The following is a 141,935-nucleotide window of genomic DNA, read 5'->3' on the forward strand; positions in this document are numbered from 1 at the left end:
GCTGACTGATTGGCCAACTGAAAATTGCTCAACTTTGAGGCCCAGGCTCCTGAAGAGACAGGAGAAAACATCTAAGCCAATGGTTTTCAATTTTTAAAAAAACCCTCAGTGTTCTTTCTTCAAAGGACATTTTACATGAAGCTCAAGATATTAGCAGATGAAAGCAAAGCTACTCTGGCTGAAGCTGGGTTTGGGGCCCAGAGCCCCGCCTGCCTGCACCACCCCTGCCCAACCAAAGCCATCTTTGGATACCTTCAAGGAACCCGATGGCTTCCCAGAGCCCAGTCTGAGGATGACGGATGAGGAAACCAAGATCCAGAGAGGGGAAATGACTAACCCAAGGTCACACTGCAACTAGAACTGAAAATAGGGCACCTTCTCCAGACTCCCAGTTTAGTGCTCTTTCTGCCACATCTCCAGGTTCTCATCCAGGGCAGGTGGCCTCAGCTCTGGGCTGGGCTTTGAGGCCGAGAAAGGACATCCCCCACCTCCTTGGGGCCAGGTAATCACCTGGCCAGCCATCTCTCCCCAGACCCTGAGACAGAGAGCACCTGCCCCTCCCAGCACGGCCCCAGCCAGGGTGGTGGACACCTGCTTTGTTGATCTTGCTCCCGGAGCCCCGGGGTGTGTTGGAAAACAGCTCTCTCTCCCCGACAGTGCTTTATTAATTAAAGCATTTCCCCTCCTTGGTAGCAGCTGCTTCGAAAGAGATCAGTGAATGTTTAATTCATTGGTTCCGAGCTGCTCCCCCAAACTCCCCCCCAACACCTCCTTCCTTCAAAGTGCTTTCCTGGGAAACCCTCCCGGCACGAGGGCTGTTTCCCTGCTTCTCCGCAGAGCTGCCAAGCTGCCTCTCCCGCCACGCTCCACCTCGGCTAGCTGAAAACGATTTGTTATTCAGCTCAAGAAATCTATAAGGAACGAGCAAGGCTGGGTGCAAGCCCAAGTTCCCTTCCTTGAGATAGTTTAAAAGGCTGTGATTTGTCGAATTACTACATGAGTATTTAATGATCATGTTCCTTGGCCGCTTAGTGGCAAAAAATGAGGCCATTGATTACCAACGATGCAGATTAAAGGCTGCGGCTCCCAAGGTGTGTGTGTGGGGGGCGGGGGGTGCTGCTGGCATGAGGGCATCTCTGGGAAGGAACCTCCATCCTCTCACAGCTGTGGTCGGCACAATGGAAGAGCCCCATTGCCCTGGGCCAGGCTGTGGGCTTATCTCCAGCAGGGTCACATGGGGCCAGTGAAGGGGTGATCACTTTCTGTGGGAGCTTGTAGGCCACACTGGGTTTCTCTGCACATCTGTACACACGCTGGGGTTCCCATTCCCACCTCAACTTCCTGAACTCTTGAGAGATCCAGTTTGAGTTTGGTGGCTGGGTCTGCAGGAACCCTCTAAAGACTGGGATATGTGAGCCCATTTTCTCCTGTCTATCTGGGCTCGGCTGTGTAAGGCTTGGAATGAGGAGAGACCCAGTGCACAGGAGCCACATTCAGGCCTTCCCCCATTATTACCCTCCTTAGACCCCACCAATTCATGGTGCTCCCTTCAACTATGTCTTCCACGGCAATGTCCCAGAATTATATCCAATTCCTCTTTCTCTCCTGCCCATTGCAGAATGTGTACAGAAGTGATGCCATAATGTCAACCAACTTTATAACTAGAAGCAAATCTCATGCAAATCTAGCCCTAACAACCCTAACCCTAGGCCTAACAACCCTAACCCGAACAACCCTAATCCTAACCCTAACAACCCTAACCCTAACAACCCTAACCCTAACAACCCTAAACCTAATCCTAACAACCCTAACACTAACAACTCTAACACTAACAACCCTAACCCTAACCCCCCTAACCCTAACAACCCTAACCTGAACAACCCTAATCCTAACCCTAACAACCCTAACCTTAACAACCTTAACCCTAACCCTAACAACCCTAACCCTAAGTTTAGGGTTACCAGGGGCAGACCACCTGGGGTATACCTCGCTATGGATGGAGACAAAACAGGGGCCTCAACCCTGGGGTTGGGACCCACTGAATCAGTTGGGGGAGCTCCATGGTCCCACCCCATGGACTCCTCAGTCAGTACATTCCCTCTACCCACTGGCCTGGTCATCTCACCGAGCAGAAAAGCCAGTGGGTGGCCCTGCCATACCCCAAACCTTGGAAGATATTCATGAGAATCTTAGAAAAGGTAATAAGAGGAACCAGTATCCACTGCGTACTCAGCATATGTAGTTGCTGTGCAAAGGAGGTGAGAGTCATTAGCTCACTGAGTCCGCTCCCAACCCTGGGAGGCAGGTGCCACTTGGTGGCTGAGTGAACTCAGGCAGGTTGAGACTTCGTAACTGCTCAGCCACTCAGGATAAGGAGGCAAGCCTGGATTGGCATCCACATCTGTGTGACGCCATGCAGGGCTGCTAACAGGGATTGCTTCATCAGACCTGACAGGGCAGCTTCATGCCAACACCAGCCACACAGGGTGGGATGCAAGCTTGTCATTCTGGGTAGCATCAGGCTGGGTAAGGGCACAGTTCCGGGATCAGGCAGATTGGGTTCAGATCCTGGGCCTGACGCCTAACAACAGCCGTGTGGCCCTGTGCAAGTTACTAAACCGCTTTCTGCCTCAGTTTCCTCCACTGTCAAATAGAGATACTGCCAGGGTTCACCACCTAAGGTTACTCCTTTATTCAGGCAATACATATTCAGCAAGTGCCCAATATGTTCTAGAAGGATCCCTGCCTTGGCCTGGTGGTGGGAGGTGGACAACTTGCACATTAAGTAAGTTGACGATGAGATGGGTTAAAAGGGAGAACGGAAGAGGGCAGAACTAGGATTCCAAACGCTGGAGGCAGGGCAGGGTCGTGTGTGTGTGTGTGCGTGTGCCTGCCCTGTTCACTGGGGATGGAGCAGCCATGTCCCAGAATCAAAGCAGGCAGGTGGATTAGGTCAGGCCACAGGGAGAAGGAGAGAGCCAGCTCAGTGGGTCAAGGAGACATCTGTGGAAAGAGTGGCCCAGCCAGAGGGAACAGCCAGTGCAAGGCCTGAAGGAGCACGCCCCGGGTGTTTGAGGTCAGCGTGGCTGGAGCAGAGAGTGTGAGAGCATACCAGGAAATAAGCAAACCAGGGAACCTCAGGAGTCTTCGTAAGGACCTTGGCTTTACTCTGGGTGGAACTGAGGCGACGAGCCAGCCTAGGTGAAGTGCTGTGCGCAGTGCCTGGCACAGGGAGGGCCGGTAAATAGTAGTTATTCTTTGTTAATCCTTTTCAGTAATTCTGTTTTGTGTAAAGGGATCGGGTGGGATGCCAGTGCAGCCCTGCAGAGAAGTTCCCCTCTTGCTCCTGGAAGCAAATCGACCAATTAGAGGCTTGTCCCATTGTGTGGGAGTTTATTTTCCTGTTCTTGGAATAGGTCTGGCTTCCCACTGGCAACAAGTGGATTTAATAAAGTGAGGGCTCTCCGCACTGGGCAGGAGAGGCAGGTGAGCAAGGAGGAGGAGGGAAGGGAGAAGGACAGGAGAAGAAGAAGGGAGGAGAGGAGAAAGAGGGAAGAAAGAGGCAGAGGAAGAGAAAGAGGAAGAGAGGAGACAGGAGGAGGGGGAAGGAGGAAGATGAGGGAGGAGGAGAGGGAAGGAGGAGTGGGGAAGGGAGAAGGAGAAGGGTCATAGCAGAGCTGGGATGTCACGCAGCCCCCTCAGCTTGGGGATCCCCACGTGGCTCCCTCCCTGTGGGGCTCTGCGTGAGTTTCAAAGAGGTGGTTATTTTGGGTGGCAGCGTGATTGGGAGCTTGGAAGGCAGGAAATTGAGTGGTGATTAAGGTTGTAATAAGTTGACAACATCAAATATCATTACTCTTAGAACATGCAAATGATCACGTCTTTACCCAGGATTTGCCATGCAAATACCAATTAGCTGGGAACGTATTTGCCTTGATATGGGGAGGCTGGTTCTCCTTCCAATGCCCCCCTACTGTCCCCACAAGAGGGTAAACAAACAGGAGGGGCATCGTGGCAGCATGTAGGAAGGGGGCCGCAGTGAATGTCACCAGCAGAGGAGAATGAAGAGCCAGGGGCCCCAGCTAGCCAGGGTCGGGTGACTACTGGCCTTGTGGAAGGCTGCCAGAAACCCCGGCCTAGAAGTCCCCTGTCCCAGGCTCTGCCTTCCACGCTGGACTCTGGGGCTGATAGGAGCCCCTGGAGCTTCTTGTCTCTGTCCCAGGCCATGTCCCTGCTGTGTGCCAACTTGTGTGGCTTTTGTAGCCGAGTTCACTTTCTGCAGCTTGGAGGCGTGTAGCTGATGATGCTCCATGGAGGAGGAATCTGGAATGAGACACGTGGCAGTTCTGAGGCCATGGCCCAAGGGTCCCCACACTACTGTGTCTTGGGGACCCTCTGAAGGGTCCTGGGCAAATGGCAGGGAGGCTGTGGACAGGAGCCCCGACGTTTCCTTCTCCTGGCCAGAGATTTGCCATTACTCCTGCTCCCCACATACCTGGCACAAAGAAGCACCATTGCCCATACTGTGATGGATGTGGCGTGCTGTCTGCCCTCAGGAGCTTCCAGTCTCATTTGTTAAGCAGAAGTGACAGTGGCTGGAGACAGCAGATGATAGGTGCGAGCTGAGTGGTACCAACAGGAATGGCCTAGGCTGTTGCAGGGATGAACTTGCTTTTTGCACTGGTTGCATAATGTGGTACAAGAGTTTGGCTGAGACCTGAGAGGGGAGTGAGAAAAAGGGAGAAGTGGAGGGAGGGAACTCTCAGTGGGAAGAATGGCAAAGGCAAGATTTGGAAGTTAGGAAATTTGTGCCGTGCTCTAGGGCCACTGAATCCCACATCCATTCATCCTGTCCAACCACCCAATTATCCAGCCCTAATTTACCCAAACCAACACACCAACCACTTTACCCAGCCACCTTCCCACATACCATCCAACCCACCCATCCAAGCCACCAGCCTAACCCAACCCCACATCTATCATCAACCCACCAGCTCACCTCACCAGCATGAGCCAGCTCTTCCACCCACCACCCAACCCACCAGCCCCGGGGAAGAGCTTGAACTCCAGGGTGGATGGTTGGGGTTCAATTCTTGACTCTGTCACTTTCTGCTGTGGAGTCTTGGGCAACTTTCTTAACGTTTCTGTGTCTCAGAGTTGTTGTATTTGAAATGAGGGTGATGATCATATGTGAGTTATTGTAAGGAGCTGATGGCATCTTGGGCCAACGCACAGCATCCCAGGCACGGCATCTGGGAGGTAGTGAGTACTCACGCTACAGTCGCACTTGCTGTGTAGCTTGATGTGATTTATTTCAAAGCCAGTGGGGCCCATTAGGAAGGGCAGAACTGGGGCTGAAGCTGAGCTGGAGAAAGTTAAGCCACAGGGAACTTTAAAAAAGGTTAAGCAGAAGGATCAGATCCCTGGGCTGGGGGCCCACCAGGCCATTTGTCTGGGCCCAAATCTGGCAGAGGGGAGATAGATACCTGGAGGCTCTTCCATCATCCCCTCACTCCAGGCAGACCTCCTTGGGAGGCTGGGGACCTGGAGTTTGTCAGCCAGGAACTCGTTCTCATATCTAAACCTCTCCGTGTGTCTAAACATTTTGCTGATGGGCCCAGCCCCAGCCAGCCAACCAGCCTGGGCAGGGCAGCGGGGAGCAGGCCCGCTCGTCTGTAGATCTTTCGTCCCTCTCCGAGATCCCAGCTGGCCCAACCCTCTTCCACCCCGTATCCCACCAGCCTCCTGCAGACGGAAAGGAAGGTTTCCTGCAGCCCATATCCAGCCAGAAACCTCCAGTGGCTCCCATCTAGCTGCCTCAAGAAATGCTTTTGATCATCTAAATCCAGGTTGTATTAATTCACCAAATCCCTTAAATTCCCCGAGATTTTCTCTGATGTCTAAAGGAGGTCCCTTCCCCGGCTCCTCGGAGTCTTCCTCTGAGGCTTCCCAGCAGCCTCCCGGCTCTGCGGCCACTCAGGCCGAGGAAGGTGGGTGACTGGAGAGAAGCTTCCCTGGGGCAGGAACCAAGCAGCCGTGGTTGCCCGGTTTGGGGGTCGCAGTGCTCACCCCACAGCTCCTGGGTGGGGGGGGCTGACCCTGTGGGTTATTAGCCCTGGACTGCCTGGCTGGCAGAGCTATTACAAGGCACAGTGCAATTTCATGCCCTGTTTCCTCCTTCCTTGGTCTGCAGTTTCTGCTCTATTTGTCCAAAATGAACAGAGATGAAGCGGAATGAATTACGGTCTCTCCTTCTCCTCTCTCTGCTGTCTTCCTTCCCTTCCTCTCTCTGCCTCCTTGGTACTCCCAGCCAGCCCCTCGGCTCCCCCTCCATCTCCTCTGCTCAATCTTCTTTTCCTCATGCTCCCTCCCTCTTGTCTCGGTTAAAATCCGTGACTCTGCCCAGCACTTGTTTCCCACTCACTCAGGGAACCAGTCAGAGAACATTCACTGAGCCACACATCAGGGGCTTCCTGGGCCCACATCAGGCCATGAGGGTGCTGATGTCTCCAGGAGCCCCCACATGCCCCACTGACTCCCCTAGAAGAGGGGGTGACACTCTCTCTAGCTCTGAGTGCCACACCCTATGTCAGCTCTGATAGTCATGGCTGGACAGCTGGCCCTAGGGTACCTATGCCAGGGTCACTGCCAGCCAAAGCCTGGCCTCCAGTGCTAATCCCCAGTCAGGGGCTAGCTCTGACCCCCAACCACAGCCTCTCAAGCCCTTGGAGTAGATTCATCTGGGGCTTTGGCCGAGCCCAGCCCGTCCTCTCTGCGAACTGTGCCGTTACCTGACTGCTAAGTCCCTCAGGAGAGTGTGCTTTGCCCGGCCTCAGAGGTGAGCCAGACCAGAAGTGCATGCACCAGTCCAGGCAGGCCCCACGGCCTCCTTACAGAGGTGGGCAGTCACGCCCCAGGAGGTTCCGCTCCATCTCTGAAGGGCAGACACTTGAACTGGGGTGCGGTGCAAAGCTGAGGCTTCAGTAGCTGCATCTGACGCTCAGCTTGGGACAAAGGGCAGGCTAGTGGGTGGAGAGAAGGCACAAAACTAAGTGGGCAAGGGGTTAGAGGATAGGGATGCTCTGTGAGCTGAGGGGCAGGAGAGCATGAGACAGAGAGGGAGGGAGACAGAGCGTCAGAGAGACAGAGACAGTCAGAGACAGAGAGACAGAGAGACAGAGAGAGAGACAGAGACAGAGAGACAGAGAGTCAGAGATAGAGAGACAGAGTCAGAGAGAGACAGAGAGACAGAGACAGAGAGTCAGAGAGACAGAGAGTCAGAGAGACAGAGAGACAGAGAGTCAGAGACAGAGAGAGTCAGAGATAGAGAGACAGAGTCAGAGACAGAGAGACAGAGTCAGAGAGAGACAGAGACAGAGAGTCAGAGAGACAGAGTCAGAGACAGAGACAGAGAGTCAGAGAGACAGAGACAGAGAGACAGAGTCAGAGACAGAGAGACAGAGTCAGAGAGAGACAGAGAGACAGAGACAGAGAGACAGAGACAGAGAGACAGAGACAGAGAGAGACATAGAGACTGACAGAAGGAGCATGAGGGCCCAGTGACGGGGACTGGGAAAGACAGGCTGACAACACAGAGAGATTCACATAAGAGGCAGAACTACAGAACTGGGGGTAGGAGGTTGGGGGGTTCATCCTGCTGTTCTGCCATTCAGCCCCCACCCCCTACCTCCACTCCTGCCCTTGGTCCCATGAGGCACCTTTAAAACTGTCTAATAAATTCCCCTTTTGCACAGGTGGGCACAGGTGGGTTTCTGTCTCTGGCAACCACAGGTATCTTGCTGTGAACCTGATTCCTTTGAGCCTGTATGGGGCACGCAGCACAGCCCCTGCTCCTGGGACCCCTCCTGTCCTCTTGTCCCAAGCTCCTCTCTCCACCACCTCTCACACTCCCTCTGTCACCCCCGCCCCAGCTCAACCTCTCCTCCCCTACCCCGGCATTTCTTGGGTTCACACGACGCCTTTATTCTTCTGACCTGAGCTCGGCAGATCCTGTCCGGCCTGTGCTGGGGACCTGCACCGTGCCGAATGCTGGGCCTGGGGCTTAATCCATTCCTTCCAGCACCTCCGTGATGCTGGCACCATTTCTGTCATTTACAGATTAGGAAATCAGGCTCAGAAAGGTTAATTTGCCTCAGCTCATACAGCTGGCAAAAGGAGAAGCAGGGATTTGCTTCCTGTTCTCACGCTAACTCCAGAGCTCTTCTCTGCTGCACTCAAACCCCTTCCATGATGGTACATTGTGTTGGACGCCCCCCAGAGCCCCTTTCTTAGGAGAGTGTTGGGTGACCCTCCATCTGAGTGACCTCAGCCCTGAGTGAAATGGTCAAGCAGGTGCATTTGTCCAGATGAGCAGTTTAGGCGGCCACAGGACCTTTCCAGGGTCACCCAACAGCTGCCCCTATCCAAGGGCCATGGCTCTCACTTCATGGAGGTAGGAAGGCTTTGGGATGATGGCGGTGGTGGTGGCAAGTTAGGGGCAGAATAACCCTTGAAAATGCCCAGCAAGACTCAAGACTCCTCACCCCACCCCTATCTCCAGGTGGCCTCTGGTGGCGAGGCTCCATTTCTGGAGCCTTTTTGGTGTTGGCCAAGATCCATGCCAAGGAGGTTAGTAATGGGCAGGACAGGGGAATGTAGGTGCCACTCCTTCCCCAGGCACACCCCTTCTCCTAGATCAAGAGCTAGTGTTCTTCTGGGGCTCCTGGGTCCTAGTTCTTAGCTCTGCAGTTCCAACCTTCTTTATTTCTAATCTTTCCAAATTCCGAACCAGGAGCTGCACCCTCCACTGCCTTTGGGGCCCAGACAGCTGCCGCAAATGGGCAAAGTGGGCTGGGTTGGTACAATAGGGAGTGGTGAGGACTGTGGTAAGCTGGAGGTGGATGCCTGTCTCTAGGGGATAGCTATCACTCAGCCCAGCCCACTGATACCCTGTGGGATTGTGGCCAGGCATGGCCACAGGTCCCTGTTGTTCAACAGAAATTATAAGTCTGGGTTTATTATACACATTTATTTTTTTGTTGTTTTTTAAATGTGTTGCAGGCCAACTTTTTTTTTTTGGCGAAGTTTTGCTCTTGTCGCCCAGGCTGGAGTGCAGTGGTGTGATCTTGGCTCACTGCAACCTCTGCCTCCCAGGTTCAAGCGATTCTCCTGCCTCAGCTTCCTGAATAGCTGGGATTACAGGTGCCCGCCACCACATCTGGCTAATTTTTGTATTTTCAGTAGAGACGGGGTTTCACCATGTTGGCCAGGCTGGTCTCGAACTCCTGGCCTCAAGTGATCCGCCCGCCTCAGCCTCTCAAAGTGCTGGAATTACAGACATGAGCCACTACGCCCAGTCAGGCCAACATTTTAAAACAGGTATGTGGGCCAGATTGGGTCCACAGGCTGCCTATTTGTAATCATTGTTCTAAATGCCCCGCGTTCTAAGTGCTCTGGAACTCTCCGGAATGCTGAACTCTCTGCGCTGTGCATCACCATTGAGGATGGATGGATCCCATTTGCGGGGCTGAAACTGTTTCCAAACCACTGCCTTCGACAGAAGGGGTAGTAATTACACTCTGACATTAATATTTAAACCACAAACAGGGTTAGCGTGCTAATACTGTCCCCAAAGGCTTTGGACTCGGTGAGGTTTTATCCTTGTGAGACCTGATTATTGTCAGCAATGAATCCTGTAAGACTGCAGGATTAGGGCCAGGGGAGGAGGAGGTAGACAGATCCCTGGGGCCAGCAGCATATGGGGCCTCGACACAGGGTGGCCTGAGGGCTGGGGTCCACGCCCCCTGGTCACGTGGGCCATCTGAGAGGCCAGTGAGACGGCCAATGGTTTGTTGTGCCTCCCAACCTTCCCCAGAATTAGGGATTTTGCTCCTAAGACATGCCCCATGAGGACTGGGGCATCCATGCCTCATCGGTGGGAAGTTCACAACAGTCTCTGGTCTGTGATTCTTTGACCCAGCCTCACGAGAGATACTCCCAATTCAGGAGAGATCTCAAGAGGGAAATTGGCATTCTGTGCTTCTGTGCTTGTCCTGGAAAAGAAAAAGGGGTCATGTCGGGGTTGTGGGGTGGAGCAAAAAGGGCTGGCGTGTGGTGTGCAGAGGAGACTCAAGCGGGCTTCTCAGAGACTAGTTCCAGAAGCTTCCCCAGCTTCTGCTGGATTGGTGGATTACGTTGGACTGACAAGGCTTCTGCCTGTGATTGTGGCCGGCCCCACAGCTGAGGCTCACAGCTGTGTGGCTGTGATAAGCAAGGAGACCCACGAGAAACCATCCAGAAACTTCCATCCCCATCTGCAATTGGTTTTGGCCTTGAGAAAGTGGTCTGGGTGGGGAGGAAGGAAAAACTAAATAACCCTAGAAGCAGAATTTAGATTTCTGGTTTTCACTCCCTTGTAGAAAAGGGACTGAGAGCTGAGGTTTAGAGCCAGGAAGGCCTGGGTTGGAATCCCAGCTCTGCCCTTTATCACCCATTGGCCTTGGCGAGTCAGCCTTGCCAGACTCCATTTCTTCCTCTGTAAAAGGGGATCATTCGGGGGTGCAGGTTTTGAGGGAGGGTGAAGTGAGAACATGTAAATATAGAGTCTGGCACACTGTGAGAGCTCGGCAGGTGGTGGCTGTTTATTGCATTGCCAGTTGGCTCTCTGAGAGGCCCACAGTCTGCCGAGGACACCTGCCTGGGAGCAGAGCAGGTGGACGGGGCCCGTCCCCATCACAGCACAAAGCCCTATCGGCCACCCTGTCCCAGGTTCACCCCACAATGTCCTGACCGTCTCCCCAGGACTCTCCCTCCCTAGGCCTTACTTCCAGACCTGCAATGCCCCCAGCTCCCGCCTTGCCATGGAGAACAGCAGCCTGTGAATTTTCTCAGTTTATCTCAGGGAAAGAAAGGCCCAAGATAAATACCCTTGGACGAATCCGCTAGAGGAATGAATGAGGCTATAACTCAGCCAGGGCCTCCGTGTCAGACCGAGGACCCCTGGGCTGCAGGCCTGCAGTGTTGGGGTGGGTGGGGAGCAGAGAAACCTGAGGGCTAACTGGCGAGGGGCCTGAGCCTCTTCCCAGCCTGGTCTTCTAGCTTGGGGACAAAGGTCAGAGGGCTTCCAGGGATCCATGTCACCGAGGACAGCAGATGCGGTGTCACCTGCTTGCTCCTCTCAAACCCAGGGAGAAGCTGGGGGAAGCAGAACCTGGCTCAGCTCCTTAGCCCCTCTGCCCTCTCCCCAAAGCTGTTTCCTGCCCCCAAAGCACCATGGGGGAGGTGTGCGCCCGGAGCAACCTCACTGGAGGGTGATTTGAGGTACCTCTCAGGACTAAAAAGGTGAACACTCCCTTTGATCCAGCACGTCCACTCCAAGAAGCCTGCCCTGCAGAGATACTCACCCATGCGCACAGAGAGCCACGTACCTGAGCGCAGCAGCTCTCACAGGAGCAGACGCACTGGAGATGACATGATGCCCGTGGACGGGGACTGTCACACCGCGGGGAAATGAGGTGGAAGGAGTGAGGCGGCCCCACCTGTGCCGGGGGGAAGAATCGCCTGCGTCTTCTGCTGCAGGAAAGAGACAAGGGAGACTGAAGGACTCACAGGGACCCGGGCAGAGAGGACACAGAATTGCAGAGGGCCAGATACTGTCTGATTCCACTCTCGTGAGGTCCCTAGAGGAGTCAAGTTCACAGAGACAGACAGAGACAGTGGGTGCCAGGGGCTGGGGGAAGGAATGGAGAGTTAATGTTCAGTGGGAAGAGGGTTTCAGTTTGGAAAGATGAGAAAGTTCTGGCGGTGGATGACAGCAAAAGTTGCCCAATGGTGTGAATGTTCTCAATGCCACTGAACTGTATGCTTAAAAATGGTTAAAGCATTTTTAATTTTATGTTACGTCTAATTTACCACAGTTAAACGAAGAAGGGAGACAAGGGCAGGTCTGTGGGAAGATCACTTATCAATTTTCTTTTACACTGCTTGAGTTTTAAAAAAATCATATACATCTATTACAAAGGACACAGTGACATCACGGAGACCCCTCGTCTGCCCCCACACACCTCACCCAGGTTTGGGGTACTGGAAGATGCGGACAGGTCAGTGTTCCAGGGATGGGTTTGGCATGGGACTGCTGTTTCCAGGCCTCGAGACATTTGCAGTGTGAGTTGAGGGAGATCTGGGGTGTCTCTGGTCTTCTCTGGGTTTCAGTCAATGTCCCATCCATGCAGAGAAGAGGCTGTATCCAGCTTCTTCTGGATCCTGGCCTCACTGGCCTCCGGCTTTCAGACCTCAGTTAGGGGCCTCCACGGTACAGCTGAGCAGGCCAAGTATCTAAGGACGGCAGCTTGGCTGGGCACAGTACCCTCAGCAGGGCTTGGTGAACTGCCCCTGCATTTCAGGTGGGCAGGTAGCCCTCGGGCGGCTGCTTTAATGAGGAGCGGGGACAGTCAGAGCCATCTGGTGCAGCCTCTGCCAGTGCCTGCTCCCGGCAAGCTGGCTGCTCCCGCCCTCTGAGCGCCCCCCAGCTCCTGCCACCCTCACCTGTCCCCATCCCCTACAGCAGAGGCTGTGCCGGAAGTGAGTCTCGCTGCTTTCCAAAGTGGCAACTTTCATCATTAGCCTCGTGGGGGCTCCTCAGGGCTGGTCAAGGCTGTTACCAGCATATGTGGCACCTTTGAGCGAAGTAGGAGCAGGTGAATTCCATGGACCTGGTGCTGCGGCAGGACAAGCTTCCTCCATTGCATAGATGGGGTGACTGGAGCCCCGGGAGTGAAGCCATTTGTCCTACGTGGCCCAGCTCTGGAGCAATGATGAGCAGAGACTGAGCTCTGCACCCTCCCAGCCAGGACAAGCCTCTGCTGGACCGTGACTGAGTGGGTAGACCAAAGAGGCTAGGGGACCAGGGCTGAACCATGGCACTGTCCCAGGACAGTCAGAGAGCCTGGGCTGGGGCTGGGGAAGCAAGAAGGTGGTGTAGGGGAGGAAAGATCTAAAAGGTGGCTGGGCGTGGTGGCTCACGCCTGTAATCCCAGTAATTTGGGAGGCTGAGGTGGGCAGATCACCTGAGGTCAGGAGTTCAAGATCAGCCTGGCCAACATGGTGAAACCCCATCTCTACTAAAAATACAAAAATTAGCCGGATGTGGTGGTGGGTGCCTGTAATCCCAGCTACTTGGGAGGCTGAGGCAGGAGGATCGCTTGAATCTAGGAGACGGAGGTTGCAGTGAGCTGAGATCAAGCCACACACTCCAGTCTGGACAAAAGAGCAAGACTGCATCTCAAAAAAATAAACTAAATAAAAATAAAACAATAAAATAAAAGACTCATCACCAGGTGAGAGAAGAAGGCCGGGAATTGTAGGTGCCGTGAGAAGGGCCCACCGAGGTGATGGGGAGCCAGCTCTGGAGCCAGGTGGGCCTGGGTGCAAATCCCCAGCTCTGCCTCACAGGGAGGCTCCTCTCTGAGCCTCAGTTTCCTTCTCTGCAAACTGGCAGCAAAGTCATACCTATCAGTTCAGTGGTGTGAGAATGAAAGAACATGATTGTCCAAAACACCTGGCACTGTGCCTGTTCGCCCTTTGGCCTGTGCGTGCTTGGGGATGGGAGCTGTTATTATTACTGCTGTTGTTAACCTTGACAATGGGTGTTTCCATCTTGAGCACCTGGAAGACTGTTTTTGGGAGGTGCATTTGGAGAAAAAGGAAGCACAAAAGCGAAGAGCTGGCTGTACTGGGGCTGGGGCTGGGCAAGGGTAAATGTACAGCAGAAGCAGACTGGGAGGAGGATGATGAATTTGGCTCTGGACTCAAGAGCAGGAGCTGAAAAATGGGACACAGGAACACCACCCTCCTGGAGTGCCCACTGTTGGTCTTCCCAGCTGCCCACCTCCCCCAATCCTGCCATTACCTTGCCCTGATTTGCTTCCTTCCTTCCTGGGACTCATCCATTCCTAGGGTACCTGCTTAGCATTCCCTGGAAAGAGTTTAAATTGGAGCAAGAATTAATTGCAAGGGAGAAATGCTGCCCCATGGGCTGCAGGGAGGAGCTGGCTTTGGGACAAGCTGACGGCTGAGCGTGGACACTGTGCTTGAGATTCACCAAGCACCCAGCTCCTCTCACCTCCACGTGTTCCAACTCAATTGCAACACAGAGAAAATCGAGGCCTAGAAAGACAGGGGGCCCGGCTCAAGGGGAATGAAGAACCATGGCCGGCCCAAGCCCCATGAGCAAAGCAAGTGCATCATGGGCTGATGGAGGAGAAGAGAGCCCTATCCAGGTGGCTCAAACCATGAGTTCTGAGCACCTCTTGTCATTTCTCTGCAGCGATGAGATTTTCAGTGATCGGGACATGTGTTTTGGGTGCTGCTGACCAAATTCTCATGAAAAAGGGAAGGGTTACAAGGTGAACTCCACTAACATCTCAGACTCTGTGTTGAATGAACTCATGAATTAAACTGAATCCCAGAAAATATTTGAGGGTTCGGGTGCATTGCCAGCAAATCTGAGCATAGCTGATGCTTGCCGAGTGCTTGCTGCATGCCTGGCCCCTGCGGGACTTGATGCAGAGGAATTATCCTCCCCGAACATGCAGGCATCACAGGCACAGGCGAGCAACGGGCAGGCCTGAGTTCCAGTCTCCACTCTGTCACCTGTAGCAAGGCCCAGGACAGGTCATTCTGCATGGAGTTGGTGGCCTCATCATCACTACCCTCATTTCCAGACAGGGAAACTGAAGCTCTGAGAAGCTGATGGCTTGTACAAAGGGCAACATCAGTGGGAAAGCTGGGACTTGAACCCCAGTTAATCTGACTCCAGAGGCTGAAGGCAGCTGGTGATGTCTTTGGCAGAACGCAAAGAGTGAGGTGGTCGCTGAGCCAGAGCCAAATTCATCACTGTATTTCCAACCTGCCCCTGCCCCACCGTCACCCCTGCCCAAGCCCAGCCCCCAGCCAGCCTCTGTGCTTCCCCTAATGTGGAACAAGCTTTGATCTGGGAGACAGCCAGTCACCCCAGGCTCCAGTTCAGGCTGCAACCGTGACATTGTGCAAGCCACTCCCCTTTTATGGCCTCAGTCTTCTCATCTGGGAAGTGAGGATCTGCCCTCTACTCAACTGGGATGATAACAGCGAGCACTAGGGAAGGAAAATGACTGAAAGACACCGCCAGCCACTGTCAATGACTGAGAGACTCCAAGCCAAGGCTGTGGGTGGTGGAAGGGGAGAGGGCCCCACGGACATTCCTCTGCCTTAAAAGTAGCTCTCAGCTCTGTACACAAGGAGGGGAGCTGGGACCCAGACCGTGCCTGGAGGGCCAATCATTTCAGCTAAGCCTTAGGATGCATTCTGCTGTCATTTTTAACACCTGAGTTACTCCAGATTCTACAGGCTCAGGAGCCTGCCTTCCATGAACCAGTCATGGGAGAAATTGGAATAGGAGCAGGCTGGGGAGGTCAACGCAGGCCCACTTGGTGTACCAGGGGAGGGGCTCAGCGGACCTAAAGAGAGGAATATGGGGCTCAGCTCCAGTTCGGCCTCAAATTCCACTGGGCAAGTCCTTTCCCCTTTCTGCTGTCCTGAGTCTCTGCCGAGGGCTCTCTCTGTCTGCTCTGTCCAGCCTGGGCACATAACCTGACCGAGCCTGCGTACAGCAGGCTCCAGCTGCATAGCTCACAGTTGCAACCCCTATACCTGGCACTCCGTAAAGTCCTACCCTTTCTTTGCCTCTTGTCTTCCCCCTCTCCTCCCCACTTCCCCGTCCCATCACGCGCTTCCCACCTGTCCCAGGGCTCATCTGCACCCTCGTGTGGTCCCAGCAGAGAAGACGAGGCACCGAGCTTCTCAGGACTCCGTCCTCGGTAGGCTGAGCCGTGCAGCCGGATGGTGACAGCGGGAGGACCAGACGACCTTACCCAGAGCCTCGCAGGCTGCAGAGCTTTAATTTATTTAATCAATTCTGGTCCCCGGGCTGGGGAAGGAAAACGGCAGGATATTAAATCTGTCGCTCTCGCCAATCTGTCATAGGGCTGTCAGTGCACATTGATTCTCCTCCTCCCGCCTTTATTAACTATCTCCTCTGGGGGCTGCCGGCTCCGTCAGTCCCAGCCTGGACCCTGCCCTCAAGCAGGGAGCAGATTGCAGGTGGAAAGAAGAGGAGGGGAGTTGGGGGGGGCATGAATCCGTTTTGAGAGACAATTATAAGAAGAAAATGTTTAGAGTTGGGAGGCAGGGACCCTGAAAAGCATTTGTAATCCAAACTCTTTAGTTTCCAGATGGGGAAACTGAGTCCAGAGAGCAGAGGGGATGGCTCAGTAGCACAGCCTGTTGGGGACGAGCTTGAAACTAGACTCCAAGATTCCTGATGCCCAGGCCAGAGTTATTTTTATCCACGTAATCAACATGTTTTCCTTGAGTGACTATTCAGAGGCGATAGTAGTGATCGTCCATCTCTTACCATTGCTCTAACAGTGACCACAGGCTTAGTGTTTTAAAACAACACACATTTATTACCCTACAGTTCTGGGGGTGAGAAGTATGGAATGGGTATCACTGCAACTGAAGTCAAGGTGTAAGCAGGGCCGTGTTCCTTCCTGCAGGCTCCAGGGGACAACTGATCTCTGTGCCTTTCCCAGTCTCTAGAGGCTGCCTCATTCTTCGGCCATAGTCCCCTTCCGCGTTCAAAGCCAGCAACAACAGTCGAGTTGCTCACACCACATCATTCTGACACAGACTCTCCTGCCTCCCTCTTCCACTTACATTCCCCTTGTGATGACACTAGGCCACCCAGATAGTCTCTCCATCTCATCTCAAGGTCAGTGGATCAGCAACCTTCATTCCATCCGCAACCTGGATCCCCCTTCCCACACAAGGCGCCATATTCACAGGTTCTGGAGATTCGAACATGGACATCTTTGGGGGGCCGTTATTCTGCTGGCCCCGGGCGCATTCCCTTGGATCATGCGTGGGGAGCAGGCATCTCACTTCCCACTCACAACAACTCAAGGAAGTCAGTACTAACTTATCCCATTATATAGAGGGGGAAACTGAGGCCCAGGGAGGTCCAGGCTTGCTGAAGCCAGTGGTGGAGCTTGGATTCAGACTCAGGCCCAGTTGAGCTCAGAGGCCAAGCTCCTCTGCTCTGCTAAACCGGTGGTGGTGGGTCGGGGGTGTCCCGATGTGCAGCCATCGGGGAGGGGCACCCCAAATCACCTGCTGTGGATCCAGGGAAGAGGGATGACAGCTTGCAAGAGGTCTGTTCCGTGCCTCGCCCCAAGGAGCAAGGTGAAGGAGCCATGCTTTTATAAAGGGGGGAATTCGGACAGCCCCCACATGTGGGGAGGTACTATCTGCTCTAAATAATTGTGCACCCCACCCCGCCTCCCTATCCCCAGCCCATTCTCCCTCGTACAATTTATTTGCTCATAAAATTGAAGGCCTTCTTTTCTGGCACCATTTTCTGTTCTGCTTAGACAAATATTTAGCAGCCAGGCCTGACCTTAATTTCCTTAAATATCAGGTGCACTGGAAGCTGAAGAGCCTGCTGAGTGGGTGAAGACACGGTGCACCTGGGTGCGGAGGGCGGCTGGGACACTGTTACCCTTCCCTTGGTGAGGCCCACCTCTCCCCAGGACCTACCAGGTAGCCCCGCAAACTGTCAGGTCTCCCCTCTGCTGAGGCTGTAACAAGAGGTAGGGTGCAGACGGCAGGGTTCCAGTGACTCAGTGCCCAACGGAGCTGCATGTTGGCCGGGGCCTCTCTGCTGGGGGTGATGGGCAGAGCAGTGATGGAGCCTCCCTCTGTCTCCCAGGTTCCCTCCCTTGTAGGGTGTGGACTGGGCTGTACATGGAGGGAAGGCAGAGGCAGGAGTGGCGGGGGTGTGGGCCATGTGGGGGCTGCTGGGGCTGCTGACTCTGTCATTGGCTCTGTCTCCCATGCGGTCATTCATGAACTCGTTTCATTCATTGCTTCATTGAGAAACGCTCAGTCTCGTGCTAGCCTAGGGATCAGAAATAAAGTCCACAGATGCCTTGCAGGAGCTGTGTCCTGGAGATTGGCCAGCGAGAGGAGGGGCATAGAGTCTTGGGCGAAGGCTGGGGTAGAGGGATAGGGATCGAGACTGTCCTCATAAAAGAGGGTGACCAAGATGAGTTTTGGAGCATGAGTGAAACAGGCTCCCTGCAAACGACCGGTTATCTGGAGGAAGCAGGACAGGTGATCCTAGGGGTGCTGCTGGGAAAAGGAATGGTTGGTGTCTTCAGGAGGCAGGGACCCTTGGGTTCTATTCTCAGATCCTGCCTCTGAAGTCAGCTCCAAAGTTCTTGTCTCTCCTATCTGTCCCCTGCCCGAGCCTGTCCCTGCCTTTTGTCCTCCCTGTTTGTGTAAGTGGGACCACTGCCATTTTCCCAGCTACTCAAGTGGAAACCACCATCTTTTCAGACTAACACCAGCTACTGCACTCAAGGCTTTAAGAATATAACCTCATCTCATTTGCACCGCAGCCTAGGAAGTAGGCATGTGAGTTATCTCCATTTTATGGAAACGGAGGTCTAGAGACATCATCGCTCCTCCAGGGTCACCCAGCCAGCATGTTGTAAAGCTGAGAGTCTGCAAAGAAGAAGGAACAGGGAGAAGATATTCCTGGCAGGGCACAGCCTGTGCGAAGGCCCAGAGGAGAGGGAGAGCGTGGCACAGGTGGGTGGTGGGTACAGCTGGGGGTGCCAGGGAGAGTCGGGGGAGAGGCGTGGTTGTGATTGGATCTCAAGAGTTTTAGAAGTGTTGACATTTCCTGGGTGTTAGTTTCCAAACCACCCTCACATCTGTCATCTTATATGATCCTGTTCAGTTGCTGTTGCAGTAAGCAGCTCAGAGAGGTGAAGTGGTGCTCGGGGATGCACAGCTAGGAAGTGGCAGAGCTGGGCCCCAGCCCTGCTATCATGTCCCCAGCGCCTTTAGGGGACGGCCAAGACCACCAGGGCGCTCTCTGGGGAATGGAGTTGGACCAGGACCCCTTTGATGGGGGAAGGATGGCAGAAGTGGGAGTGGGGGCCAGGGCTCCTGTCTCGTTTTGCCCCAAGATGCAGGGTCTGGAGCCGCCACACTCAGCCCTCAACACTGTGACCTTGGGCTTGTCCTCCCGTCCTCTGGGCCTCTGTCTCCCTGTCTGTAAAATGACAATTTCCTACTCACATTCCAAATCTCTTCCAGCAGCATCTCCTCCAGGAAGCCCCCCTAGCCTCTGCCTCTGCATCGCCTCCTCCAGGACGCCACCCTGGCCTCTCCAACCGCATTGCATGCCTTTACTAAATGCTCTTAGTGCTCCGGACTTCCGTACCCTGTATCCCTCACATCACAGCGTGACTCTGTGTAATATCTTCCTAGGTCTGGATCTCGTTCCACATTTTAGCTACTTGTCTCTGAGCCTCAATTTTCTCATCAATTCAATGGGGAAGTAACAGTGCCTACCTCTTATTTCTGTTGGGACGATCCAATCAGAGAGCTCATGAATAGCTCCTGGCAAAGTGCTGGGCGTCAAATAAGCCATCAGTAAATGTTAATAGTTTCTTGTGAGTTGAATTGTGTCCTCAAAAAGATACGCTGCTGTCCTAACTTCCCAGTACCTGAGAATGTGACCTTACTTAGAAACAGGGTCTTTGGGCCAGGCTCGGTGGCTCACCCCTGTAATTCCAGCACTTTTGGGAGGCTGAAGCGGATGGATCACTTAAGATCAGGTTTCAAGACCAGCCTGGCCAACATGGTGAAACCCTGTCTCTACTAAAATCACAAAAATTAGCCGGGTGTGGTGGTGCATGGCTGTAATCCCAGCTACTACTTGGGAGGCTGAGGCAGGAGAACCACTTGAACCTGGGAGGCAGAGATCGCGATGAGCTGAGATCGCACTGAGCTGAGATCGCGCCACTGCACTCCAGTCTGGGCAATAGAGTGAGACTCTGTCTCAAAAAAAAAAAAAAAAAAAGGGGGTCTTTGCAGATGTGATCAAGTTAAGATGAGTAAGATGAGGTCATACTGCATTAGGGTGAGGACGAATCCAATGACTGTTGTCTTCATAAGAGAGAAATTTGGACACAGACGTAGACAGACAGAGAACAACACGTGATGAATCGTCAGAGATTGGAGCGACGCATCTACAAGCCAGGAACCCGACGATTACCACCACCAGAAGCTGGGGAGACTCCTGGGATGGAATTTCCCTCAGGGCCTCCAGAAGGAGGCAACCCTGCCCACACCTTGACTTTGGACTTGTAGCTTACAGAACAGTAATAGAATAAATTTCTGTTGTCTTCAGCCACACTGTTTGTGTTAACTTGTTCCAGCAGCCCTGAGAAATGAATACACTGTTATTTCAATGCAGCAAAGCGAGTGCGGTTGTGGGTACACAGTGGTGCTCAATAAGCTCCACTCCCTCACTGCTGACCCTCTGCCTTCACTATCCTCCACCTCCGCCAAACCCACTCCCCTCCCCACTGGCTTCTCAGGCCAGGTCGGTCTGGGCTGGGGGGCACCTGCTGGGCCAGGCAGCCGGAGCAGTTCCCGTCCCCTGGCCGAGGCCCACAGCACCTCATTACCAGGCGAAATGTACCTCGATTTCACCCATGACTGGCACTGAAAAGCGGCCCTGGCTGGTGTCATGGATAGGCCAGAAGCTGCTCCCGGCGCCTCCTGCCCCATCCTGGGCCTGGCAAATCTCTGAAGCACCCAGAAGCTGGCACACCGCACGCTCCACAGCTGAGCCGCGCAGATAAACCTCAGCAGGCGCCGGGCTGCTCGGTCCTGGAGCAAACATTAGGAAATTAATAGGCCTTTCCGTGGGCAGTGCCTGGCCGGGCCCCCACTTCCCCCTCACTCCCACCTGCCCCCCTCCCCCAGTCCCGGGCTTTGTTTCCTTCTTCCCTTTGTTTCCTGTTTGCGATAAACATGATTCATGCCAGTCCAGCCGGGCCCTGTCACCAGCTCAAGGCCAGCCGTATTTCTCAGCAATGAGCCCCGAGCTGGCTGAGCCCCGATTCAGGCCATGGACACAAGGGTGAGGAAGGGGCACTGTGGGCAGAGACAGGGCTGATGTGGGGGCACCAGCAGGGAGCAGGGTGCCAGGTCTCTGTGAAGTGCCGCTGAGCACTGAGGGGAGCTCAGAGAAGCCACCGTGGCCAGACCCTCCCTACCTGGGCATAGCTGGGCCCACCCTTCCTACGTGGACATAACTTCCTGAGGCTGCTGTAACAAAGTGTCACACACCGGGCGGCTTGAAGCAAAAGATATATATTCTCTTGCAGTTCCAGAAGCCAAAAGTCCAGCTCAAGGTGTCTGCAGGGCCATTCTGTCTCTGAAGGCCCAAGGGAAAGCGCCCTCTGGCCTGTTCCAGCTCCTGGAGGTGGCGGCCGCCCTTGGCGTTCCATGCCTGCGTGGCTCTGGCCTCAGCCTCTGTCTTCACACAGCCTTCTCCTCCCTGTGTCCCTCCCTTTCTTATAAGGACACCAGTCATATTAGGTTGAGGGTCACCCTACTCCAATACGACCTAATCTTAACCACTGACATCTGCAACGATCCCATTTCCAAATAAAGGTCACATTCACTGGTACTGGGGGTCAGGAGTTCAATGCATTTGTTTTTGGGGACAGAATGCAATGCATCCCAGCTGCTGAGGCTCCTGGTGGCATCTCTCATCACTGCGTGTCACACCTTGGCCATCCAGCCATCCTGGCCACCTGCAGCTTCCCAGGTGTGCCTGACTCTTCCTTGTCTCTGGGCCTCCATCTGTGCTGTCATCCTCCCTGGATGCCTGACCCTACCATTGTCCAGTTGGTGCATGAGCCCTCATCTATCAAGATTAAGCTTTGCTGGCCAGGCGCAGTGGCTCACGCCTGTACTCCCAGCACCTTGTGAGGCCGAGGGAGTGGATCACCTGAAGTCAGGAGTTAGAGACCAGCCTGGCCAACATGGCAAAACCCTATCTCTACTAAAAATACAAAAATTAGCCAGGCTGTGTGGCAGGTGCCAGTAATCCCAGGTACTCAGGTGGCTGAGGCATGAGAATTGCTGGAACCCGGGAGTGGGAAGTTGCCGTGAGCTGAGATCACGCCCCTGCACTCCAGCCTGGGCAACAGAGCGAGACTCTATCTCAAAAAAAAAAAAAAGATTAAGCTTTGCCATCCCTCTCCTGGGAGCCTTCACTGACCCCTGGCCTCTAGGCCCCTAAATGCCCCGTGCTCACCTGCACTGCAGCTTACAGCCGCACCAGGGTCTTTACCCATTTACCATGCCTCCCCAGGCCCTGAGCACACGAGCTCCAGGCAGGCAGAGTCCATGGCTCACCTCTGCCTCCCCAGCATGGAATGCACACAGGTGCCCAGTAAATGAATTCTTGAATGAAAAATAATTGAGCACTTCCTGTGTCCCCATGCCAGTCACTGTTCTAAACCCTTGACCTGCCTTAGCTCATTTAATCCCAATATTAACCCTACCAAGTGGGTGCCATTGTTAATCCATTTTACAGATGAACAAACCAAGCTCAGAGTGGTTAAGCAACTTGTCCAAGGTCTAGTGATTGATAAACTGTAGAGGCTGTGATTTGAATCTGGCAGCATGAAGGATTCCTCAAAGGGCCATGCACTGAGGGGCAGAGAGAGCTTCCCTAGCACCTGGGATCTCATGCTCCAGGGCCCAAAGGGAGGCTCAGAGCATTGGTGCTGTGGGAAGCCAGGGTCTAGAGATGTGGCCCTGGACTGAGGAGATGGCGTGGTCTTGCATGTCACCATGCTGGGCCCCTTCATCTTATCCCTGAGACTGTAACCTCCCCGGGGGCAGGGGAGGACCATGATTCCCCCTACATCCATCTCCCCACCCAGTTCTGGCAGAGCCCTGCCCATAGTAGGCAGAGCCTGGCATCTCCGGGTAGGAATCCTAACCCTGGTTCTGCTGCCAGCTCTGTGATCTAGGAGTTACTTCTCTCTGGACCTCTGGGTTCTTCTCTGTCACTGTAGAGCAGCCATCAGTGGGGCTCAAGCGGAGGCAGCCTAAAAATGCTCTAACTCAGCATGGGAAGGAGGAAAGCTCAGCTTTGGGGTTGGACCAACTGGTCTTTCAGTTCCAGGGCTGTGTGACCTCGGCCCAGTTACTTGAACTCTCTGGGCACTCTTTTTCTCATGTATAAGATGGGGCAGACAATGAAGGATACTGTGCCAGACAAATGGCAAGCAAGTCCAAAAAGCCAGCAGGCAGTCTCTAGTGGCCACGATTCCTCCCAGCCTCTTCCTCCCATGGTGCACAATACTGTCCTCCATGGGATGATGGGCACAGTGCTCCTCATTTCCTTTGCATTTAACTCATTTACTTAAATTTTAACTTTTTTTTAAAGAAATGAAGGAAAACACAGTTAAACAGCCATTTATAATCATAACTCCATAATCCAGGAATTCTCTTTCCGATGCAATCTGTTCAGCAATTATTTTGTGAGAGGGAGGGAGGGCGCCACGCTAAGTGTGGTGTGCAGACTCCCCCGGGAGGGTGAAAATCCAGCTCCTCCAGATTGCTCCTCTCCCCAGAAATGTCAGCGTGTGTCCCAGTTTGGAAATATAACGTATCGAGTTTTGCTGCACTGCAGGGGAGGGGCTCCCGCCCGCCAAGTCAGCGGCTAGTGGGGAAGGGGTGAGGGCAGCCACTCTAGGAAGAAGGCTTTGTTTTCCTGCTGTTAAAATAGCTCGTTGTCTTCTGGGGCCAGCCATGCTCCAGGGCCTGGAATCGGGTGATGTCATTCACCCAGTGGCCTTGGGAAGAGCTGGGCTTAGGGTCAAGCTCTAGCTTTGTCACCTGCTGGCTACATGGCTTCAGGAAAGTCCCTTAGCCTCCCAGGACCTCAGTTTCCTCAGTTGTAAAATGGGTAACAGTCGTACCTACCCAGGAGCTTGGCGGTACAGACTGAGAGATAATGCATGGCGGTACTGTATGCCTTTTCTGGCCATCGGAAGGGCTGGACAGAGGGAAGTCCTGGTTGTCAACAATCCCAGGCAGAGGAGAGGAGGGCTGCCTTGAAACTGCTGAGCAAAAGCAGAGAAAAGAACCAAAGTGCAGAAAGGCTTCCATGGGAGATGGCCTTTGAGCTGGGCCTTGGTTGAGGAGGAGCTAGATTCCTGTAGAGGAGGGAGACAAAGGCATGGAAGCCCATTTTCGAAGCTCCCGGGAAGGACTGTTATAAGGTTTCTCCCTCAGGACTTTGTATACAACAGGCGTTCAATCCATGCTCTCCTCTCTCAGGGTCAGGTGCTTTGTGGATATGCAATGTACTCAGCCCCACAGGGCTCAGCACACAGTAGGTGCTCAAGTGGAGAAATGGATTCTCCTCTCAGGGCCCAGTGCCAGGGGTAAGAAATACACATCCCTTCCCCAAACAGGGCTCAGCACATAGTAGTACATGCTCACGTGGAGAAAGTGGATTCTCCTCTCTCAGGGCCAGTGCAGGGGGTAGGTGATACACACCCCCCTCACAGGGCTCAGCACACAGTAGGTGCTCTATGCACTTCCTTTCCCTCTAGGATTGGCACACCGTTGGTGCTGAATGCACGTTCCCCTCTTGCAGGGCTCGATACGTAGTTATGTTCAATACGTACCAGCATCTTTTCCCTGCTCATTCCCCTCTGAGAGCAGAGACTGCGTCTTTCTTGGATGCCCCCCTGCACTGCACTTGTGGCCGAACGCACAGGAGGTGCACAGTTAATATAGACTGAATGGACCCTCCTCCTTCCCAGCTGGGATGAGCACAGCGAATGAAGACCGTGCAAGCACACAGAGAAAGGACAGCTGCTCCACATCCGTGAACTGGACCTGATGTGTGAACACAGTCACAGTCCTGGCACCCCTTCCCCAGCCCTCTGGGATCAATACTCTTTGTTTTTTGTTTTTTATTTTGTTTTGGGTCAGAGTCTCACTCTGTCCAACCGAGGCTGGAGTGCAGTGGTGTGATCTCTGCTCACTGCAACCTCCGCCTCCTGGGTTCAAGCGATTCTCCTGCCTCAGCCTCCCGAGTAGCTGGGATTACAGGCGCCCAGCACCATGCCCAGCTAATTTTTGTGTTTTTAGTAGAGACAGGGTTTTGCCATGTTGGTCAGGCTGGTCTTGAACTCCTGACCTCAGGTGATCCACCTGCCTTGGCCTCCCGAAGTGCTGGGATTACAGGCGTGATGGGGTCAGTACTCTGACTTCACTCACTGCCTAGCTAACCTGCTTGTGGGCTCCTTGCTGGTGACCGCAGGTATGCAGCCACCACCTGCCTCTCTCTTCCTCCCCGCCACTTTCCTGGGAAGCAGCCAGGCCAGACGGGCTGTGCAGGGCACCCTGGCAGCTCCCAGGCTCCACGTTTCTCAATCTATGCCAGGACCAGGGCTGGACTCCGTGTGATGGAGGATTGGCAAGTGGGAAGTCAGCCAATACGCCTTTCAAATGAAGCATAGGAGGCACTGTGCCCATGAGGACACCTCGCGCCCTCCCCTCCACTAGGAGTCTGGGTGCTTCATCCAATCTCATTTGTCTTGAGCACTATCTCTGCCACACTCAGAGCTCGGTGCTAGGGACCCTGATGGTCCCCGATCTCCAGGAGCCACAGTCCCCTGGGGGAAGTGGATTACAACAGAGATGTCACAATGCAGGTAGGAAGTTCTCCTGTCTCCAAGGAAGCTCTGATGTCCCTGCCTGGAGTCATCAGGGGGAGCTTCATGGAGAAGGTGACATTTGAGTTGGGCCTTGGTGTCTGCTGAAGATTACTCTAGAGGAGGAGGTGAAGAAGAGGACATCAAGTAGTGAGAAAGTATACTGAGAAAGGCTCTTGTGTCAATCCAGGGAGCAGTGGGAAGCGGTGCTGTGATGGATTAGCCATGTCTGCCATGGGAGCACCCTGAGAGGGAGGCACCCCTGATCTGGTTGCCCATGTCCCCCTCATTTTACACATGGAGAAAGCCCAGAGAGGGCGAATCATTTGTCCAATGACACACAGAGCGAGGGAGAGAAACTAGATCTGCCTTCCCAACCCAGGGCTCTTTCCATGATACCAGAGGTTCTCAAACCTGAGCGTGCATCAGAATCACCTGCAGGGCCTGTTAAAACACAGAAACGGGGTCCCATGTCTGATTCAGAGGTGCTGATTCAGAAACCTGCATTTCTTTCTTTTGTGTTTTTCTTTTGACATAGGGTCTTGCTCTGTCACCCAGTCTAGAGTGCAGTGGCACAAACACAGCTTACTGCAGCCTCAACCTCCTGTGCTCAAGTGATTTTCCCACCTCAGCCTCCCAAGTAGCTGGGAACATAGGTGCATGTCACCCAGCCAGCTTTTTTTTTTTTTTTTTTTGTATGGACGGGGGTTTTGACGTGTTGCTGGTCTCAAACTCCTGGCTTCAAGTGATCCCTCCACTTCAGTCTCCCAAAGTGTTGGGATTACAGGTGTGAGCCACATGCCTAGCCTAGAAGTCTGCATGTCTAATAAGTTCCCAAGTGATGCTACTGCTGATGGTCTGGGGACCTCACTTTGAGAACTGCTGCTGTACATTGACCTGCTGGGAGTAGAGGGCCTCAATTTTCTTTTCTGAAAAATGGGGATAACCATTTACCCTCCTGAGCTCCTAAGGGTGTATAAGGGCTTAATAGGCAAAGTTTGGGAATATACTCTGTGAAGCTAAAGCAGTGGTCCTCACCTTGAGTCACACCTGCTTGACTTTAAAGTCCTGATGCCCAGTGGTAGCTCAGACCAACTAAACCAGAGTCTCTGGGGGTACATCTAGGCATCAATGTTTTCTAAACTGCCCAGGGTGATTCTAACATGCAGCCCAGCTTGAGAAACAGTGGAGGGTCATGATAAAAATGCAGATTCAACTGGGCGCAGTGGCTCACGCCTGTAATCCCAGAACTTTGGGAGGCCGAGGCGGGTGGATCACCTGAAGTCGGAAGTTCGAGACCAGCCTGACCAACATGGAGAAACCCTGTCTCTACTAAAAATACAAAAATTAGCTGGGTGTGGTGGCGCACACCTGTAATCCCAGCTACTCGGGAGGCTGAAGCAGGGAGAATCAATTGAACCCGGAAGGTACAGGTGGTGAGCTGAGATTTTGCCATTGCACTCCAGTCTGGGCAATAAGAGCAAAACTCTGTCTAGAAGAAGAAGAAGAAGAAGGAGAAGGAGAAGGAGAAGAAGAAGAAGAAGAAGAAGAAGAAGAAGAAGAGAAGAAAAGAAAAAAATGCAGATTCACATTCAGCAGGTCTGGGAGGGACCCTGGAACCTGCATTTTTGACAAATGTCTATGGGCCAATGCTGCTGGTCCATGGACCATGCTTTGAGAAGCAAGGTCCCAGAGGAGAGAAAGAAGCTTCTGGTATCATTATTGGTACTTGGCACTTTTCGAGATTTTTTTTTAAAGAACTGGGGTCTTGCTACTTTGCCCAGGTTGGACTTGAACTCCTGGGCTCAAGCGGTTCTCCCATCCCCAAATAGCTGAGATTACAGGCAATTCCCCCACCGCCCTGCCCCGTGCCCAGCTCAGGATGCTTCAATTAGGCACTAAGTGTTCATTCTCATATTGCAAACCCTCCTTCCTGTTCCCAGTGTTCCCAGCATGCTATGCTGACTGCAGTATTCCCACCTTTTCTCAGCCCTGACTGGGGGACGTGGGGACCACTCTGAAGCTCACTGTACAAGCGCAGCCCCTGCAGGCCCCAAGTTGCTTGTCAGACAGGAGCCAAGCACACCCTCCGTCACTGCTCATTTCCCTCATCTCCATTCTGGTCTTTAGCAAACAGCGTCAGATATGATAGATTTTTTGTTTGCAAACCCAGCCTCGAGGCCAGAAATTGACGTCTCCCTTTCTCCTGATGCGTCCTTTGCATCACACTGTCCTTTTGCCCATGATTCCTCCTTGTCAGTGCTCCCCCCCCCAAGGTATTTCAGTCAATTCATGCATTCATTGAGCACCTACTATGTGCAAGGGGGATGACAGTGTGCTCTGTGACTGTGAGCAAGTCTGTTACTCACCCCAACTGAGCAGCATGTGGGTCGGGACCTTATTTAATCACCTTGGTGTCCCCAGAGCCTAGTACAGTGGCTGGAAAGTTAGTGAGTGCTCAACAATATTTGCTAAATAAATGTTGTTGAAGGAAGTCTTGAGCTCAAAGAGATTTGGTTTCTTTGCTTGTAGAATAGGGAGTAGAGCAAAGGCCTATTTCATGCATGTAGTGAGGCATACCATTATTGGACAGGGCTCCAAGTTACGCAAGTAGCAAGTCATTGAAGAAAGTGGAATTAGAACCCACGTCTATTATACTCAGGAACCTCCATTCAGTGCAAAAGAGTCCTTTGCTTTTCGAGGCAGAGTGGCTAGGTCAGCAGTCCTGCCGGGTCCAGGAGCTGAAACCAAGTAGGAAGCTCTGTGGGCTGGTTGGAAACAGAGCCAGTGGCAGCCCCAGCCCTGGCAGAGGAAAGTGGTCCAGGAGCCAGGTCAGTCATTGGTACCTTCGAAGATTGTCTGTGCAGGTGGAAAAACCAGAGCAAGGTAGGAGCCTTCATTCTCTTTCCTAGAATATCTGCTTAGAAAAGTCAGCCAGCAGGAGCCGGCGATGATGCCAAGCTGGAGGTTGGCTTGCTGGGACGAGTGCTTGACTCAGAGGAGTCTGGTCTGAGGCAGCCTTCCCTGCTGGCCAAATGCAACCCTGCAGAGCGGTGTCCTCACTGCCCACTTCTCTCTCAGAGCTGCCCTGGTGCTTCCCAGTCCCCTGCTTGCAACAGTCTCTCCTACCAACATTGGCTGGTGTCCCAGACCAGCTCAGACCCCATCTCCTCCTTGGATGAGAGGGTGGCCTCTAGGAACACAACCATGAAGGGCTGCAAGTGGGTGCCATGGCCCAGACAAGAAGCTGGGATTATGAATCTCATTGTATCTGGCTCATCTAGGCAGATCTGTAGTCAAGGGCCAGGCCCTGCTGGACTTCCCGGTCCAGGACAAATGTGCCAGCACTAGTGGGGGTACATAAAGGCATGTGGTGCTTCCTTGTCTCCACACTCATAGCTTTAGGCCTCTCCACTTGTTCCCTGAGTCAGGCTTAATCTCTAAGAAATTCCAACTCTGAGAGTCAACCACATTTATGATTCTAAGTATCCTTGGCTCTAGGAATCTAAAATTTTGTTATTAAAGGATTCTAAGTTTAGTTGCAAGTAACAGAAAATATGTTCTGCCTGGTCTCAGAGTCATAGAAAAGTCCAAAAGTAGAACTAGGACTTCAGGCATAGCTTGATCCAGGAGTTCAAGTCATGCCTCTTGTCCTTCAGTTCATGGTTACTTTATTATTGGCATTGATGTTGTGGCATGATGGCTGCTGGTAACACAAAGTCTATATTCTCTCATGTTCAAGTCCTACAGGAAAAATAGTCTCTTCCCCAGCAATTTCACAAAAACTTCACAACTGAGTTCTCATTGGCCTGGATTTGCCATGAGTCTATCCCTGAACCAATCACTGTGGTCACGGGGATGATGGGATATTCTGATTGGCTTAGGCCTGAGTCCTGTGTGCATGCACCCCACCCAAATCACATGGCCTGAAGCAGAAGGGTAGTTCTTTGGAAACTGAGGGGCTGCTATTAGAAGAAAGGTGAACAGATGCAGGAAGGCAAACATAAAAAGTGCATCCTGAGATTCTGAGGCTATAGAGAGCAGTGATCCTATGAGAACTTCACTCGAAGCTCTAAGGGATTCCTAAAGTTAATCTCTCAGATTTGGGACAATGGACAGCGTTGGAAGCTGGGGATGAAGGGAGCTCTCCTTCACTCTCTGCCCTTCCAGAATTAAACAGATCATGTGCCCTTCATTCTTCCTTTACACCCAACTCTTGGAGCCTGAGTCTCCTCTTTACCTTCCTTCTCTGTTGTCATCTTGCAGTCAACATGGCTAAGTTTCAGATGGGGATGGTGGGGAGTGAGCCGCAGTCTCTGCAAGTAGTGGCTGCAGGGAAGGGAACTGGGAGGCTTTGTCTAGTGGCTTTGGGGGACAGCCAGCTATCAATCTGAATCTGTAAGAAAGAAAGCGGAGGCGAAAATGCAGCATAGAAGAGTGAATTATTGGACTCAATTCTTCACTCTCCTGGAGTAGTATTTCACATTCACATCCTTGCCAAGGCCACACAGTGAGCGAGTCTACTTCCTCACCACTTGACTCTGGGCTTGTTCAGGTGTCTTGCTTTGGCCAATGAGATGGTAGCAGGTATAATGAGGGAAGAACCTTGAGATGTGTTGGGTGGTTCTGCTTGCCCTCTCCTTCTCCTGCTGTAGCTAGAAAAGGAACTTGACCAGAGTAGCCTTGGCCCCTAATATGACAAGTGGAGCAGACTTGAGCTACTTACAGCCTGAAGCAGAGCTCCCTACCAGCTTCTAGACCTGCGAGCAAAGTATTGGTGTTATTGTTAAACGCTGCTGAGATTCAGAAGCACAGCTTGTTGTGGCAATAGCTGATGAGGAGGATTAGAGATTCTGGTAAGGATCAGCCCAGCCCTGAAACTGGGACTTTGGGAGCCCTGCAGGATTAGGAGTTGGGAGCCTAGGTTCAGCCATCCCCCATGAAGCACCATACGATCATGAGAGAGTCATTCCTGTCCCACCTCTAAAATGAGAAGAATATGGTCTGACTCCAGCTTCGGACCTATGAGCCAGGTCCTGGAGTACACGGTCCCGGCTCTGCTGCTTATGATCTATCTCCCCCATACCCCAGCCCTGGCCTGGGAAGTGGCCCCCCTAGAGAGTCATCATGCACCCTCACGCTTAGACAACAGACTCTATATAGAAAACACGTCAGCCTGTGATAAACGCAGAAATAGATGTGTGAAATTGTTCCAGGAGCAAAGAGGAGAGAGGGTTGAAGGCTCTCTGGGGAAACGAGTGGGGTAGGGCTGGGGGTGGCTTCCCCATGGAGGGGATGTGCTGGGCCCTAAGGATGAGTAATATTCCCACCGGGAGGGAAGAAGGGAAGGAGCGCTCCAGGTAGAGGGAGTGGTGTGGGGAAGGGCTGAGAGGCAGGAAGGAGCCAGCATGTTTGAGCAACGATCAAGCCAGGCGGGTCGGGGCTGCTGGGGGTGTGGACAGGGACTGCCAATTAATGGGGTCAGAGAGATGTCACTGAGGAGGAGCAGACCTTGAGTGCCATGTTCAATGTCAGGGCTGTGTCCCTCAGGCAGTGGGGTGGGGGACATGCAGTGCTTGGAGCAACAGACCCTCCGCAAGTGACCGGCAGGAGTGGCCGGGGTGTCTTGGGCCTGTCCTATGAGCCAGGCCCAGTGGGGAGCAAGACTTGGATTTGGGGTTTCTACAGGCACCCACGCCATGGGAACCCTGCAGAGTGAGCAAGTTTCAAGGGTAGGAGGCCCTAAGGCACTCAGCTGGAGTTAAGGAGGAGTGTGTTTTACAAATAAACAATTCAGTGGGAAAGGGCAAGCTTCCAGCTGAGACAGGTGCGAGAGAAAATATGAGAGTGGGAAGAGGAGCTCACCTGGACTGTGGCATTGGAGGAGACTGGCTGAGCCACAGGTGGGCCCCAGGAACCTTAGAGACATGAGGCTGCAGTGGGAAACCCTTAGGCCTGGGAACAAGTACAGACCCCAGTTCAAAGGGCTTTGCCATTTACTAGCTGTGTGACCTTGGACTCATGACTTAACCTCACTTTCCAAGATTACTGTGGAGACAAAACAATAATATGGCTGGGCCAGGCACGGTGGCTCACACCTGTAATCCCAGCACTTTGGGAGGCCAAGGCAGTTAGATCACTTAAGGTCAGGAGTTCGAGACCAGCCTGGCCAACATGGTGAAACCCCATCTCTACTGAAATTACAAAAATTAGCCGGGTGTGGTGGCGGGTGCCTGTAATACCAGCTACTTGGGAGGCTGAGGCAGGAGAATTGCTTGAACCCAGGAGATGGAGGTTGCAGTAAGCCCAGATTGCACCATTGCACTCCAGCCTCGGTGACAGAGTAAGACTATATCTCAAAATAATAATAATGATAATAATAATAATAATAACAACAACAACAACAACACAGCTGAGGCTAGGTGTGGTGGCTCATACCTGTAATCCCAGTGTTTTGGAAAGCTGAGGTGGGAGGATTACTTGAGCCTAGGAATTTGAGGTTGCAGTGAGCTATGATGGCACCACTGTACTCTAGCCTGGACCAAAGAGTAAGACTCCGTCTCTGAAAATATAGTAATGATAACGACTGACATTCACTGAGCACTTCTTATGTCTGGGCATCGATCTCACAACTTTCCAGGCACCCCCTAACTTCTTAGCACAGCATCAAGAGGTAGGCAGTTTTATTAGTCCCTTTTACAATGAGGAAATTGATGCACAGAAAGGTTAGGTGACTTTCCCAAAGTCACACAGCTAGTAAGCGGCAGAGCTGGGATTTGAACCCAGATCATCTGGTTTCCAGGGCTTGTGCTCTCAACCGACGTGCTCTATATATGATATAAGCAATTTGCACATCACACAAAGGGCACACAGAAAAATGTTGGCTATTACCTTGTTATCTAAATCCTGCCAACAGAGCAAACAACTCTTAGGAAATCCGTCCTCAGGGGTCTCCACGGGCTGGAGGGAATGTGTTTTTCTAAGTTATTTAGATCCACAATGAGATGGAGCACGGCAATGACATTACCTGGGGACAGCTCCATGCTGGTCATACTATACACACAGACTTATTCGATCCTCACAACTGCTCTTCGAGGCAGGTGTTGTCTCCATTTTACAGGTGAGAAAACTGAGACTCAGAGAGTTGAGGCGACTTGGCCAACATCACCCAGCCAGTAAGTGACGCGGCTATGAATAGACTGAAGTGTGTCTGACCGCAAACTCCATATTCTGAGCCACCTGCTCTGCATGCCCCTTTGATAGGACTAAAAATGATGACAACCACCACATCCCTGGGGACAGGGGAAGTCCTCTGCACTCAGGTCCCACATGTGATGGTCTGGTTCCACTTTCCTGAGTCAGTGGAATGACGACCATCAGCTGACCCCTGGCTGTGCGTACACACATTGGGAAGTGGAGGTTGAGAAGGAACAGAGGATGAAACAGACTGGGGTGGGGATGAAATCAGCTTAGAGTTTTACATAAAAATCAGAAGAAAAAAAACATCTGCCAAACAACACATCCAAGATCAAAAGAGAATGGATGGCACCATCTCTGGTCTTTTTGCGCCATGTGTGATGAAGTGCTACTGTCCCCCAAAGAGCAAAGGAACAGGAGAGTGTGGGATTGAAGTCAGCTGGGCCATACAAACCCTGACCTCTCTGACCTATATTTTCCTCATCTGTAAAAGACAGATGATTATTCTCCAAGGGTTGTTGTGAAGATTAAAGAAGATGGTATAGGCCTTGTCAACAGTAAGTATTCAGTAAACGTTTACTATCATCATTATCAAAGCAAGGAATGATTGTAAAGGAAGGAAGGCAGGGAGTTTGGGAGTGTGGGATACAGACAGGAAAGAAGACAGGAGAAGGAAGAGGAGAAGGGGTGGAGGAGGAGGAAAAAGAGGTGGAGAAGGAGGAGTAGAAGAGGAGGACTTGCTGCCAGCCCAGCTCCCCAGGCACAGCCAGCTGTGCTGTCCTGGCCTGGGATTCTCCCCGTGTGGCCATTTAGGCCACTCATGCATTCTTTCTGCATCCTGCTGCCAGATGTGGCCCTAGATGCCAGCAAGAACAGCTGTCCTTTGTCGTGCCCAGCTGCAAAATGAGAACGCAGGGATGTTGGGAAAGGCACAGAGGCTTGCAGGGGTGGCGAAAAGGACAGTACTGTCAGGAGGAAACCATATCACCATGCTCACCCGCCCTAGGCCTCAGTCTCCCCATTTGTGAAATGATAGGCTGGGCGATGACTTGGCATTTGTGCCAGGTGATGCCAATCCCATGGTGTGTTTGCAGCTAGTGGCCCTGGCCCCTGCATCTTGTCCTGGAAGTATAGGCATGATTCAGCCCTCCTGGGTCCTGGGAACTACCCTGCCAGTTTGCAGGATGGCATGACTCCTCTGGTTTCTGGAGAAGGATCTCACCAAACGAAACCATTCTTAAATTGGAATGTGAGCTCTGCCTTAGAAAGTTTCCCTTGGTAGATTGGGGCTCAGAGAGAGGCTGTGACTTCCCTAAGGATGAACACGGAGATGAGTTTAGTTGTGATTAGACTTAGGGTGAGACCTCAGTGCCACAGTAGGGAGCGCTGAGAGTGGGCACCCAATAGGGACTTAGTTCCATGGAGAGCGGTAGAGTAGAGCAGATAAACAGTATCTACCACATCGGCAATGCTGGATTCAAATCCTCTCCATTACTGTGACCCTTACCATGTCTTTCAACCTCTCTGACCCTCAGTTTTTCCATCTGTAAAATGGGAAGAATAATGTCATATAAAACTTGGGCTGTAGTCAAACTGCCTGGGTGGGTTTGACTGGGTTGCTACCTGCTGTAGCAACCTACTACTCTCTCTACCTCAATCTCCTCATCTGGAAATGAGGATGATAAGAGGACTTGCTTCATGGGGGAGTTGTGAGTTTGAATGAGATAATGCATACATAGGATCTGGCAATCAAGAAATGGCAGCCATTAATGATTGTTGTTGCTGATGTTGTTAGTAGCATCCCTTGCTGCATAAAAAAGTATTTTAACTGCCAGGACATTGATGATCAGCCTACCAGCCCTACATGTCAGTTCAGGGGTCCTGGCACTGAACATGCTCTGTCCTGGCCACACTGAAAGTGCCGAAAGAGGAGCTGGCACTTGGGCAACCCACCAGAGCTGCACATATTCTTGACTGGGAAGATGCCAGAAAAGCTCTTTCTTGCTGTCACTGCTGAGGCCCAGATGGGATTTGGTGGCCAAGGTTAAAGCTGACCTGGCTCCTGGCACCAGTGGGCCAGCCAGGCTGACTGGGGTGGTCAACGGCACTGGTCAACTTGTGCCAGGAAACCGAAGCCAGAGAGACAGAGGAGCAGGGCAGAGTGGGGAGGTGGGGCTGGGATTCTGTGCTGAGTCACAAAGAGCCTGTACACAAGCAGGTGCACAAGGAACCTTAGATATTCCTGGGAGGGGGCACAGAGGAAGACCCCCTACCTTCTAAACATTTAAGCCGTCCCACTGGGCACTCAAAAGTCAGGTGTGGCCTGGTGTGGTGGTTTATACCTGTACTCCTAAGGTCTCTAAGACTTAGGAGGCCAAGGTCTCTAAGACTCTGTCTCTAAAAATATAATAATAATAATGGGAATGGCTGACATTCACTGAGCACTTCTTATGTCTGGGCATCAATCTTTGGGAGGCCGAGGTGGAACATTGCTTGAGCCCAGGAGTTTAAGACCAACCTGGGCAACATGGCAAAATCCCATCTCTACGGAAAAAAAAAAAAAATTAGTTGGGCGTGGTGGCACATTCCTGTAGCCCTAGCTACTCAGGAGGCTAAGAAAATTACCTGAGCCCAGGGAGATCGAGGCTGCTGTGAGTCGTGATCACACCACTGCACCCCAGCCTCGGTGACAGAGAGAGACCCTGTATCAAAAAAAAAAAAAAAAAAAAAAAAAAGCCAGGCCGGGTGCTGTGGCTCAAGCTATAATCCCAGCACTTTGGGAGGCCGAGACGGGCAGATCACGAGGTCAGGAGATCGAGACCATCCTGGCTAACACGGTGAAACCCCGTCTCTACTAAAAAATACAAAAAAAAAAAAAAAAAAAAACAACTAGCTGGGCGAGGTGGCGGGCGCCTGTAGTCCCAGTTACTTGGGAGGCTGAGGCAGGAGAATGGCATGAACCCGGGAGGTGGAGCTTGCAGTGAGCTGAGATCAGGTCACTGCACTCCAGCCCAGGTGACAGAGTGAGACTCTGTCTCCAAAAAAAAAAAAAAAGCCAGTTGTAACTGCTATTCTTGAACCTGGACGTGCTCAACATCACTCACCCTGAACATCATACTACCTCCAAGTACTCAACTCAGTGGCTGAGTTCATGCCCCTCACCCCTTCACCCGCATCGCCAACACAGCTGGCAGCAGCCACTGTCCATGGTTCTGAAACACCCCAGGGACGAGGCCTGTGCTGGGACTTCTACTCAGCCTTTCCCAGGAGTTCTGAACATGAAGATTTTTATTTTCTGTCCTGATAAAAGATATGTGGTTTCTTTTACTACCACAGAACCAACAAATGTGTGACTGTGGCTTAACTATTTCTGGGCCTACCTTCACATTCTTTTGGCGGTTCCATCACATTGACCACTGCTGCCATTTACCTCCTTGGAAAATCGGGGATTGCATTTTCCCTGTGGCCTCTTACCCAGTCTGATCTCATTCTGTTTTCCCATATTCTCTTGGAAGATCACAGTCAGAGGGGCCCTGGAGCACATCTAGCTCATGTACTTATCTGTCAAATAGAAACAAGAGGCCGAAGATGGAAGGGCACCAAGGCCACAGAGCATGTTAGAGCAAATCTAGGGTCAGCATTCTGGTCTCCTAACTGCCCATCTGCCTTGTTCCCCATCACCCTACACTTCTCTAGGGGTCATAAGATCTTCTGGAGGTTTTTCTGGATAGAACACAAGCACAGCCATTTATTTCCAGCCCACTCTGTACCATTCACTGTACTGCTGTGTGCTTCTGCAGAGCACGTCCCTTAATCCTCCTCCCTGGGAAGGGGTGGCCACTGCCCCCAGTTTACAGGTCAGGACATGAGCTCAGAGATGCAAAGGGCTTCTCCAGAAACCACAAAGCTAGTATGTGGCTGAGCTGGGATTAAAATTATAACTTTTTGGGTATTTATGACCTCCTCCTTTCAAGCCAGTTCCATCAGTAAGAGCCCTCAGGGTATCTATGTAAAACCCTCAACCTGGAAGTTATAATCTCTCCCCCAACAATGGGACTGTCTTTGGCTAATGCCACACTGTCCAGATCTTTGGCAGGATCCTGCTCTTCCCTGCCAATGCCTTGGCTCTGCTGTGCAAATAGCCCCTCAGGTCTAACCCCTCCAGTGACTTTTCCTCTTGAAGAACTCAGCAATATTTAGTCTTCTCCAGATGTTGGGGTCAGAGCAAAGACCCTTAGAAATGTGGATGGGGGACGGGGGGCCGTCTTGTTGGAAGAGGATTATGCGACAGCGTGAATATTGATGAAGCTGTAATTGGCTCCCTCTCTCAGAGCCTGGGTGTCTGCAGGCCCAGGCGCTGGGGCTAATTGTTGCAGGCAATTAATAACTTGGATTGTACTCACTCTGGCACAGGATGCCTGCTCCCTTGGAGGAGGCAGGAAAGGCTGAGAAAGGAGTGCTAGGTCTGGCTGCTTGCAGAATTCTGGGGGAGGCAGGAGGAGAGAGCTGCCATCTGTCCAACCTCCCCCAGGCCCTATCTGCAGTACCCCTGCCCTAAGCCTAGCCCTGTCAGCCTTCCTCAGGCCCTTCTTCAGAGCTCTCTTTCTCTCTTCTCTTTAATTATGAGACCCTCTAATGTTTCCCTCATCCATAAGCTCACACTCACCTCCTGAACAGAGCTTCAGGGAGGAAGGGGCTGGGGAGAGGAAGGATGGTGTTTCTGGAAGCTGGGAGAACTGGAGTCCAACCCAAGCTCTTCCACTAAGTTTCTATGTGACTTGGAGTCAGAAATTCATTCACCAGGAACTTGGGCAAGCTCCTTGAGCTCTTTTATGTCTATTATGTCACATGAAGTGCAATCAACCCTGAAAATCATGGAAACAGGGATTGATCATCCTATTATCTCTTCCTATATATAGCTATAACTATATCTAGAACTAATTATCAAATGGCTACCTATAAATATGTGTTCTACTTTAGCTGAAGAGACTATTAAGCAGGAATATTATTGGCAGTGGTCATTATGACTTCCACTTTGCAGATGAGGAAACTAAGTCCCAGAGAAATGCAGTGACTTGCCCAAGGTCATACTAATAAAAGACACACATAAAAATCAAACCCAGTTTTCTAAATCTAGAGCTCTTTCCAGTGTACCCCAGCCTACCTGACTCTGCCCAATGGCTTCCTGGAGAAGGTGAGATTGGGGCTGGGGGCCAAGAGCACCAAAAATGTCTTAGCAGATTGAAGAGCGGATTACTTATAAATCCATTTATTCTATTCCCTGGTGCTGGGACAGTGTCTTAATGCCATATTTTAAAAGATAAACACTCCCAACCCTCCCCATATGCTCAACCCTCAGCTGTTAACCCATCTGGTGGGAGGACTTGATTTGCATACAACCCCCCTTCACGGGGCGGGGTGGAGGGGTGTCACAAAAAGTGAGATGTATTATGGTCAGCACTTGCCAAGTAAGCGTTAACAACATGATGAAGGAACTGCTAATGTGTATTTAGTGCTTAATGTGTGCCACAAACTGTGCTAAATGCAATTTTTGCACAGAGATGATCTCATTTATAACTATAACCGCTGCAATGAGACAGATACTCTTACCATCCCCACTTTATAGATGAGACAACTGAGGCTCAACAAAGTGAAGTGACTTTCCCAAGGTCACGCAACACATAAGGGGCAGAACAGAAATATGGCTTTACTGGGAGGGGTAGAATCAGAAGTTCAGCTCAGAGGCTCTGCTTCAGACCTAGTCGGAGAGAAAATAGAAGTAGAAATAAAGGGATAGGAAGAGAGGACAAAGCAGCCCTTTATAGCTCATATCCCTTGCAAAGAAGGCTTTTCAATTAGTCGTGAAGACAGAGGATAAGAGAGGCAGCTTATCGGCACCACGAGGCATTTAAATCAGACCCAGGAAGAACTTCCACCAGACAGCACTGGAACAAGGAGCCAGAGGGGACACAGAATCTTATTCTCTGCAGCCTTTCAGCTGGGTGGATCATTTATCCACCAGCGTCATCTTTGTTACTCACCTGGAGGTACCGGAGGCTTCAGGGAAGTACCCTGTGACTGGGCAGGGGGGATATCTGAGGCCAGCATCCCCAGGCTCCTGTAGTAAACAGGCTTCCTGCAAGCGGGAGTGGGCAGGAGAAGGGGAGGGAGCCTGGGGATGAACCCCGGGAGGAGGATTCTCATGACTTTAAACACCCGCACCAGCTCCGCTGCCACCACCGGTTCCCCTTTATGGCAGGCATATTTCAAAGGCCTGGTTCCATTTGCATTTTTAAAACCTCGCTGATGGCCTGGGAAAATTGCATCCTTCCAGTATTCCTGGATACCACACTCTGCACCTCCTCTCCCCCTCCACAGGCCTCTGCCTCTGCACCCTACCTTCACAGAAAATCCCCCACCAAGGGCAGAGCAAGCCCAGCCCCACTGGAGATCCTCTGGAGGTCTCAAGAGGCCAGGGAGGGTTGTGAGGAGGCTGTGGCCAGCTAGGCAGCATGAAGCAAAACCCCTTTGAAGGTGGTGAGAATTTCATCAAGAACCTATATCAAACCCACTAAATCTATTTCCCAGGGGAGTGGGAACTGTATTCCCAGGCATGGGCTGAGGGCGACACAGCACCATAGGGCACACCAATGGGATGGCCTATGGATTTGTCAAACTGAGAGAAACAGGTCTGGAGCCTTGGAGAACTTTGAGGAGGCTCCTAGAAGCAGCCTTAAAGCAAACTGAAAAGAATCAAGCCATTCACCCAGCCAAGAAAACCCTTTGCTCTCAGCTGGGCTTGGGAACACACTTTATGTCTCTCTATTGCTCCCTTAAAAACAAATCTTTTCCTTGTTCTCCTTCCTCCCACCCTCTCCCATGGCTCCTCATTCTCTGCCCTCCCTCTAGGATACGGCAAATGGGACTAGAAGTTTGCAGGGCGGTGCCAAGTATGGTCCTCTGTACTCATGTCAGATTTGGCCTCTGGTCCTGGGACAGCAATTTGCATACCCTCTACTTCTTGGGAGAGATCTCCTGTCTCTTTCTCCCCTCACAGCTCAGAGTGGCACCTTTCACCCCAGGAACTGCCCCCAACCCTAATGTCTTTAAGGCCAGATGGAGCCATTGGGAGTCTTCTGACAGACTTGCCCAGCCTGGCAAAGGCTCTCTTGAGACCTTGAGCACACGGGGAGTGAGTGCCGGGGCAGGGACACCACTGGCTCGGGCCATTTGCTTCTGCATAGATGAGCTCTCAGGGTACCCAGGGTCATAAATACCAATGTGTCCAGTTGACAGCCAGTCAGTGGGTACTGCTTCCAGGGACTGTACAGCGGAGAGACAGAGCAAGGGCAGCAGGTGAGCAGCACAGGAGCTCCATTCAGCACCCTGATTTTTAGAGGTGCGTCCCACTCAGTTTTCCTCTTTTAAAAATAAGGGCTGGGGGGTGGAGAGGGGCTGCCGTGAGTTCAGCATCAGTGTGTTGGCTGGTGGGGCTTGTCATGTTTCATTCATAACTCTCCCATATTCTTCTCTCTCCCATAAGCTGGAAATCTCCTGAAGGCAAGGATTGTGTCTCACCATCGCCCTATCTTTCCAGGTCCTTGGTCAGCACACACCCAGGACAAATGACAAGCTCATGGCTCACCCTCACACAGCATGGCAATGGCCTCCCTCCTTTTTGGTTTCCATCACTGACATCCCTCCACCCTGCAGCTGGGGGCTGGCAGCTGTCCCCCTTTTGAGGGGTCCCCCATCGTTCTCCCTGGGCAACACCAATGCCAATGCTCTCTGAGCCCTGATGAAGAGAAATGGGCCAAGGCACTGGCTTGCCCCCCCACCCCACCCCAAGCTCTTTCTCCTTGTGGCCCTTTGGCTAGGGGTGTCAGGCAGGCCATGTGCTAGAGCTGGAGGGATGCCCAGTCCCAGGGGCTGGCAAGGCTCCGGGTTCTGGTGCCAGAGGGGTAACTGAAGAACAAACGAGGAAGGGACAGCGCCAGGAGCCTGGGCTTGGCAGCTCCCTCCGGAGCCTGGGCTTGGCAGCTCCCTCCGGAGGGCGCCCGGGGATGCCCGCGAGTGTCCAGGAGGCTGGTGACCTGCCAAGGCTGGGCGGGCTGGCTGGAGAGGAGCGGGAGAGCAGGCCCGGGAGAGACTTGGGAATCAGGAAACCCGGGGGCGGGGCTGGAGGGGGCCTGGCCCGGGCAGTCTGCAGGGGCAGGGACTGACCCCCAGGGGTCGCTGCGCCGCGTTCTTTCCCCCGTCCGCGGGCGCCAGGGCTGGGCTGAACCACCGCGCGGATCGGCAGGGGGAGCGGCGGCGAAGACAGGGCCAGACAGCTGGCCCCAGAGACCGCAGCTCGCGGCGTGGCGCAAGTTCTCGCCGACCACGGACGCAAGGCGCGACAGCGCGGAGCCCGAGGAGGCGCCAGGGGCTGGGCGGCGGCGCGGCTCCGGAGCCTGACTCGGACACCCCTGCGACCTATGGTAGGAGCCCGGACCCAAACAAAGGCGGGCGGCGAATAAAAGGCGACGGCGGCGCGGAGTGCTCGGGTTGCGAGCTGGTGACTGGGATTCGCGCGCCGCTTCCCGCGGTCTGCTTGCCCTGGAGCAGAGCGTGGAACCTCGGCTTCTTGCGGCTCCGAGGAGCTTCCCCTGGCGACTCCCGCGAGGAGACGAGTCTGCGCAGCGGGGTGGCCGCCGCCTCCCGACCCTCCGCGCACTGCCCCCCGGCGCCGGCGGCTCAGCCCAGCCCCATTCGGCCGGCCGAGGTGAGTGCACGGCCGCGGGGCGCCATCCGGACTCGGTCTCGGGGCTGGGGGATGCATTGCTAGGAGGAGGGGGAAGTCCTCCTCGCCGTGCGCATCCGGACCTGCGTGGCGCTGCGCGCGAAGTTCTCCCGCTCTCCAGCCAGCCCGGGATGCGGGCCTCGGAGCCCCCTGGGAAAGCCAGTCAGGGGTGGACAGAACCCAAGCTTGCCCTCCGCGACCCGGCCCCAGCTCCGCACCATCTGCCCGCGGGACTGCAGCAGTCTCGGTCGGCCAAGGCGAGTTGGATGTTGGATGTCCAGGAACGGCAAGCCTTCCGACCTGTGGCCCCTGCTCGTCCCCGCTGAGGGATATCTGGGTCCATAAAAGTTGAGCGTCAGTCTGAAGCCGCCCCTGGATCGGGCTCTCGGCCGTGCTAGAGCGGAAGGAGGGGACAGAGTAAGGCTAATGACCCCCTCCACTCACCCCCTACCTAGCGTACTCGTGCTCTCAAGGAGGGACATTTTCCCGGTTAAGCTGGCTGCAGGTGCGGCCGGGGAGGGCGCGTGGGGGCTTGGGGCGGGCGGGGCCGGCGATGGAATTAGCACGCGTGAGGGTCCCCGGGCTCTGCCGAGAACGCGAACGAGGGTGGAGGTGGAGTGGGCAGCCGGGCAGTGGCGGCGCTGAGGGTCAGGGAAGAGTCCCAGCGAAAGGGGCGCCGCGTCCCGGGAGCCAACCCCACCGCCGGAAGAACTTTTCCCAACTCCCTGGGGAGGCCGGCAGCTGGGCTGGGAAGGCGCCTCCTTGGGGGCTTCCTCTTCTCGGCCCCTCTCTGCTCCACGGCCGGCGCCAGCTTCCCGCTGTCCCCCACCCACTGCGAGACTGGGCGCCGGTCTCTGTCGGCCCACGCCCCGGGTCAGCACCGCGGACAGCGCCTCGCGGCCGCCCTGGAAACTCAGAAGCCCGCCCACACCCACAGTCCACACGCACACTCACACCCATCCACGCGCACACACATATCTACAGACCACTGGAAAACAGTCCACACACATATTCGTAGTCCACTTGCGCAAGTACACACCCACCCACAATCTTCAGGCGCACACAATCCACACAGACCCACGGTTCACACGCACGTGGGCAGACAGATCTCACAAGCACACACGTTCGTGGACCTGGGCAGCATCTTCGCCCCCGCTCCGCACTCGAGGCTGCTGTCTCCGGACTCACTGACTAAGCCCCAGATTCCAGAGCCCACCACCTGGTGTTCCCACCGATGCCCAGTGACTCACAAAGCCGCTCAGGCTCCCAAGCACAGACACGCTCCCACCCCCAGCGCGCGCGCGCATGCACACACACACACACACACACACTGTCCTGCTCCTAGGGGCGAAGCATGGGGATTTAGAGCAAACACCCGCTCCCCACCTCCTACTACACCTCCCAAGGAACCAGGGGATCTTCTGGAGGGAGGGAGGAGGCTGTGGCTCCGTGGAAGCTCCGGGCAGAAGCCCAGCCCGGACAGGTGCCTTACAGAATCTCCATTTTCAGCCCACGGTCCATTTTGCTTGGCTTTTCTACCCCAATACTCACTCCTCTTCCTCTCACCTTAGTCCAGACACACAGATGTACAATCAGGGTCTGCATTCTTTGTTTGTACCCTCTGTTTCCCTGCTCTGTTCCCTCCCTCAGGTTTCTCTCTCTCTCTCTCTCTCTCTCTCACGCACACACACACTCACCCTCTTTTTTTGGTCTTTCCAGTCATCCTTCCCCACTGCCTTCGCTTCTCTCCCCAACTTTCCTTAGGCTGGGCCGGACCCAGTCTTTGCTGGGATGTGGGCCCAGCTGACCCTTAGGGGGAGCTGACTCCATTCTCTCAGACTTGCCTTCTTCACTGCAGGTTCCATGTCCCTGTTTCTCTCTCTTTGGAAATCTGATGGCCCTCCACCGTGGCCTCAGCAGCTTCTGTTCCCCTCCCCAGGAAGTTTTCCAGGGCCAGATGCCACAGAGCCCCAGTGATCTCTCCAAGGGGCTAAGAACTTTGGGTGAAGCATTCTGGAACCGCCCTGGAGATTTGGCTAGCCATGAGATCTGGTAGCCGTGACCTGGCTTGCCCTTTGACACTTCTCTTGTTGTTGTCCTTCAATTCCAGAAACTGGGTTGAAAGAAGAACAGTCCCAGTATGGTGTGGTGGAAGCAGCACTGGACTGGAAGTGAGGGACCTGGATCCTAGTCCAAGCTTAACCACAGACTCCCAGTTTGCCCTTGGGCAAACTACTTCCCGTCTCTGGGCTTCAGGCTTCCCGTCTGTTAAAGGACTGGCTGAGGTGACCTGTAGGGTCACTTTTTGGCCCTAATAATCTGGAACATTGATTCTCTAGTGAGTCTCTTGAGTGTGGGTGGGATTGAAAATCGTGATTCTAACCCCAAAGATTATCCTACCTTTCCCCTTCCTTAGAGCACCCACCACTAGTGAAGTCATCCTGTTCCCTGAGTGAGGGAAGTTTAGATGATTTCCTTAATAGGACCACAGATGTCAGGTAATTCTCCTGAGGTCATACTGCTGAAATGCAATCTTCATTGGGACAGGCATTGCTTCTACTGTCTATATATCCTCTGCATAAGCCACAGGTTCTGCTGGTAATGTATGGTGAATGAATGAGTGGATGAATAAATGAATGAATAGAAGATTTAAACCTGGATCTCCGGATCCCCAGGTCCTTGGATGATTTAAGCCCCTTTCTCTGCTAGTATAGACCTATTTTCCTCGTCTCCCCATCCTCCCCACCCCCTATTCCCCTAGTCATCAAAGGCGGATGGAATTGTCTGAGTTAAGGTCCTTCCTCCCAAGTGGCAGACACTGGGCTGGTTGTAAATGGCCACGGAGAAGGGAACAGCTGAGACCAGCTTTAGAGGTTCTGACCAGTGAGTAGGGGCTTTGCAATCAGCCTCATGTCCTTGGACCCAATCAAGTAGACTGCCCATGGGCAGTTGGTTGCTGGCCAGGCTCTGATGCCAAGAGGAAAGACAGCTATGACCACCATGTGGCCGAGCAGCCTCTTTTCATAGCCCCATGAGCTGGGGATGGCAAAAATAGCCTTCACAGATGAGCCAAGTGAGATGGTGAGCAAGGAGGTGGTGTCCCTAAGGGCCATCAGTCAGCCCACTGCCAGCAATAAAAGTAGGCACCCCAAAATGGTGGGGGTGGTAGTAGTGATGGTTGACAATAACAATACTATAGGTGTTGATAATGATGTTAGCATTGTTCAAATCGGGAGCTTAGTGATTAGCCTTTTTGGTTCCCTTCCCCCTCTTTGAAATTGTTTCCCCACCTGAACCCCTCTTATACTCCTCCCCACACCCAAATATGGAGAAACAGAGGGCTGGGACAGTGAGGCAGGGGTGTGGGATTGTCCATCAGTCCTAGCCAAGGAAGAGGGCTTGTCGTTTGAAATCCTCTTCTTCTCTGCCTGCCCTCCCCCTACCCAAGCATGGTGTCTTGCCAAAGGAGCTGGGAGAGGTGTCAAAGTCTGTCAAAACACCCTTCCAAGCTAATTCCAAAGCATCGAAGCCCGGGGAAAATAAATAAAGAGAGCAGTGTCGGCCCAAAATAGAAACATGCACCAACTCACAAATATGCATGTTTTCCAAAAGTCGCATTTCACGGGCAGACAGTGCGGCTCACGCTGCAGCTGCCCAACAAAGGCTGGAGGCATGGATGCTGCGGGACCAGTCCAGGGATGGCGGCAGAGCCTCCCCCAGTGAGCTCACTCTCTGCCTGGCCACAGGGAGACCAGACAGCCGCTGTCCACTCTGCACCAGCTGGAAGGTACACGGGCGGGAGGATTGCGAGGAATATGTGTCTGTGTGTTGTCAAAGCTCTTTGGAAACAGGCACCAGACATGGCTGATGGCCTCAGGTCCTCCGCCTTACAATGGGAGGCTGGTGATAAAAATACCAACCAATCATAGCTGCCATGTGTTGAATACCTACTGTGTGCCAGGTGCTAAGCATTTACGTGGACTGTCTCACTTAAGCCTTGCCACCATTTCATGGCACATGAATTGTCATCCTCATTTAATGTATGGGAAAAGCAAAGTTCAGAGAAGTGAAGAGATTTGCCCAAGGTCACACAGTGAGAAGAGGCCAAGCTGGGATCAGATTTTGATCTGAATGAAGCAAAAACCCCCATTTTGCCCAGTACCCTGAATTGTTTTGGTTACTGTCATTCAATAAATGTTTTCTTATCAAGAAACCTGTTTATGTGATGGGTTTCAAAAGAATGTAAATTACTTTGCCAGACAGGCCAGAGGTGAAGGGCAGTACCCTCACCTGCGTTTATCAGTCAGTGGCCTGGTCTGGGTACCCAAGGCTTCTGAGCCATGGCTGGGCTGGAGCTGAGTCCCTGTGAGAGTCTGGAATGGGACTCAAGCTGTGAAGCTTGGCGTGTGAAAGACAACTCTGTAAGAGGTCAAGGATATGAGAAGCCTCTGCAGATGGGGAAGTTACTTCAGAGAGGGCAAGTGAGTTGCCCAGCATCACACAGCATGTTGGTAGCAGAGCCTGAGTCTCAGAATCCCCAGGCCAGGTATCTTCCCAGGCAACTGGGCTGGCTTCCTTGGGTGCGTGGGAAGCATCCAAACCACAGCAGGGAAGGGGACCGAACTGATGCAGCCAGTAAACCTAACAACTCCCCAGTACAGAGGTGAAATGCGGCTTGCTGTCATCTCTCCAGTCCTCTCCCCTGCACCCCCTCTGACATCAGCCACATGCCAGGCTGTGTGCTAAGTGGACCTTAACTGATGTGATCCCCATAACCACTCAGGAGGGAGGTGCTCTGACTCCATTTCACAATGGAATGACCTGAGGCTAGAGAGGTCAAGTCACCCGCTCAAGGTCACACTGCTGGTGAGGAGGCAGGTGGAGCCCAGCAGAGCCCCTGCTGGCTGGTTCGCTTTGGGGGTGAGGAAGGCGAAGGTTTGGAACTAATGCCAAGGGGGTGGAGGAGCTGATGGGCAGCGGCAGGCTATTTATATTATACCTCCAGGCTGGTCACGCTTGCTGGCATGTGTACCAGCAGAGACTGTGTCTCTGCCAAAACCTGGAAGGAAGAACCCGGTGCAGCGTCCTGGGGCCATCCCCTGAGGGCATTAGTGAAGTGTAAGGTCTGGGTCTATTTCTCCCTGAACTCAGGGGAGAGATGCTGGAGAGGATCTCGTTGCCTGCAGAACTCCCGGCATGCTCTTGATCCTGGCAATTTCCTTCCTTCCATCCGTTCCTCCCTCTGAGGGAACCAGATGGGGAATCTGCCAGTTTGGAAAAGGCTGTCGGGTGGCAGGTTATGGTGTTTGTGTATACAGTGAGCTTGACCTGGGAACAAGGGGGTGGTAAGGACAATGGGAAGGATTGGCTTGGATTTAGATTCTCGCAGGTACCATTTACAGGGTCTCTTCTTGGAACCACAGAGTGACGTCCTGGGAGATAGTGTCCAGGGACTTAAACCTCCTCTGCCAGGAAAGGCCTTCTCCATTATCTCCCATCTCCCAAGCATCTACCTGAGTAGTCCTACTGTGTGCCAGGTGTGGGCTTGTAGAAGTGTTAGGTTGGTGCAAAAGTAATTGTCATTTTTGCCACTAAAAGTAATGGCAAAACCCCTTTTGCACCAACCTAATGGAAAGGTCTCGGTCTCTGTCCCTGTCACTGTCCCTGTCCCTGTCACACTCTGTCACTGTGGAGCTCATCAGAGTCCCCATTCCCACCCCCCCAGGACCTCTGGTCGAAGGAGCAGAGGTGATAGATGATTAATGCTGTCTCAGTCAGGGCCCCCCACCACAGTAGAAGAGGGACCCACGTGTCCCCTGGGGCTGAGATGGCATGATCCAGTCAAGTGGTCACTCCAGTGTCAGGAGGAAGGTTTCCTGTAGGTGTTACCCCCAGTACAACTAGACTGTCCATGAACTTGATGTCTTGGTAGGAGGAGGGTGCCGTGGAGAAGGCTCACTCTGCCCAGCCATCTGCTCGGGGTGTCCAACACATACACTGGCACCTGGATGATGCATCCTTTGCCAAACCTTGTTAATAGAGGAGACATGAGTGCTAGCTGGAAGCCACTCCTGTTGTGAAGGATGATGTGGTGATATTCTTGTCTCCGGGGAAGGCAGCTTCAACAGGGGTCAGGGTGGGGAAGGTTGTGGCAAATTGGTGTTCCTGGGAGGTTTGGGAAAAGTGTGTGTCCCCCACACCCTGCAACTGCGTTGACCTTTGCACTGTCCTGGGAGATCTCTCTGTTCTTCACTGGGGAGCTCTGCAGGGTAATCACCCCGATGATAATGATCATGATAATAACAGTCAACATATTTTGGATGTTTACTACCTGCCAGGCTCTGGGCTTAGAACTTTACAGATATGATCTCATTTCATCCTCATACCTGCTCAGCAAGGGGGATAGCACTGTTATCTCCATGTTAAGGATGAAAAATGTGAAGTGCAGAGAGACTAAGCAGCTTACTAATAAGCAGTGGAGATGGGACCCAGCTGCCATGTGCACAAGGACTGAGCCCCACACTCTGGCCTTTACCTTCTCTTGATTTGGGCCCTTGAGGATGAGTATGATTGAAGCCAAAGTACCTTGCGAGTCCTTCAGTAATCTCGGGAATTGTACATAGGGACTCGGGCTGTGTTCTGATGGATAGGGTGATGTGGGCTGACCATTTGCTTCTTGACTGCCAAGCCACCGAACAGATCACTTTTTGAATGTCCAGATGTGGGCAGCATCTGACAGAGAGGCAGGACGTTGCTGGCTTTCATCCAGATGTTTCCCCTTTTCCTTCCATGTAGACGTAGCTGAGACTTGCAGCCCTCTGGATGTGATCATGTGTGGGGACTCCCAGGTTGAAAAGTATTTGTTGGTTTTAAGGCGTCATCTTGTGACTTCAAGGGGCAGGATGTCGGTTTTTGTTCCTCCCTGCAATCCAGGCCTGGGAGACATTAGAGAGGAATCAGGCTTTGGAAGAGTGTCAGCAGCCGGAAGAGAAAACCCCTCCTTCCCTTCTTTAGCCAGGGAAGCTGGGAAGAGGCTGGCTGAGAGTGTGCATTACAGGCTAGTAGCTGCTGTGGGTTCCCTCCAAGGGAACTGACTTTCCGACCTGGTGCTCCAGAGACTTCCAGCAGATGATCCCAGAGTAACAGAGCCAGGAATCTGCAATGAACAGGGATATGTCAGCCAATTGGCATTCTTGGGCATTAATGAACATGCGAATAGATCTGGGGTGAAAAGGTTCATGGAGCCTTCAGGAGGAAAGGAGTTGAAGACATCACTAAGTTAAGATTATGATGATGATTATTTTTTAAGATAGGCTCTCTGTTATCCAGGCTGGAGTGCAGTGCTACAGTCACAGCTCACTGCAGCCTCAAATGCCTGGGCTCAACAATCCTCCCCCCGTCAGCCTCCTGAGTAATTGGGACTACAGGTGCGCATGACCATGCCCCGGATACGTTTTTTACTTTTAGTAGGTCTCCCTGTGTTGCCCAGGCTGGTCTTGAACTCCTGGGCTCACACCATCTGCCTGCCTTGGCCTCCCAAAATGCTAGGATCGCAGGTGTGAGCCACCACACCTGGCCAGATTATGATGATTTAACAGGAAGTCCTTATTTTATATAGCAAGCACCAACAAGTGAATGAAGTTAGAGCAAATGAGTGAATGAATTGGTAAATGTGTGAATTGGGGAATGGGGCTGAGGGACTTTGACAGTCAGTGCTTTGATTTGGCAGGGCCTGACCCCAAGTATGGACAAAGGGAAAGGTCCTTCTCTTGCCCTCATCCCCCCAATCTTGAAAGAATGTCCCCCACCCCAGGAAAAGCTGAGGAGCTGCCCTACTCGGCAGCAGAGTGCCCTGGGTCCAAGGAGCCTGGGGAGGAGCAGGGGGAGCTTTGGCTCTGGATTGGAGAGAGTCCTGGACGTCCTCCCTTCCTGAGGGGACATGGAGAATGGGCAGCTGAGCCCAGGTCTGGGGGAATGGGGCGGCTGCCACTGCTACCCCTGCTCAGAAGTTACTCTGGTGCTCAGCGAGTGCACTTGGAGGTGATTGTTTATGGAAAAGGAGGCTTCTGCCTTCCCTGCCACCACCTTGCCTGGGACAGCACTTAAATAGGAATCAATTTGCATCATTCCTGCTGTCACCAGCCTAAAAGACTAAGTAGCTTATTTCTCCCTCTGCAGACCTACTCTCAAAGCATTCCCAGGCTTCACCTCCTCCAGCTGCTTCCCCTGTCCTGGAGTAATGAGGGGCCCAGAACACCCTTGGCTCAGGTTGGGTAGAGAGACTGACTCCCTGAGCTTTGCCCTCTCACTGCCTGCCCCACCCTCATCCCATTCTGCAGGACCCTCTGGTCATGGGGTGCCTCTGGCTTCTGGCTGTGGCATGGACTGGAACCCAGGAGGCTGAAAGCGGATGGAAGCTGCTGCTTCAGGACCCCAGGGAACCTACAATGCTTTTGACCTTCTCAACTGGTTACCCAGCCCTAAATTACCCCATCTTCTGTCCTGTGTCACACTCTTGTGTCCTGGCCCTCTAGGGACCTGAAAGCTCAAGTCCAGCCCTCCCATTTAACAGAAGGGCAAACTGAGGCCCAGGAGAAGGAAAGGCTTGCCCAAGTTCAAATAGGAGACAGGGCCCCGTTATCATGGAAGAACTGATGCATGGGTAGGGGCGTTCCCATTAGACTTTGGATAACACTCCACCATTGAGCAGGGTGGGGGCGTGAGGGAAACAGTCTGGGATTTTTTAGCCCAGGTAGCTTTGCTGGGTGTCTCCTGGCCTTTGGGGCTGGGAGCAGCAGTTCTTAGTTCCTGGGGCCCTGAGCCTCCCAAGCATTTTATGAGAAAGGCAGCAGAGTTGGAGGGGGGCAGTGCTTGAGGAGCCACTCTCCATCCCCAGCCCTCTGCCTCGGCGGCTGAGCACCAACCCCCGACTCCTGTCTCTGTAGGCAGCTGCATCATTGTGGAAGGGGTGCTGAGGCTGAGGCCAGTGTCAGACTCCCTCCACCCCAGAGCAAGGGCCTCTGTGCTGGCCCCAGGGGCTGAGGGGCACTGAGCCCATCTCCTGGATGGACACCTGCTCCCCACTATCCGTGCCTGAGCTGTCACTCAGGACGGGAGCCAGGAAGCCTTCCCTGGAGCCACTGACCTGTGTGGGCACTGAAGGTGAGATTCCACCTGGGCACCCATGATGGGGAACTTGAAGGTCAGTCCCTCATGTCTCTACCCTCCTCCTTTCCCTGGGAACCCACAGTCCAGCCAGCGCTGTACCTAACCTGTGACCAGAACGGCTGAGGGCAGATGCTGTGTGTGTGTGTGTGTGTGTGTGTGTGTGCGCACACACCCAAGTGGGAGTTGGGAGGACTGATTCTAGGACCCTGAGATTTTCAAACATGTAAGACTCAAATAAAATCTATGACAGTGAGAAGGGTACTGAGCTCATCAGAAATCAGGTTCAAATAAGTCCCTTCACTTCCTTAGCCTCAGTTTTCTTGTTTGCAAATTGGAAATAATTCCTAGGAGGAGAAAACCTATGCAAAATTGATCTGCAAACTGGAAGTTGCTGCATGGATGCAGCACGATTCAGTCCCACCACCACCCCTGCAATGAGAGCATTGAGGATGGGTAGAGAAAGGGCTCTGGCTCAGGAACACGAGGGCAGTCTCCGCCATCTCCTCGCTGTGCCCCTTTCATCTGCTGCTGGTCTCCTCAGCCCTTCACAGGCCCAGGAAGCAGGGGATGGGGGAGCCCCAAGTTCTCAGAGGGAAAGATATTTGCTCTAAGTTTCTCTCCTCCTTCCCAGGCAGTGAGGCTGTGGGTACAGCCCTCTCCCAGAGCTCCATCCCAAGCGCCTTATGGGGGACCCTCAGCAGGTTTGAGCACATTTAGCTTCTGATGTATCTTCCAGCTTCGCTTTGGGTGCTATGGGGCAAAGAAGAGTTTTGCAACATCTTGGGACCCACAAATTGTGGTCTGGGTGTGCTGGGGCTGCAGGAGGGATTGCAGTCTCCCAAGCCTTCCCCAGAGCTAGGAACGGGCAGGTGACCACCTTGCTGTGTCCCAGCAAAGCTGATGGCACCCAGTACATGGCTATTGGCTATTCAGCTCTTCTTGCCACTTGGCCAGGCTCCTGTGCCTGCTCCCCTCCAAAGACAGCAGGACCCCTGCATGCTGCCCCCTCCAGTTATTCTGCAGAGAGGTGAAGGGAAGCCTCTCCCAGCATCCAGCTCCCCTTGCTCTGCCTCCCACAACTGAGTGGTGACTGAGTATCAGAGGCAGAGGATTTAGAGAACATCTCCTCCCGCTCTCTAAACGACCTATCCAGAAATGTTAAGTGGCTTGTTCTAGGTCACACCGCAGGCCAGTGGCCAGGCAGGTTCCAACCCCAAGTCCTTGGGGCCACTTTTGCTGCTCCAGGCACAGATCCCCTGCTTCCTCCACCTCCCTTGCCTCCAAGCTTGAACTTGCAGCAAGATCCCAAGACGAGATGCTGGGGGAATTGTTTTACATATTTGTTAATCACGTCTCAGAATGAAAAGGGCCCTGAGCTCATCAGCCAGGAAGAAATCCAATTTGGCTTTTATGGCCATAGTTATTGGTCATATATCGTTGGGATCTTTTTCTTTTTTATTAACCCAGCAGTTTAGGGGCTGGGATGCTGGACTGGCTGCTGGGCCCAGAGGTTCCTCTGTACTTGGCAACTGTGGTCTCCAGCCTCACACACCCAGGACTGGGGACTGAAGGTGGGAGAGATGTGGGGGGCGGGGGCCATCTGGACAGGTTGGCCAAGGCCTGCAGTGAGGGTTTCCAAGAACCTGCTGACCCGTCAGGCCAGGGGCATCTGGGAACCTGGTCATATTTCACAGGTTCTGTAAGTGTTGCTGGGGTTTTTGTTTGTTTGTTTTTGTTTTCTTTTTTTTTCTTTTTTTGAGACGGAGTCTCACTCTGTTGCCCGGGCTGGAGTGCAGTGGCACGATCTTGGCTTACTGCAAGCTCCACCTCCTGGGTTCACGCCATTCTCCTGCCTCAGCCTCCTGAGTAGTTGGGACTACAGGCCCCCGCCACCATGCCCGGCTATTTTTTCTTTTCTTTTTTTTTTTTTTTTTTTTTTTTTTTTTTGGATTTTTAGTAGACAGGGTTTCACTGTGTTAGCCAGGATGGTCTCGATCTCCTGACCTCGTGATCCACCCGCCTCGGTCTCCCAAAATGCTGGGATTACAGACGTGAGCCACCGTGCCCGGCCTGTTTTCGATTCTTTTTTGAGACAGAGTTTCGCTCTTGTTGCCCAAGCTGGAGTGCAATGGCGCAATCTTGGCTCACTACAACCTCTACCTCCCAGGTTCAAACAATTCTCCTGCCTCAGCCTTCCAAGTAGCTGGGATTACAGGCGCCTGCCACCACGCCTGGCTAATTTTTTTGTATTTTTAGTAGACATGGGGTTTCACCATGTTGGCCAGGCTGATCTCGAACTCCTGACCTCAGGTGATCTGCCCGCCTTGGCCCCCCAAAGTGCTGGGATTACAGGCGTGAGCCACCGTGCCTGGCCGTATTGCTGGTTTTGTTAAGCTTTCATTGTCTTTTCCTCAGTGATGCCAAGGCTGCTTTGTGGGCTCCAGGATCCAGCGCTGATGGGTCTTGGAGGTGAGGCCTGAGTTGTGCAGGCAGGAGCAGGAGGTGGCCTGAGAGGGTTAGTTGGTGGAATTCCTTTTGGTATCAGGGCACGGTGGCTAAAAGGATGGGCTCTGACATTGCCTCCAGAGGCTCCAATCCAGCCCAGCTCTACAAGCAGACTTGTAGGGCAGGGGTTGGATCAGACGTGATATAAATAAATAAAATAGCTCCCGTGTGCCAGACACACAGTAGTGCTCAGTGGATGGTAAACTCCCCACCCAGTCCGCTTGTAAGGGGCCTGGCAGACAGTAAGCCCTTGGACTTCTATTTCCTTTTACTGTCTGGCCCTACCAAGAAGAGCCATTTGGCAGATCTGGGTGTGCTGTTTGTATCCCCCTGTGTGGCCGGCCCAAATGCCATCGTTTCTTCCCTCCCCATGGCTAGAGGAAAAGACTCCCTGAAGAGTGAGTCTTGGCTAGAGACACAACAGCCTGAGTCCATTCCCTGAACTTCCAGGGACACATGTGAGTCACAGTGGAGGGGTGCGGGGAGGCCAAAGGCTGGATCAGTTGCTGGAGGGAGCCACTGGGAACAGGGGAGGATGACCAGGGTAGCAAGGGTTTTCCAAGAATGCTTCTGGACCACCTGTATCAGAATCACCTGGGGAGGTGGTTTAAATACAGACTCCAGGTTGGGCACGGTGACTGATACTTACTGTAATTCCAACACTTTGGGAGAATGGGACAGAAAGATCGCTTGAGTTTGAGATCAGCCTGGGCAACCTAGCAAAACCCCATCTTTACAAAAAATTTAAAACAAAAAACAAAAACAGCCAGGTGTGGTGGCACGCACCTGTAGTCTCAGCTACGTGGGAGGCTGAGGTGGGAGGACCACTTGGGTCTGGGAGGTCGAGGCTGCAGTGAACCGTGATAGTGTCACTGCACTCCAGCCTGGGTGACAGAGTGAGACCCCATCTCAAAACAAACAAAACAAAACCCAGATTCCTGGGCCCCACCTCCTCAGAATCTGACCTGGTGTCACCCTAGAATTTGCACTTTAACAAGTGTGCCTAGTGACTCTCACATTAAAGTCCAAGGATCTTTGGGGCAGAGAATAAAGGAGTCTGCTCCAGTTGACTTGTGGACCTGCCTACAGCAGGGGCCAGACCTGGGCTCTGGCTGGCTAAGAAGTTAATCATCATACTAGCTGCTCTGGTTCAGCAGGGGAGCAGTATCGCCACCCCCATTTTACAGATTTCCCTCTTGGTGTTAGGGGGTCCAATTCTGTCCCACTGAGCTCACTAGAGAGGGGACACAGAACAGGGAAAGTAATAGTGGCTGTTGTGCCCATGAACGTTAGATCCCTCTGGTGTTGGCTGGGATGTTTCCTCAGGTAATATATTGACCCAGGCAAAGCTTGTTTGCCTGATAAATACTGAGCTGTTGGGTTTACGAATCAGCGCCCACAGTTTCCTCACCAGCTGTCAGCCCCGGGAGGCCAGTCATCCTTCATCCACTCCATCTGTGCAGCCGGACCTTCTCTGAGAAATGGGGGGCTTGGACAGGCTCGCCACAGAGCCCCTACCTGACACAATCTCTCTCTCTCTCTCTCTCTCTCTCTCTCTCTCTCTCACTCACACACACACACACACACACACACACACACACACACCACACACACACACACACAGAATCATGTTTGGCCAAATAGCTGGGTACCCCATAGCCCAGTCAAGTTGATACATAGAATTAACCATCACGCCCATGACCCATTGAAGGGAAGGCCAAGCTTCTGAGGTTGGTGGGAGACTTCCTTTACATCATGCCCTGAGTTGCTGCCTACTGAAAGCAGAATTACTAGACCCCAAGTGATTTCCAGTCTTATGGGGATGGTGCAAGCTTGCTAATGCTAAAAGGCAATGGGTTTCTTCCACGAGTACTGACATCTCAGCTTTCAAAGAGCTCATAGGCTACCTGGTATGGCCCAAAGAGCCTGGGCTTTAGGATCAAAGACCTGAGGTTCAAACTCCAATTCTGCCCCTTAGTAGCTGTGTGACCACCAGGGAGTCACTTAACCTCTCTGATTCTGATTTTGCTTCTGTAAAAAGTGGATGCTTATAATGCCTTCCCTAGCGTCTTGCAGGGCTGATGTGAGGATGACAGAGGATGGATAAGGAGTACTGGGCACATGGTAGATGCAGAGTTAATTATGATGATGGTCTTAATGGGTGTCAGAGTTTCTTCATTGAACTAGCTGGACTTTTGACTTTACTCCATGTGTGTGATTTTGCCCCAGTTTCATCACCACATCTCCAGTGCCTCTGCAGCCTCCTGGCCTAGGTGGAGTATCCAGGTCTCGGGGGAAGGTTTGGGATTCTGATGACTGGCACATAGCCGGGGCATCCAGAGAGCAAGGGATTCTCAGAAGATGGAGTATCAGGACTTAGGACAGTGATGCCTGGGAGGCACCAAGGCCTCCTCTTTTCTTTCCTCCCTTCTCTGGAGCTGTTCAACTCAAAATAACTCATTTTGAGACTCTGCCCAAATCTCTCAACCCAAGGGTAAGAGAATCAAAGACCTCAAGATGTTCAAGGACCAGAGCTAAACCGGGGAAGGCAAAACACCCTGAGCCAGGAAGAAAAAGCTGATTAGCTCCTAATTGCCGTTAAATTGTATCTACATATACGTATTTTAAGTCAAATCTGCATGTCTAATATGATTTTTTGATTACATTTTAATAGTCTGGCTGGGATGGGGGAATGCAGAAGGAAGGGTTCTGTCAACCTTTGCCAGAGCAGGGAAGTTATAAACAGGAACACAGGGAGATTCTGGCATGGGTTCACATCCGTGGGAACTCCACTTGCTCTGGAGAAGAGTGAGGCCTGGCAGGGGGCTGGGAGTGTTTTTGAGGCAACACCACCTCCCACAAAAGCCCCATTCTGTCCAAATGGAGAAGTCCATCTGGCCTGTGACTTGAAGACTGGCTTTTCTCTTCAACTTCAAAAATTGCTCTCCCAGCTGGGCGTGGTGGTTCACGCCTGTAATCTCAACACTTTGGGAGGCCGAGGCGGGCAGATCGCTTGAGATCAGGAGTTTGAGACCAGCCTGGCCAACATGGTGAAACTCCATCTCTACTAAACAATACAAAAATTAGCCAGGCGTGGTGGCACATGCCTGTAGTCCCAGCTACTCGAGAGGCTGAAACAGGAGAATCGCTTGAACCTGGAAGGCGGAGGCTGCAGTGAGCCAAGATCGCACCACTGCACTCCAGCCTGGGCGACAGAGCAAGACTCTGTCTCAAAAAACAAAACAAAACAAAAACAAAAATAGCTCTCCTATTTTGGCACTTTGAGCCCACAAGCCATCTCCCCCCAGGTCTGGTTGTTCCCTGGGGCTGCCAAAAACTGCCTCCAGAATCTGGGGATGGAGTAGAATGAAAACTTCATCCAGGAGTCCTGGTCCTGCCACTGATAAGATGACCCTGGGTCAGTCCCTTCTCCTTGACTTGACCTTGGGTAAGTCTCAGTTTCCCCATATGTAAAATGAAGGCGTTAGATAAGGTATACTCTGAGGTCTCTTCTGGGTCCAGTGGGCCATTATCTACTTCCTGCACATTGAACGATCCCTCCACACTCACTCACCCATAGGGCATTTGCCAACTCCCCCTGTCCAAGGTCCTTCTGCTTTCTCACTGGGCTGTCTCCTGCTACAACCTACGCCAACTCTCCTTGGTTTCTCTCCTCGGAGGACAGAGCCCTCCTCCCCTGCCTATTATAGTAATTCCTCAAAGAGTTGAAGGCTGTTAGCAAAATCCCTTCCCCACACATACACACATATTCTATTTTTAAATAACATTTATTTCTGATTCTAAAACTAAGGACGTACCTGATCATTGCAGAAAAATTAGAAAGAGACAAGTACAAAGGAGAAAATAAAAATCACCCATAACCCTCCCTAACAGGTTACTGCTATTAATGGGTTTTTAAATGCATATATATGTGGGTTTTTTTTTTTTTTTTCTGTTAAAAACCTGGGATTTGACTGCAGATATGGCTTTGGATTTCCACAAGCCTGGGCTTGAAAGTGGGTGAGTTCTTCCCTTTCGAGCCTCCCTAGGGCCTGTTGTTCTCTTTTAAGCAGCTGCCCCAGTTGCCTTTCCCAAGAGGAGGACGATCGGTTTCGTGGATGTGTGTCCACCTTGATTCATGGGCCCTAGCGAGGCCCAGAGTTTAAATTTTGACTGCCTCTGAGTGTGCCTGTATGTGAGTGACAGAGACAGAGACAGAGGCAGAGAGAAAGGGCATTGGTCACTGAGAAGGAGAACATTCCCAGGGCCCAGAAAGGCCTGGTCACAGCCCCCAGTCTACCCCACCACACTCCACCCCCATGGCCACAGTCCTCCTAGTCCTCCTCCGGGCTTTGTCTGAATCAGTGACAGCTACCGCAGGAATCACCTTAGTTCCTTTCCATGGAGCAGCTGGAGCTCCTTGCTAAGCTAATCAATTCCCATCATTTGAGAAAGGAAAACAAATTTACAATTTGCTGCCCATCCTACCGGCTGTGGAGGGGCCTGCGGAGGGAGATGCTGGCTGAGGCATTGGTGTTCCACCCCTACCAGCCCGGCCTCAGTTTGGTGCGAGGGACTCTCAGATGGCTCCTGCCCTACTCGGGCTGCAAACTGGGAGGTGGGATGGCCTAGCTGTCTGGGGTTTCTTGGAGACCCCAGGGGTGGCACAGCTGGAAGGACCTGGGCTTTTACCATCCCGCTTTGAGATCGGGGAGACAGGGCCCCAAGAGGGGTGGGACATACCCAGGGCCACCCAGAAAGCTGGTGGCTGGGCCAGGCCTGGTGACACATGAGTTGACCACCAGTCTTGTGTGATTCCCTTGTGGCACTTTTCATTTTGGGGAGGACTGAGAAGGCAGGTACAGGGTGGGGAGGGTGCGTGGTAGACCAAGAATTCATCAAATCCACTTCCGGCCTTGTCCATTTCACACTCTTCCAGATCCTTCCCAAACCGGAGGAAGCTATATCCCCTGCCTATGCTTATGTGGCTTGGGGTCTGACTGCCCTTTCTGTCCAGGGGAAAGTTCTTTTTTAAAAAAAAAATTTCCATAGGTTATTAGGGTACAGGTGGTACTTGGTTACATAAGTTCTTTAGTGGTGATTTGTGAGATTTTGGTGCACCCATCACCGAAGCAGTATACACTGTACCCTATTTATAGTCTTTTATCCCTTGCCCCCCCAACCCTTCCCAAGTCCCCAAAATCCATTGTATCATTCTTATGCATTTGCTTCCTCATAGCTTAGCTCCCACGTATCATTGAGAACATACGATGCTTGGTTTTCTATTTCTGAGTTATTTCACTTAGAATAATAGTCTCCAATCTCATCCAGGTCGCTTTGAATGCTGTTAATTCATTTGTCCAGGGGAAAGTTCTATTGAATACCTAACCCAAGTTCATCAGACACTCCTTTTCCTTCTTTCTCTCCACATCTGACTGCCCCCCTCCCCAAGGGTGTTTTAGGCCACGAGAAGCCAGCAGGGAATACGACAGCCAAGTAAGTCCCTGTTCCCTTAAAGCTCACATCTACCCACCTGTGGGGCTCTCACTGGGAGGTGGAGTGGCTGGGCCCAATTTTTTGGTCACTTAAATCCAGCAAATGCTGTCTGTAGGGCATGGAGCCACACATACAGAACAAGGCTTCACTGCAATCGTTCCAGTTGCTATTGCTATGTAACAAAACACCCCAGAGTGCAGAGATGTATAACAACTATCGTGCATTCTGCAGGTCAGGACAGGAGAGAATGGCTGAGCTCTACTCTGTGGTATCTGGGCCTCGGCTAGAAAGACTTGAAGGTTAGAGGTTACTCAATGACCGGGGGCTGGACTTGTCTGCAGCATCGTCGCTCACATGCTCACATCACATGGTGGTTGATGCTGGCTGTCAGCTTGGTTGTCAGCAGGAAGTCCTACGAGTGATCTCTCTGCAGGGGCTCGTTTGGACATTCTGTTAGCACCATGGCTGATCCCAAGGATGAGTGTCTGAAGAGAGCCAGGAGGAAGCTGCATCTTCCTTTATTTCCTAATGCCTGCGTTCCTTCCCCTTGAATCTGGGAGGGCTGGTGACTTTGGCAGCCTTGCCTGCTTGATGGGTGGAGTGTCCAAGTCACATCACGAGATAAGCATGTGAGATGGCAGATATTGTTGCAGCCGTCTTTGGAAAACACAGCCCGCTACATGTATCTGTTAGGGGTTCCAGCCTTTGGAGGGAAGTAGCGTATGAAAGAATGGTAGCTGTCATTTCCCAAGCACTTATACCTACCAGGCACCGTATTCAGTCTGTTGTGTATGCCATCTTTCTGACAATTTCTGTGGTGAGTACTGTTATACCCGTTCTGCAGATGGGGAGACTGAAGCTCAGCAAGGTTACACTGCCTGCCCTAAATCTTACAATTGGGATTTGCACCCAAGTCTATCTGCCTCCAAAGCCGTAGCTCTTAACATGCTGCTACACTGCCTCTCCCTCCCTTCCCCGCAGTAATTTTTACCAGGCAAATCTAGTAAGGATGGCGAGAAGCTTAGACAGGAAGCTGGGGGAGGTTCAGATCTGGGAAGGCTTCTTGGAAGAGGTAACGCTTGAGCAAGGCCTTGCATGATGAATTCAATGTGGACCCCTAGGGGAAGGGGTGGCATTCCTGGTGGAATAGCAATGGGATCAAGGGGCCTTCAGATCACCCAGGGAGTGTTGCTGTGACCCAGAACCCTGGCCTTTGACCCCCTGCAACACCAACACACGTACTGTAGTCCCCACAAGGCAGGCTGAGGCACGGGCAGGATGGATGGATTTAGTTCCCAGAAAACTGCAAACACGGCCCCTCCCGTCTCCACCTTATTCCCATCAGCTTTCTTCTTCTGAGGCCAAGAATCAGGCAGAGGCTCCCACACTCCTCACCTCCACATGCAGACTTGGTTTTTCCCTTTGGAGATGGGGTGAGTCTGAGCTGCCTCCAGTGCGAATACAAATTGGGTCTCAGAGCAGTTACCATCCCCTTGGCAAGCTGGCAGGCTCGTGTTAGGGCGTTGCAAATGGGAAGTTTAATTATCTCATTGATAGGAATCTTGCATATTGCAGGAGTAATTCCCGCCCCTTCCAGGCCTCTGTCTTGCGAGTCTTCTGCTGCCTGTCCCTCACATCCTCAGTCACTCTTCCTGTTTCTTCTTTTGTTTCCCTATTTGCATCTCAGTCTCTCCCCCATCTCTGACCATTCCACTCTCCCCTCTGTCTCTCTCCTCTTTTCCTCTGTCTCTGTCTCTGTTACCCTTCTTCTGTCACCTCCTCTTGCTTACTTTCTCTGGACTGACGGCAGCCTCTCTTCCTGGACAGATCATCTAATTGAAATGGAGCACTCCAGAGAATGTTAATAGGAAAGGCAGCATTAATTAGCTAGCGCTAGCATAATTAGCTTCCTCCTCTCACTGCCTAGCATCTAACTGGATAATGAGTCTCTCTCTGTCCAGAGGGCAGGCAGGACAAGGGGGATAGGCCATGTCGGGGATGCCGGAAAGCCTCCTCTCTTTGGGCCACCCCGCTGGAGTCCTCGGGTTGCCCAGCCCTGCCCTCTTCTGCCAGGCCCTCCTGCTGCTGCGCTCAAGTCTCTGGGAGGCAGATGCCCGGCCCCTGCCCATGCCCAAAGGTTTGATGTTGCTGGAGTTGCATATTAAGTGGCCTGAGCCTGACAAACAGTGGCTGCAGCTGCAGCACCCCATAGAGGGGGTGGGAAGCTACTGAGGGTTCTCCAAGAGTGCTGTGACAGGCACCTAGCCCTGGCACAGTTCCTGGGTAATGGCTGAGCATGTTACAGTCCCCAGCGGGGAGCAAGGAAATCTGCTTATGTGACAGATAACTAACATACTACACAGACTGCAGAGTACTTCCACCTTTGACTCCACAGTCGTACGAGGCAGCAATGGCCACTTCTATTTTATAGATGAGGACTCAAGTTCAGGGAGGCTCACTGCCTTGGATACTCAGACTGCCAGGACCCAAATCAGGGTTTGCCTCATTCCAAAGATCATGCTCTTTCCCTTGCACCCTGATACCTCCTAGAGGTACTTTACAGCTGCTCATTAAATAAGAGTGGTTGCAGTGGAGTCACATCTTACATTGGGCCTGAGTTCTAAAGTCAAAGGATGCAGCAAACATTAGAAAATTGTGTGGTCAATTTTTTTTTTTTAAATCCCTCCTCCCAGGAGAAACATCTTTTCTGTTTACAATTGTTCTGCGATTTTCCTTTTTTCTGTGGCCTTGAAAGCCAAGACCCAAAAGGGAGAGGTGACGGGCAAATAACAGGAATTTGCTTTGTGTTTTTCGCAGGTGGTTAAATTCAGTTGTGTTGATGCATGCTTGATGCCATTCCATTGCAGTATTAGTATTTGGTTATGAGTGGACGGGGTTGGTACCTAGGGCTGGGCGAACTGCACCACAGGGCACCTTCCCCTCCCTGTCTCTCTAGCCTGCTGACCCTCTCCCTCTCCTGCAGGCTATGGACATGGAGGATGACCCCTTGCTGCAGGATGTGTGGCTAGAGGGGCAGGAGGAAGAAGAAGCAACGGGTGAAGCCTTTCCAGGGGCCCAGAAGCCAGGGCCCCAACTTGGGGCAGGAGGGCAGTGTTGCTGGCGGCACTGGCCCCTGCCTTCCCGGCCCCCAGCCTCAGGCTTCTGGAGTACCCTGGGCTGGGCCTTCACCAATCCCTGCTGTGCTGGGCTGGTGCTCTTCCTGGGCTGCAGCATTCCCATGGCCCTGTCAGCCTTCATGTTCCTTTACTACCCACCGCTGGACATTGACATCTCCTACAACGCCTTTGAAATCCGCAACCATGAGGCCTCGCAGCGTTTTGACGCCCTCACCCTGGCGCTCAAGTCCCAGTTTGGATCCTGGGGGCGGAACCGGCGTGACTTAGCCGACTTCACCTCCGAGACGCTTCAGCGCCTTATCTCAGAGCAGCTGCAGCAGCTGCATCTCGGCAACCGCTCGCGGCAAGCCTCCCGAGCCCCGCGTGTCATCCCCGCGGCCTCACTCCGCGGCCCAGGCCTGTCCCGGGACACTTCAGCAGCCCAAAAGCCCACAGCCAATCGGAGCGGGCGACTTCGGCGTGAGATTCCACCCCTGGAGGATCTGGCAGCCAACCAGAGTGAAGACCCGCGAAACCAGCGGCTGAGCAAGAATGGGTGGCACCCGCCCAGCATCCCGCCCCCCGCGGCAGCTGCGGCGAATCAGAGCCGTGCCCGCCGAGGCGCCTCCCGCTGGGACTACTCTCGTGCGTATGTGAGTGCTAACACCCAGACGCACGCGCACTGGCGCATCGAGCTCATCTTCCTGGCGCGCGGCGACGCGGAGCGCAACATTTTCACCAGTGAGCGGCTGGTCACGATCCATGAGATCGAGCGCAAGATCATGGACCACCCAGGCTTCCGGGAGTTCTGCTGGAAGCCCCACGAGGTGCTCAAGGACCTGCCGCTGGGTTCCTACTCCTACTGCTCGCCTCCCAGCTCGCTCATGACCTACTTTTTTCCCACCGAGAGGGGAGGCAAGATCTACTACGATGGCATGGGCCAGGACCTGGCGGACATCCGGGGTGAGCTGCCAGGATGCTGGGGTGGGGCGTAGGTCCTGGTTTTATACAGCTCTTTATGGAGATTTGGCCCAGGCCCAGGCCCAGTCAGTCTGGAGCTGAGTCCTGGGCATAGCTGGAGGGCAAGGTGAAAAGGACTGGGCTGAGGTGTGAGGTGAGCGTGAGAGGGAACCGAAGAGGGAAGCTTGGATGCAGACCCAGGTGAAGGATGGTGGGGGTTCTGCTGTGGTCAGAGGTAGAGAAAGCGTGGAGTGGGGCTCGGGTATGAGGCTGGTTAGAGAAAGGCCAGGATGTGGTTATAGAGAACCAGGAATCTGGCCAGAGGAAGACAGGAGAAAGATTGGGGTTCAAGAAGACTGAGGTAGGGTTCGTTTTAGGTAAATTAGGAATGGGGCTTGAGGAAGGGTGGGGCAGGTTCAGAGAGAGGTTGTGGGACCTGGGGTGGAGTTTTGGTGGATGTGGACAGAGGGGAATCCTGGGAGGCAGGGCTGCAATGAGACTGGATGACCTTGAGGGAGGGTTGGTGGGAGTTGACCGGCTGAACTCTTGAGGCCCCCACCGCTGTCCTCGCAGGCTCCCTGGAGCTGGCCATGACTCACCCTGAGTTCTACTGGTATGTGGATGAGGGCCTCTCTGCAGACAATCTGAAGAGCTCTCTCCTGCGCAGTGAGATCCTGTTTGGAGCACCCCTGCCCAACTACTACTCAGTGGATGACCGCTGGGAGGAACAACGGGCTAAGTTTCAAAGCTTCGTGGTCACCTACGTGGCCATGCTGGCCAAGCAGTCTACCAGGTAGGAAGTCCAGCTGCATCCTGTGTGTGCATACCCATGTGTGTCCCAGGAAAGGCCTGCATTAGGACAGGACATTGATTTCCAATTGCCTCTTAATCTTAAACACCATACCTCTTTCCCTATTATCTTTTCCTTTGGACGTCTTTCTTTCCAAATCAAGGCAGAACCAAGTACATCCTTGCAGTCACTCTGACAAATAGAAGTCCCCTTTGCTTGATCAGTGCTATGGTTAGTGAACATGACAGCTTTGGGCCAGGTAGGAAATCTCAGACTCTGCCCTGGAGGTTTTGGGTATTGATTTTCTCCTGAGATGGTGCTCGAGGTCTTTCTGGAAAGAGTATTGGCCAGGGAATAAGGAGTTCCTCACTGTATTAGTCAGGGTTCTCAAGAGGGATGGAACCAGTAGGATAGATAGACAGAGGGATATGTGAGAGGGGATTTATTAGGGGAATTGCCTCATGCAATTATGGAGGCTAAGTCCCATGACACACCATCTGCAAGCTGGAGACCTTTGGATGCTGGTACTCTGGCTCAGTCCAAATTTGAAGGCCTCAGAACTAGGGAAACTAATGGTGTAATTCTTGGTTCGAGACCAAAGGCCTGAGGACCCCAGGGACTGCTGGCGTAAGTCCTGGAGTCCGAAGGCCAGAGAGCCTGGAGTTTTGATGTCCAGGGCAGGAGAAGAGTGTCCCAGCTCCAGTGGGGAAAGAGAGAGAGAGAGGAAATCACCTTTCTGCCCTTTTTGTTCTGTCCTGGGCCCCAGCCAATTGGGCGGTGCCCACCCTGGCCACTGACACACATACCAGTCTCCTGTGTGTGGGAAAACCCACACAGACACACCCAGAGGCAATGCTTTATGAGTTCTCTCCATATTCCTTAATCCAATCACAATGACACCTAAAATTAACCACACTTCCTGCCTCTAATACCCAGGGAGGTAATGGACAAGTCACTTCACTTCTCTGGGTGTCAGTGTTCCTATCGTTAAAATGGATAGCATGATTCTGGCTGCCCTCTGGAGTCACTAAGAAGAGATGAGCTAACAGATGTGACAGTGCTTTGGGGTGGAAGGTGCTTTGGGATGGTGTGCCCCAGAGTACAACTGGGTCCCTCCCCACCAGAACAGAGCAGCAGTCCTTCTGGGCAATAACTGCAGTGCTTTCCCAGTCCCCACCCTGATAAACCAGTCCCAGGCACAGGAGGAATCCTTCTGCCCAAAATACCCTCATTCCTTCCACTGTTCATCCTTTATATTGAGCAACTGCTGGAATAATCAGAGCTAATGTTTATTGAGCACTTACTCTGTGCCACACACTGTTCAAAACTCTTTATACATACCAGCTCATTTAATTCTCACACCAACCCAATGAGGTGGGTGCTGTTATGATGATCTCCATTTTATAGTTAAGGAAACTGAGACATAGCAATTAGGTAAGTCATCCACAATTTTAAAGCTCATCAGTAGTGGAATGAGATTCAAATCCCGACCTCACCCTTTGTGTTTTTGTGCCAGTTACTGCACTGGGAGCCTTCTCCCTGACTTACTTCTTTGTCAGGCAAGCTCCTATTCATCTATTAAGATCCAACTTGGGCAACATTGGCCAAAGGCTGGACTAAATGCTGATTACCTGCTATGGTTTGGATATGCTTTGTCCCCCCTAAAACTCAGTGCAGCTGTGTTGAGAGGTGGGGCCTAGTGGAAGATGTTTGGGTCATGGGGGTGGATCCCTCATAAATAGATGAATGCCATCTTGTGGGAGTGAGCTAGTTCTCACTCGAGGGAATGGATTAGTTTCCAAGAGAGCGGGTTGTTATAAAGTGAGGTTCCTCCTCTTGTTTGGTCCCTTTTGCCTGTTCCCCCTTTGACCTTCCTCCGTGTTACGATGCAGCACAAAAGCCTTCACCAGAAGCCAATGCCATGCCATTGAACTTCCCAGCCTGCAGAACAATGAACTAAATAAACCTCTTTTCTTTGTAAATTACCCAGTCTCAGGTATTCTCTTATAGCAACATAAATCAGACTGAGACGCTACCTGTTTCCATAGTCCCCTCTCTTCTCCCTAAGGGAGGCAGGAAAGAGCATACACAAACTTTGGAGTCAGATAATATCTTGGGTCCTGTCCCAGTTATTCAAATTATTGTGAGTTCTAGCAAGCTATTTCACCCCTCTGAGCTACAATTTTATCACAGTGTTTCTCACTCTGTCTTTCAATTGTAACTCACAGTGCATTCCTCCAATCAACAACATCAGCATCACCTGGGGCTTGTTAGAAATGCAGAATCTCAAGTTCTCTCCCAGGCCTGCAGTATTTTCAGGTGATTTGTTTGCATATTTAAGTTTGAGAGAGGTCTGGTTTAATTATCTGTCTCAATAGAATGTGAGTTTATTGAAGACTGGGATTGTTTCTGGTTCAGTTTCTATGGGCCGAGCCCCAGCACAAGGCCAGGTACCCCTTAGTAAGGATTTGTTAGGAGAGTGAATGAATAAATGAATGGAGATGCCTCAAGGAAAGGTACTTGGCTGTGTTGGAAAACTGAGAGGTGCTGACTATAGAAGGACTTTCATGGTTTTAGATACCAGTATTAACTCTGCCCAGATGTTTAGCTGCTGAGGCGAATCCCCTGCCCTTAGGGAAGAAGCCACTCTTTTCTGTTTTCTCCCATTAGTGGTGACAATCCTGTAGACTTGACTTTAGTGCTTTTGGGTGAACAAAATTCTTAAAATTACTCTATTATTGGTTACCCAAGAGATGGTAACATGTACCTTGACTTATAACAGAATAATATAAATAATCACTTTTATTGCTTTTAATACTAGAATCTTAGAATGTGTTCACTGCATTTATTGAGCTTCAATTTTTTGCATTTATGTTGCACGCATTTTAATTCTTAATACTTAAGCCTCATAAGACTGTTCTTTTATATTTATTCACATATTTACCTTTTCTGTTGGTGTTCATTACTTTGTATAATTTCATGTTTCCCTCTGGGATCATTTTCCTTGTGTCTAAAGAACTCTAGCATTTCTTTCAGTACAGGTTTGCTGGTGATAGAGTCTCTGTTTTGTTTGCCTAGTAGACATCTTTATTTTACTTTCATTTTTGAAGCATATTTTTGCTGGTATAGAATTACAAATTGGCAGTTATTTTCTTTTAATACTTTACCTGAAGATGTCACTCCATTGTCTTCTGACTTCCATCATTTCTGTAGAAAAGTAGGCAGTAAATCTTTTTTGTTGCTCCATTAAAAATTCTCTTTTTTCTGCTTTTGAGATTTCTTTGTCTTTGTTTTCACCAGTCTTACTGTGACGTATCTTGGTGTGTTTTCTTTGTGTTTGTTCTGTTTGGGAGCACAGAGCTTCGTGAAGCTGTAGGTTGATGACCATAATCAGTTTTAAGAATGTTCTAGCTATTATCTCTTCAGATTTGCTTCTATCTTGTTCTCTGTTTCCTCTTTTTTGCACTCTGATTACACAAATGTTAGATCTTTTCACTGAGCCCCATATGTTTTCAATGCTTTTTTTCTGGGTTTTATTTTTTTATTTTTCTTTCTATGCTTTGGTTTAGATATTCTAGTTCACTGATCCTGCTTTCTATTTGTTGTCTCTAGTCTGCCATTTAATGTCTATTGAGTTTTTAATGTTATTGTTCTGTTTTTCCTTTTTGGAAATTTCCATTTGAATCTGTTATAGATCTAAATGACTGGTGCAATTATTTTATTCATCATTTAGTTTATTTTGTCCACATTCTCCTCTCTGTTCTTAAACATATTAATTATAGTGTTTTAAAGTTCTTACCAACTTTTAATATATGGTTAACCTGCAGATTTGTTTCTGTAGTCTGTTCTTTCACTTGGTTTAGGATCATGTGTTCCTGCCTGTGGGTATACCTGGTGATTTTTATTTTTTTATTTTTATCTTTTTGAGACAAGGTGTCACTCTGTCATTAAGTCTGAAGTGGCATGATCATAGCTCACTGCAGCCTGAAACTCCTGGGCTCAGGTAATCCTCCCATCAGCCTCCTGAGTAACTAGGTCTACAGGCACGTGCCATCATGCCCAGCTAATTTTTTGTTTTTGTTTTTGTTTTGAGACAGCGTTTGACTATGTTGCCCAGACTGGTCTCAAACTCCTGGCCTCAAGTGGTCCTCCCACCTTGGCCTCTCAAAGTGTAACTTTTATTAAGTGATGAACATTATGTGAAAAACACACACACACAGAGGTCCATATGATGTTATTTCCCCCAGAGAGAATTTTTCCTTCACTTCAGAAGTCACATAGAGTCATGGCTGATCACCTTAAGCAGGCAGTGACCACACTGACAGTTGAGGATGGTTCGCAATCCTGGAAAGTCTCAGTCTACCTCTAGTTTGCCCTAGATTCTCTAGGATTTTCAACTGAGAGCTTGGTGTATTCTGCAGAGTCCTTTGCCTGGATAGGTTCCAAACTCTAATCTTTTATCTCTCAAAGCTGCTAAAAAAATTAGAACAAAGACAAAAATTCCACTCTGCTTTTTCCGAGGCTTTCTGCTTAGGTTTTTTGGCTTCAGGCCCCACACAGCCCCAGTCTCCTGCAGAAGTGCTGAGGGAAAACCTGGCCATGTGTTCTGCTGATCTGCAAGTGTCTGCCCAAAGCTCTGCTAGCTTATCTGACTCCCAGCCAAGTTTTTCAGCCTTCTGCCCATGTTTAGAATCAGCAAATGCCTCCAGGGTAAAAATGGCTGTAGAAGGGCAGCTTACCTTTCCTAGGTTCTTTCCTTTCTGGAGTCTTAGCCCTTTAGTTCTGATTACTTCAGCAACTCTCTACTGTCATCACAGATAGTTTCTGAATTTTAGTGGACATTTTAGTAGTTTTAGGTGAGGATACTGGTCTTCCATGAGCTATTTCTTTCAACTTGAGAGTAAAAGTATGGGCCTATGTCTTTTTATAATCAGCATCTAGCACAGGACCAAGAATCTAGAAGATACTCTATAAATGCTTTTCAAATTAGTGTGTGAATGAATAAATGATTGATTTTCTACTCTAATGAAAGGATACTTAACCTATTTAATTCAACAAAGTAGATAATCCAGAGATCCTTTCAACTTGGCTTTTAAAAGTCCTGTTTACATTTTTAACAGCTTTATTGAGGCATAACTGACATACAACCAACTGCACATACTTTACAATTTGATTAGTTTTGACATGTGTGTATACACTGGGAACCCCGCACCACCATCAAGACAGTGAATGCTAGCAGGGTACCATAGTTCATGCCTATATTCCCAGCTACTTGGAAGGCTGAGGCAGGAGGATCCTTGAGGCCAGGAGTTTAAGACCAGCCAGGGAAACAGCAAGACCCTGTCTCTAAAAACACGCAAAAATTAGCCTGTAGTCCTCGCTACTTTGGAGGCTGAGGTGGGAGGATCCCTTGAGCCGAGGAGTTTGAGGCTGCAGTGGACTATGATTGTGCTACTGCACTGTAGCCTGGGTGGCAGAGCGAGACCCTGTCTCTTAAAAAAAAAAGAATTGTCAAATTCGTTGGTATAAAATGATTTATAGTATTTCCCTATTATCTTTTTAATGGTTGTAGAAATTGTAGCGATGTCACCTTCTGTGTGTCTTCTTTTTTTTTTTTTTTTTTCATCATCAGTCTGGCTAGAAGCTTATCAATTTTATTGATCTCAAAGAACTAGCTTTTGGTTTCGTTGATTTTCTTTTCTAAGAATTAGACTTATTTATTTTTATTTTTTATTTTCGTGAGCACATAGTAGGTGTATATATTTATGGGGTGCATGAGATGTTTTGAAAGAGGCATGCAATGTGAGGTAAGCACATCAGTGGAGAATGGGCTCTCCATCCCCTCAAGCATTTATCCTTCAAGTTACAAACTCTTAAGTTATTTTAAAATGTACAATTAACTTATTATTGACTGTAGTTACCCTATTGTGCTACCCATTTCATTGATTTTCTCCATTGCTTTTCTGTTTTCTAGTTCCTTGATTTCTGCTCTGATCTTTATGATTTTTTTTCTTTGGATTATGTTACATTTCATTTTCTCTTGTACTACTTTCTTAAAGTAGAAGCTAAGGCCATTGATTTGAAACTTCTTTCCTAACAGAGGTGTTTAATGCTATAAAATTCCCCTTAAGTATGACTATTTTAGCACATTTCAAAATTTGGATATGTTATTTTCATTTCATTCAGTTCAAAATACTTTCTATTTTTCCTTTTGATCTCTTCTTTGACCCATGTATAACTTAAAAGTGTCTTAATTAGTTTTCAAATATTTGGGAATTTTTCAGGCTTTTTGTTGCTGATTTTTAGTTTAATTTCATGATGGTTAGAGAACATACTTTGTGTGATGTAAGTTCTTTTGAATTTATTGAGTCTTGTTTTATGGTCCAGTACATGGTCTTTCTTGCTGAATGTTCCCTGTATACTTGAAAAAAAAAGTTCTGTTTTTACGTGAAACGTTCTATAAGTCTTAATTAAATCAAGTTCATTGATTGTGTTGTTCATGGTCTTCTATATCCTTACTGATTTTCTGTCTAATTTTTCTTTTTTTTTTTTTTTTTTTTGAGACGGAGTCTCGCGCTGTCGCCCAGGCTGGAGTGCAGTGGCGCGATCTCGGCTCACTGCAAGCTCCGCCTCCCGGGTTCACGCCATTCTCCTGCCTCAGCCTCCTGAGTAGCTGGGACTACAGGCGCCCACCACCGCGCCCGGCTAATTTTTTGTATTTTTAGTAGAGACGGGGTTTCACTGTGGTCTCGATCTCCTGACCTTGTGATCCGCCCGCCTCGGCCTCCCAAAGTGCTGGGATTACAGGCGTGAGCCACCGCGCCCGGCCCTGTCTAATTTTTCTAGCAATATTGAGAGAGAGATTGAAACATCTATTTACAATCGGGGAGTTGTCTATTTCTTTTTTCAGTTCTGTTAGTTTTTACTTCATGTATTTTAAAGCTCTGTTATTAGCTATAAAAACATTTAGGATTGTAGTTTTGATGATCATTTTGAAATTATCTTCTTTGCCCCTAGTTATATTCTTTCCTCTGAAATTTACCTTATTTTTTATTAATATAACGAATCCAGCTTATTTTTTGATTCATGTTAGCATGGTGTATCATTTTCTATCCCTTTGCTTTTATCCTATTTGTGTCTTTATATTTAAAGTGGGTTTCTTGTAGTTAGCTAGGTCTTGACTTTTTTAAAGGTCTCTGGGTGGCTCACGCCTGTAATCCCAGCACTTTGGAAGGCCGAGGCAGGTGGATCACGAGGTCAGAAGATCGAGACCAACCTGGCTAATGGTGAAACCTGTCTCTACTAAAAAATACAAATGATTAGCCTGGCGTAGTGGCGGACGCCTGTAGTCCCAGCTACTCGGCAGCTGAGACAGGAGAATGGCGTGAACCCGGGAGACGGAGCTTGCAGTGAGCTGAGATCGCACCACTGCACTCCAGCCTGGGCGACAGAGAGACTCCGTCTCAATAAATAAATAAATAAAATAAATAAATAAATAAATAAGTATCTCTGATACTTTCTGCCTTTTACTTGGGGTGTTTAAGCCATTTACAGTTTAATATGGTTAGACTTAAGTATATTTTGTTCTATTTGTCCCATATGCTCTTTGTTTCCCCTTTCCTGTATTTTGCCTCTTTTGAAGTAATTGAATGTTTTTTATGATTCTATTTTATCTCCTTTGTTGGCTTTTATGCTGTAACTCTTTTAGTAGTTGCTTTAGCGTTTATAGTATACATCTTTAAATTATCACAGTGTATCTTCAAATGATATATCATTTCATATGTAGTATAAGAGCTTTATAACAATATACTACTATTTCTTCCCTCCTAGCCTTTATGTTCTTGTGGTTATGCATTTTATTTTAATGTATATTATAAACCCCACACTACATTATTTTTGTTTAAACTGTCAATTATCTTTTAAAGATATTTAAATAAATAATAAGAAAATTTTATGTATTTATGTCATTACTATTTTCATTGCTTTTTGTTTCTTTGTGTAGATCCATATTTCCATATTTCCATCTGTTACCATTTTCCTTCTTCCTAAGGACTTCCTTTAACATCTCTCTTAGGCTTAGCAGAGTGGCTAACACCTATAATCCCACTTTGGGAGGCCAAAGTGGGAAGATTGCTTGAGGCCAGGGGTTCAAGACCAGCCTGGGCAACATAATGAGACCCGATCTGTATTAGTTCCTTTTCACACTGCTGTTAAAGACATACCTGAAACTGGGAGGAAAAAAAAGAGATTTAACTGGACTTACAGTTCCACATGGCTGGGGAGGACTCAGAATTATGGCAGGAGGCAAACGGCACTTCTTAGATGGTGACAGTAAGAGAAAATGAGGAAAAAGCAAGAGCAGAAACACCTGATAAACCCATCAGATCTCGTGAGACTTATTCACTACCATGAGAATAGCACAGTAAAGACCAGTCCCCATGATTCAATTACCTCCTCTTTGGTCCCCCTAACAACACATGGGAATTCTGGGAGATGCAATTCAAGTTGAGATTTAGGTGGGGACACAGACATATCATTCCACCGTGGCCCCTCCAAATCTCATGTCCTCACATTTTAAAATCAATCGTGCCTTCCCAACATTCTCCAAAGTCTTAACTCATTTCAGCATCAACCCAAAAGTCCACAGTCCAAAGTCTCATCTGAGACAAGGCAAGTCCCTTCTGCCTATAAGCCTGTAAAATCAAAAGCAAGCTAGTTACTTCCTAGATACAATGGGAGTACAGATAGTGGGTAAATACAACCATTCCAAATGGGAGAAATTGGCCAAAACAAAGGGGTTACAGGGCCCATGCAAGTCTGAAATCCAGCGGGGCAGTCAAATTTTAAAGCTCCAAAATGATCTCCATTGACTCAGGTCTCACATCTTCACATCCAGGTCACGCTGATGCAATAGGTGGGTTTCCATGGTCTTGGGCAGCTCTGCCCCTGTGACTTTGCAGGGTACAGCCTCCCTACTGGGTGCTTTCATGGGCTGGCATTGAGTGTCTGTGGCTCTTCCAGGCACACAGTGCAAGCTGTCAGTGGATCTACAGTTCTGGGGTCTGGAGGACAGTGGCCCTCTTCTCACAGCTCCACTAGGCAGTGGCCCAATAGGGACTCGTTGTCAGGGCTTCGACCCCACATTTCCCTTCCATACTCCCCTAGCAGAGGTTCTCCATCAGGGCTCCACCCCTGCAGCAAACTTTTGTCTGGGCATCCAGGCGTTTCCATATATCTTCTGAAATGTCGGTGGAGGTTCCCAAATCTCAATTCTTGACTTCTTTGCACCCACAGGCTCAACACCACGTGGAAGCTGCCAAAACTTAGGGCTTCCACTCTCTGAAGCCACAGCCTGAGCTGTACATTGGTCCCTTTCGGCCACAGCTGGAGTGGCTGGGACACAGGTCACAGGTCAAGTCCCTAGGCTGCACACAGCATGGGGACCCTGCGCCTGGCCCAGGAAGCCACTTCTTCCTCCTGGGCCTCCAGGCCTGTGATGGGAGGGGCTGCCATGAAATTCTGTGAAATTCTCCATGTCAGAGAATGTTAATCCCCATGATCTTGGAGATTAACATTAGGCTCCTTGCTACTTATGCAAATTTCTGCAGCTGGCTTGAATTTCTCCCCAGAAAATGGGTTTTTCTTTTCTATTGCATAGTCAGGCTGCACATTTTCCAAACTTTTATGCTCTGCTTCCCTTATAAAACTGAACGCCTTTAACAGCACCCATGTCACATCTCAAATGCTTTGCTGCTTAGAAATTTCTTCTGCCAGATACCCTAAATCATCTCTCTCAAGTTCAAAGTTCCACAGATCTCTAGGGCAGGGGTAAAATGCCACCAGTCACTTTGCTAAAACATAACAAGAGTCACCTTTGCTCCAGTTCCCAACAAGTTCCTCCTCTCCATCTGTGACCACCTCAGCCTGAATTTTATTGTCCATATCGCTATCAGCATTTTGCACAAAGTCATTCAACAAGTCTCTAGGAAGTTCCAAACTTTCCTACATTTTCCTGTCTTCTTCAGAGCCCTTCAAACTGTTCCAATCTCTGCCTGTTGCCCAGTTCCAAAGTTGCTTCCACATTTTCAAGTGTCTTTTCAGCAGAGCCCCACTCTGCTGGTACCAATTTACTGTATTAGTCTGTTTTCACGCTGCTGATAAAGACATAACTGAAACTGAGAACAAAAAGAGGTTTAATTGGACTTACAGTTCCACGTGGCTGGGGAGGACTCAGAATCATGGCAGGAGGCAAAAGACACTTCTTACATGGGGACAGCAAGAGAAAATGAGGAAAAAGCAAAAGCAGAAACCCCTGATAAACCCATCAGATCTTGTGAGACATATTCACTATCATGAGACTAGCATGGGAAAAACCAGCCCCCATGATTCAATTACCTCTCCCTGGGTCCCTCCCAGAACACTTGGGAATTCTGGGAGATACAATTCAAGTTGAGATTTGGGTGGGGACACAGCTAAACCCTATCACCATCTCTACTAAAAAATAAAAAATTGGCCAGGCATGGTGGCATGCATCTGTAGTCTAGCTACTCAGGAGGCTGAGGTGGAAGGATTGTTTGAGAACAGGAGTTAGAGGCTATAGTGAGCTATGATCTTGCCATTGCACTCCAGCCTGGGTGACAAAATGAGACCCTGACTCAAAAAAAATTTAAAAATCTCTTTTAGTGCAGGTATACTGGAGATGAATTATTTCAGTTTTTGTCTATCTAAAAAAAAGTGTTCTATTTTGCCTTTGTTTTTGAAATGTATTTTTGCTGGGTATAGAATCCTGGGCTGACTTTCTTCCCACTATCTGCAAAGGATGTTGCTGCCCTGCCTTCTCACGTGCCCTGTTTTTAATGGGAAGCCTGCTGTGAGCCTTGTCTTTGTTCCTCTGTGTCTTTTTCTCAGGCTGCTTTTTAAGATTTTATTTTGGTCACTATTTTTGAGCAATTTGGTTATGATGTGCATGGTAGTTTTTTGTGCTTGGGGTTCATTGCTGAAGCTTCTTGTGTCAGTGGGTTTATAGTTTTCATCAAGTTTGGAAAATTTTCAGCCTCCTTTGGGGAGTCCAATAACCCATGGCTGCACTGAGGACTGGAAACTCTCAAAGCACTAAGCCAGGGTAAGCATAGGACTCATTGTGTTTCTCGTCTCTCAGGGATCATCCTTGGTTGCCTTGTTTCATGCATTTTCTTACATTTTTGTTCCAGTGAGAAGATAAATATGGACTCCATCTTGTTACTCCATCTTGGCCAGAAGCAGATGTCACTTATGTTTGTATTTTAAGACACAGTTTGACCAGCCTGGTTATGTTATTTTTTTTTAATTAAAAATAACTTGTGTTAAGCACACATTGAATAGCAGTGTAAAACTGAATATTTAGCAGCCAGTTTGAATTTAGAACTTGGCCATAGATGTGGAGAATTGGAAGATGACATAGAGCTGATTATAACTGATCATGATCTACGTAGAGCAGTGGTTCTCAACCTTGACCCTACATTTGAATCACCTGAAAGAGTTAAAGAGCACTGATGATTCAGACCCACCCCAGCAGTTCTGGTCTAGTTTGTCTGAAGCCTGGCCTGGACATCAGGATAATTGGAAGCCCCCAGGTGATTTTGATGTCCAGTGGAGGTACAGAGTCACAGGTGAAGTGGACAGCTCCTGATCCTCCTCCACGTGTTCACAGCCATCTCTAATCCTCTTCCTGTCGTTCTTCTCTCCACATCCTCCTTTCCCCCAGCAAAGTCCAGGTTCTCTATGGGGGGACAGACCTGTTTGACTATGAAGTGCGCAGGACGTTCAACAATGACATGCTCCTGGCCTTCATCAGCAGCAGCTGCATCGCTGCCCTGGTCTACGTCCTCACCTCCTGCTCAGGTAGAGCTTCTCTCAAGCCAGCCCCCTTCTCCCCTCCCAGGGTGCTCCTGTCTGCCCAGAGCCCGCCTTCTCAAGAATGCCACAGTACTCTTGAACCGAGCATGTCAGAGCTGAGGACACAGGGATATGCAAATAAATCATCTTTCAACCCCAAGCACGCAGACTGAGGCCTGGAGGCAGGTTGGGCTGTACCAGCCTGGGTCACACCCTCTACCCTGGGCCCCTGCGCAGTTGGACCTTTTGCCTGTTGACCATCTGTCTCCCGTTGATAGCCTTGTGTTGGGGAGCCTGGGGTATTGTATTCCTTTGTGGATTACTTTGTAGCCTATTTTGGGTCCCAAGTCAACGGCCCTCTGCCCCCTGATCACTTTTTCACCTCTGCGTGCTGCTAGTTGCTAGCGTGGACACTAGCTGCTGCTTACTCCTGTCTGTATACAGTAAGCATACTCTACTTCCCAAGCCGACAAACAATGGTAATACTTTCCAAAATGGGAAAGATATTCATCCGTGTAACAGATATTTACTGGGCACCAAACTATATGCCAGATGCTGTAAGGTGCCAGAAATCCAGACACAGTTCCTAGCCCCAGGTCATATGTGATGTTCATAAGGCTCTTGAGGTAAAGTCTGCAAAGAGGAGGACAGCCTGACCTACTCAGGGATGGCTCCATCTGCCACTTGGGCCTCCTGTCTGGTGCCGTCTTTGGACATGGAAAACTGAGAACTGGCCCTGTGCCTGTGCTGGGAACAGAGTCGTGAATGGTACCCAGGGTTGGGGGGAAGAGACAGGACCCAGCTGAGGTCAGGGACTCTAATGGGGCTTGTGTCCCATGAGGGTCCCCCCACCTTCTCCCTCGTGCCTCTTACCCTGCCCAGTGTTCCTGTCCTTCTTCGGGATTGCCAGCATTGGTCTCAGCTGCCTGGTGGCCCTCTTCCTGTACCACGTGGTCTTTGGTATCCAGTACTTGGGCATCCTGAATGGGGTGGCTGCCTTCGTGATCGTGGGCATTGGTGAGTCGCCTCTGTTGCCATGGCAGTGCGCCTCCCACATGGGAAGTCTGCCGCATCCCCTTTCTCCCTGGATACAAAGCCTGGCTTTCCTGGGGGCTCTACACAGCTCCTGCTGAGGCCTAGAGCCTTGGAGTGCGGGCTTAGAATGTGGGTGGTGGGCCAGGCGCGGTGGCTCACGCCTGTAATCCCAGCACTTTGGGAGGCCGAGGTGGGTGGATCACAAGGTCAGGAGATCGAGACCATCCTAGCTAACATGGTGAAATCCATCTCTACTCAAAATACAAAAAAAAAAAAAATTAGCCGGGCATGGTGGCAGGCGCCTGTAGTTCCAGCTGCTCGGGAGGCTGAGGCAGGAGAATGGTGTGAACCCGGGAGGCGGAGCTTGCAATGAGCCGAGATCGCGCCACTGCACTCCAGCCTGGGCGACTGAGCAAGACTCTAGCTCAAAAACAAGCAAACAAAAAAGAATGTGAGTGGTGGGCAGATCCTTGGCATAGGGTGAGTGGAGAGAGCAGGAAGATTTGCTGGATGGAAGTGAGGATGGTGGGAAAGGCCCAGGAAGTATGGGAAGGAGGCCAGGATGTGGGAGAAGGTACCTACGGTGAGGTTGGGGCCAAGGAGTGTGGTGGGTGGAGCTTGAACTCTTGGTGGGAGGAGCTAGTCAGAGAGGTCTCTCCACACTCTAAGCTGAGAAGCAGGACTCCTGCAGCCTGACCTCCCAGGAGGCCACTCAGACTTGGTCTAGGGCCAGGTGGGGCCTGATCCTGGAGACAGCAGAATGATGCTGAGCCTGGCCCGGGACTCCCTCCCACAGGTGTGGACGACGTCTTTGTGTTCATCAACACCTACCGCCAGGCCACCCACCTGGAAGACCCACAGCTGCGCATGATCCACACCGTCCAAACTGCAGGCAAGGCCACCTTCTTCACCTCCCTGACCACGGCAGCCGCCTACGCAGCTAACGTCTTCTCCCAGGTGCGGACCTGCCCTCCATTCCTGTCCTGGCCTCCCACCCGCCCGTGCATACCTAGGCCCTGATCTCTGTTCTTCCCACCACCGCTTGAGTGGCCATATAGCCTTCACCTCAAGGTACTTGCCTCATCTCTAGAGTTCATTTTTGTCACGAACCACCCATTACCCAAACTTAACAAGTGTGAATGTTATAATAATCCAGACGGCATTTATTAGGGATCCTCAGTAGTAGTAATCCTACTTCCACCCTGGAGAACATTTGGCAGTTTCCAAAGCTCTTTCTCATTTATCTTCATTACCATGGTACTTGACAAAGGTACCATTACCATCCTATTTTCCAAAAAAAACTTGACCCTTGAGAGGTAAAGTGGCTTCCTCAGGATCACACAGCAGATAAGTGAGAAGCCTGACCAAGTCCACGGCCATTCCCACTCTGCCTGCTTCTGGCTGTGTTTTCCTCCCTCGCGCTGACTTCCTCTTGCTGCCTCTGAGTGGGGCTTAGGAGAAGGCATTGAGCCCAGGCTGGGTTCTTGGTGTGGGAAGACAGTGAATTGGCCCAAGTCTTTGAGAGACTTTATGACCTGGGCTGAGTAGTCCCTCTGGAAACCAGTAGATGCTTTAGGATTATCCAGGTCCTTCTAGAGAAATCACTTCTGGAAGGCAGGCAGAGCTGGGTTCAGCTTCTGCTGTGTGACCTTGGGCAGGCTGTGTGACCTCTCTGAGCCTCGCTTTCCTCATGTGTGGATTATCCAGGGACTGAGATGCGAGGATGATGGTGAAAGTGTTTCACAGAGTGCAGGCTGCTCTGTTGGTGGTTACAGCTTCCTTCCAACTAGCACCTCCCTGTGTGGTCCCTGTCGTACTTCTGGAACATACCCATTGCTCCTAGTCCCCAGGGTCCCTGCCTCCTTCATGTGGCAGAATTCTCTCCCTCCCCCTCCCCACTAGCACATGGCTTGGTCCAATGGGATGTGTCTTCCTCTGTCCCCCATTCATTCGTGTAATGACAGCTACTGACCACTGCCTCTGTGCCAGGCTCTGTTCCGGGCAGTGGGCTGCAGATAGACAAGAGCCTCCACTCGAGGTGTGAATCCTTCCTGTGCTGCTGTGTCCCCTGTCCCCTGATACCAGCCCTTGGTGTCACCACCAGTGAGGCTGGTGGTTGGCATTCTGGCAGCCTGGGCCACCTCCTACTGCCTCAGTCTGGGCTGGATCTGGGATCCTGAGTGTCTCTGGCTGCAGGGGGGCACCCAGGCCCACTGACTCCAGGTCCAGCCAGCCCCACATCCCTCTCTTCCTTTCCATCACCAGATCCCAGCCGTCCACGACTTTGGCCTGTTCATGTCTCTCATCGTGTCCTGCTGCTGGCTGGCCGTGCTTGTCACCATGCCTGCAGCCCTGGGCCTCTGGAGCCTCTACCTGGCACCGCTGGAGAGCTCCTGCCAGACCAGGTAAGTCAGGCGGGGCCTCTTCCCAAGCAAGGTATCCACAACAGGCCTCTGTGAGCCACTCAGCGTACCACCCTCTCTTCCAAAAGCCTTCTGTATGCCCAGTCCTGTGCTAGGCAGGGAACAGGGAAGAAGAAGATACTTCCATCCAATAATTGCAATTTGGGGTCACCAGTGTCACCAGGAAGTGAGCAAAGCACTTTGGTCCAAGATCTGATGACATCACCGTTCACTTCCCAAAGAACCCTGGGAGCTGGGTTCTCTTGCTGTGCCCATTTTACAGATGAGAAAACAATGGCTCAGGGAGGTTTGGTAGCTTTTTCAAGGTCACCCATTTAGTAGGCAGTAGAGCCTGGATTTAAACCCAAGAACTCTGCCTCCAGATCCCACGCTCTCAGCCACTATGTTGAGTGTCCTCAGGTTCTCGTCTGTAGATGTAGTGAGCCGTGTGCAGAGTTGAACGGGTCAGTTCAGAGTTGCTGCTGGAGGTTTAGGGGGAAAGGTGTCGTGGGCCTGGTGGTCGGGAAGATGGAGGGGGATGGTGGTGGAGTTAAATCAGGCCTGGGTGGCTGCCTGGGGCTGGGAGGATGGAGGGGCTCTGGGCTCGGAACAGGGCCCACTCATTGTGATAAAGGCCTTGGCCAGTGGTGGTCAGCAATGTCCACTTGCCCATGGTGAGCCCCGGAGGGGCTGGAGGGAGAGGAGGGCCCAGCGAGGAGCTTAGACTTGGGCCTGAGGCAGGACTCCTCAGCTCTCTCCACTCACATCCTCTCCCTTCAGGACTCTGCTGTGGTGGTGTGGGTTGGCACTGCACACAGGTACCCTGGTAGAGACACTGTTCTCTGTACCATGGGCGCTCAGATTTGACTATTTTCCATGACAGTTTCATGTCATAGAAGCAGCGTCGTGGGGAAAAGACACCTTTTTCTGATCTCTACAGAGATACCAAATAAGCCCCCGCTCTGCCGCCGCCCCGCCTGGGGCTGTCTCCCCTGTGGTCCTATTGGGCGCGGTCATGTTCCCCGTCAGTCAGACGTGGGCTCCAAGCCTCACCTCCTCCCTCGGCAGCTGTGGAACCCTGGGCAGGTGACTTCACCTCTGCATCTCAGTTTCCTTTTCTATGAAACAGCTGTGATCCCTGTGTGTGAGTCTCATGAGGATTAAGTGAGATAATCCACGCAGGGCTCCCAGCTCACTGCTGGCACGTGGCAGTGCTATTAGCCACACACACAGCGCTCGTATCAGCCATGAGGATTATTCTGGTGCCCAGTCCCTAGGGTGAGCCGTGTGTCTCATGTGTTCACTCCGGCTGAGACCTTGGCCACGCAGCTACACCCTCAGCCCTGCCCTGCTCCCTCCTCCTGGCTCCCCTGAGTATTAAGTTGGTGGCAGAGCCCCTGGGCCACACAGCAGCAGAGGAATGAGTCCCCTGATTTGATCACCTTAGTGCCTGGGCCACTGTGTGTTGTCATCCCCTCTTGCTGGGTAATGTCTGCTGTCCCCATTTGTCTCTCTGGAGGAAGACTGGCACCTGAGGGCCCTGGGGTAGACAATACTAGAAAGAAACCAGGTGACCAGCTCCCAGAAGTCTGGGGTGCTCATCCTGTGTGTGACGTCAGCAGCACTGTGATACCTGGGTTCATCTGATCCTCAGGGCCCTGCCCCCCTCTCCCTGGGTACCCAGGACCCTCTGGCTCACCGCTGTCCCCTACTCTCTCCACAGCTGCCACCAGAATTGCGGCCGCAAGAGCTCCCTGCACTTCCCCGGAGACGTGTTTGCCGCTCCCGAGCAGGTTGGAGGCAGCCCCGCCCAGGGTCCCATACCCTACCTGGACGATGACATCCCCTTGCTGGAGGTCGAGGAAGAGCCAGGTGAGAGCTGGCACAGGCCTGCCCTGCTGACCCCAGCGAGACCCAGCGCTGCCTCTCCCCGGGGAGTAACACTTGATAAGTTGGTCCTGAGGCCTGCGGGCTTCCTCACCAGGCATCTGGGCTTCCCTGGAAACGAGCATGGACCACAGTGGGCTTTGACTCAGGCTTTGACGGGCCACTGCTCTGCCCTGGCAGTGTCACTGGAGCTGGGAGACGTGTCCCTGGTGTCTGTGTCCCCCGAGGGTCTGCAGCCAGCCTCCAACACGGGCAGCCGCGGCCAGCTCATTGTGCAGCTGCAGGAGCTGCTGCACCACTGGGTCCTGTGGTCAGCCGTCAAGAGCCGCTGGGTGATTGTGGGTAAGTGGGCCCTCTGCCCCTCCCCCTGTCTCGCAGCTCCACCCCCAAAACACACAGGAACTGGGAGCCCACCCCCTCTCGCAGATGCCCCAGGGCAGAGGCCTGGGCTGGGGTCTCTCCCTCTCCAACCCGCCCCACTCCTTCCTGTGCAGAATGAAGCTGGTCACGGGCGGCTGTTGCTCATTGGCCCCTGCTGTGTGCCAGCCACTCACACTGGGCAGTAGCACAGAACATGCCACGCATGGGCCCTGGAGTTAGCCCCACTTGAGTCTGAGTCCCAGTTTGGCCGCGTCCTAGCTGTGTGAATTTGGCTTTTCCAGTCTGTTTAGCGCTCAGTTCCTATTCTGTAATTGAGGATGAGAACGGTGGCTAGGAAGGCAGCTGTAGTTGGAGAGTATGTGTAAAGACCTCAGCCCAGCACGTGGCATGTAGTAAGTGCTCTGTGAATGTTAAGTGCTATTATTATTGTCATCTTCAACAGGATTTCAGGGTTGTGTGAGATCAAGTAGTGCACCAGCTCTTCATAAACTATGAGGTACTCTTAGGTGGCGGCCGCTTCTTGTCCAGCAGTGTTAGATTATAGCTTATAGTCAAACCCCACGGGACACCACAAAGCAACTGATCCCTGGCCCTGGAGGACCATCCCCAGTAAGCTGTGCCCACGGGCTGGCATGCAGGGCCTTCCCCCATGCCCTTAGGACACCCCCCCCCACCTCCACCACAACCAGAGCAGCTGTCTCCTGGCACTTGGGAGCCCCGCTTGGAATGGACCAGCTGGGCCCAGCCCCGCCTGGTGTAGCGCCATCTCCTCACAGGGCTGTTCGTCTCCATCCTCATCCTGTCCCTGGTGTTCGCCAGCCGGCTCCGCCCCGCCAGTCGGGCCCCGCTCCTTTTCCGGCCTGATACCAACATCCAGGTGCTGCTGGACCTCAAGTATAACCTGAGCGCCGAGGGCATCTCCTGCATCACCTGTTCAGGTGAGGCTTCCAGCCAGGCCGTCCCCGGCCCGCTCAGGTGTCCGGGTCCCAAAGGCTGTTGGTCTGAGAGATGCAGGATCCAAGCTCCCCATCAATGCCTGACCTCAGGCAAATCCCACTCACCGATGAGCCCCCGTGTTCCCACAATTCATTCAACAGATGCTTGCTGGGTGCCTGCTGGATGCTGGCTCTGAGGAGGTACAGTGGGCAGGCGGCACAGGCTTCCCAAGCTCAGGGGAGCCTGGGCATTCCAGCCTCTAGAGATCAGTCAACAGTGATCTGAGCTTTGGTGGAGGAAGACTAGGGTGTCTTAGAGGCCCATATCATGGAAGGCTTCCCTGGATGGGTTCAACCGTCCGAAAACAAAACCGAACGGAATGATTGAAAATTACTGCACGATGATGATGATAACAACATGACAACCGCGTTATGATGTGATGAAAGATGTGAATGGCCAGCCGAAATTCGGCCTCAAAAGATGATACCGATGGCGATGATGCCGCCCCGGCGCGCGATGATGATGATGACATACCGCATTGAACCGCAACAGATGATGATGAAAACATGATACTGTACCGCGCGATGATGATGATAACATGATACCGAAACCATGCAAGCGATGATGATGATGATGCGCCGGGCAACTGAAATCGGCAACGATGATGATGGTATCAACAACTGGCACCGAGATGAGAAAATATGTCGATGATGAGCCACCGCGCGATGATGAGATGATGGCCGCGCAACACCGGTACCGGGGATGATGTGATGGGCCTGAACCGGTACCGATGAGAAGATGGCAACAAAGATGATTGTTCGCGCGATGACGGAGGATAGCCGCAACAAACAGTACCGATGTGGAGATGTAATGTCACAGCCTGGTACCGGAAAGATGGATAACATATTATGCTCAACGGGCGATGATGAGATGATGTGGCGGCCAGCGATGTGGAGATGATGATGAGTCCAGGCGATATTAACCGTGATGCGTAATAACTCACTAATCTGATGATGCTGCCTTGGGGAGCTAGGCTGGCCCAGTGGACTGGGATAGGGCGGGTGGGCTGAAGTGAGGGGTCTGGATTTTATTCTAATTGTCACTGGAAACTAGTCACGTGGTTTAAGTGGAGAAGCGGGGTGATGGAGTCTCCCAGGTGCTGTGTGGAGGTGATTGGGGCACTGGGGTGGAAGCTGGCTGGGAGGCTGGGTAGGAGGCTGGTGGGGTATTCTAGAGGAGAGTTGGTGGCGCTGGGACCAGCATGCTGACGGCAGCGGTGGTGGAGTCAAGAGGTTTTTAGGAGGCGGTTTCCGTAGGACTTGGTGACGGAGTGAGAGTTGGGAATGAGCCAGGAGGGAAGATAGAGATGGCTCCTTGATTTTGAGGTAGCTGGCCCAGGCCGCGTTTTACAGAGGGGGAGCAGGGTAGGGGCAGGCAAAGTCAACCCAAGGTCATCTCACTTTGCCAGGGCAGTTAGAAACCAAATGAGAAGATGCCTGGGTGAGAGCTTCCAGCTCACAGGAGCGGATCTGCTGGCTGCTGTAATTGCCTTTATTTAATTAGGGCAGTGCTGAGATTAACCTAGCCTTCCCCTTGGCAATGGCAACCAAATGTGTGATAATCCACTGCAGCTCCGAGAGGCACCGGAAGAGCCCCTCGCACCTCGGAGCCAGCCCCGGCCACGTCCCCAGCTCCTCTCCCCAACTGCCAGGACGTGGCATTGCTCCTGATCATCACCGCCACCACAGACCTCCGGCCTGCCCAAAGGGCCTGCTCCCCTTCCACAGATGGACAAACCCCAAAGCTCCCTGACAACATCTGGGGCCAAGACCAGGCCAGAGCCCAGCCAGAGCCCAGCCAGGACCCCAGCCACAGTCCAGCCAGGACACCAGCCAGCACCCCAGCCAGAGCCCAACCAGGACCCCAGCCAGAGTCCAGCCAGGACCCCAACCAGCACCCCAGCCACAGCCCAGCCAGGACCCTAGCCAGCACCCCAGCCAGCACCCCAGCCAGGACCCCAGCCACAGCCCAGCCAGCACCCCAACCACAGCCCAGCCTGAGCCCAGCGAGGACCTCAGCCAGGACCCCAGCCAGACCCCAGCCAGGACCCCAGCCAGAGCCCAGCCCCTGCTCCCTGTACCTCTTCCTCTGAGAACTGCCTCTTGGAGGGACCCCTTCAGAGTGCAGCAGAGTGCTTCGGCTTTACAAGGGGCAGGCAAGGCCAGACCCCAATGGGGAGGCAAGTCCCTCTCTGGGCAGGTCCCTTTACCTCTGCTTTCCACTCCATCAAGTGGGGTCCATGGGAACAGCCTCAGGATGGCTGTGAGGATTAAAACTTTGAAGGTGCAGTTCTCTCATTTCTAATTTAAAAAACCCAAAGGGCTAACACACAATGCTTGAAGCAAAACGGGCATATATGTCTCCCAACATGTTTGCCAGCTGATGACCCTGGGTCACCCTAACAGTCACTCCTGTTAATTGATGTGAGTGATCGACGTTCCACCCAAGGGCGGGTGGCGATTCCATCCCCAACTGAACATGATGCAAGATGGCTAACAGATTATAAATATGATGGGCAACAGAGGGGCAGAGGGAACAAGAGGCCCAACATAAAGATGGGTTAACAGAGAGGGATGAGGGCACAGGGGGGGCAGGATGGCATGAGGGGCAGGAGTGGAAGGTGGTGCGGCCATGATGTCCATAATTTACTATAAAATAAGATGGCCACCAGATATGCATTTATTATGACTGGCGATACACCATTATAAAGATGGCATTTATTTCAGCTGGCGATGGCCACCAGAGTACGATTATGCCAGATGGCCAACATGAGGCATTATAAAGATGGCCACCGGTGATACGATATAAAGCAGATGGGCAACAATAAGATGGGCATTATGCCGATGGGCAATCGGCGATGGGCGATTATAAAATATGATGGCCATCAAGAGCGTAAATGATATGTTAAGATGGCTACCGAGATGCAATGCATTATAAGAGGAGCGGTGCACAGAGAGGGAAGAGCAGGGGGGCAGGGAGGGCCAGAGAGGGGTGAGCAGGGGCAGAGTGGCACTGAGAGGGCGAGCAGGGGCAGAGTGGCACAGAGGGGTGAGCAGGGAGCGTTTCAGTGTTTTTCTCTGGGCAGGCTGATGGTGCCTTTCTGTGGGCCTAAAATTCCTAAAAGTTTGGTATTTGATTTTTTAAAAGTTCTTCCTAGTTTCTGACCCCCACACACCCACCCCCTCCAGTCCCTGGGCCCCAGTTCCTGAGACTGTGTCAGATCCCAGCCTCTTGCCTCTGCCCATCGGGCCCAGCCCGGGATGCCCTGCTGTCCTGCTGTCCTTGACGTGGCGTTGCGGGGCAGGTCTGTTCCAGGAGAAGCCCCACAGCCTGCAGAACAACATCCGGACGTCCCTGGAGAAGAAGAGGCGAGGCTCGGGGGTTCCCTGGGCCAGCCGGCCTGAGGCCACCCTGCAGGGTGAGCACGGCGGGTGGAGGGTGGGGAAATCCTCCCTGGTGCTAGGGTTGGGGGCCCTGTAAGGGGAGCAGATAAAATTCCTTCTGGATTCTCCTTCAAGATGAACATTCTGTGTTCCTGGTCACTGCAGAGGAGCTGGGGATGGGGGGTGAATTTGGGGCCCTCACCTGCCATCCCGCCAGGACAGTAGGCTCCCGCGACACCCTGGTCTCTGGTGCCCCCTAAGCCCTACCTGTGCACCAAAGCCATCCTGAGTGTCCAGGGGCAGAGGCAGGCGTCCCGGGCCCCAAACACTGGCTTATCCCTGCTGGAGTTTCCCTCAGAGGTGGGTGCTGGGACAAGTGTACTGGGGGAATGAATCCCCCATCAGGCAGCTCTGTCTGTCCCTGTCACCCTATGGCACTGTCACCACCTCTGTCCTACCACTGTCACTCCCAGCACCAGCCCTGAACCATCACTGGCACACCTTCACCAGGATGCCCTTCATCACTGTCAGCTCCGCTATCTGGGCCACCCCATCCCTGTGCCCACCACCTCCCCCACCATCCCTACCACCCCATCCCAGTGCCCACCACCTCCCCCACCATCCCTCCCACCCCATTCCTGTGCCCACCACCTCCCCCACCATCCCTCCCACCCCATCCCAGTGCCCACCACCTCCCCCACCATCCCTGCTACTCCATCCTGTGTCCACCACCTCCCCCACTATTATTGCCATGGGCCTGGTCCAGTAGAGAGGGGCACAGCCAGCATTTTGAGATGAGCCCAAGGCCAGGACTGAGCTCATTAGTCGACAGAGCTGAGGGTGGGCTGCTCCAGGGTCAGGAGAAGCCAGTCAAGGTCAAGTTCACCTCTCTTTCATCCTTTATTTGTCCATAGATTTCCTGGGCACCGTGTACATCTCTAAAGTGAAGAGTCAAGGCCACCCCGCTGTCTACAGGCTCTCCCTCAATGCCAGCCTGCCTGCTCCTTGGCAGGCTGTGTCGCCTGGGGATGGAGAGGTGCCCTCCTTCCAGGTGAGCCTGGGCTATCGTGAAGCGAGCCACCACCACTGGGGGCGGGGGGGCCCTCAGGGCCACACTGGTTGGCACTGGCCACATAGGGAGAAGCAGCTTTGAGGATGAAGACCCCCCTGCCCCAAACCAGCCTTGTCTGTGACAGGAACCTGCCAAGTGGTGGCAGCATGGGCTTCTGAGTCAGCCAGGCCTGGATTCAAATCGTGGCTCTGCCATTTATTAACTGTGTGTCTTTGGGCAGATTGCTTACTCTCTGAGCCTCAGTTTCTTCATCCGTGACATGGGGATGTGACAAGCACCAGCCAGCATTGTTGGAGGTGTGTGAGGTGAGGCCTGTGCAGTGCAGAACGCCTGGGTACAGTCCCTCCTCGGGCAGTGGCGGCCAGGAATCTTGCTGTCCTTGGTAGCGGTTCCAGCACCGCAGAAAGGAGTCCCCAGGCCCACACTTGAGTCTTCCCCTTCGTGGGGGTCATTTGTTTCTTTTCTTTTTCTTTTTTTGGGGGGGTTGGGGGGAGGACAGGGGCTTGCACTGTCACCCAGGCTGGAGTGCAGTAGCATGATCATAGCTCACTGCAGCCTCGACCTCCTGGACTCAAGCGAGCCTCTCTCGTCAGCCTCCTGAGTAGCTGCAACCACAGGCACACACCGTCACACGAGCTAGTTTTGTCTTTTATTTTTTGTAGGTACGGGGTCTCTCTGTGTTGCCCAGGCTCATTCGTGTTTCTTTAACATGGTACACCCTTCATGGTGACAGGGACACGTGCCAATTTGTTTGTTCAGGATTTATATTTCCATTTGGAAGATGAGGTCTCTGAGGCTTTTCCTGCCTCTAAGCCTCTGCGTGTGCCGTTCCCACTGCCTGAAAAACTTTTCCTTCGGCTTCGTGTGTGGCTGACTCCTTGGTGCTCGTTCAGGTCTCGGCACCCCTGTGGGGCCCCACAGAGCCCTGCCCCGGCGCCTTTCTCGCCTTGTCCTCCTCTCCCTGCCATTTATCCTGTCTTATCTTTCTTATTCTTGGAAGCCATCATCATTGCCAGCTCCACAAGGGTAGGGACCGTGCCCCTCAGAGCCTGACGCAGTGCCTGGTATGGCACAGACACTCAGTGAACGATCGTTGAGGGAAGAAACGAGGCTCAGAGGAGGAAAGGATTTGCCGAAGCGCTGAACTCAAACCCAGGCCTCCCAAGCCTCTGCCCAGGGCTCTGTCCCCGACTCTGAGGACTGGGACGGGGTGAACTATGCCGAGGAGGGAGGGGACGGAGCCTGAGGCTGGCCCAGGCTGAGGCAGCCCCCCCGAGTCACATGTCTTGTCTCTGTCAACCCACTGCTTAGGTGTATAGAGCGCCTTTTGGTAACTTCACCAAGAAGCTGACCGCTTGTATGTCTACAGTAGGGCTGCTCCAGGCGGCGAGCCCCTCCCGCAAGTGGATGCTGACGACCTTGGCCTGTGATGCCAAGCGGGGCTGGAAGTTTGACTTCAGCTTCTACGTGGCCACCAAGGAGCAGCAGCACACCCGGTAACAAAGCCTGGCAGACAAGCCGGTGCCCATCAGCCCGGCTGCTTCTTTGCCCTTTTCTCTCTTTTCTCTCTCTTTTCACATGAGGGATGGCAGCAGGCCCTTTTTTTTTTTTTTTTTTTTTTTTTCTTTGAGACGGAATCTTACTCTGTTGCCCAGGCTGGAGTACAGTGACACAGTCTTGGCTCACTGTAACCTCTGCCTCCCAAGTTCAAGCGATTCTGCTGCCTCAACCTCCCAAATAGCTGGGACTACAGGCGTGCACCACCACACCTGCTTAATTTTTGTATTTTTAGTAGAGATAGAGTTTTGCCATGTTGGCCACGCTGGTCTCAAACTCCTGAGCTCAGGTGATTCACATGCCTTGGCCTCCCGAAGTGCTGGGATTACAGGCATGAGCCACCGCACCTGGCCCTGAGGGATGCCAGCAGACCCCTTTAAGAAACGTCTGGCCAGGTGCAGTGGCTCATCCTGTAATCCCAGCACTTTGGGAGGCCAAGGTGGGCAGATCACAAGGTCAGCAGATCGAGACCATCCTGGCTAACACGGTGAAACCCCATCTCTACTAAAAGTACAAAAAATTAGCTGGGCATGGTGGCGGGCGCCTGTAGTCCCAGCTACTCAGGAGGCTGAGGCAGGAGAATCGCTTGAACCCAGAGGCAGAGCTTGCAGTGAGTTGAGATCGCGCCTCTGCGCTCCAGCCTGGGCGACAGAGAGAGACTCTGTCTTAAAAAAAAAGGAAAAAAAAGAAAAAAACTGCTATTTTCACCCACCTGCCCAGATGGGTCTCTGCCCAGGGCTGGGGAGTGCAGAACATTGGCAAAGATGACGGGCGCAGGAGCTGCTCCCCGCCTTGATAGCTCCTCAGGGGTTGCAGTGGTCACCTGGCTGTCCCTCTAGCATACCAGGCCCCTTTCCATCCCAGGCCCTTTGCATTTGCTGTTCCCTCTGCCTAGAATGCTTTCCCCAGCTCCTCACGTGTGAGACAATGTCTCAAGATTCAAGTCCCTGTCCAAAAGTCACCTCCCAGGAGAGTCTGTCCCTCCCCAAGTACCACATCCAGCCTCTCTCCATACATCACCCACTGCTCTCCTGGCCCCACTGCCACCTGCCACCATGCTGACCTGCAGTGTCACCTGTCCTCCCATGGGAGCACACAGGCATCCTGTGGTAGGACCTTGGCCATCTCTTTTGGTGCCGCCTCCCCAGCACCTGTCACGGTGTCTGGCATAGTAGGTGCAAATAACTGCTTGCTGAATGATTGAATGAGTACATGCCGTACTTCCTTGACAAGGCACTCACCCACACTCTAAATACATCATTAATTCAGAAAATGTTTATTTAATGCCCCTGCCCCTTCTGCTGGAAGGAGAGTGAGGGGAGGGCCTCTGTTGTATTCACTTGCCACAGGCCCAGTCCCTGCTAGCGCCCGGTGTGAAGTTGGGCCCCCACTACATGCCGAGTCAGAAGCCGCATTCTGTGCTCTCGGGGTCTCCATGCCATCCGGGGCACCTTTTCTGGGGTTTCCTTCCCCATGTTGTAAACACAGCCCCACATCCATTTATCCGTGGAGGCCATATTAGCTGAAGGTCTCCTCCCTCCGCCGTTCACTGATTTAATGAACTGTGGACTCCAACTGTGCTGGCACTGTGCTAGGGATATGGTAGTGACAAGACAGATGTGACTCCTGCCCTCGGGCTGTCTAGCAGGAGACAGGCAGCTAACAAGTAAACAGCAATGTCATTACAAACCATGATACGTGCTCTGAAAGAAATAGTCCCACTGTCATTGTGGTGGAGAACAGTGGTGCAAGGCCATGCTCGGTGACACACAGGGACTGTGGTCTCTGACAGGGCTCGGTGACACACAGGGACTGTGGTCTCTGGACGGGGCTCGGTGACACACAGGGACTGTGGTCTCTGACAGAACTCAGTGACACACGGGGACTGTGGTCTCTGACTGGGCTCGGTGACACACAGGGACTGTGGTCTCTGACGGGGCTCGGTGACACACAGGGACTGTGGTCTCTGACGGGGCTCGGTGACACACGGGGACTGTGGTCTCTGACAGAACTCGGTGACACGGGGACTGTGGTCTCTGACAGAACTCAGTGACACACGGGGACTGGTCTCTGATGGGGCTAGCTTTGGAGTGTCAAACACCCAGAGGCGTCTGAACTCTGCATGAGGCTGAGGGGTGCAGCTTGGAGGCCGGGGAATGGCAGGACAGCACTGGCTGGGTCCTTTCCAGCCTGGGATCCTGACTTAGGGGGGACCCCTCTGCCTGTCCTCCCCTGAGCCCCATGCTGACCTGCAGTGTTACCTGCACAGACACATCAGTGACCAGGGGTTGGGCAGCCTGCCTGGATGAGCTGGAGACATTCTGGAAAGAACTTTGAGCTGCACTGGGTCTAGTAGTTAGCCAGCTGTTGACCCTAGAGCGCTTCCTTCCTATAGAATGTAGAGACTCCCTAACTGTTGGGGTTGAGGCAAGGCTGGGGACCCCTGAGCGGGGACCGCTAGGGTTGTCCCTGGGGCCCCTCCTGAACCTTTGTACCCAATGGGGGACAGTTTGAAAGCTACTGGTCTTCTCCACCCTTCATGACTCCTATGGGGAGACTGAGGGGCAGAGGGGAAGGGCCTTGACTAGATTCCCATAGTCAGCCTTGGCAGGGGCGGGGCTAGAACAGCCTCCAGACCCCCAGCCTAGGGCAATTCCCTCAGCCCTCAACCTGAGAACAAATCCCCATGCGGGAGCAGAGCCCAAGTCCAGACCCCACGACACCCCACCCCTAGCCCCGGCCCACTGGCCTCACCTCCCCTGACTCCTCCTGGCCTTTCTGGCCTCAGCCCGGCCTCCATTGCCTCCACAGGAAGCTGTACTTCGCCCAGTCCCACAAGCCCCCCTTCCACGGGCGCGTGTGCATGGCACCCCCTGGCTGCCTGCTCAGCTCCAGCCCCGATGGGCCTACCAAAGGCTTCTTCTTCGTGCCTAGTGAGAAAGGTACAGCAGGGGCACACAGGTGGGGACCTCAGGAGCTGGGCCCCGCCTTCCCTTACAGCTCTGACTCCCTGTTCGCAGTGCCCAAGGCCCGTCTCTCGGCCACCTTCGGCTTCAACCCCTGCGTGAACACAGGCTGCGGTAAGCCAGCGGTGCGGCCACTGGTGGATACTGGGGCCATGGTCTTCGTAGTCTTTGGCATTATTGGCGTCAACCGCACTCGGCAGGTGGACAACCACGTCATTGGAGACCCGGTACGGGGCATGCGTTGGGCAGATGCCGAGGGCCCCAGCTGCAACAGTCTTGCAAATAAGCACCTGTCCAGGGAACCACGTCCAGCTCCTCACACCCCCTCTTGGCTCCTCGATGGCTCCTCTAGCCCAGACAGATCCCCCATGGGCTCCTGGGGGTCCTGTTTTTCTTGAGGACTCAGCGGCATTGACGTCTTAGACTCACCCAGGAATCTGGGTTTAGGGTCCAAGCTGGATGCCTGTGAGGGACTCGAATGGAGAGAGGGCAGTCCAGGTGGACACCTCCTTGCCCTCCCCCTCGCTCTGAGCTGGGCTGTGGCTTTCTCCTCTCTGAGGCTTCCCTCCCTCACATGCACTCCTGTCCGGTGTGGGGCTCTTCAGTGTTTGAAGGCACTGGTTGAGCTGGGACTGTTCGGCACATGGTGGGTGCTAAGGATTCCTGGGAGGAAGGACGGGCGGGTGTCCCTTGCCTTTAATAAATTAGTCACAGCCCGGCGGGGTACACGGGAATGGCAGCCGTGGAGTAAGTCGGGAGCAAGGTGGAGTCGGAGGAGATCTGTGTGTTCAGTCCACACTGGGCATCTGCAGGCGCTGGGAGCAGAGGCTGGGGGACCAGGCAGGTCCTGCAGGACAGTGAGGATATGGCTGGCTGGGAGGGTGGGGAGAAAAGCAAGAAGTTCAGGTGAGAAGGTGGTGGGGGAAGGGGAGGAGGTGAGGCGGAGGGGCCTGTGTGGGGTGTGCAGTGATGGAAGCACAAGATGCTGGCGGGGGCAGGACAGAGGGTTAGGGTGGGGCAGTGAGTGAGCGGTTGGAGGCTGGCAACGTGAGGGTGACGGGTAGCAGGGAGCTGCTGGCAGTTCTTCCCTGGGGTTGGGGGTGAGCACGCAGGACTGAGTCCCTGTCTCACTGAGCGGCCTGGGCCGGCTTATGTCTCCTTGGGAAAGGGCAGCGTTGTCTACGACAGCAGCTTTGACCTCTTCAAGGAAATTGGACACCTGTGTCGCCTCTGCAAGGCCATCGCAGCCAACTCCGAGCTGGTGAAGCCAGGCGGGGCCCAGTGCCTGCCTTCAGGTGCGTGGGGTGTGGGGAGCTGTTCCTCTGAGGGAGAATGGACTGATTGGGGAGGCACAGAGGCCGGTCCAAGGTAGACAGCCGAAGGACACAGTGTCTGGCATGTGGGGGTGTTTTGCTGAGTGTCTGTGCTGTGTGTCTGTGCTGAGTGTGTCCACACCAGGGTGGGGTGTGTGCCGGCAGTCAAGGGTTTTTGGATGTGAGCAGGCTTGTGTGTGAACAGGACTGGTGCAGAAGTGTGCGTGTGTGGGATGTGGGGCACATCTGCAGGAGTAGCCTTTCCAAAATTGGGGGGTAGGGCCAGGGACTGGCCCACAGCCAATGTGGATGAGGTCACCACAGGGGCGTCCCTGGGAGGGGCCCACACGTCATGTTCTACCCCGATGGCAAATGCATGTTGTAGGTTTCCCAATGCCGTTGCCAATGGTAACAAACACTCTAAGCCTCAGAGGTAGGTGAGCGCGTGGGCACAGGTGTGATGCAGGGGGACAGGCTCTTTCAGGGCCACCACCCACTCCCTTTCTTGCCTCTCCCCACAGGCTACAGCATCTCCTCCTTCCTGCAGATGTTGCACCCTGAGTGCAAGGAGCTGCCGGAGCCCAACCTGCTCCCGGGGCAGCTGTCCCACGGGGCTGTGGGCGTCAGGGAGGGCCGTGTGCAGTGGATCTCCATGGCTTTTGAGTCGGTGAGCCCAGGCAGCCTCGCTGGGCGCCGTGCTGCATACTTGCCCTGGGTGTGCCACCTCTGATCTCAGCCCTCTTCCCAGATCGGGGGGAGATGCTGAGGCCCAGAGAGGTGGAGTGACTTGCCTGAGGTCACACAGTTAGTGAGTGTCAGTGTCAAGTGCTAAACCAGGCCCCCTGACTGCAGAGCGCTGCCCTTCCCATAGGTGGCCTGCCAGTTCCCTTCCACCTACCCTTTCCCTTCCCTCCTTCTCCACCAGCCGGGGATCCACGGTATTTTTTAGTCTCTGGTCTGTAGGGGCCGGTGGAAGTCCAGAATGCCCCCCTTTGCCACTGTGGGAGGCCAGGTTGGGGCCCCAGACCCTGGCAGCCTCCCTCAGGGTGGCCAGGGGACCGGCCATCCCCCATACCTCCCTGCTGCCTCTGTCACCCCTGGACGCTCGCTGAGCTCTGCCCAAGGAGGCATAGGCACACGCGTGCACATACGCACACATGCACACACTCCTGACCTGAGCCCTGTGGGGACTTTCGGCCCTGGCACGTGGCTTTCCCCAGCTTGGCAAGCCGGTCCCTGCTGCCTCTGTGCAGAGACCTGGGCTCAGTCCTTGCCGGGATCCTGGTGTGCTCTGTGTCCCTGAGCAAGTTACTCGTCCCCTCTGGCCTTATCTGTAGAAGAGGGTTCAAGATCCCTGTGCCCCTCTGGCAGGTGTGGAGGTAAGAACACATGGGAAAGTCTGGGGACTAAGAATCAATGTGACAGCTTAAGCGGGGGGGTGACTCTCCTCTGGCCCCCTGCCCTGACTTGCTTCCCACTATTTATTTGTGCTACTCATTGCACAAGCAACGAAACCAGCCACCAGCCAAGGGGGCCTCAGAGCCCTCAACAGGCCCCCAATCAAATGCAGACACCAGTTCAAAGACCCAGATGGGTCTTTTTTAGGTTGCATTTTTTTTACAGTGGTGAAATATACATAAGGTAAAATTAACCATCTTAACAGGTTTTTTGTTTGTTTGTTTGTTTGTTTTGAGTCAGGGTCTCACTCTATCACCCAGGCTGGAGGGCAATGGCACGGTCTTGGCTCACTGCAACCTCTGCCTCCCAGGTTCAAGCAATTCTCCCACCTCAGCCTACAGGTGGGTGCCTGTAGTACCTGGGACTACAGGCACCCACCATCATGCCTAGCTAAATTTTTGTTTTTGTTTTTGTTTTTTGTTTTTTTGGTAGAGAGGGGGTTTCACCATATTGGCCAGGCGGGTCTTGAACTCCTGACCTCAGGTGATCCACCCACCTTGGCCTCCCAAAGTGCTGGCATTACAAGGCATGAGCCACCGCGACTGGCCTGAACCATTTTTAAGCATACAACCCTGTGGCATTAAGTATGTTCACACTGTTATGCAACCATTACCACCATATACTTCCAGAACTTTTTTCCTCTTTCCAAACTGAAGCTCTATCCCTAGTAAACACTAACTCCCCCTCTCCCCTTCCCACAGTCACTGGTACCCACCATTCTACTTTCTCAATGAATTTAACAACTCTGGGGGCCTCATGTGAATGGAATCATACGGTGTTTGTCCTTTGGTGACTGGTTCTTTTTTTTTTTTTTTTTGAAATGGAGTTTCGCTCTGTCGCCCAGGCTGGAGTGCGGTGGAGCCATCCCAGCCCACTGCAACCTCCGCCTCCTGGGTTCAACCCATACTCCTGCCTTAGCCTCCCAAATAGCTGGGATTACGGGCATGCGGCACCACACCTGGCTAATTTTTTGTATTTTTAGTAGAGATGGGGTTTCTCCATGTTGGCCAGGCTGGTCTTGAACTCCTGACCTCAGGTGATCTTCCCACCTCGGCCTCCCAAAGTGTGGGGATTACAGGCGTGAGCCACCGCGCCCAGCCAGTGACTGGTTCATTTTACTCAGTGCGAGGTTCACCATGTTGCAGCATGTGTCAGAACTCACCTCCCTCTGCAGGCTGAAGCCCCAGGCAGTTCCAGGCAGGAGAGAAGTCCCCACTCAGGCTCACCACGCAGCAGGGCGCCCACTTCCAAGCTGACCCCACCAGCACTCAGACACGCGTGCACCTGCGCACGCACACGCAGGCCTCCTGGGAACTGGCTTGTACTTGGCAGGAGCAGAATTGATGAGCAGATACCTTAAGAACCTTTTAGAGCAGGGCGAGTGCCTGTTTCTCTCATTCATCATCCATGAGCACCCCTCGGGGCTGGGCACTGTGGGCCAGCCAGGCTGCTCCTGACCTTGCAATTCACAGTCCCACCTGCCAGGGCCAGGCAGGTTGCCAGGCAGTGACAAGAGTAGGGGAAGCACTGAGGGTTTGGAGACCCCAACGGAGGCCCACCTTGGGGCATCAAGGAAGGCTTCCTGGAGGAGACGGAACCCCAGAAAGTCCTGAAGGATGAGCAGGAACTGGCTGAGCAGGCAGAGGGAATAGCACACGCTTTGCATGGACACAAGAGTGTGGGGGACCCTGGGAGCTGAAGGGGATTCTGGTGGGCAGGGACTGTGGTTGCATGTGGACCAGTGCTGCTGTCACAATCACATAATACCTCCAGAAGCTGGTGGGGACTCATTTTGGATTGAATTGTTCATACCCTCCCCGACAGACGCAACACTCCATTGGTGGCCACAGAACAGACCAGCCATGCCTGGGAAGGGCGGGTGGGCCACAGCCCCTGCCTGTCTCACTGGCTCACGTCTCTCCCCACAGACCACGTACAAGGGCAAATCCTCCTTCCAGACCTACTCAGACTACCTGCGCTGGGAGAGCTTCCTCCAGCAGCAGCTGCAGGCCTTCCCCGAGGGCTCAGCCCTGCGCCGGGGCTTCCAGACCTGCGAGCACTGGAAGCAGATCTTCATGGAAATCGTAGGCAAGCAGCAGCCTCGTCCCCTCCACCCTGGGTGGGCAGGAGGCAGAGGGACCTGGGAGGGGAGGGCACAGAGCGGCCAGTCTGAGCCACACTCTCTGTCCTGGCCAAGAGCCCTGGGGAAACCGGGTGCCTCAGTGGCCAGGACACTGATCAGAGGCTGGAGTTTGGGTCCTCTCCTTCGGGGGCATCTGGCTACATTCTCTAATCTGGACTTTGGCCACCTAAAAAGTAACAGTCATGACCATGATGGCAGCTGCCAGTTACCAGCCTCTCCTAGGTGCCTGGGCTCTGGGCTGAGGGCCTGATCTGTGTTCTCTTCAACTCCAAACAAGGCAGGTGGGGTAAGGTCCTGTTATGATCGCATTTTACAGACAGGGAATTGGAGTCTCAGAAAGGTCAAGGGCTCACCCCAGCAGCACAGCTTGCTGTGAGCGCCCACAGAGCAGCGCACTGAGGCCCTGTCCTCCCTTGCAGGGGTGCAGAGCGCCCTGTGCGGCCTGGTGCTATCCCTGCTCATCTGCGTGGCCGCGGTGGCCGTGTTCACCACCCACATCCTGCTCCTGCTGCCCGTGCTCCTCAGCATCTTGGGTACGTGGGCGAGGGGCTGACAGGCATCCGGCCGGTAGGGATGGGAGCAGACAGAGTCTCCCTCGTTGGCCTCCAGGTAGCAAGTGTCTCTGAAGCCTTCACTATCACATCTCCTCAGTGGAGGCTTCCCCCACCCCCACCCCAGGTCACAAGACCTTCTGCCAGGTGCTATCTGGGACAGTGGCTCATAGGACTGTCTCTCCCGCATGTCTGTGCTCGTGAGCAGAGCCAGGGTACCCAGGTAGTAGCCCTCAGCTCAGTGATGTGTTGCTGCACCTGTCCCCTCCCTCGGGGGTCCCCTCAGTGTGCCTTGTCTCTCCTGTCACCTGAGGGTGGGGGCTAGACTCCAGACCTCCCTGTTCCCCTAAGGCCTCCAGGGTGGGAGGTCTGAGCTGCCTCCCCTGCTGTCCCCTTGCAGGCATCGTATGCCTGGTGGTGACCATCATGTACTGGAGTGGCTGGGAGATGGGTGCCGTGGAAGCCATCTCCCTGTCCATCCTCGTTGGCTCCTCCGTGGACTACTGCGTCCACCTGGTGGAGGGCTACCTGCTGGCTGGAGAGAACCTGCCCCCGCACCAGGCCGAGGTGAGCACCCTGCCCACCTTACCCACCTCCCACCACATCGGGTCTTCTCCCACCTGGGTGCAGCTGAGGGACCCTCAAGGGCAGCTGGACATCCCAGCACCAGGCACCCCCATGCAGGCTGTGTTCTAGAAACTAAGGTTTCCCAAAGCTGATCCCCAAGCCCCAGGGACTCTAGTTCTAAGGTCCACACCCCCCAGCCTCAGTCTCCCCAAGTGAGCAATGAGAGGGTTGGACCAGATGCAGGATCCCAAGGGGGCCCTCCTGCTTCATGTTGCCCCAAGCTATGGCTCATTCTCCTTCCAGCCATGACCCAGAGGCCACAAGTCTGCTCCAGCCCCCAGTGGCTTGGTAAGGACATGTTCACATACTCAGTGCCAAAACCAGCTCTGGGCCTAGTAACAGTTTTTTCTTTAGTTTGGAATTGGCGTTGGTGTGAAAACATTCACAAATATGTAAAAATCAAATCAGTTACACATTCAACTGCCTGTGGTCAGAGGAACAAAATGAGTTCCAAGCAGGGCTCCCATTTATGAGGACCCGCTGTGCAGACCCTCGCATCCTATTGACATAGCAGCACCCACTGGTGTGTACCCTCCCAACCCTGTGAGGCCGCTTGCAGCTCTCATCCCAGTGACAGAGCAGGAACCTGGCCTGGGGCGGGGGTGCGCGATTCCCCAGGTGCTGGCCAGAGGGGTCCCGCGGGCGGGCGGGCTGGGCTTCCCGCTCTCCTCTCGCCCCCAGGACGCCCGAACGCAGCGCCAGTGGCGTACGCTGGAGGCCGTGCGGCACGTGGGCGTGGCCATCGTCTCCAGTGCCCTCACCACGGTCATCGCCACAGTGCCCCTCTTCTTCTGCATCATCGCCCCGTTTGCCAAGTTCGGCAAGATCGTGGCACTCAACACAGGCGTGTCCATCCTCTACACACTGACCGTCAGCACCGCCCTGCTGGGCATCATGGCGCCCGGCTCCTTCACCCGGACCCGGACTTCCTTCCTCAAGGCCCTGGGGGCCGTGCTGCTGGCGGGGGCCCTGGGGTTGGGTGCCTGCCTTGTGCTCCTGCGGAGCGGCTACAAGATTCCCCTGCCTGCAGGGGCCTCCCTATAGCCCAGGCTGGGCTCTGGACACTTGCACCTTTGGTCCCGTGGGTGGGGGACAGGAACTGCTTCCCAGCTCGGCTCCAGCTAGCTGTGTCCCCAGGCCTGGGCCCAGGGCGCCCTCCGGGCCAGCGTGGAGGCTGACACCCACACAAATGGTGTGGACCGCACTGCCTTTGCGGAGCTGGGAGTTGGAGAGGCCGCCACCCCATAGGCCGTCTGCTGGCAGCCACACTCGGCGTTTTGCCCAGTGGCAGAAGAGACCAGCCCTCCTCCCATGCCCGGTCACCATGGGGGTCAGGTTATTTTTGTAGGGAGTCTCCCGCTCACACTGCCTCAGTGCTCACCACCTTCCAGTGTGGATGTTACAGGGTGACCCCCATTCTACCGATGTGAGAACTGAGGCGCCAGGACACAGTGGCTGCCCTGCCGCTGGATCAGTAGCAGAACCAGAGCTGCCTCTGAGCTCCATGCTGCCCTTGGGGATCACGCAGGAAGAGCACAGTGGATCCAGGGTGGGGGCCTCACACCGCCTACACCCCTCCCCCACAACCCTCCCCTTCAGCTTTACAGCAGCCAGTGCTGAATGGCCCTGTGGCCCTCCCTGGGCCTTTTGATCCTGGCCAGAGAAGACAAAGGGACCCGGCTTGGGCTTCTGCATGTCCTACCCCTGACCCCAGCCTCAAGGGGCCCCTCAAAGGCCCTCTCTGGTTTCTGTGGGGCTCTGCGCAGCTTTCCTCATGGATCTAAGCCCCCGTGTTTCCCACCTGACTCTGAGTGGATGTTTTGGGGGGTCGCCCCTGTGGGGAGGAGCTGCCATGCCTGCCGCCTTGCTCATGGCAGAGGGTTCCTATTAAAGTGACATAGGATTGCAGACCACCGCTGTTAACACGAGCATTTTAAGCACTGCTGTCTCCACATTTCTAAAGTTGAAGCGACCTTGCACACTGCCTAGCCTGAACCTGGCACAAAGGCTGGGGCTGGCGCCAGAGGGAGAGGTGGGTGGGCTGAGGGTGCCTGACCATCCTGGAACAGGTCACAGGGCGCTCTGGGGGAGGTGAGGTTCAAGAGATGCTTCTTTCTTTAAGGGATCCAACTGGCTCCGCAGAGCAGGCGTCTTGAGGATGCCTTTCGTGTGCCGAGTATTGTGCTGGTCACTGAGCTCTTTCCCTGGAGACTGACATTGCCACTGGGCTTTATGAGTGTGGACTCAGACTGAGCTGGAATGAATCCCTGAGGGTGGGAAAGACATCAAAGGGGGTTTCCAGGCCAGCCCTCCTGGCCTTCTGTAAATATTAACTGGGGGCCTGGGGATGCAAGATAGACGTACACCGTACTCCACTTAGCAAGTGTTTGTTGAGGGACTGTCAGACCTTGGCCCACAATGCATAGTGAAGAAAGACATCAGACAAGCAATGAGTGAGCCTAGCGGGCGGCACTGACTGCCAGAGGCTTTCCTCAGGGTTTGTGTCTGTGTCCGGGGCTGCCATGAAAAAGCTCCACGCACTGTGTGACTTCCACAACAGCAGTTTATTCTCACAGTTCTGGAGGCTGGATGTCCAAAAGCAAAGTATTGGCAGCGTCGGTTCCTCCTGCAGGCTTTCAGGGAGAGTCTGTCTCCTGCTCTCCTAGAAGGCTTCTGCTGGTTGGTAGCAAACTAGCCTTCCTGTTCCTTGTCTCCAAGAGGCGTCACTCCAGCCTCTGCCTCTGCCCTCACGTGACTTTCTTAGTCTGTTTCTCTGTTTACGTCACCTTCTTTCTAAGAGAAGCACCAAGCATACTGGATTAGCCACCCCCGCCCCCTTCATGACTTCATCTTAACTTGATCATCTGCAAAGAGCCTATTTCCAAATCTTGCATTCACAGGTACCGGGAGTTAGGACTTCAACATCTTTCCAGGGACACAGCAGGGTTCCCATGTGTGAGCTCACTTGTTAACCATAAGGAGTAGGTGCTGTCGCACCCATTTTGCACACGGGGCAGCCAAGGATCTGAGATTGACTTGCCTGGATCACACAGCTACTGAATGGTGGAGCCAGGCGCCGAGCCCCACCCGCCTGTCCCCAGGGTGTTTCTTCAACCAGAAGAACCAACCCTTCAACCAGATTCACAGCCTCTCAATACAGTCTAACAAAGGCTGATGGTGCTTACAGGGTTGTCTGAGGTTGGTGGTCAGATCAAGAGGCCTGTGCTTAGAAAATCCGGAATGAGAACCCTTGTGTTTGTACAATGCTTCATACCTGAGCATCTTCCCGTCCAACATCTGGAAAATCCGGACCCTTGGAGGCCTAGCCAAGAGCACAGTGGCTGAGGGGAAGGACCATGGCCTGAAGCACACAGCCCTGAAGGGTCTGGTCAGGGCACAGGCCGGGCTCTGACCTGGGACCCACTTGCGGTAGTCCCCAGGTGTGCAGGAGGCCACATCTCAAGGTCAGTCCTCGTCCAAATGACCACCCATGCAGGGGAAATGGGGCAGGCTGGTGGGAGGAGGCCCAGGAGTGGAGGGGAGGGGAGGGGGCTGGCAAATTGACAGGATGCCCCAGAAGGTGCTTAGAAAAAGGATCTACATCTCCAAGTACTTGTCCCGAGACCTTCCCAAAAGCTTAGTTTTAATATGGAGATAGAATCATTTGCATATCATTTGCATGCAGTTCAAATAATGCCCATTTGGCCAGGTGCAGTGGTTGAGCCTATAATCCCAGCACTCTGGGAGGCCGAGGCGGGGAGATCACATGAGGCCAAGAGTCCAAAACCAACCTGGCCAACGTGGTGAATCCCCGTCTCTACTAAAAATACAAAAATTAGCCGGGCATGGTGGTACACATCTGTCATCCCAGCTACTTGGGAGGCTGAGGCACAAGAATCACTTGAACCTGGGAGGTGGAGATTGCAGTGAGCCGAGATTGGGCCTGGGAGACAGAACGAGACTGTCGCAGTAAATAAATAAATAAATAATAATGCCCATTTGTAAAGAAACCCTCCCCGCCCCCCCACCCGTCTCCTTTTGTGGTACAGCTCCTCTTCCTTCCCCTGGCCTCTGTCTTTTCAGGGTGTTGTGGGGGTTTTGGGCAGGCAGGTCCAGGGTGGAGAAGTCTGGCCCTATGTCACTGTCATCTCCCCCAGGGTGGCGAGGGCTCCGTGGCACACGTACACCTCTGATGTAACCCTCATGCTCCTGCGAGTGCAGTTCCCATTTCACAGATGAGCACTCAGAGGCCCAGAGAGGGGAAAGAGCGCACACCCACCATGCTACCAGGCAGCTTCCCTCCCCACCGGCCTCTGGCCAGGGTCACCCCGGGGATGGCATTCTCAACTTCAGGTCTGCATCTCCTCATCAAAGCTAACGTGTCTGGCCCTTGTCTGGCCCTGTGCAGTGCCTGATCTGTCCAGCTCTCGGCAGGTGGTAGTTCTTCCTCCAGGAGCGGGACCATGGCCAGGCTGGGGGAAGGCTCTGAGTGTTTGGGAGTTTCCGGGAACTCTGGCCACACAACCGGTTGCTTGCTTACCTCCAAATAAATCCCCCTTCATCTTATTTGTGAATACTGGCACCACAGGGTCTCAGAGGCACTAACTCCCACGAAAAGAACCTTGACCTTCCTTTGCCACTGATGCACAACTCACGGTCTTAATGAGCTTTGCTGAGCATTAATGAGATGCTCTTTGTTAGCTCGGGCACAGCAGATAGGCTGAGGTCTGTGAGGATGTGCAGACATTTAGCGTGCCAAGGTGGCAGTGCGTGACACAGATGAGGGGCTGAAGGCATGAGGAGAGCGAGGGGAGAGGGACCCCCACCCCCTGCCAAGGTTCTCTGAGCCCTCGCTTCTCTCTCCTTCCCTTTGGAGACCAGGAGGTATCAACGTGTGTTCGTGTGTATGGAGTGCCTGCCTTGCCTGGGCGAGAATCTGTACATTCTCGGGAATCTTTCGAGCACTGGTCAGAGGGAATGCTTTTGCCCCATTTCACTGCTAAGCAACTGAAGTCCAGAAACATGAGCTGTGCCCAGGTCCACACCCCACCAGCTGACAAGGGTCCTTGAGGAAGGGCAAGGCTGTGCCCACTCCCATGTCCACCCAAGGAAGCCGAACTTTATCCTGGAGGGAATGGGAATTACAATGAAAGGTTTTTAATAACAGAAGACCGTTTTATATTTATCCACTTGGTTAAGATCTACAAGGTTGATAGCACACTGCTAGCCGGGCTAAGGGGACACGGGCTGCCACGCACTGCTGATGGGCATTTAACAGATTCCACTGTGTAATGTGGCAGTCACTATCAAAATTACAATCTCACAGTTCTTTTGATTGAGCAATCCTGCTTTTGAAAATCTATCCTGCAGCTAAACCTCCTGTGCTGGCCAAGTGTAGAAGTTATTCACTAGAGGCTTGTCCGGTGCAGCAAAGGGCTGTGAGCCCCACATATCCATCGGCACAGGGACAGTGGAACATTCTGTAGCCATATTAAGAACGAGGAAGCATTCTGTGTAACGACATAAAAAAAATGCCAAGATATATTAAATGGAGCGGGGGGGAGCTTGCAGAACAGTGTGTGAAATATGCTAGTATGTGTATAAAAAATATGTGTTAAAAAAATGGCTAGGTGAGAGAACATGTACTCATTTTTTGCTTGCATATGCATAAAGAAATTCTGAAGAAAACAAGAAAAACAGAAACAGTGTTTGCCTGTGTGTGTGGAGAGAGTGGCATTAGGCAGATGGCAGAAAGCGATGGGAGGAAAGTTTTATAAATCTTTTCACACCTTTGGATTTTTTTACTACAGAAATGTATTATCTAGATGATATTTTGTAAGCAGGGGAGAGACGTGGCTGTCATTTGCTCCTTAGAAAGCTCTCGCTGGCTGCAGGGCTGAGGGTGGAGGGGAGGCAGAGAGAGCAGGGAGGAAGGAAAGAAGGAGCTCACCCCTGCTCAGAAGGCATCAGCAAATGTCAACTGACTTGCTCTGCCCTGGAGGCATCGCCAGGAGATGATGGCACCAGCGCCAGTCACCCTCGCTGCCTTCCCTGAGTAAGGATGCGACAGGACTGCTCTGGCCTGCTCCAGAGCCAGAGTCCCAGTCACAGGCTTTGGAGCAATGACATTGCCTGATGCTGCTCCCTTGCCCACCCTTGTAGTTGAGCAGAGGGGGTGCTTGGGAGGGGGCCGCACAGGGTAACAGAAAGAGGCCGGAGTTCGGATGCAGCCATCCTGCGGTGCGGTCACGGAATGCTTCCTCACCCTGCCTCCGTGAACTGTGTGGATGTGGGCAAGTCACATTCCCCATGTTAACCTGTCTGCCCATCCATTCAATAGAATAATACCCATCGTGCACGATCGTGTTTTAATAAGATGATGTTTGCCAAGGGCTTGACCACAGCAGTACCTCTAAAACCATCATCCCGACATCATCGTTGTTATGAAACAGATTTCTCCCAACTCAGGACAGCATTTATGCACTTGGAATTGCAAAGCCCTGCGATAAATAGGAACTATTCTGTCCCCGGCTGGTCCCTCTCCAACTGCTGGTGGTGTATGTTTTCTTGTCCTATTGACGTCGGGCCCAGCCACGTGACTTTTGTTGTCCCTGGGGATGTTGTCAAGAGTGAGGCCAGTGCAGGCTTGTAGTTCCTGTCTGAGGGGACCTCCCTGTGCTTCTCTGCCTCCCTGGGAAGAGCAAGCCCCAGCGAGCCCACTGGCAGCAGGTTGAGAGACACGTGGAACTGACTTGAGCCCACGTGTGGCCTGGAGCCAGGTGGCGCTGGCCCTGGTACAGGTCAACTGACTCCCAGCTGACACCAAGTAACTGCCATGCAAAGCCATGGAGTGCGAGAGGTTTGTTTCACACCTTTACTGCAGCAATAGTTGCCTGAAGCATTGCTTGTTGCCTCCAGAATGAAGTTGAATTTACTTCACCCAGCCTTCCAGGTCCTTTAGGGTCTCAGTGACTTCTGCGTTTTTATCTCATGCCACTGCCTCCACATTGCACCTCAGGTCTCAGCGGAACCAACTTTTCAGTTCCTTAGGTGTGTCGAGCTGTGGCTCCCTCGCTGCCTAAACACTCCTCCTGCACCTGCTACACCTTCATAGCCTCCCCTTCTCCTTCAGGATGCAGCTTCCTCCAGGAAGCCTTCATTGGTGCCCAAGTCTGGGTTCGTCATCCTGGTATATGAACACACAGCGCTGTACTTCCTCTGCCCTGTGTTGTTAATGACCTGGTACTTGGCTCTGTCCCCACACTCCAGGGAGAAGGCATGAAGGCTCCATGAAGACAAAGACTGGGTATCCTCAGTTCCTGGCATATAGTCTATTGATAAATATCTCTTGACTGGATACATTTTCTATCCCTTCAAGCCTCAATCTGCCTTTCTGTAAAATGGGAACAATCTCATCAGAACTGGTGCAGAGCAGTGTCCTGGCCTGTCCTGGCTGCAGTGGGAGGAGCCAGCACCGCACCTTTCACTCTCCAGCCGCCTCTGCCTGCCCGTCCCTGCTTCCCATCATCCTCCTGCCTCTTCTCCAAGGAACTCCAGGTGAAGATGCGGATTGTCCAGAAGATGAATGCCCAGGTCTACGTGATGGGATGCTGCTTGTACTTACCTGGTTTGCATGGGGAGAAGAGAAGAACTTCCTACGGGGCTGTCCCCAGTCACTCCACTCTGCCTGCCGGAGCGCCTTCAGGGCTGATCTGCCTTGCCTTGTTGGTGAGGACAGGCAGAAGCCAGGGCACCAGGAAGGGAGGAAAGCTGAGCCGTAACTGAGTCCCTTCCACAGGCTCCCCTCCACCTAAGCTCACTTCCTCCCCACCACCCACTCCGTGAAGAAGGTGCACCCCAATGTCTCAGAGAGGAAAGTGACTCACCCACCTTCACCGAGCGGTGGGATTGGAACCCAGGCCAGCTGACTCCAAGGACAGTTTGTACTATGTATGAATGCCTCACAGGGAGCAATGGCTCAAAGGGCCTCAGTGAAAGACAGGGGATTTGTGACACTACTACAATAAGAAGAGAGACTATGCACCTCACAAGAGGCTGTCTCGTTCAGAACCTCAGCAGCTCCTCATGACTTTGCGAGGCAGGCATGTTACCACCCCATTCTACAGATGAGAAAGCCGAGGCTTAGCAAGGTGGAGTGACTTCTCCCGGGGGCTCACAGCAAATGATGAAGCTGAGGCAAGGCTCTTCCCATCTTGTCCCCTGGATCACTGAATTCCAGAGGTCCCACCCAGGGCAGCCCTTGTCCCAGGGACATTTTGGCAGAACCTGATATCTTGGGACATATCCTGTCCCTTTGGTGTGGCGATGAGACCATCAGGCTCCCTACGTTCCACCCATAGTTGTGTGACCTGTACAAGACTCCTAATCTCTCTGAGCCTCCGGGTATCAATTATCTCTTGTTGCCTAACAAACCACTTCAACATCAAGTGGCTTAAGACAACCATGTATTTAGCTCATGATTCTGTCACAAAAGTAGCTGGGCTCATCTGGGAGGTTCTGGCCCTGGCAGGGCTCCCTGGTGTGTCCGCAGTCAGCTGTAGGTTCACTGGGTGGTTCTGCTTTGGGGGCTTAGCTGACTGTCAGGCAGGAAGCAGGGGTCACAGGGTCATATGCCACTCACCACCCAGCAAATTAGCTTGGGCTTGTTCACAGGGCAACGCCAGGGTTCCTGGAGAGTGAGTGGAAAGGCCCATGACCTTCTGTTATGGGCTGAATTTTATTTCCCCAAAAAAGCATGTTGGGCTGGTCATGATGGCTCATACCTGTAATCCCAGCAGTTTGGGAGACCGAGGCGGGTGGATTGCTTGAGGTCAGGAGTTCAAGACCAGTCTGACCAACATGGTGAAACCCCATCTCTACTAAAAATACCAAAAAAAAAAAAAAAAAAATTAGCCAGGCATGGTGGCAGGCACCTGTAACCCCAGCTACTCGGGAGGCTGAGGCAGGAGAATCGCTTGAACCCAGGAGGCAGAGGTTGCAGTGAGCCAAGATCACGTCATTGCACTCCAGCCTGGGTGACAGAGATAGACTACATCTAAAAAAAAAAAAAAACAAACAAAAAACAAAAAACAGCATGTCAAAGTTCTAACCCCCAGTATCTCAGGATGTGACCTTATTTGGAAACAGGGTCTTTACTGATTGAACCAAGTTAAGATGAGCTCATTAGGGTGGGCCTTCATCCCAGCATGACTGCGATTATCCACTGAATTGTGTCACTCCAGTGCAAAATTCATATCTTGATGCCCTAATCCCCAGAACATCAGAATAGGACTGTATTTAGAATAAGGTCCTTAAAGAGGTGACGAAGTTAAAACGAGGTCATTCAGTTGGGCCGCAATCCAATCTAACTGCTGTCCTTTTAAGAAGAGAAGATTAGGACACCCAGAGAGACACTAGTGGCCTGTAAGCACGGACTGACAGCCACGTGCAGAGGTGGCAAGAGGGCGGCTGTGTGCAAGCTCAGGAGAGAGGCCCAGGAGAACCCAACGCTGCCCACACCTTGATCTCGGACTTCAGCCTCCAGAACTGTGGGAGAAAACCTTTCTGGGTTATGCCAGCCCCAGCAAACTAACACAGCTGGTATCCTGATAAAAAGAGGAAATTTGGGCACAGACACTGCTGAGGGAAGACGAGGTGAAGACACTGGGACAAAATGCCATGTGAGGATGGAGAATAGGTCGGTGCACCCACAAGCCAGGGAGGGCCAGCAGAGCATCAGAGGCTACGGAGAAGCAAGGAGGGAATCCCGCCACGCCAGGTTTCAGAGGGACATGGAACCTATCTACACCTTGAATTCAGAGTCTAGCATCCGGGACTGTGAGACGAAATGTTTCTGTTGGTTATGCTACATAGTTACAGCAGCCTTTGGGAACTAGCACCCTCCCCAGGCCTGGAGTCAGAGCTGGCACAACATCATTTCTGCCACCTTTGGCTGTCAAGGTGAGTCCCAGGTCAGCCCAGGTTCAAATGGTGAAGGAATAGGCTCTACCTCTTAATGGGAGGAAATTTGAAATGATGTTGCAAAGGCATGGGGACACAGGGAGGGGAATCTGTGCAAACAACCACTCACCGTTACTTCATCCATCAGAAGGGACCAAAGATGAGCCTAACTCAGTGTTCCAGTGAGGACTCAATACGGCAAGGTTGGGAAGCACTTGGCACAGAGCAAAGGCTCCATAAAAGTAAATGATGATTTGGCAACATAGCTATTTTTTGAGGGCAAGGCCCTTGCTCATGTTTGACCTCCAGTTTTATCACAATGCCTGGCATGGAACAGAAGCTCAGGAAGAGTCTTACAAATTCCAGCCAGTTTGGTATTGAGAGTCCCTGCCCACCACAAGGGCCCACCCAGTGCCACCTCGTATCTGAAGGTGCCCAGTCCACCACATAAAAGCTGCAGCTGAAGTCAACAACCTTGTTCCCACGGCAGTGGTTGCAAAGAACATACAGGCCTGTTAGCCACTCCCAGCTCACTCACCCCGGGAAGCTGCCTCTGGAGCACATGTTCCTGTCTCCTGGTCCAGACAGAGGAAGTGACCCACACAGAAGACAGCACAGCCACCTCCCACTCTGCGCCAAGCAGAGCCAGCTCGGAGACAGGTCATCTCCTCCAGGCTTCCTCCTCTGCTCCACCCTCCTCCCTGAGCTGTCACTGATGCATGGGTGGGTCACAGGTGTGCAAGCTCTTTGCAGCATCCTTCCTGCCCTAATTGCTTCAAACACCAAAGACTTTTGAGTAGCTAAAGATCGCAAGCTCAGACCACAAGACAGGTGACCAAACCTTTTTTTACAAAAAGGGAGATGGCAGGGGTTGAGGGGAGATGAAGGACACACATGCCCACACTTGCCAACCCCAAAACGCAATTTGTAAAATGAAAATCTAGTGTCACGTTCAACTAAATTAACAATTTGTAGATAATTCACAATGCTCATACCATTAAGCAAATGCACTTTAAATTGATTTCAAATTAGCGGGCTAATGATTCCCCCCAGGTCCAGTCTCTGCCAGCCCCCAGTGCAGCGTTTTTAATAAGAGGTGGGTGTGCAGTAGCAGCCTGTTTATTCTGTAATTGAAGCCATAATTGAACCTGAGGTCACAGCCAAGGGCCCTATTGATCTGCATAGAGAGGGAAAGTGCTGACAGTGACCATCAGCAGGCCAGAGGGGCCGGTGGGTCAGGGGAGGCGCCTGCAGTTGTGTTGCATTTTGAGCTCATTTCCTGTATGACCTGCAGGTAGCTGTCATGCCTAACAGGGGAACTAAATAACCTTGAAACAGACAGAGTTCTGACTCCCGGTCCTGCAGATTGTACTCAGAACTGCCCTAAAAGCACATCAAAGATCTATGTGAACCTCTAATATTCCTAGGGCCCCAGAATGAACTCTCTGTACCTTCTCTTTGCTCACCATGCCTGCCTGGCCTCTACGTCTCCAGGATAAGGAAATCCAAGCCAAAGTACATCACAAATGTTTACTCTCCCTCCTCATCCTAAGTTCGGAGTCCTTTAACCCTCAGCCCAGCCAAAAGCTCTCTTGACCCCAACTCAGAAAGGCAGGGTGAAAGATCTATGTTCCTGTTGGCATAGCCCTGATTGCTCCCATCTCTCAAAGCATAAAACATTACTCATCTTTACTGCTGCCTCTACAAGGGCTCCGAGAACCTTTGGCTCCATCTGAGGAGGACACAGGAGGCTCATTTTATTCTGCACCAGCTACTTTGGTTGTTCTGAATTGAGAGCTCTTTTCTCCAAAGAGTAGAGCAGAAAAGAGGAAGTGGGAGGAGAAGAAGACAGGGATGAAGAGAGGTCCAGAGATAAGAAGCAAGGAGGATGACAGAGACCTAGTGTTCAAAAGGACAGAGAGTGGCTGGGCAGGGTGGCTCATACCTGTAATCCAAGCACTTTGGGAGGCTGAAGCAGAAGGATCATTTGAGCCCAGGAATTCAAGGCTACAGTGAGCTATGACTGCATCACTGCACTCCAGCCTGGGTGACAGAGCGAGATCCCATCTAAAAAAGAAAGGACAGTGAGAGACAGAGACAAAGAGACAGACAGAGACATGCAGAGAGAGAGACAGAGACAGAGAAATAGAGACAGAAATAAAGGCAGAGGTAGAGAGAGAGAGAGACAGACAAAGACAGAGACAGAAAGGCAGAAACAGGCAAAGATACAGTCAGAGAGAGGCAGAGACACACACAGATTGATTTTACAGAGGAGTCAGTGTGTGATTAGAAATCTTCTGACCCCAGCATCAGAGAGGACAGCAGCAGGATGAGGCAAACTCAGCACTGGGTGCTGTAATGAACGGATTAATGTCTAGGACCGTCGATAAAGTCCTCCATGCATGCCCCTGAGGTTGCTGAGCTGTCTATAAAACAGTCCCAGTTTGACAGTTTGAGCCTAAAGTTATCTAAACACTATGCATACACTGGGAGTAGATATGTTGCCCCAAATCTCATAGAATCTAAGGAAAAGGTGAGGAGGGAGAACACAGGAGGAGCTTGCTCTTTTCCCTGCTAATTGCCCACTCCTCTTCTTGGAGCAAAGAGCTCCTTGCAGATTGATTTTTTTTTTTTTTTTTTTTAGACAGGGTCTCATTCTGTTGCCTAGGCTGGAGTGCAGTGGCATGATCTTGGCTCACTGCAGTCTTGACCTCCTCAGCACAAGTGATCCTCCCACCTCAGCTTCCTGAGTACCTGGGACCACAGGCATGTGCCACCATATCCAACTAATTTTTAAAATTTATTGTAGAGATGGGGTCTCCCTATGTTGCCCGGGCTGGTCTTAAACTCCTGGGCTCAAGCAATCCTCCAGCCTCCCAAAGTGCTGGGATTACAGGTATGAGTCATTGCACTCAGCCTCCTTGCAGACTTTTAATTGGCCTTTGTCTATCTGTAGCTCTAGGACTCATCTAGGGAACTGGGGATGAAGACCACACTCCTGGCTCTCCTTGGCTGGAGTCTTCTGTCAGGCACATTCTAGCCTGAGGTGTGGAAGAAGAAAAGCAGGTGATTTATTCTAAACTCTGCACCACCTCATTCAGATTCCATTACAGGAGTCAGTCATGGTGATAGCCAAAGAGAAGAAAGATGTGAGAGGAGAATAGTTTCCAGGCAGGGATTAGTAGGGAATAGTCATCTAATCAATACTGATCAATAGAGTGCCCTGGAAAACTCTAAAGCCACAACTATTTAAGTAGAGCCTGCCCCTAGAACATCTTCGTTGATCAAAATAAGACAGAAGAGTTAAAATCAGAGAGGAGAAATGTTTTTTCAAGCAATGGCTGTAAATTGATACAACTGCTTTGAAAACACAGGTATGTGCCACGACCCAGCAATTTCACTCCTGGGTATATATTCAACAAAAACAAGTGCTTCATTCATCAAAAGACATGCACAAGAGTGTTCAAAGCTTCATTCGTAATAGACTCAAACTGGGAACAACCCAAATATTCATCAATAGTAGAATGGATAGGTAAAATGTGATTTATTCACACAAAAGAATATTAAACAGCAGAGAAAAAGAATGAACTGCTGATACACAACAACATGGATGAACCTGAAGACATAATGTTGAATAAAAGGAGTCAAACTTAGAAGAGTGCATCTGGAATAATCCCATTTACATGAAGTTTGATAACAGGGAAAAACTAATCTATGGTGACGGATATAAGAAAAGTAGTTACCTTTGGTGGAAAATGCTTCATTAGGTGGCATAAGGCAGGAGGCATGCTAGAAATGTTATGTGTTTTTATCTGGATAGTGGTTACACGCACACATGCATACACACAAAAATTCTTTAAGCTGTGCACTTAAGATTTGTGTACTTTATATGTTATATCTCAAAATCTTTAACAAAATTCTTTATGAGAGGAAGTCTCACTCTGTCACCCAGGCTGGAGTGCAGTGGCACGATCTTAGCTCACTGCAATCTCCACCTCCTGGGTTCAAGGGATTCTTCTGCCTCAGCCTTCCGAATAGCTGGGGCTACAGGTGCGCACCACAAGGCCCGGCTACTTTTGTACTTTTACTAGAGACAGGGTTTCACCATGTTGGCCAGGCTGGTCTTGAACTCCTGGCCACAGGTGATCCACTCACTTCAGCCTCCCAAAGTGCTGGGATTACAGGCGTGAGCCACAGTGCCCAGCCAACAAATATGTTTAAATGGTCACTCTGTCATTCCAAAATCTAAGTTATTATCTGTCACTTACTTCTTGTGAGCCACATGATTTACAGAGCTTATTCCTTATTTTCCATCTTGAGGGAAATGGAAACATATCTGCACCATTAGACACGTGGACTCCTGCAGAGGTACCACTGCAGACTAGGCAATGTAAGGCTGGACTGGCAGGTGTCATACTAAGTGGAAATGGTGAACTGAGATCTGTGGCCCGCCTGCCCTTTCTCATGGCATTACTGGGGGTTCTAACACCTGAGGCCGGACACACCCCATGGAGCTGCCAAAAGGGCTTAGAATCCCATAGCCCCTCTCCCTAGAGCAGAACAGGATGGCTGTAGCAGCAGCACCTGGATGAGTTTCAAGACATTCCAAATAAGGATGGAATTATAGTCCAGCCTTGTAATTTCCAGCAGCTATCATTGCAGCGTGACCCAGCAATGGCAGGGCGCAGTGACCACGCACTCCTGGCCAGCTCCATGAGAGCGAGGAGAGGGTGAAGGGGAGGGAGTTCCAGCACCTCGGACAGAGGTGTCCCCCTCCGGAAGCCCAGGCGCTCGGCTGATTCAATTGTTTCAGCACCAGGGACAGAGACTCACACATTAAATGGATATGGAAATAGACCGGGTTGGCCAAAAAAAAAAAGGTATTTGAGAAGAGCAGTCTTCCCACGATTTGCTATTTACACACAACGCTACTGCTTCCAGCTTTGTATAACCAATTTTGACAGCATTAAAAATGTATGTGTGATGAGACGATTGGTTTGGAAAACACCCAACTTTTACCTTCCTTCTATTGCCACCTCCTTCTTCCAATCCAGGTGCTTCCCAAGGGACCCACACTTCAGGGAATGCCCAGGTAAATGGGGTTTCTCATAGTTAGAGTTGTCAGTCCAGCACATGGGTAAAAGAACAGAATTCCTGGGACCCACCTCATTTTCTGAAACATAGACACAAAAAGTCTTTCCTCTATAAGAGGGTGCAGAGAAGCTATTTTTAAATCTCTCCTTCAAAATCTGTGCCACCATCAATTAATTAATTCATTCAACTACTATTTACTTAAAACCTACTGTGCAGTAGGAGCTGGAATTATAAGAATGAGCCAAATAAATCCTCTGCTCTCATGGAGTTTACATTCTAGTGGGAGGGGAAGACCACGAACAATAAACATATCTATAACTAGGATAATTTCAGTTTGTTCTAGGTGCTATGAAGAAAATAAGTAGAGTGATGGGCTCTATGGTGATGGAGTGAGAATCACTTTAGCTAGGATGGTAAGGGAAGGCCTCTCCAAGGAGGCAATGTTTGAGTTGACTTGAACAATGAGAAGGAGCCAGATTTGTGAAGATCTAGCAGGAATGCATTCTGCAAAAGGTGCAGCAAATGCAGTGGTGCTGAGATGGAAAGAAATGTGGCATCAGAAGATGGGAAGGGCCAGGCATGGTGGCTCAAACCTGTAATCCCAGCACTTTTGGAGGCCAAGGTGGGAGAACTGTTTGAGCCCAGGAGATTGAGATCACCCTGGGCAATATAGGGAGACTCCATATCCACAAAAATAAATAAATAAAATTAGCTGGGTGTGGTGGTGCACACCTGCAGTGCCAGCCACTCAGAAGGCTAAGGTGGGAGGGTTGCTTGAGCCTGGGAAGTTGTGGCTGCAGTGAACTGTGATTGTGCCACTGTACTCCAGATTGGGCAACAGAGCAAGACCCCATCTCAAGAAAAAAAGATGGGAAGGAGGCCAGTATGGATGGAATGTAGTGAATGAAGGGAAGATGGAAGGGAAATAAAGTTGGAGAAGTGGGAGGGGACCTTGTAGGTCATTTAATGTGTTTGGATCTTAAGCATGGGAGTGATATGATCTGATTTATGTTTAAAACGAAAATAACCATCACAGCAGTTTAAAAAGCTTTGACTGAGCCATGGGGTGCCTAGGCATTTGGTCAAACATTAGTCTGGATGTTCCTGAATGAGATTAACATTTGAATCAGTAGACTGGGTACAGCACATAGCCCTCCTTAATGTGGATGGATCCCATCCAACCGAAGTTCTGAATAGAACGAAAAGGCTGCCCTCCCTACATTTGTTCCTCCTGCCTGATTGCCTTTCAGCTGGAACATAAGTTCTTTCTTGCCTTTGGACTTGAACTGAAATGGCTCCTCCTAGGTGTCGAGTCTACCAGCCCTCAGGTTGGAACTATACCATTGGCTTTCCTGGTTCTCAGGTCTTTGGACTTGAACTGGATCTCCAGCATCAGCTCTCCTGGATCTCCAGCTTGCTAACTGTTAATCTTGGGACCAGTCAGCCTCCATAATCACATGGATAAATTCCTTATAATAAATTTATATATATATATATTTATATATTTATATTATATATATTTTATATATTTTTATATATTATATGTATAATATATTATATAATATATTTTTATATATTATATATTTTTTATATATTTTTATAATATATATATCTCTCTCTCCATAAATCAAAGATATGTGTATATATCTCCTATTGGTTCCGCTTCTCTGGAGAACCCTGACTAATACAACTGCTCTGTGGAGAAGAGACTAGGGAGGCAGGAGGGGATGCTGGGAGACCAGTTTAGGCTGTTGCAATGCTCCACTGAGATTATGGTGATGATAACCTCTCCTTGTCTCCCATCAGGAGCAATTTTATCTCCAAAACTAAGGATGCACTTTCCCAAGTCAACCACGCTCCTTTCCTCTGGTTCTCTCATGACTCCAGATGTAATGAGATATGAGATGTAGTGAGAGAAGGTGAGTAGGGTCATATATGATGATTTATTGTTGAAAGAATGAATGAATGATAGCTTTGGAACCACCTGGCTCATCTAGAAATAGAATCTGTTGCCGCTTCTATGCTGGTTCTTCTCAAACCCTTTTAATTCATGGGCTACCAGTTGGGGAGGGAGGGCTGACAGAGTGCTTAATCCACTCTTATCATCTAAGAAACAAACCTCACCACAGCCAGGGAAGTCTGGGCTCACGCTGATGGGAGGCCAACAGGGAGACCATACACGATCAGTTATGCAGTGAACAAAAGCATCAACATACATGACAATTAAAGTATTAATAAAACAAGGGTATCAATTCCCAGACCACCCAGAGGACCCAAAAAGACCATCAATGCATGGTGGGCAAGCCCATGAGACTCAATGATGGAGGGTGGGTGAGCCCCCAAATTGGGGCTTAGCCCAGGAGGGTTCTTGGCTTTGCCCAGGAAAGAATTAAAGGTCAGGATGGTGGTATTGGACAGCAACTTCTATTGAAGCGGCAGTGCCCAGCAGCAGCAGAGGCACTGCTCCTTGCAGGGCAGGGATACGCCAGAGGCAGTGTGCCCACAGTAGCAGCTCAGAGGCACTTCTGCCGTCATATTTACACAACGTTTTATTATATTCAAATTAAGGGGCAGATTGCGCAGACATTTCTAGAAAAGGTGTGGTAACTTCCGGGTCATCAAGTCATTGCCATGGAAACGGCTGGTAACTTCTGGGCATCACCATGGCAACAGCACACTGACATGGCACACTGGTAGGTGTGTCTTATGGGGAGGTGCTCACTTCCTGTCCTTGTTTTAGCTAGTCCTCAATCCAAGCCCTGCCTCTGGAGTTGAGTCCTGCCTACTGAGTCAAGTCCTGCCTCCTACTTCATCACCAGTCACAGGCGCCTTGGGGATCTGCACCAGATATGACTGCCATGAAGGAAGCAAACTGAACAATGAATGGAAAATAAGGATCACATGACTTAGCATCAGGGCTCCTTCTCCCTAATTCATTTGAGGATACCAGGCAACTGCCTTCCTGTTCCTGGGCCTTATTCTTCTCAATTGTAAAACCAGGGGGTTGGTTTGAATTCCATGATCCTTCAGCTCCAACAGTCTGGAAGTCTGTCGGTGGCCCTAGGACCTGCATTTTCCACATTGTTTTTGCTTCCACACCTGAGTATCCCCACTGGTGCTCCTAAAACTGCCCGTAAGTATGGAAAGCCTGTATTGTCGTGCCCATTTTTCAGGATGAGACCTCAAGATCACATGGGACTCTTCACAAATTTACAAACTGCCTGAGCTAGCGAGAATAAAGATACCATTACAACTCAACCAGGTAAACCCTTCCTTTCCCAGAAGGGACTACCAACAGCTCATTCTGCAGGGCCTCCTCATTTCACTCCCCAGATATTCCCTTCCCTTCCTCCCAGCCCCCTCCTGTTCCTCTCCTGTTAACTCTGACCATTGTCAAGAGGTGTGTGGGGCTATGAAGATGCCTGTGCACCATGCACACTCTCCGTATGTATTGCTATTTTGGTTTTAAGACCACTGTCAAACTTCACCATTCAGGTCCTTCCACTGGACTTGTAATTGGAATCTGTCAGCTCATTAACATGAGGAAGGTGGGGAGGACACTCTGGGCTTTATCCACCAGTCCTGATTTAGTAGGTGCTCCCTTTGCAGCTCCTGGACCTTGGAGGAATCTGTGTCCTGCTGTGTGTGCCTGTTTGTTAAGGAAATCACCATTTGCTCATACATATAAATCTATAAGACAGCCTCTTATCATTTCCAATTGTTCCACCAGCAACACTGATAGAAGCCTGGGCAGAGTTGAGGCTATTTTGGAGATGCTGACACCTCTCTTTGTGCTAACATCAAAGGAGTCTTAACCACCCAAAGAGCTCGTGGAACAGTTTCCAGTCCTTACGAGTTCACTGTGTCCCCGGCACTGCTGTCAGGGATTCACATCCATCACCTCATTCAATCCTCAGATAACACCAACCTCTGTATTTTATATGACAACACTGAAGTGACTTGCTCAGTATCACAGGAATGGGAAGCAGACACCCTTAATCACCCAACTTCTACATCACCTCCATGATTCTTGGATTCTTTGGTGAATAAGATCATCATGGGGTGAGAGGAAGAGATGGGGGTCACATACTTCATGGGGTTGGGGACTCCCCAAAGCATCTCCCACTATTTCTTCCCTGAAGATATTCTATCTTCCCTCTGGAGGAAATTTTTCCTCCATAGAATGAGTCTTGGGGCTCCAAACCGTGGTTCTTTCACTACCTTTGTGGTCTAATTGGTCTAATCGTCCCCCGTCCCCCGGTCTGTTGGTAAGAATTCTCTCAGTTATGCCAGAAACATAAAAACCCTGGGCAGGACTGAGTTAGGGACATGATGCCACCCGGAGGCTCAAGCTATGTGGTCAACCCCTGCCTGTCTCTCTCTAACTCCCAGCTCTGCATGTGTCTGCTTGGAATCATTCTATAGGCGGGCTTACCCTAGCTGGCAGCTGAGATGGTCCCCAGCAGACCCAGACATGTATCCTCCCAGAAAAGTCCTCCTCTAAATCCATAGACCAACACCAGGAAAAATTCAAATGGCTCTGCTTGGGTCACATATCTGACCCCGAACATTTCATTGTGACAGAGGGATGGGGTAACCTGATGAACCGGTGTAGACCAGGTGACCATTCCTGGAGGGGGACAGGGAACACTATAATTGGCAACCATGCCAAGACCACCAAAGGTATAAGTATTTTTCAAAGATGGACCCCGCAATATTTCCCATCCCACATGCTTTTCTTCCCTGTTTCATTGGCATTGCAGAACAGTTTTCTGGTGGCTGTGGACTGACTCAGTCCTCCTTCCTTGTAGAATCACTATAGAATCCATTGCGAATGCAATATCCTGAGATAAGGCTATTCTATAGAACTGCCTGAAACAGCCTGGGTCTTGTTCCAGCCCTCCCTGGGAAATGTAACATCTTGAGTCAGGGAGGAAGGTGCCTGGGACAGCCCATGCTTGGTTCCTCTCTCTCCAGGAAGCAAGATGCCCTTCCAAGCTTTAGCCCAGTGAGTCTCATTGTCCCGACGTATATAACAACCTGGGGTGAGCTGCCCTTTGGAGTCACTCAGCTGTGGTGTAGGCAGCGCACGTGTAGTTGAGGCCCATCTGCCTCGGGCAGCTTTCTTGAGCCTTGGGGGACCAGCTCACAATGGATCCCAGTCTTCTGTCTGTAAGTAATAAATCTGCTTCATATACCTTGTGGTGTGTGTGGGTGTTCTGTCTCTCCAGACTCTGACAAGTTGGTAACCAGTGCGAAAGGAATCTGCTTTACATGCTCCTCCCATCTCATAGTAAGTTTATGCCTTTTTCTCTTGAAACTGACTGGATCTTTGTGTCTTCCTCAACCAATAGAATATGGTAAAAGCAACATTCTCCTCACTTCTGGGCCCAGCCTCAGAAACTTGCAGCTTTCACTTTTTACCTTTTGAGACACTCACCTCTGGAGATCTGTGCTCCCATTTAAGAGGATCAAGGCCGCCATGTTGTGAGGAAGCCCAGGCCACACAGAGAGGCTGAGTGCAGATATCCTGACTGACAGCCCCAGTAGAGATCTGAGCTGACAACCAACATTAACCACCTGGCATGTGAATGAAGTTGTTTCAGGAAGATTCTTGCCCCAAGACTGAGACCTCCTGAATGAGGACTCAGTCATCATGTAAGCAGAGACAAGCTGTCCCTGCTGTGCCCTTTCCCAGTTTCTGAGCCACAGAAATTGTGAGCATAACAGAGTGATTGTTTTAAGCCACTCAGTTTTGGTTAACGTGTTATGAAGCAGAAGATAACTGGAAGAGTGTGTGTGTGCGCGTGTGTGTGTGTGAAGAATAGTTTCCAAAGAATCAGAAGGAGGATGGGGAAGCACACTAGGCAAACAGGCACTGGGTCTTACACCTGAAGAACCTATGGTCCCCGCTATTTTGAAATGTACCAACTTTCATTACTAGGAGGAGTGATTGTGCCATCCAGGCAATGTAGAAATAGGTATGTTCCAGGTATGGAGCCTCACTTGCCCAGTTGGCTTGCCAGAGCATTAAAGCATTTATCAGGTTCTTCTGCATATACCCTCTTCTTCTTTTATCCAGTGGGTTGGCTGCTCCTCCAAGTTAGGTCTCCATTCTACCCAAGTTCAGGGGCCACTTGTCACCTAGGCTTCCTGGTAAGTGGTGCCTCTTGAGCTAAGCTGGGCCATGTCCATGGAATTAGCCTAAGGTCCCCATGACTTTCGCCTGCCAGACCCACCCCAGCCATTCTGGCAGCCCCTCCCTGGGCTCTTCTCCACTCCCTGCTCCCCCAGCAGCTTCTGGACCCTGACCCAGGAATACTCTCAACTCTGATCCTCTTTTCTAGGCTGTTCCTTCCTTCCAGGCTCTCCAGAGCTGCCCTTCCTCTGCAGTCTTTCTCTCCTCCTTTCCCAATGCTTAGATCCTCAAGAAGGGTCCAGTTTCTCCATCCTCCTTTTCCCAGATCATCAACCCACAGGAAGAAATGAAGATCCCCCTAGGCAGGTGGCACAGCACTGCAGGTAAGACAGTCCGTGTCAGACCGCCTGGCTCAAACTCCCGGCTTCGCCACCTGCCAGCTGCGTGTCCTTCAGCACTTTTGCCGATCTCCTATCGTCTCATTGTCCTGTCTGTAAAAGAGAGATAACCATAGAGCCTGCCTTGTGAGATTGTTAGGATTAAACGAGATAACCCAGGTAAAGAACTCAGCACTTTGCTCATGTTAATTCAAATGAGACAAAGGTTCTCAAACTCCTTGTTTAAATAAGAACTCTAGGCCGGGCGCGGTGGCTCAAGCCTGTAATCCCAGCACTTTGGGAGGCCGAGACGGGCGGATCACAAGGTCAGGAGATCAAGACCATCCTGGCTAACACGGTGAAACCCCGTCTCTACTAAAAAAATACAAAAAACTAGCCGGGCGAGGTGGCGGGCGCCTGTAGTCCCAGCTACTCGGGAGGCTGAGGCAGGAGAATGGTGGGAACCCGGGAGGCGGAGCTTGCAGTGAGCTGAGATCCGGCCACTGCACTCCAGCCTGGGCGACAGAGCGAGACTCCGTCTCAAAAAAAAAAAAAAAAAAAAAAAAAAAAAGAACTCTAACAGAGACCTGGGTATTTTTTTTTTCATCTCATTCCTGCCGAGAGAAGGCAGTGCCCACCCCCTCTGGTTTTACAAAGACTACTCACAAGTATGTATACCTTTCAGAAAACAGGAATGTCCGTTTAAATACTATTACCAGAGTAATCAATTATTAAGACAATCAAACAGAATTATGGAGTTTTTTAAGGAGTAAAAGGTATTTACCATTGATCATTGCAACTATTCTGAAGTCTTGGATTTATAAGGATGGATTTTTTGATGCAGACCAGAAAGTGTTTTCCTGTAGCTGCAGGGAGAGTGGAGATGTTTTCTAACATCTTATCTTGCTGAGATTTCTTTCTCCAGCAGTTATTAAGGATCCGTGGTTTTAAGACCAAATATTGAAATTCTATTAGTGAGCACTGAGGGGGGAAAAAGCAGCCTGAGGAGGTCAAAACTCAGCATGTAAAGGAGAAAAAGGCAGAAGAGTGTTGCTGAGTGAAATGTGCGGTGTTTCATCACTTCTGTTTCTACGTAGTGAATAATAACATTCAGTACCTGTCAGGTATTGTTTTTGTCTTTGTTCTTATGACACGTAATCTGACTAAAACCCGGGTCCACACGGTCAGTGTCATATGAAGACACATGGTCCAGCCACTAAAAAGTTAATGAAAATTATTTCAAAGTCTTCCACTGCATCTCTCAAACGTCTGGAGGCGGCACATAGTCAGAGAAACTTCCCCACTGCCTCGTCCTCTCCCACCCACTTTCCTCTCACTTTGCAGAGTCCTCTAGTACCGCCTTCCTCCAAAACCCCCCTAGCCCTGGCTTCATCTCAGCCCTAGATTTTCCTGTTACTCCCCCTATTCTACATCCCAGAGAGCCAAAGAGCCAGTTTCATCTTAATAGCAGGGCCCTCCCTGGAGGTGGAAGGGGGACTGGGGAGTCTGGAAGAACTGAATGGGCCATGCCAGAGCCCTCTTTAGCAAGCAGGGGAAGGGACAGGCTGGGGACACTCCCAGATGAATCCTTTCTGTCCTGCCAGACACTCATCAGTGTGACAAGGACACTCAGTGGCCTCCATTCCCTTTCTTCCCGGCAGCATCAGCATCTCTACTTTAACATTTGCATCACCCAACCCCAGCCCACCCACGGCTGCAGCCAGTCACAGAGTTGGGGGAGTGGGTGCAGGAGAAAGAAGCTTTTTGCTCCTCCCAGCCTGGGCTGTCCACAGCACCAGGAAAACAACCCAAAGATGCTTCTCCTCTCAATCCACAGTCTTGCTGCCAGCCCTACTACCAACTCCCAGGGCAAATTGCAGTGAGTCCTTGCAGCCTCCACTTTCTCACCGGCCTGCACTGTCTGGCTCAGATCCATGGGAGGCTCCAACAAGGTAGTAACTCGGAAGTCTCTCTTCTCCTTTCCCGAACCAGAGATCTCCTCCCCCGCTACCTACATGCTCCCAACATGCCCACCATTCAGCTTTCTCCTTTGGTTTAAGAAATTGCCTCTGAAATGTTCCCTGAGAGCAGCAAGCCTCCAGCACTGACTGTGAGCTTCTTGACCACAGGGACTTTGTCTAGCACACAGTAGGTGCTCAATAAATATTAGTCAATGAATAGATTAGTGCTCATGATGCAAGCATGTAAATTAGTTCAGACCATGTTACTAGCTGACACCTGGCAGAGAGTCAGCTTTTGAAGGAACAGGATGCAGAGATTACTCATTCATCCAGTTAGTAATACTAATTAAAACTTCATGTTAGGACTTGTGCTGGGCACTGGGGTGCAGGAGAAAAGGGCAGGAACCATCTCTGCCCCTGCAGGGATGAAAGAAGCTGCCCCAGTTTGACAATCAGGACATCCCTTGCCCCCCACTGCCCGGAACAGAACTCATCCAGCCCCCTGGGCTTCTTCCCTAGAGAAACAGCTCTCTCCAGGCCCCCCGCTGTACCCCACCCCATCCTATCTCTTCACTCATCCCCCAAGCCCCACCCCAGAGGTGCAGTGATAAGCTCACACAAGAAGGGAAGACCAGAGGTGAGGAGGCAGGAGTCACTGAGAATGGCCATTATCAGTTTAGACAAGCGCCAGGGCCTCCAGCCCCAGCTGGAGGCACCACCCACAGCCCCAGCTACCAATTTACCTGGATGCTAAAGCCTCATCCATATTTCATTTCAGACACTAGGCTTCCTCAGCTGCCGTCGCTCTCTTCTGTGGACCCATTTGACACCTCTCTGCCTCAGAGAAGACCCCAAACCAGCGGGGACATGCAGGCTCTGAGCTGCCAGTCCCTTCACCCAAAAGTGTTCATGCATGCACAAGTGCACGCACACACACATCCCACATTCTATGATGAGTTCAGGCCCCTCTCTGAGCCCAGACCCCACCCTCCCTTCCCTCTGTGGCACCAGAAGAGCTACTCAACCCCCTCACCAGGGCGGGGACCCCGCTCTTTCATGCCTCTCACTTGGATGTCCTCACCTCCCCCAGCGACCTGGTCCTTGTGCCTGACACAAACCTGAGGATGTCAGCAAATCTGCATGGGGTAGGGGAGGCCATCTTGAATCCCTGCAGGCAGATCTGGGACAAAATCAGGGAATTTCAAGCATGAAAAGGACTTCAGAGATAAAGGAGTTACTATTCATTGTCTCCTTCCAAAGGTGGAGTGATAGGTATTGTCTCCTTCCAAAGGCAGAGTGATAGGCCTTTCCCCCTCCTTGCAAAACCAACTGGAAACTAAAGCAGCTGGTGGTGACCCAACAATCTATGGAAACCGCAGGATTTTATTAGCTTGGCTGTAGATAGGCAGGGGAACCAGGGCAGCGAACTCAACCGTGGGGAGACAGGCGGGGAGGGGTGGGGGGTCACCCTACTTCCATCTGAGCACACAGCCCAAATGAGGCTTCAGCAGCAGGGGGTGGGAGGGAACCATGAAGCTCTCGGACACAGGGACAGGATCTGGGAGAACAGGGGGATCAGGGAGCCATGTTCTATTTCAGATCTACTCTAGGGAATTAGACGAGGCCTTTTTCCCTGGGCTTTCATTCACACAGCTGTAATATGATGGAATACGATGGAATTGGATTAGATCAGTCAGTTTTCAAACTTCTCATATCATGGGACCCTCTGTGTAAACAGTCTTCGGCGGAAGTTCCATATGTGAAATGGGTCTGGAAGGTGGTGGCTGGGAGGGTCCAAAGTTCTGCCCCTTAGCCCTGCAGAAAGCCCTGAGGAACAGTGTGCAAACCTCTGGCCTCGATGGTCTCAGGGCTCTGCTGTCCCAGGATTTTCCAGGTGAGAGCAGCCAATGTCCCACTCTAGAGCAAGTGGGGAGAAACGGGGTGGGGTTTTGGGCGGCCCTTGAAGCAAGCAGCAGGCAGCACTGGAGAGACTCAGGAGAGCATCCCAGACTGCAGGAGGTACAAAGGCCCCAAGGCAGGAACGCAGGAGTCCTAGGAGAAGGCCACGGGAGGGCCCCTTTTGGCACAGGGAAGCCCTCTTGGGGATTGAAGAGTTGCCGTCAGATGGGCATGGGGAGAGCTGAAGGAGGTGGCTTTGGGAGAATCTTGCTGATTCAGACTGTCCTGTTGTCCCCACCCAAACACTTGGCAGAACCCTTCCCCGGTGTTCCTTCGAGAGTCCCCGGACCTGCAAAATTGCCTCTGCAGGCAGAGGTCAGCTCCGGCAGCCCCAGCACCTCTCTAGAAAGTTGTATATGGCCTGGGTCATCTTCCTTGGGGTGCCTGCCCTCCCTCACAGGCTGTGCCCACCTCTGTGTCCCTCTGATTCCCCTCTGTCTCTGCATTCCCGGAGAGTCACCCTGGGATGGAAAATCCAGGGCTGGGGGTGACTGTAGCTGGAAGCTTGTCATGGCCTCTCTGGGACCTCTGAGAGTTGAGTAATGGGACTTGCCAGGGGAGACATGTTGCTAAACCCACCTCCCTCCTGTCCTCAAAAGTGACCCCTAAATGGTGAAAGAAGAGCCTCTTCAAGCAATGGTGCAGGGACAACTGGATATTTGTGAGCAAAAGAAAAGAATAGAGTCCGGGCATGGTGGCTCATGCCTGTAATCCCAGCACTTGGGGAGGCTGTGGTAGGAGGATTGCTTGAGCCCATGAGTTGAACACCAGCCCAGGAAACATAGCAAGACCCTGTCTCTACAGAGAAAGAGAGGAAGAGAGGAAGAAAGAGAGAAAGAGAGAGAGAAAGAGAGAAAGAAAGAAAGGGAAGGAAAGGAAGGAAGGGAGGGAGAAAGAGAGAGAGAAAGAGAAAGAAAGGGAAGGAGGGAGGGAAGAAAGAAAGAGGGGGGAGAGATAGACAGAGAGAGACAGGGACAGAGAGAGACAGAGAGAGAGAGAAAGAGAAGAAAAGAAAGCCAGCATGATGGTGTGCACCTGCAGTCCCCGGATCATTTGAGCCCAGGAGTTAGAGTTTGCAACAATCTATGCTCACACCACACTGTACCCCAGTCTAGGTGACGGAGTGAGACTCTGTCTCTAAAAAAAATTAAAAAATAAAGGAATGGGAATCCTTCCTCACACTGTACACAAACATCAACTCCAAATAACTCATAGGCCTAAATGTAAGAACTAAAATTACAAAACTGTTAGAAGAAAACATAGCAGTAAATCTTCATGACCTTGGGTTAAGCAAAGCCTTCTCAGCTACAACACCAAAAGCAAAAGTAACAAAATAAAAAACAGATAAACTGGACTTTACCAAAATTAAAAACTTCTGAACTTCTGGCCGGGAGTGGTGGCTCACGCCTGTAATCCCAGCACGTTGGGCGGTGAGGCAGGTGGATCACCTGAGGTCAAGAGTTTGACACCCACCTGACCAACATGGTGAAACCTCGTCTCTACAAAAAACACAAAAATTAGCCAGGCATGGTGGCACACGCCTGTAGTCCCAGCTGCTGAGGGGATTGAAGCAGGAGAATCATTTGAACCCAGGAGGCGGAGGTTGCAGTGAGCTGAGATCGCGCCACTGCACTCCAGCCTGGGCCACAGAGCGAGACTCCATCTCAAAAAAACAAAAACGAAAACAAAAAAACCTTCTAAACTTCTAAGAACACTGTCAAGAAAGTAAAAAGACAATGTGCAACATGGGAGAAAACATCTGTGAATCATGTATCTGATAAGAGACTTGTATCCATGGCGTAGCGATGAAGGGAGAGGATTTGAATCCTGTCCTCCTTTTACACGCCATGTGACCTGGGGAAGTTATGCAGCCTTGCTGGGCCTCAGTGTTCTCATCTATAAAATGAGCGCAGAAATCAAAGGTCCCACGTCACAAAGTGCTGTGAGGATGAAAGGGGGGAATGTCACATAACGCCTGGCCCAAGGTAAAGCACGCCTTCAATGTGGTCAAGGGCCTACTGTGCACCAGGCCTCAAAGGGCTCCAAGCCTAACAGAGAGATGCAGTGTAGAGGGCCCATCCCTCCCCAAATGGAGTGACATCGGGACTCCTTAAAAGCACCGTAACCCCAAGCTCCAAGTGAGGAGGGGGCAATCCTGGGGTGCTGCCCAGAAAAGAGGGCTTCTGAACAGAGCTTTGGGTGTGTCCCCAGCCTAGACCAGTGGTCCCCAAAGCATTTTGACAATCTAATCAGATGGGAGTCCCACCCAACCCACTGAGTCCCAATCTTTAACCTCAGGAGCCTGGGAATCTGCATTTTCCAAAAGGCCACCTGTTGAGTCTAGCCATGAACCAAGCTTACACACAACTGAGAGACTGGGGGACAGGTAGAAGGAAGGTGGGGCAGGGACCCGCTGAGGTGTCCAAAGCAACGAGAATGGCATCCAAGGGCACAGGCTGTCTGGGGAGAGCCTCCGCCATCCCTCTGCCCCTTGGGCCTTTGTGTCCCCAGCAGGGAGAGCACATGCTGGGACTCACAGTCTCTGTACCCGCCAGCCAGCGGGGCTGATGCTGGCCGGGCGTTATCCTCTTTCCTGAAGGCTTCTTTGCTGTAGAGAGGCAGCTCTGCGAGCTCCTTGGAGGGTCCCCCTGGAGCACTGGAGTGTCTGTTTACAGTTCATTAGCTACTTGACAGAGAGGCTTTGAGAGGGCGAGACATAAAGAGGAAGTGTCAGGGCTGGGGCCCCGCAGATTCTTCAGAAATGAAGATAAAGCTGCTTGCAGATGAGGAGGTCTGACAGTGGCGACAGACAGCCGGGCGCTGGGCCTTGCAGGTGGCCGGTGAATGCAGCTCAGCCAGCCTTCCAGACTCACTGTCCCAGCCCTGCCCAGTCGGCCTGAGATCCCACACCGGGTCTCCACCAGTTTCCCTGCTGCTGGCTGCCAGCTCTGATGGCTACTCATGTCCCAGAAACAACCACGAGGTCCAGCAAGAGGGACTGGGAAACGAGCCGGCACTCACCCTGTGGGATACTTTCCGGCCATTCAAGATGCTATTTATAAAGACTTGGGCATTACATGGGGAAATACTTATATGCTATAGGAGTAAGTGGAAAAAAGCAAGACACAAAATTGTATCAACAGTATCTAGGTGCAGTTGCTCACGCCTGTAATCCTAACACTTTGGGAGCCCAAGGAGGGAGGATTGCTTAAGCCCAGGAGTTCAAGACCAGCCTGGGCAACATAGTGAGACCCTGTCTCTACAAAAAAATCAAAAAATTAGTGGGGTGTGGTGGTGCACACCTGTGGTCCCAGCTACTTAGGAGACTGAGGTAGGAGGATTGCTTGAGCCCAGAAAGTGAAGGCTGCAGTGAGCCATGAGGTGCACTGAGGTAGGAGGCAGGGCTCAACTCCGGAGGTGGGGCTGGGACATTGGACCAAATTGAGGATTGGCTAAAACAGGACGACAGGGTGAAAGCAGCTTTTCATAAGACATGCCACCAGCCTGCGATGTCAGTTTACTGTTGCCATGGCAACACCTGGAGTTACTGCTCCTTTCCATGGCAATGACCTGGTGGCCCAGAAGTTACTGTCCCTTCCCTAGAAATGTTTGCATAAACTTCCCCTTAATCTGCATGTAATTAGAAGTGAGTATAAATAGAACTGCAAAGCTGCCCTGAGCCGCTACTCTCTGTCTGCAGGGAAGCCCCGCTCTGCGGGAGCAGTCACAGAGCTGTAGCACTGCCATTTCAATAAAGCTGGTTCCTTCTCCTCTACCACCGGCTTGTCCTTGATTTCTTTCCTGGAAAAAGCCAAGAAACCTCATGGACTCAGCCCCACTTTGGGGCTCACCTGCCCTGCATCAGTGCCACTGCACTCCAGCCGGGCTGACCAGAGCGAGACTCCATAACAAAAAAAAAACCCACCAGTTTCAACCCAGTGAAATGAAAGTAACTCATAGAGAAAAAAACAACACCTGGAAGGAAAGATGACCCCAAATGTTGATGGTTGCCCCTGGGCGGTAGAAACAGGAGTCATCTCTTTCTTTCTGTACTTTCTTCTTTTCTACAGTTCCCCAATTTTCCATACTGAACACGTCTGCCCTTGTATTAGCAGCCACAAAGTCTATTTTAAAAATAAATAGACTTTAAGTCTATTCATCATCTGAGCTCGTTGCCTCCTGCACCCGCAGGGCAAGGGCAGGCCTGCGGAGAGAACATGGGCTCACCAGTTCCAGCTTTCCACGCCTGGCCTCCTTGAGGCCCGAGCCCACATTTCCTGCCCTGAGCTGGGGGTCTGAGCCATTAACCACCCCGCATCTTTCAGGGGAATCTGAGGGAGTTTCCACACTCCCCCTCCAGCCACAATTTGGAGGCAAGGGGAGCTTCCTGAGAGCTGGGCAGCCCCTCACAGCCTACCTCCTCACACCCAAAAACAAGCCTCTAGTACCCCATGTTCACAAATGCAGGGGAGCCTGCCAGAGGATCATGGAGGGTGACGGAGCATCTGTCCTTCAGCCCTGAGACCCAGGGATGGAAAACCAAAAGAGACAGAACTCAGATCTGAGTATTCAAAAACAGAAGTTGGGTTGGGGGAATTGGGGAGTCTAGGAAGGCTGTTACAGAGGTTTTCAGGAAGCCCTTGATGATGACAGCAAGAACCACATCACTGGGCCCATGTTGTGGGCTGTAGTGGGTGGAACGGTGGCTCCCCAAAAGATGTGGCCACTCAGAGCCTGTGGCTGTAATTTTATTTGGAAAAATGGTCTTTGCAGACATAATTAAATTAAGGATCTCAAGATGAGATCCTCCTGGATTACTTGGGTGGTTCCTATATCCAATGACACATGTCCTTTTAAGGGACAGAAGAGAGACACAGAGGTGAAAGTGATATGAAATGGAGGCAGAGACAGGAGTGATGTATTCACAAGTCCAGGAATACCAGCAGTTCTGGCAGCCACCAGACGCTGGAGGAGAGGCACGGACCAGATTCTCCCTCAGCCTCCATAAGGAACCAACACGGTGGTACCTTGATTGCCAACCTCTGGTCTCCAGAACTGTAAGAGAATATACATTTCCACTGTTCTCAGCCATCTGGTTGGTGGTGATTTGTTACGGCAGCCTTGGGAAAGGAATCTACAGCTAAGCCCTGTGCACCACTTTGTCTAACGAGATAGGCTCTTTCATCAACCCCTCTTACAGACAGCAAAAATGAGGTTCAGAGAGGGTAAGTAACTTTCCTAAGGCTACACAGCAGTGATCATGAGGCTGCACCTGAGGCCCAGGTCCGCCATCCTTAAGAGCCACTAGCGGTGCCAGGGATCGCGCTAAGAGCTTTACACTCACGGTCTGCAGCTCTGGACTCAGGCTCTAGCTCCATCAGTTATGGACCATGTGACCCCACACAAGTAACTTAACATCCCCAAGTCTCAGTTCCTTCACTTACAAATTGGAAAGAACATCAGAAACTACCAGTAGGGTTGTCTTGAGGATTTGAGATCTCATGTCAAGCTGTGCACCAGGGAGCCTCCCCAGATTAGGGACACCCTCTGTACCCCATCTGCTCCCAAGCAGCCCTGCAATGGCAGACAGGAGCTCATACTCCCTCGGCCAGCACAGTGCAGACGCTCACAGCTTCCAACAGGCCACGGCAGTGCCAGCTCGAACAGCAACCACAAATTAGACTCGTAAATTAGGGTTTGGCTAATTGTGACTTTATGCACTAGCAGTAGACGTTCCTTTAAAAACCCCATCTGTAAACACACAGCAGCCCTGCTGAGCGAGTGCCTAGTTGTCTAAAATCTCTTTTAGGCAGAAATATATGAGAGTACTAGCTGACTCTCCAGGACGCTATCTCATTCGTTATGTTTTTTCTCCTCCCTGTGCTAAATGGTGCCGCGTGAAGCTAATCCACCAGCGAGGCTGCCTCTCGCTTCACCCCATAAATCCTTGTCTTGCAGTTGCCCTGAGCACAGCCACCTGCCTGTGGCACAGTGACATAGTGACAACTGGTTGTCACCCCACTTCTCGAAAAGCTTAGGACCTTGTCCTCCTGGGGTTGGGGGACACCCGTACAGGTGGGAGCATGAAAGAAAAAGAACTTCGGCCCAGAAAGTGAGACCTCAGATTCTCTTTAGAACAAGCCCCACATCCCCGATTCCCCATCCTCACCTGGTGAGCCTAGCGCTGGGCTGGAGGGTTCAACTGTAGCACATACCTATTTGATGAGGTGGATGGGAGGTGGCAGGGAGGGGTAAGGGAAAGATGTTACCCCTACCCTACCCTTCTGCAAGACAAAGAGCTCTGGCTTTGAGCCCAAACTGCCCTGGGCTTGTAAAGCACTGACTACTGGCACCAGGCACTTAGCTCGCCTGGCCATCCTCACATAAACCTATGCAGGAGGTACTGAGCTCATCCCCATTCTGCAGATGAGAAGACTGAGGCACAAAGCAGTTATGAAATCTGTGCAGGGTCAACTGGTAAGCTGGGGAGATGGGATCCAACCCCCATGTCTTTATCTCCCATGTCCTTATCCAAGCTCCAACCCCCGTGTCCTTATTCACCATAACGTTTCATCTATTAGACTTCAACATGGGAAGTTAATCATCCTGAGCATCTGTGCACCAAATCCAGCCCACCACCTGTTTTTGTAAATAAAGTTTTATTGGAACGTGGTCATGTCCATTTGTTTACACGTTGTCTATGGCATCGTTTCATGTGACAAGGACAGAGTTGAGCGGTTGCAACAGAGACTATACAGCCTGCCAAGCCTAAGCTGTTTAACTTTAGGCTCTTTCCAGAAAAAGTCTGCTAACCCTTGATCCTGAACCTTGTTTTCTCATCTGCTCAATGCCAGCAGTGGCGAGGCTCACTCTTGAGGCTGTCAGGCAGATGAAATGAGATCGCTTGCATAGAGGTGCAGTGAGTTCCCAAACATAGCCAGCCTCAATAGGTGTTATGCCTTTTTTTTCCTTTTCTTTTTCTTTTGAGATGGAGTCTCGCTCTGTCACCCAACCTGGAGTGCAGTGGTGTGATCTCGGCTCACTGCAACCTGTGCCTCCCAGGTTCAAGCGATTCTCCTGGCTCAGCCGCCCAAGTAGCTGGAACTACAGGCGCATGCCACCACGCTCCGGATACTTTTTTTGTATTTTTAATAGAGACGGGGTTTCACCATATTAGCCAGGATGGTCTCGATCTCCTGACTTCGTGATCCGCCAGCCTCGGCCTCCCAAAGTGCTGGGATTACAGGCATGAGCCACCGCATCCGGCTGGTGTTACACCTTTTCTTTTCCCACTTATCTTCATCTCCCCGCTCCCATACACATGCATCCTTGACTGCCACTGCCCCCGTCACAACATACCCATTGGGCACCAGAGGCTCATAGCGAGAGAGGCTAATCCAGATTTAGGGACTCCAAGCCGTTAGGAAATCAAGACAAGAGATTCTACTGTTTCTGCTTCTGCCTGCGCCTTGCCAGTGAGCCAGTTATGTTGAGTCCTGGCCTCAGCAGAAAAGGCCTCACTTTTTTTTTTTTTTTTTTTCTTGAGATGGAGTTTCCCTCTTGTCCTCCAAGCTAGAGTGTAATGGTGCGATCTCGGTTCATTGCAACCTCCGCCTCCTGGGTTCAAGAGATTCTCCTGCTTCAGCCTCCCTAGTAGCTCGGATTACAGGCACACACCACCGTGACCAGCTAATTTTTGTATTTTTAGCAGAGATGGGGTTTTACCATGCTGGCCTCAGACTCCTGACCTCAAGTGATCCACCTGCCTCAGCCTCCCGAAGGGCTAGGATTACAGGCGTGAGCCACCGTGCCTGGCCAGAAAAGGCCTCACTTTAAGAATAGAAAGATATTTTTAAAAAAGAATTTTGTTATTCTATTACAACTCAACCACAGAATGAGTTGAGTCTCCCACATGCAGCCACATACACTTGAGAAAAGTCCCTAAATAAACAGTAATTAATTTGCATAGGATCGAGCCCTGACCCGCTTTTTGGTCTTGCCATTCTAAAAAGCCTCTTGATGGTTGTCTATGTATCACTGACCCAGTTTTCTTCCCTGTGTACCAAAGGTTGGACTCTCTTCAGCCCCAGCAGATGCTCAGTCCATTTAAATTACTTCATTTACATATTTGAGCATTTGAATTACATTTTGTTTATAACTATTGTCAGTTAATGAACATGTGGTGCATGGAGGTTGTCATGTACAGCTACGTAGGCTGTGCACTGCACAAATCAAGAGGCCACTTATCACACTTTGTATTCATAGATTTGTATATGAATTAGGACAACTATCTATGACTATCAGATGACAAGACAATATTTTGAAGAGGCGGCTCCATTTTTGGATTTGCACAGAGGACCATGAACTGGGTTCTGAGGTAAGAGCTGCAAACACAAAGCCTGGAGTCACTGTCCTCATGGAGTTCATAGTCTAGTAAGAAAATAAGATGAAGGAGCAGTAATAACAAGAGTGACAATGAGAGGACAGGAAGCTGGGGATGCTCTGGGGACTCTGGGAGTGGCATGAGTGGGAATCAGCTGGGTGGCGGGGGGGAGGGAGAAAGGGGAGAGTTGGGGGATGTTCCAGGCCAGGCAGCAGTGAGGGCATGGATGCCTCCTCTCTAAAGAAGGGTCCTGGCTGACTCCCTTCCTAGTTATCTGCCTCCTCAGAGGAGCGGGGCATACTTTCTCCCGGACTTCCCCGTGAGCAGGGCTTTTGTGTCACACCTAATAAAAGAAGAAGGCAGAACATTCTGGCTCGTTCAGTGGTAATGGCCTGCGTGCCGGAACATGGCCGCTGGGTAAGTACACGTTGTGTTTTAGGCTGCATCACAGGCACCCGGTGACCCGGAACTCACTGTGTCTGGGAGAATGAGCACAGGAAGCAGTGTGGCTTAGAAGGTGGCTCGGCCATGCAGCAAATATGAGTGGAACCAGGGAGGGCCCAGGAGCTTGCTAAGCTGCTGCCCCTGGCAGGAACCAGAGTAGGGCCCCAGGACTCAGCCCCATCTTGTCCTGGCCTTGTCCTTGGTTTCTGTCGTTTTGGGCTCTTCCCAGCAGAGCAGCAGGCAAGGCCAGAGTAGTACTTATGGGCAGAGGTTGCCTGTGTTTGGATCTCACCTCTGCCATCTCTGAGCTGTGTGACCCTGGGCAAGTGACTAAACCCCTCTGAGCCTCTGTTTCCTCATCTAACAAATGGCATAATAAGAGTAGCCAGCTCATAGGATTGTTCACTCGTTCAATAATTATTAGTGGAGTTTCCTCTGGGAACAGGCAGCAGGAACCTGCCCTCAGGAAACTCACATGCAGGCATCCTGTGAAAATCCAGTAAGAAAATCTGTATTCAGGGCACAGCACAGAGCCTGGCTTCTGGGAGGGCTCATAACAATCTGCTCGGCCACCTTCCTCTTCTGTCAGTGTGCTGTCCGGACAGAGGCAGAGGCAGCAGTAAATCTGTGGGTGGCCAGGGTGAGTGGAAAGGATGTTCTAGCAAATCATGGACGTAAGGCACAGAGCTCAGCTGTCCCGTGCAGGGAACCTGAGGGGCCACAGGTAGGGCTAAGAGATGTCAGGGCTTCCACTCCTGATGGGATGGAGATGATTCACTCACCGCTCGGTCACCGAGGTGCCAGGATAATTTATTGGGATACTGACCTGTGTGTGTGCAGTCTTTACACATGCACACAACACATACACATACACACACACACGCCAGGTAGCTGGGTTTAATTTTCTCTTGCCTGGGGTCGGGAGTGGTTTGCAGGGGGAGAAAACAGAAGCCCTCACACTTTGGGGAAATCTTCAACTCCCTGGAGAGACGCTATCTGAGAAAATGGGAGCTGGGGCCTTTGGAGTCAAGAGAGGGAGGAGCAGGAAGGAGCAAGACCTCCACAGAGAGAAAGCAGGGATGAGGTATCCTGAAACCACTCACTCCTGCATGCCCCGCCCTCGTGTTGGGAAAAGGCTCCAATCCTGAGCGGGAGGTCACAGTTGACTCAAGCTGGCCCATTGCACCGCTCCAGCCCCTTGACTGCTGTGGACCGTGGGTTTCAGTGGCAGCTACCAGACCCGGACCTGGAAGGATGGGAGACTGAGCTGCACATCGCCGCCCCAGGGGGAGGGCCCGTTTGAAGCCAGCACAGAAGCTGCCAGCCAGTGGAGAGAGAACGGCACTCTGGAAACCAGGTGCACCCCCCAGTCCCACTGCAGGAACCAATGTGTTTCCTTTTCAGCTTAAGCCAGATTGAGTGGCGTTTTCTCACCAGGATTGGTAGCAGCCACCTGGAGCACTATGTTGGCAAGGATTCTGGGGTTGTGGGAGGACTGCCACGCACAATTTTCTGAGTCTGCCACACGCATGTCCCCTGCTGGCCATCCTGACCCAGAGGCACCAGGCAGAAGCAATCAGCCCATAGGCACCACCAGAAATGACCTGAGAGTTGGAGAAGTGGCCAGTGCTGACTCTCTAGGCAGCGGAGTGCAATGGTTTAGCCCACAAACTCCAGAACCAGACTCTGTGAGTTCAAATCCCAGCTCTGCCACTTATCAGCTGTGGAAGCCTGGACAACTTACTGTATCTCGTTGTGCCTCAGTTTACCCATTTGTAGCACAGAGATGATGAAAAGTGCCTACCTCGTGGAGTTTTTGGAGAGGAACACATAGTGTGTCTCCAGTAAGAGTGAATTCATAAGGGTTAGATTCATGTGTATAGTGCTAGTCGCATTTCTAGGCTATCAGCTCCTGCTTTTTCTCCCAGACAAACGCATGCACACCTGCACACACACATGCACACTTGCACACACACACTCAACCTCTTCCTTGCCAGTCCCACAATCATGTGAACCAATCCTTAAAATAAATTTCTTTCTTTCTCTATGTATATACACATATATAGTACACATACGTACATATATATACACACACACACACGCACACACAAAGATAGCTAGCTAGCTATAACTATAGATATATCTTACTGATTCTGTTTCTCTGGAGATCCCCAATTGATGCAGATACCTACCAAGTTTTCTGGAGCCCTCTTTGATGAGGGGGATTCTCAGATATCACAGCTCAGACCTGTGCATCAGCCATTAGATGTGGCAGGTGGGACAATCCAGCATGTGTCTAAAGCAGTGATTCATCCCTTGAAAAGCCCAAAGCCTCCTCTTCAGAGACAGTGAAGAACTGCCCGGAGGCCGTGGCCGTGTCTCGGAATAGACTTGGCATTTGCTCCCCATGCTTTTCAGAACCACTAGTGGCACTTGTAGGGTCAGCTCCTGAAAGCTCCATTCAGCTGGAGGCAGGTGGCCACAGCAGACACCATATTTGCCCAGGAGCTAAGCCAGGGCCGTGTAGAATCACAAAGATCTTTAAAAAGAGCCCCCCTGCAATGTGGGTTAATGCGGTGGCTTTGGTTCCCGTGGAGGCGAAGGGAAATTACAAGCTTGAAAAGATTAGGAGGCTGCAGGTAGGCAAGAGTGGGGAGGAGACAGCTTTCTTCTGCTAGCCCTGCAGCAAAGCTCTTCCCCTGGGAACATTCAGCAGTTCTGGCCAAGGCAAGAAATATGAACTTGCCTGCCCTGGTCACCTCTAATTTAGTGCTTTCTTATACCAAGGGACCAGGGATCTCTGGACCCATTCAGACCTGAGATGCTCTAGATGTTCAGCTGGACATGTCTCCCAAGTAAAAAGTGAAAAGCAAATCAATTGCTCTATCCATGTAGGATAGGGGGTTCCATTTCTCTCTACTTCCAACATTTGTTTAAAGTTTCTTTGCATTACTTGAAAAATAATCAGAGCTCACACTTACACAGTCCTCACCACGCACCAGGCACTTTGCAAATATTAATCCTTGAAATCCTCACAACCAATCTCTGTGGGCCCAGTCCAGGTGGAGCCGAGGCTCAGAGAGGTTGAACAATTTGCCCAGGGTCACACAGCCAAGAAAGAAGTCTGGCTATAGAGTTCATGCCCCCGATCACTACTCCGCACTGCCTTGCAAAAACATGATGACTGCTCTTTGGGCTTCTCAAGGGATAAATCACTGCTTTAGACACAGGCTGGGTCGTCCCATCTGACACATCTAATGGCTGATGCACAGGTCTGAGCCGTGATATCTGAGATACCTGTGATATCTCATCAAAGAGGGCTCCAGAAAACTTGGTAGGTGTCTGTGTTAATTAGGGCTCTCCAGAGAAACAGAATCAGTAAGATAAATCTATAGTTATAACTAGCTAGCTATCTCTGTGTATGTGTGTGTGTGTGTGTGTATATATATCTGTACATATGTGTACTATATATGTGTATCTACATAGAGAAAGAGAAGTTTATTTTAAGGATTGGCTCACATGACTGTGGGGCTGGCAGGTCTGAAATTCCCAGTGCAGCCTGGAGATTCAGGTAAGAGATGATGTTGTCATCTGGAGTTTGAAATCTGTGGGGCAGGCCAGCAGGCCAGAAACTCAGGCAGGGTTTCTGTGTTCCAGCTGAGGCAGAATTGCTTCTTCTGCAGGAAACGTCTGTCTCTGTTCTTGAGGCCTTCCACTGATTAGACGAGGCCCACCCACCTGGTGGAAGGTCATCTGCTTTCCTCAAGGTCAACTGGTTACAAATGTGAATCACATCTAAAAAATACCCTCGCCGCAGCATCCATCTAGAAGAGTGTTTGACCAAACAGCTGGGCACCGTGGCCTAGCCAAGGTGATGCAGGACATGAACCGCCACAGCATCCAGGCAGGCACGTGAATTCTAAAGGAAAGATGCTTTGCTGGGAAGTCAGGGAGCTGTGGCCAGCTCTGCCATTGACTCTTTCCCAAAGCACTGGTCAGCTGATCTGGTGTGTCCTGGGGACCCCTTCACCTCCTTAGGATGACAGCGCACCAAAGGGGACAGAGGAAGAAACAGACAAAGAAACTGGCTCCATCCTGGGCAGGAACTGGTCCTTCCCCCATTCTGAGCCCTGCTGTGTGCAGGACAGATGGCCGATGTCTCCAGAACTGGATACCAGAAGGTGCCCACCACCGTCCTGGCCTTTGGCAGGAACAAGGCCAGGCCACACCTGCCCAGTGCAAAGGTCCTGGAACAAACAACACCCAACTGACCCCACAGCAGTGGGAGAGCAAGCTGATTAACAAAAGCTAAGTTTATGTCTTTTCAGCTCAGAAACCATAAAAAGCCATCTTCAAGTCCAGAGGGCTCCTAGTAGATCCCAAAACCATCCAAGCCCCATCCAAGCCCCATCCAAGAATATCATTTTGGTCTCTTTCTTCACATGATGGAAGAAGAAGCGGGGCTGCTTCTGCCTGGAGGCCGTGGCCCAGGCCTTCAGTCCTCTCTGCCTGTCAAGGCTGAATCATGTCCCTGTCCCCCAAATTTATGTGTTGAAGTCCTAACCCCCAGTACCTCAGAGTGTGTCCTTATTTGGAGATGAGGTCTTTCTCGAGGTAACTCAGTTAAAATGAGGTCTTAAATTAGGGTAGACACTAATCGAATATGACTAGTGTCCTTACAAATAAGGGAAATTTAGCCAGGTGCATTGGTTCACGTCTGTAATCCCAGCACTTTGAGAGGCCAAGGTAGGAGAATCACTTGAGTCCAAGAGTTCGAGAACAGCCTGGGCAACATAGCAGAACCCCATCTCTACAAAAATTTAAAAATTAGCCGGGCATGGTGGTGTATACCTATAGTCTCAGCTACTCAGGAGCCTGAGGTGGGAGGATGGATTGAGCCTGGGAGGTTGACGTTGAGGTTGAGGTTGAGGTTGCAGTGAGCCATGACCGTGCCATTGCACTCCAGCCTGGATGACAGAGTGAGTCCCTGTCTCAAAAAAAGGTGGGGGGGATTTGGACACAGACACACAGAGAGGGAAGACATAGGAAGAGGCACAGGAAGAAAATGGCCACCTGCAAGACCAGGAGAGTGGACTGGAGACCCCTCCCTTGTAGCCCTCAGAAGGAACCTTCCCTCTGATGCTTTGATTTCTTTCTTTTTTTCTTTTTTTCTTTTTTTTTTTTTTTTTTTGAGATAGAGTCTCGCTCTGTCATCCAGGCTGGAGTGCAGTGGCATTAACTTGGCTTGCTGTAACCTCCGCTCACTGCAACCTCCACCTCCCGGGTTCAAGCAATTCTCCTGCCTCAGCCTCGCAAGTAGCTGCGACTACAGGCGTGCACCATCACACCTGGCTAACTTTTGTATTTTTAGTAGAGACGGGGTTTCGCCATGTTGGCCAGGCTGGTCTTGAACTCCCCGCCTCAAGTGATCCGCCCGCCTCGGCCTCCCAAAGTGCTGGGATTACAGGCGTGAGTCACCACGCCTGGCCCTGACACCCTGACTTCAGACTTCCGGAACTGTGAGATGGGAATCTCTGCTGTTGAAGCCGCACAGTCTGGGGTGCTTTGTTTGTGGCAGCCCCGGGACACTAGTTCAATGCAAGGACACGGACCCAAAAAGTAGCCTTCCTGATTCAGCCTCTGATCGTGGGCAGCCCAGGCACAGGCCCCTTCTTCTCCCTCCTTCCCCCTTCCCACAGCCCTTGCCTTGGAAAGAAAGTCCTTGGCCAGACGCGGTGGCTCACGCCTGTAATCCCAGCACTTTGGGAGGCTGAGGCGGGCGGATCACAAGGTCAGAAGATCGAGACCATCCTGGCTAACACGGTGAAACCTCATCTCAACTGAAAATACAAAAAAAAATTAGCCGAGCGTGGTGGCGGGCACCTATAGTCCCAGCTACTTGGGAGGCTGAGGCAGGAGAATGGTGTGAACCCGGGAGGTGGAGCTTGCAGTGAGCTGAGATCCCGCCACTGCACTCCAGCCTGGGCGACAGAGCGAGACTCCGTCTCAAAAAAAAAGAAAAAAGAAAAAGAAAGTCCTCTTCTTCCATCTCCCAAAAGTGGGTTTAAAAAAAAAAAAAGTTCATTTTCCATCTTAGACCCCAGAACCTGTGGAAAGGGGATTGGGGGGTGTCAGAAAAGCAGAGGAAAGGGGCCTGGACCGTGTGTCAGGGGCCCTTCACCCATCACTGGTTTCTGGAGCTGGATGGCCTGGGCGTGAGTCCTGCCTTAGTATTCATGTGCTCTGTGACCTTGGGCAAGCTACTTAACCTCTCTGTGCCTCAGATGCCTCATCTTTAAAGTGGGGTAATCATCATACCTGCCAGTATTAGTCAGGGTTCTCTAGAGGGACAGAACTCATGGAATAGATATATATATAAAGGAGAGTTTATTAAGTATTAACTCACACGACCACACAGTCCACAATAGGCCATCTGCAGGCTGAGGAGCAAGGAGAGCCAGTCCAAGTTCCAAAACTGAAGAACTTGGAGTCTGATGTTCAAGGGCAGGAAGCATCCAGCATGGGAGAAAGATGTAGGCTGGGAGGCTAGGCCAGTCTCCCCAGAAAAGCATTCTAAGAAATCTCACATACATATATTTGCTTTAATCAAAATCCAGCTAACGTGATTATCAAGCCCCCAGGGCTGCTCCCGGTTCATTTTCCCTCTGCAGGGCTTCCCAGGCAGAATTCCCACCTCAGAGCCCAAAATCCTGCCAAGTGCGGAACCGACAGCTCAGAAAATTGCAAGAATCCTGTGATTTAAAGAAATGCACAGCATGGAAGCTAAGTAAGCTCCGGAATTCTCTCTGCCTCCCACTTCTTCCCCAGGTGCTGTACTCGAAGGAGCACAGTCGTGTGTCAGGAAGCAGGAGGTGCAGAGCGTAGCAGCACAGGCTCTGGGTCAGGTTTCCTGGGTCCAAAGCCCAGCCTCCTTCCCTCCTGGAGGTGACCCTGAGCCAATATTTTGACCCCTTCAAGCCTCAGTTTCCCCATCTGTAAATGGGAGTCATCAGAGTTTTTGCTTCCCAAGCTGCTGGTGGTGATGAAGGAGATGGCGTGTGCAAATCACACAGCAAGACACTCTCACAGGGAATGTCCCATGCACCCTCTGAGCCCACAGACACTGTATTAGTCTGTCTTCACACTGCTGTAAAGACATAGGCGAGAACGGGTAATTTATCAAGAAAAGAGGTTTCATTGACTCACAGTTCTGCATGGCTGAGGAGGCCTCAGGAAACTTACAAACATGGCGGAAGCAGAAGGGGAAGCGAGGCACCTTCTTCACAGGGCAGCAGGAAGGAGACGTGCTGAGTGAAGCGGCAAGAGCCTCTTATGAAAGCCTTAGATCTCGTGAAAACTCACTCACTATCACGAGAACAGCATGGGGGAAACACCCCCGTGATTCAGTTACCTCCACCTGGCCTCTCTCTTGACACGCACAGATTATGGGGATTGTGGTGATTACAATTCAAGATGAGATTTGGGTTGGGACACAAAGCCTAACCATATCACTCACCCTCCCTGCACGGCCAATGGCTTCCCGCTGTGAGCCTCTGTGGGTCCTTGGCCAGAGACCTCACTGCAACAGGCCTTTCAGCACTCTCGTTGGTGGAATGAAGAAGGGTTGGTGGATATATACCCAACCTCTTTGCTCCTCACCTGGGCAACATGAAGTCTGCTCTATCAAGTCTCCCAGCAGTCCCCAGGAGAGGGAGCCCTAGTTACCCACAACAGTCATCTGCCCATCAACACCACCTCTATTGGCTTCCTTCCCTCATCCTCTCCAACTTCATTTCTTCCAACCCTTCCTTCCATTTCCCAGGAAAACCCAATATTCCTGGGATCACCTCCCAAGTAAACTATTTGCACGCTTGTCTCATCTCTGGGCCTGCTCCTGAGGAAAACAACAGTTTTGTGCTCAATGTCAGCTATTAATAAAAATAAGAATACTGGAAAATAATGCAGTAACCTCTTGAGTCTGAGATCCCAGCAGAGCATCTAGTTTATGTCCAGTCCAAAGCTCAAGAGAAGCCAGGCATGGTGGTGCACCCCCATGGTCCCAGCTACTCAGGAGGCTGAGGCAGGAGGATCACTTGAGCCCAGGGCTCTGAGGCCAGCCTGGGCAACAGAGTGAGACCCCATCTCTAAAAAATAAAAATAATGCTCAAGTGGTGAAGGTGACAATTAAGGATTACCTACAGAGACTAGAAAATACTTTTTTTGTTGTTTGGTTCTTGTTTTCTAAAGATCTCTAGAAGCAGAAATGATTTGGCCAGACCCTGTTGGAGGTGGAAACAAAACCTGTTTTAGAGTGAACCAAAGCACCCCCTGAAGGTATTGCATTGCTGCAGATCTTTCTAATGAGATGTGTAGTAAACTTTTCCTCAATCTGCAGGTGGATGTGCTTCCTAAGAAGTACCATCTTGCCCGGTTCCAGGTCTGTCTTGTGCTCCCAGGAAACTGCAGGAAGGCACATTAAAGCTGATTCTTTAAGCCAAGGCTTTCTCTTTGGTTCTCGCTGGTGAAATCTTGACTGTACTGAAAGGGAACAGTTTTCCCTTAAGGTCAAGTTCTGAGGATGGCCCCTCCACATCTGGCTGCAAATCGTAACTAGATGTGTTGTTTCTCATTTGATTATTTATCACGTATTCATTTGGGGTCAAGGACAGGAGAGACACAGTTATCGAGGTAGGAGGCAGAGCTCGGACATCGGACCAAATTGAGGACTAGCTGAAACAGGGCCAAGGTAGAAACAGCTTTCCATAAGACACGCCCACCCGTGTGCCATGTCAGTTTACCATTGCCATGGCAACACCTGGGAGTTACCACCTTTTTCCATGGCAATGACCCAATGACCCAAAAGTTACTAGCCCTTCCCTAGAATTTTCTGCATAAACCACCCCTTAATCTGCATATAATTAGAAGTGGGTATAAGTATGACTGCAAAACTGCCCTGAGTTGCTCCTCTCTGCCTATGGGGTAGCCCTGCTCTGTGGGAGCAGTCATAGAGCTGTAACACTGCCTCATCGATAAAGCTGTTTTCTTCTACCACTGGCTTGCCCTTCAATTCTTTCCTGAGCAAAGCCAAGAACCCTTGTGGGCTAAGCCCCACTTTGGGGCTTTGCCTGCATTATTATGAAGGCTCTTAAAGTGGGTGTCTGGCAGAAGGAGATTTTAGAGGTTAGTTTCATTCAAATGTATTAGGGAATGTTGGGGAGGGGAAAAAGGTGGCTGGACAGACAGCTGGGGACACAGACATTTGGAGGCCAAGTGAGGAAGAGGAAACCTGTGCCAACCAAGAGGGTGGAAGAATTACCAGTGAAGTCAAAGGAGGAGGACATCAAAGTGGTGGAGATGGGGTGGGGAAATTTTTCACTATCAAATTGGAAAAAGTTCTAATAACAATCCGCAGTGTTGTTGAAGACATAAGGTAAGGAAATAAGCACTTTTTTTTGAGACAGGGTCTCGCTCTGTCACCCAGGCTGGAGTGCAGTGGCGTGATCTCGGCTCACTGCAACATCCGCCTCCCGGGTTCAAGCAATTCTTCTGCCTCAGCTTCCCAAGTAGCTGGGACTACAGGCACGTGCCACCATGCCTGGTTAATTTTTGTATTTTTAGTAGAGATGGGGTTTCACTGTATTGGTCAGGCTGGTCTCAAACTCCTGACCTCGCAATCCGCCTGCCAAAGTGCTGGGATTACAGGTATGAGTCACTGTGCCCGGCCGAAATAAACACTTTCTAACACGACTGGTGGGAATATCATTTGACGTAACTTTTTGGAGGGCAATTTAGTAATGCGTATCCAAAGTCTTTAAAATACATGCAGCCTTTTTGAGCAATTTTACAATATGTACACCCTTTTTTAGCAATCCTACTCTCAGTCATTTATCATTAGATTTTACTTCTTTTTTGTAATTTTGTATCTAATGGGGAAAATTGGGAATAATGTAAATATTAATACATTCTAAAAAATACCAACAATAAGCATTTGGTTAAATAAATTATGAGTTTTAAAAATCCAGACTGTGAAATATCAGGAAGGTGTTAAAATTGATGGTGAGAATGTTCGTAGACATAAGAAAAGATTCAACAATATATCAAATAGAAAAGCAACTCATGTAATCATATGTTGAGTAGGATCTCAAATTTATTTGTGGTCATTAATATATATTTATTATAGTCTATGAGAATTAAAACACAGTATCAAAGAGGATCTTCTTGGGGACAGATGGTGAGGGTGTCTGTGGGGTGGGGCATCAGCATCCAAGGGGTCCCTAGGGCCACCTTCACATCATGCCCACCCCGATTGT

General features: G+C 51.6%; 2 protein-coding genes across 3 annotated transcripts; both read left to right on the plus strand.

Moving 5' to 3' along the window:
- The first annotated feature begins 40,125 nt into the window (after positions 1 to 40,125).
- LOC110742091 (serine/arginine repetitive matrix protein 3-like) lies at positions 40,126 to 47,337 on the plus strand. The gene is made up of 3 exons (XM_021932430.2): positions 40,126 to 40,202; positions 41,076 to 41,610; positions 42,222 to 47,337. Exons 1-3 carry the CDS (start codon positions 40,126 to 40,128, stop codon positions 43,197 to 43,199), a joined length of 1,590 nt encoding a protein of 529 aa, XP_021788122.2. The 3' UTR covers positions 43,200 to 47,337.
- On the plus strand, positions 41,371 to 99,248 carry DISP3 (dispatched RND transporter family member 3). 2 transcript variants are annotated; one of them, XM_003891109.3, is made up of 21 exons: positions 41,371 to 41,610; positions 61,781 to 62,876; positions 63,447 to 63,666; positions 75,407 to 75,543; positions 76,420 to 76,554; positions 77,369 to 77,529; positions 78,838 to 78,977; positions 80,698 to 80,846; positions 81,042 to 81,203; positions 82,019 to 82,180; positions 85,543 to 85,656; positions 86,536 to 86,672; positions 88,005 to 88,189; positions 91,062 to 91,192; positions 91,271 to 91,443; positions 92,385 to 92,511; positions 93,051 to 93,196; positions 95,916 to 96,075; positions 96,550 to 96,663; positions 97,082 to 97,248; positions 97,990 to 99,248. In XM_003891109.3, the coding sequence occupies exons 2-21, from the start codon at positions 61,784 to 61,786 to the stop codon at positions 98,350 to 98,352; spliced, it is 4,176 nt and encodes a 1,391-aa protein (XP_003891158.2). In that variant the 5' UTR covers positions 41,371 to 41,610; positions 61,781 to 61,783; the 3' UTR covers positions 98,353 to 99,248. The 2 variants fall into 2 exon arrangements, with proteins under 2 accessions (XP_003891158.2, XP_031520256.1); XM_031664396.1 differs by lacking the exon at positions 41,371 to 41,610 and adding an exon at positions 41,656 to 42,045.
- The last annotated feature ends 42,687 nt before the right edge of the window (positions 99,249 to 141,935 follow it).

The sequence above is a fragment of the Papio anubis genome, chromosome 1 (assembly GCF_008728515.1).
Source record: "Papio anubis isolate 15944 chromosome 1, Panubis1.0, whole genome shotgun sequence".
In the NCBI taxonomy this organism is placed as follows: Eukaryota; Metazoa; Chordata; class Mammalia; order Primates; family Cercopithecidae; genus Papio; species Papio anubis.

Excerpts from the sequence above, each read along its gene's own strand:
- LOC110742091 (XM_021932430.2), top strand. The coding sequence starts at position 40,126 with ATGTGTCCAGTTGACAGCCAGTCAGTGGGTACTGCTTCCAGGGACTGT. Across the intron at positions 40,203-41,075 it reads AGACAGAGCAAGGGCAGCAG|GGGTCGCTGCGCCGCGTTCT; the intron begins GTGAGCAGCACA and ends ACTGACCCCCAG. Across the intron at positions 41,611-42,221 it reads GCCCCATTCGGCCGGCCGAG|AACGCGAACGAGGGTGGAGG; the intron begins GTGAGTGCACGG and ends GGCTCTGCCGAG.
- DISP3 (XM_003891109.3), top strand. The coding sequence starts at position 61,784 with ATGGACATGGAGGATGACCCCTTGCTGCAGGATGTGTGGCTAGAGGGG. Across the intron at positions 75,544-76,419 it reads CGTCCTCACCTCCTGCTCAG|TGTTCCTGTCCTTCTTCGGG; the intron begins GTAGAGCTTCTC and ends TACCCTGCCCAG. Across the intron at positions 78,978-80,697 it reads GAGAGCTCCTGCCAGACCAG|CTGCCACCAGAATTGCGGCC; the intron begins GTAAGTCAGGCG and ends CTCTCTCCACAG.